Source organism: Mytilus trossulus, chromosome 1 (genome assembly GCF_036588685.1).
Source record: "Mytilus trossulus isolate FHL-02 chromosome 1, PNRI_Mtr1.1.1.hap1, whole genome shotgun sequence".
Classification (NCBI taxonomy): Eukaryota; Metazoa; Mollusca; class Bivalvia; order Mytilida; family Mytilidae; genus Mytilus; species Mytilus trossulus.
In genome coordinates, this window is record NC_086373.1 from 2,938,121 (window position 1) to 3,061,466 (window position 123,346).

General features: G+C 32.4%; 2 protein-coding genes across 4 annotated transcripts; both read left to right on the plus strand.

Moving 5' to 3' along the window:
- Positions 1–7,679: 7,679 nt before the first annotated feature.
- On the plus strand, positions 7,680–62,225 carry LOC134712400 (3'-5' exoribonuclease HELZ2-like). 3 transcript variants are annotated; one of them, XM_063573931.1, is made up of 11 exons: positions 37,403–37,530; positions 37,696–37,771; positions 43,587–47,110; positions 47,703–47,788; positions 50,357–50,494; positions 50,820–50,960; positions 52,467–53,122; positions 53,754–53,978; positions 57,246–57,402; positions 60,922–61,089; positions 61,661–62,220. In XM_063573931.1, exons 3-11 carry the CDS (start codon positions 43,617–43,619, stop codon positions 61,765–61,767), a joined length of 5,172 nt encoding a protein of 1,723 aa, XP_063430001.1. In that variant the 5' UTR covers positions 37,403–37,530; positions 37,696–37,771; positions 43,587–43,616; the 3' UTR covers positions 61,768–62,220. The 3 variants fall into 3 exon arrangements, with proteins under 3 accessions (XP_063429991.1, XP_063429983.1, XP_063430001.1); XM_063573921.1 differs by lacking the exons at positions 37,403–37,530; positions 37,696–37,771; positions 43,587–47,110; ... (5 more) ...; positions 57,246–57,402; positions 60,922–61,089 and adding exons at positions 7,680–8,076; positions 9,633–13,168; positions 15,153–15,238; ... (4 more) ...; positions 21,338–21,494; positions 22,391–22,558 and having other exon boundaries at positions 61,661–62,225; XM_063573913.1 differs by lacking the exons at positions 37,403–37,530; positions 37,696–37,771; positions 43,587–47,110; ... (6 more) ...; positions 60,922–61,089; positions 61,661–62,220 and adding exons at positions 7,682–8,076; positions 9,633–13,168; positions 15,153–15,238; ... (5 more) ...; positions 22,391–22,558; positions 23,276–23,430.
- A 4,625-nt stretch (positions 62,226–66,850) lies between these two features.
- On the plus strand, positions 66,851–86,628 carry LOC134712416 (3'-5' exoribonuclease HELZ2-like). The gene is made up of 9 exons (XM_063573944.1): positions 66,851–70,348; positions 71,876–71,961; positions 72,289–72,426; positions 73,551–73,691; positions 74,383–75,038; positions 76,058–76,285; positions 77,374–77,530; positions 85,325–85,492; positions 86,456–86,628. The coding sequence occupies exons 1-9, from the start codon at positions 66,909–66,911 to the stop codon at positions 86,560–86,562; spliced, it is 5,121 nt and encodes a 1,706-aa protein (XP_063430014.1). The 5' UTR covers positions 66,851–66,908; the 3' UTR covers positions 86,563–86,628.
- The last annotated feature ends 36,718 nt before the right edge of the window (positions 86,629–123,346 follow it).

The following is a 123,346-nucleotide window of genomic DNA, read 5'->3' on the forward strand; positions in this document are numbered from 1 at the left end:
GTATGATAATAGACTAATAGAGAGTTGTCTCATTGACAATTGTGTCACATCTTCTTTTTTTTTTTATAATTACACAAAATGAGTTGCAAAGCTGATAATATGAGAATTCTTATTTAAACACATATTAAACTTTTATGCAAACCGTAGACATCTAGAACCATTCCATAACAGAATATGTTTTTAAATTGAGAAAAAAATCGTGTTCCGTCCTGAAATGTTCTGGAAGACTGTTCAACAGTTTAACTGCAATATAATTAAAAACTTGTTTTACTATAAGTAGATGTTTTTACCCCCGGAACATGTAATATATTACTATTTTTATAAAAGAGTATTTTGTAGAATAAACTTCTAGAAGATTGTGCAAACATAAGGGAGCCATAATCCTGATTCTTCGAACCAGAAGAGTTGACACCTTAGCGCCCTCCACGAGTTGTAAATATATATAGTTGAAGTCATCATACACAAATCGGGGTCCTCTTCATTGCACTTTTTAAAATAATTTGGTTTAGACCTTTTTTGAAGACTAGATACTTCTATCTAGATATGCCGTTCTGCTATTTGATTCATTATGGTAACAGTGTCAGTCATTATACTACCAGTCAATTTTTGTACATACTAGATCACCAATTCCTAGTCGTGAAGAAAAAAACAAAGTTTATGTAGAATGGCATCGCATGCTTGAAGGCATTTCTATATAATAACTGATCACATTGCTTAAAGTTTAAGGGATATGTTAATTCCCAGAGAATTAACGTAGAAATTATATAGGAATGGAATACAAGTATATTCCTTATCAAGAAGACTTTAGTACATTGAAGACCTGTTGGTGACCTTCTGCTGTTGTTTTTTCTATGGTCGGGTTGTTGTCTCTTTGACCGTACATTCCCCATTTCCATTCTTAATTTTATTCAATACAGTAGATATCGTATGCCGTATTTTTTTATTTTTTTTTTTATAAATCAAAAGTTTGTTTTTAAATTTGAACTATTGTATAATAGCTTATTTTAGAGTGTATAGGCGTTGCTTGTTGAATATACGGTGATATATACAATGCTTTGGTGGTTAATTTATTGCTTCATTTGTATTTTAATTATATATCACATTTCTGTATTGTAAGGCTGATATACCTTGCAATTAGCTCAGCTGTTATATATGTAAAAATAAACGAGTAAAGGTAAACGTTAATATTAGATATTGATACTTTGATCTCTTTGATTAAAAAATATAATGTGATAAATTTCACAAATTACAAGCACAGTCAATTTATCGCACAACTAGCGAATGTGATGGTAAAGTTCTGCCGCCATTAAAAAATATCGATCCTTTCATTGGAAATTTTCAATTTTCTAGATATCCACTAGTATTTGATTTACCATATTTAACATTTCTAAAAATAATCTCTCGTCAGAGATTTATATCAGAAATGATAATGATAATCCGATAGTGAACAAACCTTAACATAACAGAAAAAAGACGAATCAATCTCTTCAGGAAACCCAGTGCATCGGATCGAAATCTCTCAATTTTATCAAATTTAATTCGAATACATTTTTTTAAATTCATATACATGTATCATATTACAAAACGAGATATACACACCACAATCAGTTATTGTTCATTCGTTTCATGCATGATTGAAATATACGTACAATTCGATCTTTTTATTCAATTTTTAAAAAATCAAGTATTTTTTTAGAAAATGAATTGTGTAAATCAATACATTTAAATGGATTTAAGGTGAGATATTCCACAACACATTCCTTCCTTTATTGACATAAATAAATATTTTTAGGCTATCAGATAGGGTATATATACATATGTATATTATGTTTATTTGTAGCATGCTGACATATAAGGAGGGTATTGTAAAATAAAATGTCATACAATACCAACTAAAGCTACCGAATAGAGGTCGTGATAAATTCTGAGAAGAGAACATTTTCTCGATATATAGAAAAAAGCTTTTATATCCAAAGCAAATAAAAAAAAGTTATATATCTTAGAAACGCGCGTCTGACGTATATACAAAATTTAGTCCCGGTATCTATGATGAGTTTATTTACTACCACTCGGTCGATGCCACTGCTAGTGGAGATTGATTTTATATTAAAAAAAACCACAAAACTTCGCCGAGGGTATCACCAGCCCAGTAGACAGCACTTTTTGTGCTGACATGAATTATCATTGATATTGTTATATTTATAAATTATATGCTTACAAAATTTAGATTTTTTTAAATACTAAGGCTTTTATACCTCAGGCATAGATTACCTTAGCTGGATTTAGCAAAACATTTAGGATTTTTTGTTCTCAATGTTCTTCAACTTTGTACTTTATTTGGCCTTTTTAACTTTTGGATTCAAGCGTCACTGGTGAGTCTTTTGTAGACGAAACGCGCGTCTGGCGTATATACACAATGTAGTCCTTCTGTCTACGATGAGTTTATTTACAGTATTTTCCCATTATTTTTCAGACGAGAGGATTTGAAAAATAATGAGTTGGAATACTTCGTACTGGAGACTATAAACTGGATAAACTTCTGAAAATCACTATTGTGTAAAGTTAACGAAAATCAACTTCTATATGACACAAAACTAACTAATAAGGAGACAATCCTAATGCAATAAATTATATAATAGCAAGAGTCTACAAATGTGACAAAATATTTTATTCATACAAATTTATTTCAGAGACTAATTGTTAGACATTGACACCATATTTAAAATGTATTATCATACGAAACACACCCTGTTGCAGTTGACACGATCAGCAAACTAAAACGACACGAACTGATGCTGTTCTTTTTTCTATGGTCGGGTTGTTGTTTCTTTGACACATTCCCCATTTCCATTCTTAATTTTATTTAATACAGTAGTTATCGCTGGTAGTTGTATGTCGTATTTTATTGTTTGTTCAGAAATCAGACAGTTTATTTTCTCATTTGAATGATTGTATACTAGCTCATTTTAAAGTGTAAAGGCGTTGCTTGTTGAATATACGGTGATGTATTTTAATTAGACATCACATTCCTGTATTGTAAGACTGATATGCCTTGCAATTAGCTCAGCTGTTTTATGTTTAAAAATATACGAGTAAAGGTAAACGTTAATATTAGATATTGTAACTTTGATCTCTTTGATTAAAAAATATAATGCGATACATTTCACAAATCACAAGCACAGTCAATTTATCGCACAACTAGCAAATGTTATGGTAAAGTTCTGCCGCCATTAAAAAATATCGATCCTTTCATTGGAAATTTTCAATTTTCTAGATATCCACTAGTATTTGATGTACCATATTAAAGATTTCTAAAAATAACCTCTCGTCAGAGATATATATCAGAAATGATAATGATAATCCGATAGTGAACAAACCTTAACATAACAGAAAAAAGACGAATCAATCTCTCCAGGAAATTTAAACCCAGTGCATCGGATCGAAATCTCTCAATTTTATCAAATTTAATTCGAATACATTTTTTTAAATTCATATACATGTATCATATTACAAAACGAGGTGTACACACCGCAATCAGTTATTGTTCATTCGTTTCATGCATGATTGAAATATAACAATCCGATATATTTATTCAATTTTTAAAAAATCAAGTATTTTTTTAGAAAATGAATTGTGTAAATCAATACATTTCATTAGATTAAAGGTGATATTCCACACCACATTCCTTCCTTTATTGACATAAACAAATAATTTTAGGCTATCAGATAGGGTATATTTATATATATGTTTATTTATAGCATGCTGACATATAAGTAGGGTATTGTAAATGTCATACAATACCCACTAAAGCTACCGAATAGAGGTCGTGATCAATTCTGAGAAGAAGACATTTTCCCTATATGTAGGAAAAATAGCTTTTAAATCCAAAGCAAATAAAAAAGTTATATATCTTAGCTACGGAGCGCCGAATGGGACTCTTGTGGTTCTGTACTTGAAATTCAATTTTGTACGGACAAAAGTGAGTTTTGTTCAACAAAATGAGTTCAGTTTAACAAAATTTGTAGCATACTAAAAATTTAAATGTTGTCATTTAAAAATATCTTTCAGTGGACAAAAGTTAGTTTTGTCATGACAAAATTCATTTTTGTTACACAGATTTTACTTTTGTTACCTAATTTGAAAATTGGGCGACAAAAGTCAATTTTGTATGCAAATTAGTTTAGTTTGGATTCTGTGAATTTATTTGCATACAAAACTGAGATTTTGTCACAAAATTCAACTTTGTGTTTATGTTAGTGTAGACAAAGTTGAGTTTTGTTCAACAGAAGTGAAAACTTAACAAAAAAGTAAATTTTGTGCCTCTAAAGTCAATTTTGTGCCTCTAAAAACAATTTTATGCCACAAAAGTCAATTTTTATAACAAAATTCATGAATTTTGTCATGACAAAATTCAATTTTGTGTTGATTTTTGTGTCGACAAAATTGACTTTTGAAATTAATTTTCCACTTTAAGATACAAGGCAAAATCACAAAATATGACTAGTGTTAAACCATCCAAACGGGAAAAGTAACGGTCTAATCTATATAAAAACTAGATGCGCGAAACACGTATAAACTACATAAACAGACGACAACTACTGTACATCAGATTCCTGACTTTATATATCTATATACATACCTTTATACTATATCTATCAAGTTTGATTGTAAAATCATACAGAGCTTTGCATATACAGAAAATATGCATATCTATCGATGCATCGTGCCAGTATTTAGATAAGAGACAGACTATACTATAAGAAGGCATTCAAAAGTCGAAGAGAACTGACAACGCAATGGCATACAAAAAACCCGAAAGACGACAAGAAAACAAAAGAGTCTAAAAACTACTAAACAGAAAACCAAAGACAATGGAATACTATTTCGTTGTAAGGTTTAAGTCCTTAGACAATTTTTAGTTGTAAGTTAAGATATGAACAGATTCAACAGGTTACACTCGTATCCTTTATCACAAGTTCAAAGGTAGAGATACGATCAACATAATATCCAAACTTTACCTTATTCCGTGCAAGGACACCGTCAATAAAGCGGAATCGGAATTGAATTCTGCCTCATACGAATAAAGGAAAAGTGAACAAGAAAGTTTATTGGCGGTGGGCACAGTATTTAGTCTGTAAACAAATGCCATTGTGACAACTCAATGGTTCACGCAAACGAAATCGGAGTGGCCCATTCCATGAAAATTTTCCAGGATATTAATGTCGTTATTTGAACTTGGACGTTAAAATTTCAGACGCCCCAGATGTTTAAAATATGTAGAACCTCAACTGTTCAAAAAAGACATTAAGACTCACTATATGGTCAAATATTTCAAGATGATGAAAAGCCGAATGAGCGTCAAATATAGAAAAAAATAATGATACCAGTAAAACGTTTCGGTCATTCTCTTAAACTACAATTTGACACCCAATTTCCATAAATGGTTACTTATATAGCTTTAAAATCAAATACATGTATCAACTTTTCCTTTCAGTTAACTTAAAATGATATAAAAAGAAGCATCACAACAATAGGTTTCTTGTTGCACTGGTATATCATTCTCTGTGAAATAGATATTATATAGCTACATCTACAAAATCAAAATACTTAAAAGTAAGAAGTACCTTGAGAAAATACTAAAAAATTGGAGGAGGAAAAACATTCATATAATAAAACATTTGGTGATTCTTGATTCCAGTTGTTATAATGATTTATATACCCCAGAGATATGCCACTCGGCTGTTGACATCGGTGATTATTTAATCTCTTGAGTTGATAAATCATTTTATTATCAATCTCACCAAAAGTTAATGATTGTATAATGATAATACTTTAGAAGATGGTTAAATGTAAACAAGATGTATCTTTAAACCATCTCCGTAGAGTGCAAATAGAATAATAAGCATCAGAAAAAAAAATGAATTTTGAATATTATTTTTCTTTAACTATAAATACAGTTAAATCGTTATTCGAAAAGATCACGTGTAGAACGTTGTGTTGGGTTATCCCATTATTTATATTGTAGTCCTGTCATGTAATGTTTTAATTTTTTTTTCAACCCACCATTTTCTTCTATAAATGCCCTGTACCAGTCAGGAACATGGTAATTTTTATGTTATAGTTTGTTTCTGTTTGTGTTACATTTTAGTGTTGTGTTTCTGTTGTGTCGTAGTTTTAGTCTTATATTTGATGTGTTTCCCTCAGTTTTATTTTGAAACTCGGATTTGTTTTTATCTCAATCGATTTACAAATTCCCAACAGCGGTATACTACTGTTGCCTTTATGTGTTGGCATATTATCTGACTTCCTTGTATCACAAGTTACCAATAACTTTGTCTTTTGCCATTTTTAATAGTGCATGGATCTTCTGTTACATCTTCAAGCTTTTCTCTATCGTCGATTTTGTTTTTTGTCCATGGATTTATGAGTTTTGAACAGCGGTATACTACTGTTGCCTTTATTGGTCCAGACTATATTTTCTTTGATGATGTTGTATACACTAATTTCATACATTTTCGTTGCATTTACCAGCAATTTATTTCCCGACTTATTTTGTGGTTTACAAATGTTTCCTTGGCTTTGAAACTTCACAACATTTGTACTAGTTGTAAATATATTATCTGGGGTGTCTTTCAAATGCCATTTAAATTTTACTACAGGAGCACATCTGATCGATTTGTCCCTGTCCTGCTAAATCGAAACACGTGAAAAATAATTAAAGGTGGAATTACATATTACTTATTATGCCTGACTGTTGGAGAAAACGCGTCGCGTTTAATAACTAAGCTATATTTGTCATGTGTTCACCATCGTTCACTTCTTCAACTTTACGTTTCCCGAAAAGATACTTTAAGATTAACCTTTCGTGAAAAATCTGTCTTGTCATTCACAGAAAACGTATTTTATTGATGTGTGAACGTTACCGCCTTATTAAGTCAAACACATCACTATTCGTATCTATAGTTTTATGTTTGATCTCTAAACGTATTATTTTCACCAAAACACTATTTGATTTGAAACATAACAAGAAGGTTTCGCAATCGTTGCGATGTTGATGAAAAAGAATGGACGAGTGTGTCTTAAAAATATTAATACTCAGAAATGATAAAGAAAACGACAGATAGGCAAAACTTGCAATGAAAAAGGTTTACCACTTTGAAGTGAACAATTGTGTCTGTGTTATTATACTAACTGATCGCGTGATACTGTTGTAACATATTTTGATGTATTTGTTTGCATTAAACTAGATGAATAATCAATACAATGTAGCTAGCTAAGTAAGACATTCGATCCAATAAAAACTGAGCTTTCTGTAAAAAAAAATTGGTTAAATAGTATATTTTGAAACATAAAACGATAAAATTCATTCAGATACTTGATTCAATGAGAAACATAATTGTAATAAGTGTTCGATACTGTTATATTTGCTCTCGTTTCTCCTTATCTGCACCTAGAATTGTATGCATAAACAACTTAGTCTAATATATGTTCAGAATGGACGGATTTTCTACTTGTCCTACTTAATTGAAGTTGGTTTATGCATATCAGCTCTGAACTGATTACACAACGACTATTGTACTACTTTTATTATCGTTTTTATGTTGTAAATTACACGTTGAAGAAAAGGAAGCAGGTACGTATCCATGTTAGAAGTAACAACATACTAACACATATTTTTCATTAAACGATTTCACGGTGTCAATTGTCTGAAATAATATGAACTGAAAGAACTCAAATTATATATATATTTAAAATCTTTAATGCACAATACAACTTTAAAATACGTTATTATCTATACAAAGTAATCCGATCGATATGTTAGTGAGGACGTTGTACTATATTTTAAATACAAAATGCATACTTGAATCTTGTGGACAATATCCTTGATATTAATTTTGCATAATTGCATTTCTGTCACTGGAAAAGTGTTAAATCCGTGATATTCTAGAAGAAACAGAACAATGACTTTAAGTTAGACTTTGGATGGGAGCTAGTTTAAGTTTTATATCGCTCTACTGCACAAGAAAAAGGTAACTGCACTGTATTGATTAACATCTGGTTGCGATGACGACGCAGGTATGTATACACTAAAGACTATTTTATGAAATATTGAACAATATATAAGTATATACAAAATTACCCCCTTGGACAGTTTATATAAATGACATGTTAAATACTCCTTTAGATGTTTATAGTAAATAATTATCAAAAGTATCAGACTAAACTTTGCCCTTAATATAAAAAAGGAGCACATTGTATATACTCCTTTACAGCAAAATGACTTAAGTGTTTAGGTAAAGATAATATTTTTGACTAGCTTGCCTCCTAGCTGAACCGCGAAGTCATTATAAGGTTATGTATACTACCCTGCTTTGAGAGTATACTAGTACTACAGACAGATATATTGTTATCTGATGGACTAGTCTACTCTTAAAGGAGGGTAGCATACATAACCTTATAAAAAAACTATGTATAAGTACCCGGCCATGTCTACTTGTATTTTTTGTTAATCTGATGAGTTAAACCTTTTTCAACTGATTTTTATAGTTCGTTCTTATGTTGTACTGATATACCACTGTCCCAGGTTAGGGGGAGGGTTAGGATCCCGCTAACATGTTAAACCCCGCCACATTATTTATGTATGTGCCTGTCCCAAGTCAGGAGCCTGTAATTCAGTGGTTGTCGTTTGTTTATGTGTTACATATTTGTTTTTCGTTCATTTTTTTAAAAATAAATGAGGCCGTTAGTTTTCTCCGTTGAATTGTTTCACATTGTCTTATCGGGGCCTTTTATAGCTGACTATATGCGGTATGGGCTTTGCTCATTGTTTAAGGCCGTACGGTGACCTATAATTGTTAATGTTTGTGTCATTTTGGTCTTTAGTGGATAGTGGATAGTTGTCTCATTGGCAATCATATCACATCGTCTTTTTGGTATTCACGGTTCAGCTAGCAAGCAAAACAACCAAATATATGACATCTACCTGCAAAAGTCATTGGGCTGTAACATTGGTTTTATTGGTAGAGACACATGTACAAATATTAGAAAGATGTCAAAATCACGCCTTACTGAGGTTGGATATTTCATCAATATCAAAAGTGAGTAATGTCGATTTTATTTTTATTTTCATTTTGATTATCGAACACTATAAAAAAAAACAGTAAAGGACAAAAAAAAAGAAAAGAAGGATTTTCTTGATTCTACAAGGAAGAACGCTGTCTAACTGACTGATTCACATAAAAACAAATACTCATATGCATAATATGGAAAAGGGCTTGAAAAATCAGATCGACACAAATAACAACATCAACAAAAAACAACCCCAAAACCCAACAAAAGAACCCGACTTACACAAACACAAAATACTGATCTTAGAGTACTCGCATGTATCAAAGCTAGATCAAACTCCATAAAAAAAACCAAAAACTGATAAAAAATCAAGCACCCAATACTAATATATCATTTAGGATACACCAATGAATTACATGAAAAGATGTCATAAACCTAGAAGATAAAAATGATCTTGTGCCATGCCAAATTGTTAGTTTCGACAGAATGTATAACCGTTAATGTTCATTGATTCAAACCTACTCCATATAATATTTTTTAACGGCGATTCATTCAAATTGCAGGACAACGTTCCATAATCAACTTTATATCACACGTTTAATATGGACTCAGATTCCGATGATGAATGGTATGATGAAGAGGCAAACCGAAGCAGGAATCGTCTTAGAAATAATGATTTACAACAAGGTACAAACACAGAGTCATTACATGATACACCAGAGTCTTGGTTTCACGAAGGTTTGGAAATCAATCGATACGAATTCATCAGGACAGAAAATGTAATTGTGTTGCGTCCATTTCTTTATCGAGACATATTTTCGGCATTTGATGAAAACAAACTCACTGAACAACCAGATATGTATAAAAGATGTATGATTAAAATCCTATCAATGGAAGAAGCTGTTTGTTTTCCAGAAGAAAACAAGCATATGAAAATAAACATTTCTGGGCGAGAAAATTGTGGCCAAACATATACAGACGACGTAGTGTATGTAAAAATATCTAACAAAGGCGAGCCACAAGAAGATAAAAAATACTACGGTGAAGTCGTATCCTTCATAGATAGAAATCGCTTCAAGAATGTGACCCATCCTGTTTTTGTTTGTCTCATTGATCGACGACAGAGTCATCTGATGATTCCAATTTGCAAGACTATTCCAAAAATTAATATCTTACACGGACGTCTAGCTAAGAAGTATCCAGAGCGGCTAAGAACAAGCGTAGAAATTCATAAACATGATTCAGGTACAAATGATCTTAAGTTTCATAAGTATCATAACATCACAGAAGGTGACAAAGAAAACTGGTTGTTCATTGTAGTTCTTTTAAAATGGAAATTAACTAATATTCACCCCCTAGGTGCAGTCTTAGGTGTAGTGCATAGCTCTAAAGACATAGAAGAGGGATTAACGTTGATTTCTTACCAAAACAATTTGCCATTATGGTTTGATTACCCATCTGTCGATGAAATCAAAGAATTGAGAGACGATTTGCAAGCCCCCGGTTATCAAGATATAACCAAAACCGACAAAATATTCACAATAGCTGGAATAGAAGAAAGTTTCATAAATCATGGTTTTAGCATTAGAAAAATGACAAAGAACAGAGTTAGAGTCGGTATTCATGTTACTGACGTCAGCAAGGTTGTTCACAAAGATGATGATTTAGATATTCATGCGCGATCCCGTGGATTTTCATTTCACAGTTCAAATACAGCACATAATAAACTTATGCTACCTAATCATATAAATAATCTTTGTAGCTTAGAACCAGGTCGCAGAAGGTATGCAATATCAGTTTTCTTTGACATTGACCAAACTGAACCAAGTAATATACATGTAACAGAAAAAACTATTAGCAGAACGGTAATGCGTTCCTCCGCCCATTACAATTACATAGAAGTTGAAAACATTATCAACAATCAAGATATCATTGATGATATTTTCGCTGACGACATAAAGATTCTTTTTCTACTGTCAAAGAAATTGAAATTCCAACGTCTTCAAATGGAGTCCTTTACCTCACCAATATCAGTAGATTTTACAACTACAGACGGTATCATGAAAACTAAAAAAGCACATTCTCTAGTTGAAGAATACCTTGTTCTAGCAAACAACACAATTGGAAGCATTCTGACGCAAAATTTTCCCATGAATGTTCCTGTTTTTCATCCATTACAAATGGCCAGAGATAGTAAAAATAAACAAAAAGAATGGTATTTTTTACACAAATACTTTGCTCATCTGTTGTGCAGCAAACAAGAAGAGATTATTGAAGAAATAGGGAAATTATCATTAGTTAATGCACTACCATCACCATATTACTTGTATCATAGGTTAGCTGATCCCTCCTCTATGAGTGAAAATGACGAAGATGTAAATATTGATATTGAAAAGAGACTCTTTGTTCCAATACAGTCAAATGTTCTCGATCAAATTGTAAGAAATGTTCAAATAGATAGAACTATTGACGAAGCAATTGAACTAATTTGTTCTGATTTCGTTCATCCTAAACAAGGTTTAGCTTTAAAAGAATGGCAATCATTTGAGCCTAGTCACCAATACAGAATGTCTGTTCTCCATAGAGAAAATCCAGCTGTTCAGTTCACGTGCCCTCTAAGTAGATATTGTGATATTATTATCCATCGATTGATTCATGCTTACTTAGATGAAAAAAATACCCCCTATGACTTTACTGAATTACGAACCATATGTGCGTATTTAAATACGTTATTGAAAAAAACCAACGATTTCAATTTGCAGTATAAAGAATTAGTTTTCTCAAACTATTTAAAGCAACAGCCGATTATTTTTCAAGGTTTCGTTTCTCACGTATCACGCGAAAAATACGACATTTTCATACCAGGTCTTCAAGACACTATGACAAAAAGTTTGTCTGTAAAATTTAGCGAAATAGACGTTTGTAGTATTCCTGAAATCACATTGGACAACGATATGGTAACATTCAACGAAAGAACAGTCATAACTGGTGATCCAGAGAATATAGAAGGAAATGAAGATACACATCAAATATTCTCAAAAGTGACAGTGAAATGGAGAAGGCGTTTATACAGTTTCAAAGCTACTGTATTGGAAAAACCAATGGACGATGAAGTACAAAGACCTGAAAAGCATGTTAAGATATATCCTCACCAGAACACTACGTTTATAAGCTTGAGGTTTTGGAAAAGCACACTTCAACATGTCTTCGACGAAAATCGTAATGCATTAAAAAATAAAATGTCTAATAACAACAGAGAACAGATGAAGCAAGAACTTGAAAGAAATAAGCAGCACATAGATAGTTTTAAAAACAGTGTCACTGACGTTAGTTCTGAAGTATCTGACCAGGTAATAATTGATCACTTTGTACCATTCCAAACATCGTTTCGACATGGCCAAATTGTTACAGTTCAAATGTCAGCTCAAGAATTATCAGGAATTCTGACACCAATCCCTCAAATAGCTATCCTGACAAACGGTATCAAATTTTGTCTGCCACATGTACAAGATCCTATCAAAACGTTTCTTAGATATGCCAAAAAGAGTTCATTACCTAAGTACAGGAATGTAGACGAATACAAGAATATATGGCTTCCTGTGGTTGAAATGGAATCTACTTATAATGCTGTACATGGCGAGGAATCGGTGATAATCAACGAAGTACCACTTGTATTTAAAAATAACCAGGGTATGTTTGAGTTTGATGAAGAATTTTGTGAAAAAAGGGATTTGGAGTTTGGATATATTCCAGAAGTGAACGACAATGAAGGAGGATCATTAATAAATGAGAACAAAACATACTTTCCGTTACCGAGTGGAAATTTTCTTTGCATAATGAAAGACCAAGACCTAGACTTGGAAACAAAACAAATGATAGGCAATCAGATTCTTCACAAAGATACATATATATGGAGTGCGCATGCAGAGACTACTAAAATATGTAAATATCAAAAGTTAGAACAGCGACGAAATGGATGTCAACGTAGAATAACCAAGATTCGAGTAGCATTTCAACTTCACGAAAATAGTTCTCCGCCACCTGCTACTTCGTTAGATGACTGTAGACTAGAGATAATTTCCAAATCGCCAGTTGACAGGTAATCATTTTTAATGAACAAGAATATTAAAACTAATTGTAAAGAGAAAATTAAGTAAATAAGTCAACAAAGCACTTTACACGACTGTTTATAGGATTGCGATATACATATTAATTAATACTGATGAAGAATATTATTTATTCGAAGTATCTAATATTTGTGTTTACTAAATTATTGTGGTGAAAAAAATAAATATCGTGATGATGTTCTACCCTATTATACTTGCTTGCTATTTATATAATTTGTTTTCTGTTTGATATACTATTTATGATTTAAGATCCATTTTGTTACAACTGGTGATCCGTATATTTTAAAATCGCCAATGGCAGTCATCAGGGTTTAATATCATCCGTTGTTCAAATGCGTTTTGTTAAAATATACTTTTTTTCCACATTTTTGGTCTTTTGAAAATGTTGTTTGTGCTGTATTTTACCCCACTACCAACAAACTTGTATTGCATTTACACATATATAAATATAACGGTTTGAATAGGTTATTTTTCAATTAAGACTTTTATTTATCGAGTCTAAAATAGCAACAATCAAAATTCAATCTATCTAGGCGTGAATCAGTTTGTTAATACACTGATGTAGCTACTAAATTATATAACATAATTGCCCTATAATGTAACTTTAACACACTAACGAGTGTTATAAAATAGTTGTATTTTATATATTCACGGAATATTTCACGAAAAAAAAACTCGCCTTATCAGGGACGTGCAGCCATCCAGGTAAAAAAATCGGAGGCTGTAAAGAAATTTGTTAAGCTTAATGTACATGTCTTAAACATATTTTTGCAGCTTATTGTACATTCTGATTCTAAATCAAAACAAAGAAATGTGTTATTCTCGTGGTGTTTTGTCTGATGCTTGGCCCGTTTCTGTGTGTGTTACGTTTCGGTGTTATGTCGTTGTTCTCCTTTCATATTTAATGCGTTTCCCTCGGTTTTAGTTTGTAACCCCGATTTTGTTTTTTGTCAATGGATTTATGAGTTTTGGACAGCGGTATACTATTGTTGCCTTTATTTAGTTAAAGTTAAATAGTAGGAATTTCAGGTTTTATTCCGTTGGTTCTCGATAAAACTGCTTTTCATCTCTCTCATTCAGTCTATGAGTTTCAAGAGTATACGGGTGATGCATTCAGAAACCTTTTTCCCTCTTTGTTTTCTACTTTGATGTCACAATTTTGGTTTATCTCTATTATTGGGAAGGTGATGTTTTCAAACTGAGTTTGTACTGTTCTCAAGAGTCGCCTCGTGATTGGGCAGTTTCTTCTGCCGGTGATTATTAAGTCTGATTTTGAATTCAGTTTCTTGCAATTTCCTCAAGTAGGAATATACATACTATTTTCCGCTTTACAATTAGATGTAACATAGATGCTGGTGATAGCGTGGTTCGCGTTGGTGACTTTACAGCACTTACAATTGTTTCTTCTGCATTGTTTTTAACACCCAATTTTGGATTACTTTTTTTTCAATTTTTGATGTAACAAGTAAGTCCATGAGAAAAATTGCTGACGCCAGTGCTTGAGGAGAGCTGCTGAACTATTTTTCAAATGCCAACAAACGGAACTCTATTTTTGCGGATCGTTTAGTTTTTGTTTTTCATTAGGATCTGTCGATATTTTTCTTGAGTTTAATCATGTTATATATGTGGTTTTTGTATCTTCTTGATTTTCTGAGTTGTCCTAAACGATAGTTGAGTTTGGATTCCGAAAAGCAAATTTGCGTTAGTCCAATAGCTTGACTTTAAGGAATGTTCCTGGGGCAGTGTTTAATGAGCTTTCCTCACATTATTTAATGATATATAGAACAACATTTTTCATTAATTCATGATTTGAATAATCATTGTCGTATCTTTAATTCATTGGACATCCTTAATATGGACCAAATTGTCATATGAAATCCCACAATAATCACAAAATCCTAACTTAGAAACATACTACTACTACAAATGCATTTAAATAAAATTTTATCATAATAGGCGTCTTGAAAATCACTTGAAAAAGCTACGGCATGGAACCGATTTAGCCAAAAATATTGCACTGAGAAAAGAAATCAATTTTCCAGGTAAGTACACTAATGCTATTTGTCTTAGACAATTTGCTGTTTACTTTCATTAATTTTTATTACTATCAACAATTTATTCATAAGATTAAAATTTGTTTGATTGTTTGGAAGTGTCAAGACAATTCATACATTGTTTATATATCTTTTAGTTGTTGAGTTGTTCATCTGTCATATAATGCATGTTCATTAATAACATATGGTATATTAAATCGGTTAAGTACAGGATATAAGTTAAAAAAAATGGATGTAACGTCTACCATTTCTGTGCGACTTGTTGTCATTCTTTTTTATCGTTTTTTTTAATCAGAAGTCACGTTTGAATTCCGAAAGAGTTTCGACCTTAGCTTTCTGCTTTTTTAAGAAGAAAGTGAAAGAACTTTTTTTTTAGAGTAACATGCCTGAAAATTTAAAATTCAACTGTTTCTGTTGCTTGATGCCAAATCACTTGCAGTTTCAAAAAAATGAAAATAAAAATGGCTCCATTTCATGCATTGAAATTATCAGGAAAGCACAAATACGAATATTTGAAAGCCAAGGATGTACAAGATTTGAAACAGTTGAAGAGCTATAAGATCGCGAAGGTCCTAGAAAATGCTTTTAAGGTCAATTTTTCCCCAAGAAGAAGAAATATTAATTTTTAAAACAAATAAAAGAAAGTATGGTTTCCCCGAGGATAGTCAGCGTGAACTGTGTTTACTTGAGTTATCATTGATATCACTACAAACTGCTCAGAGTCTGAACTGAACATTTTTGGTGCTCGACCAGTAAAATTGAGCACACATTTTACTCGACTAGTCTCGATATTGTCTTGACTGTACTGTACCTAAGTGTACTCGACTAGGTCTCGACTTGACTTAATTAATCTGATTCAGTACTTGATGATCTTTGTGAATTCTGAAATTGTCTTGACCAAGGCTCGACCTGTCTCGACTAGTCTTGACCTTCAAATTTAGTTTTGACTTGTGCAAATCAGCCCATCTAACTAAATTAAAAATTGATCTTACAAAATTCAAGCTTATTAGGTAGTTTGATTTATTGCTGTGAAATGAAAGCATTTAGTTTTACAATAGGTAAAAATAAAAGTTATTATATATATTCAGATAGGAATCTCTAATTTGTTTTATAACTTTTTCAAATCAACTTTGATTTTCATCAAACTATGCAGCTATCTTATATTTATATTAAGCTTACTGAATCCCATGTCATTAAGTATAAATGTGTGCTCGATTTCACTAGTCGAGCACAAAATCTGGTCAATTTAGACTCTGAGCAGTTTATAGCGTATGTTTATGATTATGAATTTAATATTTACTGTTAACAAAACTTTGAATTTTTGAAATACTAAGGCTTTTCTACCTCAGCAAAAGATTAAATTAGCTGTATTTGGTAAACCTTTGGTCCTCAATGCTTTTCAACGTCGTATTTTATTTGTCCGTTTCAACATTTGTTTATTCGAGCGTCACTGATGAGTCTTCTGAAGACGAAACGCGCGTCTGGCGTAAATATGAAATATCAAACCTGGTATCTATAATGAGTTTATTTAAATCTTGTCAATACCGTAGTAAATTAGTAGTGTTGTTGTTGCATTTGGTGATTTTTATTTCACCTAATCCGTTATTGAACAGGAAAGCAAAATGCAGTTTTCCATCGTCCATACTAGATTGTTGTGTGTTTTTTCAAGTCGTTGGCGCATTTATATATTTAAGTTAATATAGAAAATTTTTGATGGTCCATAATAACTTGAATTAATAAAATGACCAAACTTAATGTTTGCCACAAACCTAACTATATTTAAGATCGCATACATTTGGAAGTAGCGGAACAGATTGAGACAGAAGGTCTCGATGTTGATATGTGGCCAAATAATCAACATCAGCACTGGGCTATCAAGACATCTTTGAAAAGAAGATTTAAATTGATTCAAGGCCCACCAGGTATAGAATAAACTATTGCATCAACCAACTTTTCTAATGATTGTTTTGGGATTTTTACGTTGAACGTTTTGTGTTACTCTAAGTAACCAATTAAAAAATCTTTGAAACGATTTCAATTTTACTTACTTATAGAAAATTTGAAGAAGATAACTCAAATTGAAGGCAATTCTTTCATATTTGTTTTTTTCTAGAAAAAATAAAGGGCGCATACTAGAACATTTTAATATGTCATAATATGTTTAATATGAACATAACGTTTTGGTCCTTACTTTTACTGGATTTTCCTCAATTATAAATTTTATCTGGCGTCTGGCGTCTGGCGTATAAAATTATAATCCTGGTACTTTTGATAACTATTATCAAGCTAGCAGATTTGTATACTTTATAATCAAACATTAAATACGTCAAATTTCAACAAATGCGAAATAACAGATATACCGAACTCCGAGGAAAATTCTAAAATTACAGAATCAAATGCTCAATAACACCAAACGGCTGGATAACAACTGTCATATTCCTGACTTGGTACAAGCATTTTCTTAGTCAGAAAATGGTGGATTTAATCTGGTTTTAAAGCTAGCTAAACAAACAAGTTATTACAATATATCAAAGAATATAAGCAAACCAACTATTTTTCCATATTTTTTGCAGTCCTAAAAGCACATATTAAAACAATCTACACAGTCAATTCGGATAATAACTATGAAACTTTGAAGTTCGGAAACAATCTTTGAAACGGACAAACTATTCCATTAATTTGGTTAGTTTTGTACTACTTATACATTTGTACTTAACATAGGAACTGGCAAAACTTACATTGGTGTTAAGCTTGTTTACCTTTTCAACAAATTCAATACTTTGATGCAACAGAAAACGGGCGATACTAAGAATCAGATAATTTTCTGTGGACCTTCAAACAGATCTGTCGATTTGGTAGCACGTGAGTATTGATGTTTTTGTTAAAGCAGGGAGTATCTGATAATTAACACCATATTACCCATTATTTGAGAGAAAAAAAATTCAACTTATACCTACTTATTAATATATGTTATTCCTCCAAAACAAATGAAGTTAAAATAACAGTAACAGACATTAAAAAGTACAAACTATCTAAAATTACAATATTGCAAAATAGTAGAATAAAACTGAATATGAGTAGATTAATTTTTAACATAACAAAATACAGAAATCCTAGTCATAAGCTTCCCATTTATTATTCATTTAAAAATTTAAAAATACTAAAGAAAATTTTATTGGTTTACAGGATATTCAATCTGATGTAATCAAACCTTCTATCGTGTTTATTTCGTGTTATGTAGAATTTCTATTATTCTTCACATAATTTACAAATGATTTTATTAGCAATATATCAGATCACATCTATCAATTTCAATAACATCACTGAATTTAATTACGTGTATTACTTATTAAGGTCTTGTAATAGAGAAATTGGGACCAAAGGCCCCACGTATTGTTAGAATATATGGGAGTGCAATTGAACAACTAAGCTTCCCAATTCCTGGAAGAGCAAGTGTAACAAGGCGCAACATATCCGATGCTAAAGCGGATCCCTACCTAGTTGAACATGGTGTTGTCCTTCACTATTTAATTCGCCAAGAGGGTAAACCGTATGCTGAACGCATAAAGGAACTAGATAACCAATTGTCCGACGATGTCAATATGTTAGAAGAAATAAATGAAAGAGATAGGGAGCCTTTAAAAACAACAATTAAAGAAATCAAGGAATACAAAGATATCCAGAGTAAGGCAACAAAAGAAGAGCTTCCACATTATGACGTTATATTTTGTACAAATTCACTGGTAGCAAACCCAAAAGTACTAAAAGCTACAAAAGACAGAGTTTACCAGCTTATAATCGACGAGAGTGGAATGTGTTCAGAACCATCAACAATAGTTCCAATTATAGCAACATCTGCGAAACAAGTTGTTCTAATTGGTGACCATAAACAACTTCGTCCAATAATCAAATGCAAAGAAGCAGCTAAACTAGGACTAGAAACCTCGCTTTTTGAAAGATATTCAGAAAATATTTTATACAAAACCATGCTAAAGGAACAATACAGAATGGTACAGTATTTTTATTTATCGGTTTTAAAAAATAATGATGTCAACAATTATTTATTTGACGTCTTATTATCATACTTTGTAATTTTCACGATTGTGACAATATGACAGAGTGTGGATAAGCATGGCGGGTGATTGATTTATGCCTAGTTAAAGAGAGACAGAATAATAAAAAGGCCGTATTCATACTCATTAAATGAGAACATACTAAAAATGCGTTTGCAATTAACAAAATGACATTAAGACAGACATTTATCTACGAAACACATAAACGACATTGACGACCTAGGTTCCTGCAAGGACGGCTTAGAAATCAAAAGACAATTGAACATCACCCTTTAGGTATGAGACCACCAAAATAGTTATTTTTATGTAATTGGTTATTTAAACTAAATAACTCATTCGTAGAATGAAAAATATATTTAGACCATTTTGAGCTTGCATTAAAAAGCCTGGATTAAGGTGGTACCTTACACTACAGGGAGATAACTCTGTAATATCAGCTAAACGTTTTTAATTACGTTGCTTTGTGAAGGCAATATAAAACTTCACAATGATCAAAATTAGTGTATGTTTAACTGCTATATAACCAGTGTAACTTTTCTGATAAAACGCTTGGTTCAATTTTTTTGATTTTTTCATATTTTTGTAAAAGGGTCAAAGTAAATAATTTGTCAAAATTTTATGAACATTAAACGAGCCAAATTAATTTTAGTGAAAGTGTTGGGTACCACCTTAAGGCGCTCCATTGTATACTTATTTAAGGTTTCCCCCAAAAAAAACCCAACAGGCTTTCGAGCAGTTATTCTTGGTTACAAGACTTTAAACCGTGTTTGAATAGGAACGGATTTTGAATTAATGGTCTGACATAACCATGTACGCCAGGTCAATCAACATCTTTGTGAAAAAAATTGAAATGACGAATTTGACAATCTTTTTTAAGACAACTTTACTTCCACCTCAAATTGTAAAGATATCTGCATGATAGAAATACATCAATCATAAAAAGGTCAAGAAATTGTGTACGATAAAACTGTACAAAGTTGGCATATTGGATTTATTTTTCTTATAGCACCCCAAAATATGCGAATTCCCGTCAAAACACTTTTATGATGGTGAATTAAAAACTCATCCTGGGGTCGGAACATCGCACCAACCATTGCAAATGTGGCCACGTACGATGGCTGACCATTGGCCTCATGTGTTTTGTCATGTAGAAGGAGATGAAGAGATGTTAACGGTTAAAACCGAAGCAGGAAATGAACAGTCAAGGTTCAACGAGGCCGAAGTTAAACAAGTGGTAAGACACATATCTGTTATATTAATCACAATCTTAAAACCATATCAAATATGGTCGACATCTATACAAGTGTGTCACTACAACTGAAGGTTGGGGTTGTCTGTATTTTGCAGTGATTTTAGAGTTTTTGATCCAAGAATCAATGGTTCTTTGCTTTAAAATTTTTTAACATGTTTTTAATTTTTTGTTCTGAATTGATATATCATATGCTGTCTATTTTGTTTTGACAATGTATATTTTAAATTTTTTGTGCACATTAGTTTATTCATTTATTTTATAATAATTGCTTCAATGTTAGTTCTATTGTTAAAATGGTTAAAGTACAATATTTTAACGACCAAAGGATGTTTCACTTCCAAATTATATGGGTTTGGATATCTGATTTTAATCGGACCACTGATGAATTATCACGTTGTGATTGGTTAAACGCCGTCACGTGGTGACCCCCTATGAGACCGTATGGGGTTAGTAAGTTTCATATGGGGTTCATGACGCGTTAATGGCGACGTCATCTATCAATGTTGTTGTGTTTCATTGTTTATTTTTCAACAAAACGCCGCAGAAAAAGTACAGCGTCCGATAAATTGGTTATACGGTTGACTACTGACCCCCTACGGATCCATAGAGGGTGAATAAAATTCATAGGGGACTCGGCCTCCGGCCTCACCCCCTATGGATTTTACTAACCCTCTATGGATCCGTATGGGGTCAGTAGCGAACCATATAACTTATAATGGTAGATGAAACATTAGCCATTGAGTAAACATGTATACGTTGTAGATGAAAGTTTTTCAACATATGGTAGAAAACGAGAATGTGCCGCCTTCAAGCATCAATGTTATGTCTCAGTACAACGCCCAATGTACAGCATTGAGGGAAGAATCTGTTAACACTGGACTTACAATGCCTATAGTATCCACTGTAGTGGCCAGTCAAGGTGAATATGTTTTATCAGTATTAAACGATGTCAGTTATATAATCTTACTAAACTGTTTAAATCGACAACCATCTTGTTAGCTGATCTTTACACTTTTTTATAAAGCACAGATACATACATTTTTGTGTGTACAAATAGCAACTTCTTATTTTCGTACTAGTTACATGCACCTCCGTAGACCATATAAGAGGTACAAACCTTGTTTTATAGCAATTAAACCTTCCGCATATGTTAACAAGAGAGTCTTTGTTAAAGTAAATTCTTCGAAAAATTGCGGCTTTGCAGTTATTTACAAACTTATACCTGGCTTTGTATTTATACGAGCAACAGAACCGGCGCCACATGTGGTACTGAATCTGCTTACCTTTCCAATTTTTGTCGGGTGTGTGACGCTTAGTCTTTTGTTTTCTTTGTTTTGTGTACTTTTGACTGTCTGTTGATATTCTGTATAAAGCAGGCCTTTTCAGTTGTATGACTTATTGGTTTAAATGTCCCTTTGGGTTCTTTCGCCTCTTTTGAAAACAAAAAAACGTATTTTGAAGTTTCTCTATTCAAAGCTGTTGTCTTCAAGGATCAAAAAACGGATTTTCTCAGTATCCCCTTCCCTTTGATCTAGCGTATAGTAAGTAGTGTTTTCAAAATAATAATAGTTTAAACACACATACACCTGTATACACAGAACCAAGAATGATACACCTCTTATCTGAATGAAATAGAAATGTTTTAACATTGCATAATACATTGAAAATGTATAAGCACCAAGATACACATTACTGATAGATTGGATAAAGATTACAGGAGCATTTTAATTTTCATCTCGATGAACGTTTGTTATTTAAACCCAAGCCAAAAGAAATGAATCAAGTAATACCTTTATATTTCTGAAATGTTTTTAGGTGGAGAATGGGATTATGTTATTTTCAGTTTGGTAAGATCTATTCCTAGTTATCGAATACCAGAACAACCAACCAGAGGATGGTGTCTCCAGAATCTTGGATTCATTACCGACAAAAACCAAATTAATGTAGCACTGACAAGGGCAAAAAAAGGACTTGTGATTATAGGTTTGTATCTTATACCATGTATATGATATTCTACGTTGAATATTCTTATAATGGCTTATAACAGACAAATAATTCTTTATCGGGCGATATATTTGTAAATTGAATATACATTCAAATTATATCCACTCGGGCAACTTATATACTAGTATACAATTTATAGTTTTTAGCATTCGTTTAATATGGCTGTTAGTTTTATTGCGTGTAATACATTACTTTATTTTGAACTCTCAACCTCGATTGGAAAAATATATATTGTAATTATAAGAACATAGCATAACACAACGATAATGTTAGCTACTAACTTTAAGTTTGAAAGAAAAGTAAATAATTTGAAGTAAATTTGCGCCTAAAAACGACAAAGAGCGTTTGGCTAATAATAAGGTGAATGCTTTTGTATGACGGCAAATTTACCAAAAGATAACCGAATGGTACCAACGGACACTAAAAAAAATAATCAATTACTGTAATGATCACACATTTGAGAACAATTGATTTGTAAGATTTTAGATTTATTTTTAACATTTGAAAAGAATAGAATCTTAATAAAACCAAAACAAGTTTTTCTATAGTAATATAACAAACAGATTTGTATAAGCACTTATTTCTTGTTTTTGAATCAATTATTCTCAATATGAGCTTATTTTGAGTGAGATGTATTTCATTCATAATACATATATTGTTTTCACTAAAGTTATGGTTTAACTATTGGTATTCCAGGTAACAGAAACTTGCTCGTGTGTGATCCAGTTTGGAAAGATCTTATTCACGATTACGAAAAGAAGAATTGTATGTTCATTGGCACAGTCTTTCCACCGGTTCCATAACTAGCCTCGTCTGCTTTTTAAAACACAATGTGGTGTATTTTTTAAAATAAAAAATGACAAAATAAAGGCAATTTATGTTATTTATTATGAACATATAAATATAACGTTAAATAAGATGAGTCGTATGTAGACGAAACGCGCGTCTGGCGTTTTGAATTATAATGCTGGTACCTTTGATAACTATTAACACCACTTGGTCGGTGCCACTGCTGGTGGACGTTTCGTCCCTAAGGGTACCATCAAACCAACAGCTATTTGGTGTTGACATGAATATCAATTATATGTTCATTTTATAAATTTTCTGTTATAATACTTTGTTTTTTTTGGAAAGGCTAGGGATTTTGTTATCCCAGAAATAGATTACCTTAACCGTTTTCGGCACAACTTTTTGGAATTTTGGGTCCTCAATGGTCTTCAACTTTGTTACTGTAGAGCTAGCTCAAAGTACGTTGATTTTGTTGAACGAGGAATACTGCTTTCTCAAAAGTTGCTAAGACAGGGCTATGAATCAATCAAATTCAGGTCATCATTCAAGAAGTTTTACGGTCGCCATCATGAGCTGATCGGCCATTATGATAAAAGTGTGTCAGAAATCATTCCTTATATTCTTCCTCAGTCATAATAACCTTACATCATTACCGAACTGTACAAAGACATAACACGACGGGTGCCGTATACGGTGCAGGAAATGTTTACCCTTCCGGAGCACCTGATGTCACTTCCGGTTTTTAGTGGAGTTCGTGTTATTTCTTATTTCTTATTTATAACTGTTGATGTGAATGTCCTTTGGTTTTTTGAGTGTTTGTTTACTCCTCAGTTTTGATTGTTATTGTCTTGTACTTGTTTGGCTTTAGAACTGTTTTGAACTGAGCGTCACTGGAGAGTCTTATGTAGACGAAACGCAAGTCTAGCGTATTAAATTATAGTCCTGGTATCTTTGATATGATGATTTTTTTTAAACTATTTTGTTATTTTATTTATTAGACAAAGGTCAATTTTCCAAGTCTATCAAGAACAACGAAGGAATAAAAAATGAGGCGATACCTATGCAGCAGCATTTTAAATAGGAATATCCAGTATGAATAAAATGCGTACAGACCTTAATATTGTCTCCGACACTTACACTGTAACATAAACAAATCTTAAATATTTTATTTTCATTGAGGATTGTAGTGGATTAGTTGTCTATTTATACAATAAGCGGCGTGTTTAATACAGGGTTCTCACTAAGCTCATACAAATATCGATTTAAAACAAAACAAATGAACAAACCTACAAATCACCTCATACAAAACAACACGAACCTCACAAAAATCTGAGTTCAACTCAGATTCTCCGTAAAGGAAGGCAGCTCATACTCCACATCTGACACTCGTTGTGTTGCTTATGCAAGTAAACATCCGGTAATAAGTCTCATTTGCAGAAGTTAGAATCAAGGAGGATGGTAGTGTTAACAACTTAAAAATTATGCTGTTATCTTTGTTAAGATAATCCATAAAGAACCTTTTCAGATATGATTTCACTTCAATTTCAACAGTGGAATCCATAGTTCAAAAAGCAGCAACCCGCATTATCAATTTCTAAGCGAAAATTAAACAGAAGCGACTATATACGTTATATTATTTTCTTCAAAATTCGATGGAATAAATTTGTTCCACCTAATAACTAAACTTTGGATTATTAAGTGAAAGGACGTTATATTCATAGCAGAATGTGGGTTTAAAGGATAATGATATATTTTGTTATCCTTCTAGCTAGGAAAATCTCATAAGAAGTCTTTTAAAGTAAATATTTGTCTATATTCTTTTCACTTTTTGCGATAGCAAGTCAAAAAGATATTTTGAAAAAATAACACGAAATTACAATTTAAGTGTCTTGGTAAGGAATATCAACTTAATAATCTTCTACTCTGAAACTATGTGGCCAAATTAAACCAAACTTGGCCACAATCATCATTGGGTTATATAGTTTAAAAATGTGTGACGTGACCCCGGCCGATTAACCAAGATGGCCGCCACGGCTAAAAATAGAACATAGGGGTAAAATGCAGTTTTTGGCTTATAACTCAAAAACCAAAGCATTTAGATCAAATCTGACAAGGTATAAAATTGTTTATTAGGTCAAGATCTATCTGCCCTGAAATTTTCAGATGAATTGGACAACTGGTTAGTAGGTTGCTACCCCTGAATTGGTAATTTTAAGGAAATTTTGCTGTTTTTGGTTATTATCTTGAATATATTTATAGAAGGAGATAAACTGTAAACAGCAATAATGTTCAGCAAAGTAAGATTTACAAATAAGTCAACATGATCGAAATGGTCAGTTGACCCCTTTAGGAGTTTTTGCCCTTTATAGTCAATTTTTAACCATTTTTCGTAAATCTTAGTAATCTTTTACAAAAATCTTCTCCTCTGAAAATACTGGGATAAATTTAAAAATCATCATTGGGGTATGTAGTTTAAAAAATGTGTGGCGTGACCAAGCCAAACAACAAAGATGGTCTACATGGCTAAACATAGAACATAGGGGGTAAAATGTAGATTTTGACTTATAACTCTGAAACTGAAGCATTAAGAGCAAATCTGACGAGTGGTTGAATTGTTGTTCAAGTTCAGATTCATCTGACCGTTGTTGGGTTGCTGCCCCTGAATTGGTATTTTTTAAGGAAATTTTGCCGTTTTTTTGTTATTATCTTGAATATTATTGTAGATAGAGATAAACTGTAAACAGCAATAACGTTCAGCAAAGTAAGATCTACAAATAAATCAACATGACAAAAATGGTCAGTTGACCCCTTAAGGAGTTATAGCGCTTTACAGTCAAATTATTCAATTTTCATCAATTTTGTAAATTTTTGTATATTTTTAACAAGATATTTTCATCTATAACTAATAGGCCAAGTTAATTAAAGATGAATTATAGGTAGCAAGAATGTTCAGTAAAGTCAGATATACAAACACATCACCATCATCAAAACACAATTTTGCCATTAATCCATCTGTGTCTTTTGTTGAATATGCACATAGACCAAGGTGAGCGACACAGGATCTTAAGAGCCTCTAGGTTGTTTTACGATCTAGATCTGATCTTTTAGATTGATCTATCATGACTACAATTTGTGACGTTATACTTATGTTTGACAATGGTACTGCATTTTTAATGTTATTTTTTGTATTTTCTATAATGCTTTGTTATCTTCATGAAGTTGAGTATAATACGATGTAAGTGTAAAACTAGGCAAAGGCAGCTATCTATCTTTTCTACTAGGACAAATGTTAAACCGTTTGCACTTACCAAAATGAGGTTAACCTTTTTGTTGAATCAAATTAGATACTATCATACAAAACTAAGAAAATGAAAAGAAGAAAATGAGTTGATACTACTTGTTAATCCAATCATAACCAGACTAGATTTCCACTCTTGCCATTCACTGCAAATAAAACTCAGAAAGGAAATAAGGAATGTGTAAAAGAGACGACAACCCGACCAAAGAGCAGATAACAGCTGAAGTCCCTTATGAGTCTTCAATGCAGCGAGAAACACCCGCTCCGGAAACAGCGCTTCAACTGGCCCCTAAACAAAACTGTAAACCAGTTCACTGACATCGGATGTCATGCTGAACTCCGAAATATTCACATGAATCTGAAATTAAAAATCATACAGGACTAACACAGCCAAAGGCTCCTAACTTTGGACAGGCGCAAAAATGCGGCGGGGTTAAACATACGTTTTGAGATTTCAACCTTCCCCTATACATCTAGCCAATATAGGAAAAACAAATATAAAACAATACGCACATTAGAACTCAGTTAAAAAAGTTCGAGATCGATATCAGAATCGGTAACAAAAGAAACTTAACAAAAACACAATAAATCTTAAATAAATAAAAAACAACAAGCAATTTCTGACATGCCAGCTCCAGACATAAAAAAAACGGAATATGTTTTCAAACAATAGAGTTCAGATTTGGTTGACCATGTAATAAACTATTCTTCTATTTTGTTAAGTTTTTCTGACATACTTTCATTTGACAATGTTTGAGTGCTTGACTTCTAGAACACTTTGATTCGACAAGGCATAAAACATAAGCTCTGCTGGGCTTTTAATTTAATTTCAAAACATATACAAAAACAGAAAAACTAACAAAGCATAATGCACACATACAACAAAAGAAAAGCAACAATATTTTTTTCAGATTTTTAGCAATCTTATATCAGGGTCAACTTAGCAATAGTCAACAGCTGCAGTAAAGAAATGTAAAATACACGCTAGATAAATCAGCAATTCATTTAGGCAAAAAAACCAGTTAAATATATAAACATGGAACGCAGTATAATATTAAACTAATGGATAGCTGTCTCATTGTCAATAGTACCACATCTTCTTGTTTTATAATTACACACAGTTTGTTTTAAATATGATAGTATGATACTTCTACATTGAATACATGCAGAAAATCGACATTTCGAGCCATTCTAAGACAGGATCATGTTCTTAAATTGAAAAAAAAATGTTTTACGTCTGACATGGGCTGGAAAACTGTTCTAAAGTGTAACTGCAACATACTGGATTTTACAAGATTTTCTTTAATATAAGTAGACGTGTTTACCCCCGGAGAACATCTAATGAATTACTATAATATCTAAAATAGAAATTTTTAGATTTAATATTTAGGAGACTGTTCAAACATAAAGGAGATTAAAAAAATCTTTAGTTCTAGAGACATAGAAAACATTAGGAAAAAATTAGCATCTTTATATACCAAGTTTAAAGTAGGATATTCCTTTCTGATGCGTTAAAATTTTAATTCACATTACGGCTGCTTTTGAATGTGAATTAACACTCACTAATTAATCTACATATAAACCTTAGAAATTATTATCTATACACAATAAAAAATTTACAGAAACTGCATGAAGTATTAAACATATGCATTGTTACCAACCGATAAACGTGTATGACGAAATTCAAGATACTTTGTAAGTAATTTATTGTACCAATTTTCATGCAGTTTTTGGAAAAGGGTATGTGTGCTATGTAATTGGTGTTATTATTTTTTATGTGTAATGCCATCGCGAAATTTTTTTATCTCCACGGATTTTGCGAGCCAACTGGATGTCTTTGGGCATGATGGTGACTCTCTTGGCGTGAATTGCACACAAGTTTGTATTCTTGAAAATACCAACGAGGTAAGTTTCCCTGGCTTCTTGGAGTTTATTTAAATCAAATGAAATTTTAAGAAAGAATTTCTCTTCAATAGCAATACATCTGGATATAATTAGATACCCCCATATCCACCCGACTCAATTGTGAGGCACGTGGATGTTATTTTAATAGAATATAAAACGATTTTGTTAGTTGATTATTTCATTGAGTAAAAGGTATACATACATGTAAAAAAGTTGAGAACCGACACAAAGGGAGCACACTATCGTGATACATGTAAATGTAACAAAAAAAGGATGATAAATACATGTAGTCCATAGAATGATTTCCTATTCAGTGTGAATCAAAAATTGATCTCACATATATAATAACGTCTCTGTATTGTAGCGATACATTAACGAACTTTACATTATTTGTTTCTAAAATTAAAATGCGGACAATGAAGATATTTTTACACTTATCATAGATTAAACTAAGTTAAAAAATAAATTCCCCATTCAGCAACAAAAACTATTTGACGAAAATATAATTTTGAACTAAATTATAGTTTTCACTTTTATCCAGGAAAATAATGACCTCATAAAGGTAATTATTCTATACCTTTGATCATATCTCATTGAAACATGGTAACGTCCGGGTTCATTCTTCGAAAGAATGACCTATTGTTCTGAAAGAAAATAAATCAGTAGAAACATCATAAACGGCCGCCTTCTGACCTACAATTTAAATGTCCGACAGCTGATTTTTTCTTTTAAACTGATATGTTGTGGATAGTTTAAATTTATTTTTGATTGATATAAAATAACCAAAGGGCCACTGACTAAGCTTCTTATCTCACCTGACTTAGGGGTCAAGAGAGCTTTTGTCATTTATCATTTTGGGCGTCCGTCGTCGTTGTCGTCGTCGATATTTTTTAACAAACAAATCTCCTGTGAAACCACTGGTTTATGTTGGCCCAAAGCATCCTTATACTTACAACTTACAACTCCCGTTAGCGCCATGTGTCGCATAGGGCGCGAATGGAAGCCTTCCATCTGAGTCTGTCTGCCGCTGCTTGTTGTGCTTCTCCCCATGTTCTCCATCCAAATTCTGTTCTTTCCTTATCTACCATTCGTCTCCAAGTTTCTTTTGGTCTTCCTACATTTCTCTTTCCTGGTGGTGTCCATGTCAAGGCGATTCTACAATCATTCCAAGGGTCCATCCTCAGGAAGTGACCTATCCAACTCCATCTCCTGATCTTAATGGTGTTGGTTATGCTGCACATGTTGGCTTTTTGTAGCAGTTCTGCGTTGGATATCATAGTTGGCCAAAATATCTTAAAGATTCTACGCAAGTTCCTGGTGTTGAAGGTGTTAAGTCTATCCCCATCTCTCTTGCTTATCTTCCAACATTTTGCCCCATATAGCAACACTGATATCACATTGCTTTTATAAATTTTCATTTTGGTGTTTCTACTGTATTGGTTTGATGTCCATATTTTGCTTAGCTTATAGTATGCTGCTCTTGCTTTTTTAATTCTATTCCTTATGTCATATGTTGCATTGTCGTTGGTATCTATGACCGATCCAAGGTATGTGAAGCTGTCTACTATCTCTAGTTATTCGTTGTTCAATGTAATCGGCTGGATGTTGGTTGCCTTTACACACATTATTTTACTCTTTTTCTTGTTTATTTCTAAACCAGTTGTTTTAGCTATCTTTTGTATATCATCTGTTTTAGCTTGCAGCTGTGTTCTTGTTGCTGATAGAAGAGCAATATCATCTGCAAAATCAAGATCTTCTAATACCTCTAGTCTTCCCCAGTTGATACCTCGTCTTTTCTGTGTTGTTTGCTTCAATGTCCAATCTATAAACAGTAAGAAAAGGAATCCAGACATTACACACCCTTTGTCTGACTCCTGATTTAATGTGGAACCATTCCGAATTTTTACCCTCATGTTCGACTACACAACTGAAGTGATCATAAAATGCTTGTACCATCCTGATTATTTTACCTGGGATTCCATAGTTTGCCATGATCTTTTTTAAGGTTTCTCGATGGATAGTGTCAAAGCATCCTTATGGTATCTTATTATTCGTATATTGTACAATGTATTAGAAAAAGATAAACTGTAAACGGCAAAAATGTCCAGCAAAGTAAGATCTACAAATAAATTACATGATGGAAATTGTCAATAAGGAGTTATTGTCTTTTAAGTAAACATTTTCACAATTTTTTGTATTTTTGTTTAAATCTGACATGAATCATTTTCTGAAATTTCTTAGCCAAGTTAAACCATACTTGGTCTTAATCATTCTTCGGGTATTTAGTATAAAAAAATGTCCTCCTACCACGATGACTGCCATGACTAGACATTGAACATAGCGATAAATAACAGTTTTTTGATTATATCTCTGAAATTAAATCTAAGCTTTCAGAGCAAATCTTAAGGGGTAAAAATGTGTTGTAGCTGTGATGTATTTAGAAAAAAGTAAAATATCAAAAATACTGAACTGAAAAATCCACTTGGAAAGTCCATAATTTCATGGCAAAATCAAATAACAAAACGCATCAAAAAAGAATAGACAAGAACTATCGTATTCCTAATTTGGTACAGGCATTTTCAAATGTAGAAAATGGTGGATTAAACCTGGTTTTTTAGCCCTAACCCTCCCACTTTGATGATAGTCTCATCAAATTCCGTTTATTAACAACGATGCGTCAACACAATAAACAATTTAGTCAACATATGGGTACAGCAGTCATCATGATGTAACAATTCTAAAAGGAAAAAAATAACAGAACACAAAAACATCTATCTACAAATTTTTACAATTAGTTATGGATCTTTTTGGTAAACCATCCATCCTCCAAAAAACACCAACTTTCAATACTTTTGTTCAGCAGAAAAAAACTACGGCCTACATGTTCGTAACATATTCAGATTTCATCAATATTTGCTATCGATTTTCTTTACAAGTACAATGTGCATCGTGTTTATTTAAATACTTAGATAAAAGGACGTCAATTATACTTCGTTATCAATGTTTATGATATTAAATTTTATTTGGACACAATCGGGAAAGGTAGGAAAGATTAATTAGTAAAATGTTTCGGAGGAAAATAAACATGGTATCTAAACTAACTGCAGCTATATGTAGTTCATTTGCATATTTTTTAATACACAACAAAACTGCAAATATTTAATTCTGTAATGATTAGAAATCTGGTCGATACTTCTGTTATTCAAACACAAAATGCACACCCAAAGCAACCGAACATTACTGTTCAACTGAGTCTGAGCTACTCCGGAAAAAAAATAAACTTCTAAGTGCCAATGCACCAACTCTCTCCCTTCAATCCGGAACGGTTGTAAGAGTAGCCCTACTCTAACACAAAACAGTGTATTTGATGGCATTGTTTACTTGAACTTAGCAACAAATGTGCTGAAATGAATCTTTTGGTGAAAGAGAAATATATTAAGCCCATTATAGCCAAAAGTAAATGGGTTTGCAGGAAAAATGTAACAATTAGGCGCCCTATAGTATACTTATTTTAGATTTTCAGAAAACCAGGGTTCATTTTTGGTAGTCACCTGAGTTCCGAAGGTCAGATTTTTCTTATATGATTTAAAAGGTTGGTTGAAAATTGGCACATAGAAAGGTGATGCATGTTCAATTAAGGATATACCTGCCTGGTCTCAATGAAGTGAAATTTAAGATAGAATATTTAGAAAGCTGTGATAATTGCAATATTTGGTCTAACAGATATGGATTTTTGATAAGTGGTATGTCACCTGATATGGACACGGACCATAAAAAAATAGAGAAAAGGTATTGTATATGTTTATTATTTCTTAGTTTTATGATTTTGAAGAATATCTATAACTGTTTTCGATTGATAGATGTAATTATATCTACAACCGTTCTAGTTTAACGGATAATTGTTTAATAGAAGAACGTCAAAATGACGAATTGAGTGAAATTTGCCGCCAGTTTGTTTGATTTCTCGGTTAAATTGTACACATTGTATAGGAAGAGAAGTACGGAGAGAAAGATATTTACATGCAGATTGCATAAACTTTGATAATCTCAATATTTTGAATTATGTGCAAGATATGAATTTCAAAGTAATGTCATGTTAAAATTAAAGTACACAGTTTTGTCAAGGTGTACGACCGGGTTTCGTGATTAATTTTGCCAAAGATGGACCCGGAATGTAATTTTCCTATGATCATTTGAAATGTATATATAATTTTTAAAACAAGCGAATACGACAAATATCGCGGTATATTAATTTAGAATGACACATTAAAATGAACTTTCATGCGGGGAAATGGATCATAATAATCGTGCTTTAAAATTCTTTTTATACCTGCAGATGTGTTTCATATGCACGAATAAGCCCATATAGTGACTCATCTGCTCCTTTTATAGTCATGTTGTCTGTTGGCTGAAGTAATTAAAATAAATTAATTTGGACAGTTTTAGAAATAAACTCATCATAGATACCAGGACTAAATTTAGTATATACGCCAGTTGCGTGTTTCGTCTACAAAAGACTCATCAGTGACGCTCGAATAAAAAAAAGTTAAAAAGGCCAAATAAAATACGAAGTTGAAGAGCATTTAGGAACAAAATTCCTAAACGTTTTGCCAAATACAGCTAAGGTAATCTATGCCTGAGGTAGAAAAACCTTAGTGTTTACAATTAACAATTTGATAAATTCTTACTCTCTTCAGGAATCGTAATATTATGAGAAAATCCCCTTATAAATCATTGAATTTCAAATATTATTACCTTACATACATGTATTTATTGTAGAAAGGGGTTTTTATAACAAAAATACATTTTTTTGTGCAATTCGGTTCTGTAATCAGATGACTTAAGTCATCATCAACTGATTTGTATAATTTGATCTTATGTTGTCATGTGGATACACTGTTGGGGTTTAGAGTACCAGGCGTCAAAACGTTTAATCCCGTCATTCTGCATGTGATAGTTTCCTAATCAAGTAAAAGTTAGTTCAGTGTGTATTTTTGTCGCTTAATATCATATTTGTTTTTCTTTTTATTGTCTTGGATATAAAATATCGGCTGTTTGTTGGTTTTTCTTGTTAATTTTTTCACGTTTGTCATTTCCTTTCCCTTTATAGCTGACTATGTGGTATGGGTGTAACTAATTGTTGAATGCAATACTCTGACCTATATCTGAACACTTTGACGTTATTTGGTTTCTTCAAGCACATTGTCTCATTAACAATATTTACAGAGTAAATGACCACTTCTGAGACTGTTCTAAAAGTCTTAGATATTGTAAAAGTAAGATACCAAAAGTATTTAATTCCCAAGGAAAATCAAAAATGGAAAGTCGCTTATAAGATGGCAAAGTAAAAAGCTCCAACACATCAAAGAATGAAAAACAAAAGTTATATTCCTTATGTGTTACATACATTTACTTATGTAAAAACCTTGTTTTATAGTTAACTAAACCGCTCACTTATATGAGAGTCACTTAAAATTCTATCATATTGACAACCATCTGTGAACACAATAAACTGAAATGATAAATAAAAATGTCAAAAGTAGGGGTGAATCGGAAAAAAGATCGATGGATGGATATATACTGAACGACTTTAGAAACGCAACACTTATTTTGTTGATTTTTTTTACCAAATCTTTTTTGATTGTCTTACAACTATATTTAATGCTTATCATGCTCCTTACAAATAATCAAAATCTGACTTACCTATGGTTATTGAACATACCGTATTTTTGAGGTAGCACGAATCTCTTTAAGCGAAATTTTGGTCCCATGAAAGATCGTTTCAGTTTTTTTTGCTTTGTGAAACAGTTCTTTCAATTCTTTGCCCTTCTTATTTTTTTTCAAATGTTGCATATGCATTGTGCCAAGTCTGAGAAATAAAACAAAAAAAGAACTGAATTAGCCCTTAAGAATACTGCAAACATGAAAACATAAATGTGCTGCAACCATACCGTATGACATCAGAAACTCGTCCTATTGTCCTTCCGACAACGATACAAGAAGACAAGATTTGTTGCTGGCCATCAATGAACAGATCAACGTGTAGTGACAATGAAACGTCAACAGAATTTGATTATGCAACGCCATTTGCAAATCATGTTTACGGCCGCAACGTCAACTGCTAACCAAATTGCCGAGTGCCATTGAGTACAGGTTCATGCCATAAATGTTTCCTATGAACTGCATTGCCAAAGAATTGACTGAAGGAAAACCTTTAAGGCCCTCAAGTTCCAACCGCATAACTGCCAGGCCAATTAATGGGTTGAACAAATGCAAAATCAGAAGGTGTAAAACAGAACCCAAAAATAGTCAGACAGAATTTTTTGACCTTTTTGACAATCATTTTGGCGTTTGTAACAGGCTGACATGGCTTAAGACGTTGCCACATTTATTAAAAAATAACACAAAATAATCTAGTGTTGCGAATCGTAAGTCGGTCAGTATATATATGTTGACACAACCATACCACTTACATCAATACAAACAGCTTTAGTAAATAGATAAAAACCATGATGTTATAGAATAATAAGTGCATGCTATTCTTTAGGGTAATTGCATGAATATGGGGGAGTATTGTCCCGAGTAGAATTTTATACTGCATGAGCTTGCGAGTGCAATATATGTTTTAAGAGGGACAATAGTCCCCAATATTCATGCAATAACCCTTTTATTGTATAGTAATATAAAATTTGAAAGTAAAAACAGGTGTAAAGTAAGATTTTGTAGTTTAACCTGGACATATTCTGCGTTATGTTATCTTTTAAACAATTGCATTATGGTGCGTGGTCAGGATTCCACTATACCACTTTCAAAGTCATTGACCAGTTATAAACACAGAACATGTTTAGGTTACCTCAGGTCAGCATTGTAATATGGCAAGGTTGACAAAAACCCAGGTTTTATGAGTATTGCCCAACACAGTGGGATATACTGGGATAACCCGGGTTTTACTGGGCAGTACTGGGTAATATAAACTTTTGGCATGACTTTAAGAGAGAATTAGTATTCAAACATAACTGCCATATATTTGAGATATTTATAAACATAGCAGGCTTTGAATTGTCAAGATGGGTCGAACTATTAAAATATTTTAGCAAAGCAAGGACATATATTAGATTGTTAGTTATACGTCCTTGGCAATTTTTTTTTATCAAATATATATAACTATTAGTATATTGTATTTAGACTTAACAATTGCATGTAGGAAAAATTAAATTTAAATGATGCATATTTACATCACTTTTATTTATAAGTAATTATTCAGATTAGGACACCTATTTGTTTATGTAACAATTGTCAGCCTTTTCAATTCTATAAGTGTTAAATGACATGACCCCTTAGGCATAACAATTAAAATTAACCATTCACTAAAACACTGCAATCAACTTTGGATAAATCATTTGTTGAACTGATGCTTGGAATTAAAATGGTTTTCTGTATAGAAAGTATATATTTAGCTTTAATACTGTGAAACTACAACAAGTTGTGACAAATAAGCTTAAAAAATCATATTGTCCAGTAATGCCCAGCTTTATCCATTTCTAGGAGTATTGCCAAGCCTTGGAAAAACCTGGTTTTTCCAACCTGTGTTTTCCCGGGCGGGTAATACTTTGCCAACCCTACAATATAGTGCAAGGTCAGGTTACCACAGGTCATCGCTATACTACATGCATGGTCAAGTGACCCTCGGTCAGCTTTAATTACAAAATATGTTCAGATTGTCTCAGGTCAGCATTGAATTATGGTGAATGGTCAGGTAAACTCAGGTCACCATTGTATTAGTGTACATGGCAAGGTTATCTCAGGTCACAACTGTATTACGTTAAATGGTCACTGTATTACTGTACATGATAAGGCTATCTCAAGTCACCATTGTAATACTAACATAGTCATGTCACCTAAGATCGGCTTTACAAAATTTAAATATTTTAATGTTACCTCAGGTCATCAATGCATCATTGTGCACGATCAGTTCACATCAGGTCACCCCTTTAATACTGTTTATAGTCATAATACCCCAGGGCAGCTTTACAAAACAAAATTTGGATATGTTTAGGTTATCTCCGATCAGCATTGCATTATGGTGCATGGTCAGGTTACCTCAGGTCACCCCTATAATACTTACATGGTCATATGACCCAAAATCATTAATTTCAGAATATGTTCAGGTTACCTCATGACAGCATTTCATTATGGTGAATAGTCAGGTTACCTCAGGTCATCACTGTATTACTATACATGGTCAGATTTCATCAGGTCACCACTGTCATACTGTTCATAGTCATAACACCCCAGTTCAGCTTTACAAAACACAATTTTAAAAATGTTCAGGTTACCTCAGGCCAGTTTTATATTTTGTGAATAGTCAGCTTACCTCAGTTCACCATTGTATTTCTGTAAATAGCTAAGCTAACTCAGGTCACCATCGGCTTACTGTACTTAACCAGGTTACTGCAGGTCACCCATTGGTCGATACAATAGACTTGCCTTCTTTTCGGGGGAAAATGAGGTTTATTATATAGGGAATCACTGCAACATGCCTGTAGCGGGCTTCTTGTGGCATTCAATGGATCGTCCCATTGTGTACGTTGTCAGATTATTACAGATCACCATTGATTTACTTAAACGGTTAGGATTTTAAAAAAAAATTAATTTCTGCTGAAAATCAGATTCAATTTGACCATCCACCCCCAGTCAACACACAAACATAAGATGATTGATCGGTGACTTAGGTATGATAACATATAAATCACCTGATAAGTTGGTAAGGTCTTTGGTATTAAGTCACATTTCAATTTGGTATTAAGATCGATACAAAAAGTGAACTTCTTTTCGTGCGAATTCATCTAAATTATTCACCCTTGCAATTTTATCCGATTGGATGTGTTTTCTGCCCTGTTTGCCGAGAGACCCACGAAAGTGTGCTAAAATATTCGATGAATTTCATTAGCTTAGCCAGGTAATCAATTTTTTTATTACATGTTATTTGTTTAAAAGTTTTAAAGTAATTCTGGGACAGTAATTCTCAATATATATGTTCCTGGTTTAAAAAAGATATCACATGTTTTTGTTATTAATTTGTTCCTGTTATTTCGTTTTGTATATGGTATTTTATTTCTTGCAGACATTAACCTCGATGCCCTGTTTGCCGAGAGATCCACGGTAGTGCGTGTAAACATTCGATGAGTTTCATAAGCCAGGTAGGCAATTTTCTATTTCCTGTTACATTTAAAAGTTTTAAAATTAAACCTTGGAACAGTTTATCGCAATATATTTGTTCCTGGTTAAACATAATATCAGATTTTTTTTATTAATATGAACCTGTTATTTCGTTTTGCATATGACATCTAATTTCTTGAAGGCATTGACTTTCACCAACAATAGGTGCTTAAAAGCCTAGGAACATCATTAATCTATAACTATTTATTAAGTTTTAAGTGATAATGGACGGTTATGAATATGGTTTGCTCTTCAATAGTTTTTTACATGAAGCAGAACATTTCCTGTTACATATAATTTGATTTTATGGTGATTAAGATAATAGCACATTGTTTACTACTGTACCACTTTGTATGACATGTTGACCTTAATGTCTGTTTGTTTTTTATGTTCACACATCTTTGTCAATATAATAGGATTTGATGCAACCGTCATACACGTAAGAGCTTTAGCGAGTTCTTTCAACGCAAAGGACCTACATGTTGATCAATCTTCTACATACTGTTCTGTGGTTGTCTTTATCGGTTTTTAAAATAGATTAGACAGTTGGTTTTCCCATTTGAATTATTTTACAAGTTATTTTTGGGCCCTTTATTACTTGCAGTTCGGGATGAGGCATCTTTTGATGGTTCTGAGTTGACACCGTAATATGACCTATAATGGTTGAATTTTTCAAATTGTGACTTTTGCCTAAGGTATGATACTATATAATTCACCTGATAAGTTGGTAAGGTCTTTGGTGTTTAGATGACCTATAATGATTAAATTTTGAAAATTGTGACTTATCTTATTAGCAAATCATCTCATATCAATCATGATCAATCAATTGATGTTTCTGATTTAACAATAATTAACCTCATCATTGTTTTTTTTATAATTTTTTAACCAAAGGTCATGGGACTTTTTCAACTTATAATTATTAGCTTTAATACCTAGCGTATCATGATCTTTATCTGCATATCACCACTATGATTGATAGCAGTGCATAGTTTTGTGTAACGTTACTGATTGCATGTGTATTAAATATTGTATTGTTATGTAATACATGTAATACATGTGGGACAAAAGTTTATATTCATATCAATTTTCAATCATTTGTAATTCAATGAGATTTGAGCCCTCCGTTTCGTCCTGTATATTTTGCGGTTCTTAAAGTGTAACTACGTGTTATTTTTAATGAATGGGTATAAATCTCTCAAATATGCCAAAAAACGGTTTTTGTCAAAAATGAAAGTGGTCGCATCCGTGTTAATATTCAAACTTGATATATGTTATGTATTATCATCAAATACAACTAACGTTTTAATATTATGAATGAACTCGATTGCGGTCACTTTAATTTTAGACGGAAACCGTCTAAAATTTAACTAAAATGCTAGATTTGTGGAGATTTCAGTAATTTATCATGACTTAATGATGCTAGTACCCGATATATGTACATTGTATTGTCAAATAAAGGCAACAGTAGTATACCGCTGTTCAAAACTCATAAATCCATGGACAAAAAACAAAATCGGGGTAACAAACTAAAACCGAGGGAAACGCATTAAATATAAGAGGAGAACAACGACATAACACCGAAACGTAACACACACAGAAAAGGACCAAGCATCAGACAAAACACCACGAGAATAACAAATATAACATGAAAACCAAATACAGGAATTTGGGATAGACAAGTACCGTGCCACGTCTTATCTCAATATCTCAAAAATAAGAGAAAACACAAACGACTCAACGTTAAAATGCAACACACACATAAACGAACAATAATTTAACAATGGCCATCTTACTGACTTGGTACAGGACACTTTTAAAGGGGAATAAAAGTGGTGGGTTGAACCTGATTTGTGGCATGCCAAACCTCGCACTTTAATGGTAAAGTTAAATATAACATTGTTAAAATTTGGGTTTGGGGAAAAATTCCGGAGTTGGGTAAAAATGCTTTTCATTAACGACAAGACGTGTAGTCATACGAATGGGTTTACTTCTAGATTCGTAGGCATAACCCGTTCAATTCGTCAAGGGTGCCCAATAGCCCCGATGCTATATATCCTGCAAGCAGATCCACTTGCAGCTTCAATTAGAAACAATCATAATATAGAAGGAATAAAACTTCCTACTAGAACGGGGGACTATATTGAAACAAAGCTAAATACGTTTGCTGACGATACTCAACTCTTTAATAAAAGTGAGGAGTCTATCGAAGAAACATTTAAAATTTTAAAACTGTACGAAAATGCTTCGGGGGCTAAAATGAATATGGATAAGACTGTATTTAGGCAAGTGGCGAAATAAAAAACCAAAATTTAACAAAATTAAATGGTCTAAGCGTCCTGTGAAAGCATTAGGGGTACAACATGGATACGGGATAGACTTAGATCAAATTTGGTTAGAAAAAATAAATAAGATAAAAAGCTGTATGGAAGTTTGGAAATCAAGAGATCTCACATTTACGGGAAAAGTTTTAATTATTAAATCCTTTGTACTGTCCGTCATTGGATACGACATTGAAATGAGAGGTATCCCGGAGATATACGAAAAACAAATAAATAATATTATATGGTCCTTTATATGGGATGGGAAAACAAACCAAATCGCTAGAACAGTGTGCTGTTTACCGAAAGAAAAAGGGGGGATAGGAATGATAAACTTAAGGGACTTTATTAAATCAAAACAGGTGAAAAGTATGTACAGTATTGTCAACTCAAAAACACAAAAAACTGAATGCAATAGGAAAATACTGGTTAACGTCACTAGACGAAAAATATGATACAGATTTTTTTATATGTTCTTGTTCGGACACTACATGTTTTAGGCAAATACAAATGTCCAAATATTATAAAGAACTTTTAATTTCCTGGTCTGACTTACAGAAAATCCAAACATCGGTCACGAAAGAGGACCTTTTAGAGGAAAATATATTCGGCAATTTTAAATTTAAGTTCAAGGGACATGCATTATATTATGCAAATTTTGCCTCCAGTGGAATAAAAAAAATTAAAGATATATGGGACTTAGACAATAAATCCTTTAAAACTTCTTTTGATATTTTTAACCGTCTTAAAGATAAAAGGAATTGGATTGCACTATATAGCCGCATTAAATCTTCGCTATCACATCAACAAATTGACGTTTTAAAAACAGACTCTAGCATGCAAAGTCACTCTGATAGACCTATAAAATTAATAAATTCTTGTCAATTTATAAAAAATGGAGTTGTCGTCGAGGCCAAAAAATTATGCCTTAAAGATATAAGATACTTCTATGAGAATAAAACAGCTCCAAAAAGCCAGTTTAAGTGGAATTTACAATTTGGGAATGAGCTACCATGGGAATACATTTGGGAAACCTTGAATAAGAATTTAGCTAATAGGAAAACTAAACAACTTCAATGGAAGTTACTACATAATATAATTTACACTGAAGAAAAATTACAAAAAATGAATCGCTCAAACGGAAAGTGTCACTTTTTCATCTTTTTATTTATTGTAAACTGGTGGAAGACGTTTGGCGGGAGATTTTTTAAGAAAATATGTTTTTTTTGTTCACAGTTAAATATCGAAAAATTACAAAAATCGGAAACAAGTATAATATTTGGGGTCATTAATGCAGATGCATCTTATACCCAAATTTTAGATACGGTACTTCTAATCACGAAATGGGTTATCTGGAAAACTAGAAATATCGCAAAATATCAAAATAAAGGGATAAGTAAATCGTTGATCTTAAATATGATAAAACAAGAAATGCAATTTTTGCTCAAATATTTTAAACCGAATACAAAAAACGAAGCCTTTTCTATTATGTGTGACATTTTTTGTATATAAATATACATTTTGTGTGGTCAGGTCAGTGCAATGACCTCTTTGATACTGATTGAATAATAATATGTATACTGCTCTCAGCTCCCTATGTACATGTAATTTCTATTGTGTATGTAATTCATGTTTATCATCTAATTGTAACAAGACATGTTGTATCAACAGGTTAATTTCATAAACAAATATTTACTCACCATATCTTTGAAATAAAACCTTTTGGAAATCAAAAATCATTAAATAATCCATTTTTTTATGAATGAACTACTGTAACACATCCCTTTAAAAAATCGCACGTGGTAAATAATCACATGACCATAATTTAAATGTAATTGAAATTAACATAACAAAAGACTTGATGTACGGTAACTTTGAAACTGCTTAATAAATACAGGTAGCTTTTGTGAGAAATAAAGATACAAAACAAACTTTATTTAAAAAAAATTATATATGGTGAGAGGTAAAGATATATAGATCGATAATGATTGCAGGTATATGTACATTTGTACAAGGACAGATAATACTTTTACTGAGGGTTGATGTTAATAATTTATAGTGGGAGTTTTTTTTCTCATTTGATTTTTCCCCGACAAATGAGACTGTAACAATTGGGGCCCCCTTAGTTGCTCCCCTGGGCAACTGAGGGTTGATGTAACAGGCGATTGTTAATAAAATATGTTTTATATTTAAAAAAAAAAAAAAATATAACATTGAGATGACAACATAATATTACAGGACTACAATACAAATAAATAGGAGACATATTAGACAAAGAAAAACATGATTAAAAGATAACAAAAAGCATCAGGTTTAAAATTCAATACGCCAAAAACGCGCATTGTCCACAAAAAAATCAACAGTGACGCCCAGATATAAAAGATCGAAAGTGAAAAGTACAAAGTTGTACAGCACTGAAGATCAAAAGTTGAAAAGGTTTCGCCAAATACGGCATTGTTTTTATGCCCGGGATAAGAATATTCTTATTATAGAACAATTCATGCTATTGCAAACAGTAAATTTTATGAAATGTATATGAAAGAGTTAACATAAAGAAACTGAAGTATTAACTAATTACAGAAAACTTTACAAAAACAAAAAAAACAGCCTATATTTATGTAGCAGAAGAATTCTACTTTAATAAATAATTAGAAGGTTACAATTTCACAGTTTAGTAAAACTGCTATATTTTGGGGCCAAAAAGGGGTCTTACTTAACCTACTATTTTAATTTTTTTTGTGGAAAATGGAATAAATATAAATATAGTTAGATATAAATGACGTTGGTAGACTACTACAAGTAAATTGTGTAAGATACCACGCTTATCATTTTGTACGTCAAACACACATTTCGTCGACTAAAGGCTCGTCAATGACGCTTGAATACAAACTGTTGAAAAGGCTAGACAAAAAACGAAGTTAATGGCCATTTAGTTAGGCATATTACTGCTGAGAAATGGTAAGTTAAAAATGAAAAATTTAATTCATGAAAATTCAGGAAAACTGCAGTTTAGAAAGGTATTCTCAAATAAGATTGAGAATGGAAATGAGGAATGTGTCAAAGAGACAACAACCCGATATAGAGCAAATTTTAATGATAACATGCGCTTAGGTGTGATTTTATTTTCGAGGTACAAGGCAACTGATTCATTTTGCTGCCCTATTTAACAAATATACAAAATGTTTATTTTTTATCTTCCAAAATAATATAAAGCATGACTCTTACAGCGTTTTTCCCACAAATCAAGTGCAAATATTACTCTTACTCTTATGATTATTAAATATTATGAGTTTTGCTGTCCCTCTGGTCTCTTTCGTCCTTCTTTTACTGCTTATGGTCAATAGCAAGACATTAAAAATCTGAAATCACAATTCATTCATCTTGCCTGCACTAATTGTCAATCTAATATATCTGCCTGTCTGTTTTTGTTTAATTAACTATTCATTTAAAGTTTTAATCAAATTGCATGTTTTAACAGGATGAAGGTCAATAATTAGCGGCATAGTACATGTCTAATATGGATTCAGATTCGGACAACGATTGGTACGATGAAGAAACAAATCGACGCAGAAATCGTCTACAAAATATTGAGAGACAACAAAATAAAAGCACAGACTCCCTATTTGAGAAACACAAGTCGTCCTGGTTTCAAGAGGGTTTGGAAATCAATAGATATGAATACATCAGGACAGAGAAAGTATCTGATTCAAAGCCTTTTCTCTATCCAAACGTATTTTTGTCATTTGACGAAACTAAGTATATAACACAACCTGAAATATATAAAAAATGTACAATGAAAATTCAGTCCATGGAAGAAGCCATTTGTATTCCAGAGGAAGAAAAAAATTTGAAAATAAACATTGCTGGGCGGGCAAGTTGTGGACAAACATATACAGAAGACACTGTGTATGTTAAAATATCAAATAAAGGCAAACCTGAAAAAGATAAGAAATACTATGGTGAAGTCGTTTCATTTGTTGATAGAAAACGTTTCAAAAATGTGTCTCATCCTGTTTTTGTTTGTCTCGTCGACCGAAGACAGAGTCATTTGATGATTCCAATTTGTAAGACTGTTCCTAAAATTTGTATTTTACATGGACGTCTGGCAACGAGGTACCCCGAGAGATTAAAAACAAGTGTAGAAATTCATAAGCATGATTCCAATACGAACGATCTTAAGTTTCATAAGTATCATAACATCACAGATGGCGACAAAGAAAACTGGCTGTTTTTTGTAGTTCTTTTAAAATGGAAAATAACAAATATGAACCCCCTGGGTGCAGTAATAGGTGTTGTGCATAGTTCTAAAAATATAGAGGAGGGTTTAACGCTCATTGCGTTGCAAAACAGGTTGCATTTATGGTTGGATTACCCTTCTGTAGAAGAAATTCGTGATTTGAAAGTTGACTTGAACACACCCGGTTATAAAGATTTAACCAAATCCGATAATATATTTACAATAGCTGGAATGGAAGAAGGTGTTATAAATCATGGTTTTAGCATTAGAAAAATAAAAAAGAATATTTATAAAGTTGGAGTTCATATCACTGACGTAAGCAAAATTATACAGAAAGGTGACGCCATAGATTTAGGAGCGCGATCCCGTGGATTTTCCATTTACAGTACAAATACGGTTCAGAATAAGCATATGCTACCTGATCATATTAACCATCTTTGTAGCCTAGAACCAAGTCGTAGAAAATATGCAATTTCCGTATACTTTGAAATGGACCAAACTGACTCAAGCAATATATGTGTTTCGAACCAAACGATTTTAAGAACTATATTAAAATCAACTGCTCATTACAATTACTTAGATATTGAACACATTCTCCACAATCAAGGTCACATTAATGACATTTTCGCAAAAGATATACAACTGCTTTTCCGTCTATCAAAGAAATTGAGATTAAAACGTTTAAGAATGGAATCTTTTACATCCCCAGTAGTCGTAGATTTTACAGCAAGTGACTGCATTATGAAAACAAAAAATGCACATACCTTAGTCGAAGAATACCTTTCACTCGCCAGTCATGTAGTAGGTAGCAGTCTTACTCAAGCATTCTCCATGAATATACCTGTTTTTAATCCAACATATTTGATCAAAGACAGCATAATTAAACAAAAAGAATGGTATTCTTTTAACAAGTATTACGCACATCTACTATGTGAAAAACAAGAGGAGTATATAAAAGAAGTAGTGAAATTATCTATTGAGAATGCACCCTTGGAAAAAAATCCCTGGCTACAAAGGTCAGATGACGATGATGATATAAATGGAGATGTTATCACCGAAAATTGGAAGTCAGTTAATGTGCCAATACAATCACACGTATTGCATACAATTTTAAATCATGCTGTAATTGGAAGGAATAGTGCAGAAGCAGTCGAACTTATTTGCTCCGACTTTATTCACCCAAAACAGGCTTTGGCTTTGATAGAATTGAGGATGTTTGAACCAGTTCATCAATACAAGATGTCTATTTTCATTCAACAGAATCAAGCTGTCCAGTTTACGTGTCCTCTTAGTAGATATTGTGATATAATCATCCAACGACTGATTCATGCTTATATAGATCGAACGCCTACTCCTTATGAATTTTCAGACTTACATACACTATGTGCGAATTTGAATAAGTTAAAGAAAAAGAGAGATGATTTCCATGTGCAGTGTAAGGAATTAGTCTTTGCTAATCATCTTAAGACACAGCCAGTTATTTTTCACAGTTTTATTTCAAATGTATCAAGCGAAAAATTAGATATTTTTATACCCGGTCTTCAGGATACAATAACAAAAACAATGTCTGTAAAATTCAGCGACATAGATGTTTGCAATGTTCCTGAAGTCACCGATGATAATAATATGTCTACATTGAATGATGATAAAGGTACAAAAGTTGATTCAGAGACCGCAAAAGGAAATGAAGATGAAATATTTGCACATTCAAAAGTAACTGTGAAATGGAGGAAACGTTTATATTGTTTAAAAACTACATTACCAACACAGAATGACGTACAAACTAGACCCGACACCTATCAAAAAATAAATCCTCACGTTAACACTTCATTTGTTAGATTTGGGTTTTGGAAAAACATACTAAAACATGTCTTCGAAGGAAAAGATAATGTAATATTCAGCAAACTGGCTGAAAAAAACGTAAATCAACGGATGCAAGAATTTGAAAGGAATAAGCGGCATATTGATAGTGTTCAAAACAGTGTTACTGAAGTTACGTCAGAGGTGTCTGACCCGTTAATAATCAACCACTTTGTTCCATTTCAAACATCATTTGAACATGGACAAATTGTTAGCGTGCAACTTTCATCACAAGAATCATTAGGAATTCTAGCTACAGTTCCACAAATTCTTATATTGACAGACAATATCAAATTTTGCCTACCACATGTTCAAGATCCAATCAGAACATTCTTGAGATATGCCAAAAAAAGTTCGTTAACAAAGTACAAGTCTATAGCGGCCTATAGGAATATCTGGCTCCCAATTGTTGAAATGGAATCTACATTTAATGCTGTGCAAAGCGATGATTCAGCCACAATCAACGAATTACCCATAAGATTTAAGAAATGTCAGGGCATTTTTGAGTTGGATGAAGAATTTTGTGACAAACGTGATTTGCATTTTGGATATATTCCTGAAGAAGATGGCAATGGAACGGGTTTATTAATTAACCAGAATAAAGAATACTTTCCATTACAAAGTGGTAATTTTCTTTGCATAATGAAAGCACAAACTTTAGACGGCGAAACAAGACAGAAAATAGGCAATGAATGTCTACACAAAGATACATACTTATGGAGTGGGCATGCAGAGACTACTAAAATATGTAAATATCAAAAGTTAGAACAGAGAATAAATGGAGGTCAACGTCGAACAACCAAAATTAGAGTAGCATTTCAACTTCACGAAAATAGTTCTCCGCCACCTACTTCTTCGCTAGATGACTTTAGACTTGAGGTCATTTATAAGTCGTCAGTTGACAGGTAATTACAATAATGAAGCTGATATCAAACTACAAAGTTAAACGATTAAAGGGACAAATGAATCATAATATCTAACATGAAACCCGGGTCTTGCAAAATATATTTGATTGTAATTTTCTTTCTATTATTATGATAAACTCATTGTCAAGTTCTAACAGTTTTTTCAAGAGATCAGATAGAGGAGTAACTAGTATCTCTGAAGTAAAGAAATGGAAAAGTACTATAATTGCTTTCTAGCAACAATATTTATAAATTATCGTTGGTCATCTCAACGAGATTGATTTTCTCGCTTGAGCTAGTACAGCGAAAGTGAGATGACCTATGATAAACCGTTTATCGCTATTTTACTTATGACGACGTTGTCAATTGCATGTCAATTTAGCAACGCCACATGTCCTCCTTAGTTTGTAGCGATAATTTTTCCATCTCGAGCGAGAAAATTATCACAAAAAAAGATCAAAGGAAAAGTGCTACAATTGCTACCAATATTTTATCTTTTACTAGTATGCGATACTAGTATATATTTAATCATCTTGTTGACTCTTTCTTCCCCATAACGTTATTGTTTTGTTATTTATTTCATAACAAACAGACGCAATGAAATCCATCTGAAAAATATACACCAAGCGAGCGACTTAGCAAAGAAGATAGCAGTTGGAAAGGACATCCCTATTGCAGGTAAGTATACACATGTTTTTCACCGCTTTCTTGTCTTACTTATTTACTGTCTACTACGTTATCTAGCAATTTTTCGATTTCGTTTTATCGTTTGTATGTTTAACGAAAAAGAAATGACAATATACAAGCAGCTAAAACATCATAAGTCAATGAGAATCAAATAACACATTGGGAGACATTATCTTCATCAAAACATTAAACAGTAAATGAAAATAGAGCAAAACAAACATCAGAAAAAACCTCGGGTAAAGTAAGTACTTTCTGTTATACTTGTTGCACACACCATGTCGCTCTTCTCAAGCTGGAATTCATTAATACGTCGTATTATCGCTATTTTGTGCATTTTTCCTTTGATCTTTTTTTGTGATAATTTTTCATATCATGCTACTCGCTTCAGATGGACAATTATCGCTAGAAACTAAGGAGCCACGTGACCGTTGAAATTGAAATTGATATGAAATTGACAATGTCGTCATAGGTAAAATAGCGATAAACAGATTATCATTGGTCATCTCAACTCGATTGCAATTCTCGCTTTCGCCGTGACCGGCTCAAGCGAGAAAATCAATCTCGTTGAGATAACCAACGATAATCTATAATCATATTATTTTGTAAACAAGAGACGGGATTGTAACAATGAGCAGTCGAACATATCAGTGGTCATTTGAGACACAGACATATATTAATGGTAAAGTAAATCATGAAGGTCATGCACATGAAGAGGTTGAACATTAATCATGAAATCCTTCGATCAACTTTAGGTTTTATTTTTTCTCTAAAATCAAGATAAGTTTCTTATTCAGCATATTTAGAGACGGTCTTGGTTATTTAAATATTTGAAACACTTTTGGTACTGACCTCTAAATATTCTTTTTTGAATGTTTGTTTGTTTCTTTTTTGTTTGTTTATTTGTTTCTTTTTTGTCGTTTTGTCAGTTACAATCCTGAGAATTGAACTCAAAAACAAAAACTTCTGCATATGTTAATCAATTGTACAAAGTCAGAAATATGACAGTTTTTATTCATTCGTTTGATGTTTGAGCTTTTGATGTTGCCATTTGATTAAGGAGTTTCCGTTTTGAATTTTCCTTGGAGATCAATTATCTTATAACTTTATCTTTTTGTTGTATGCTGTGTATCGACATAAAAAATAAAACTGTTTGCGTCAAACTTATTTTCATATTTTGTATAACTATTTTACAACGGATGCCTGTGTGGAGCAGGATCTTCTTACTATACCGGAGCACATGATATCAGCCCAGTGTTTGGTGGGATTTATGATGCTTAGTCTTAAGTTTTCTATGTTGTGTCTTCTGTACTATTATTTATCTGTTTGTCTCTATATTTTAGCCATGGCGTTGTCAGTTAATTTTCGATCTCTGAGCTTGACTGTCCCTCGAGCTCTGGTATCTTTCGCCCCCTTTTATATATAATGAAGGGGCAATAAAATGAACACGTAATTATTAGTTACTGACAGACATTTTTATATCTCCGTACTATCTTAGGAAAATAAGGGATTAACAAAATGACTTTAAGGAAATAGCAAAAATACTTTAATCAGCCACGAACTATTTGTGTCGCGAAAGTACTGTAGTGGTATTTATACATATATATAAGTCTAGATTAGAAAATTCTAAATATAATTTTAAATCTTAGTATATTTTTTTTTGAAATTTGCCAATGCAAGTTTTTGAAACAATATGTATAATTGTTTTAAATTTGTGTGTTATTCTGTCCTGATTGATCTTTTTATTTGGTACTATTCTTGTGACGTAAATTTGTCATTTTAGTTGAAATTGTTTACATTGTCATATCGGTGGGAGGTTTTGCAAGCAATAAAACCAGGTTCAACCCACCATGTTTGCTTAAACTGTAATGAAGTTTGTCAATGATATGGCAATTATAATCAAATAGTTCGTTTCTATTTATGTTGGCGTTTGTTTATGTTGCCGGTCAGTGTTCTGTTCTACCGTTTTTTTCCTTATAGTTGATGTGTTTCCCTCAGTTTCAGTTTGTTACCACCATATGTTTTCCCCTTAATCAAGTTCAAGCTTTTAAAAACAGTATACTGCTGTTGTCTTTTTTGAAGATAAAATTTTAATGATATGGTATGGGTGCAATGGACGAGGATGTAAGCAGTATTATATAATGTCTTTTCTGTGTGGTGTAATATTTAATTTCGAAGCGTAAGTACAAGGTTTATCTTAACTAGCAGTTTATTTTAAGAGGCAATTCAAAGTTGACTTTTAATGAATTGTGAATGCTTTTTGTTTTCATTTAAGTCTGTAAGCTCTCCACGTATTCAGGCATTTTAAAATTATACTTCCTTAGCTTTCTTTGGAGGGGGTGGGGGGGGGGGGGTATATACATACAGGCAATAACTGTACCTCTTTTCAATGGTCTAACATCGATTTAACTAAAAAAAAAATAGTGTTGCTGATGAAGGTAAAACAAAATGCATTATGGTGCCCGATAGAAGGGGTTATATACAAGTAGATGGGTTCCAAATAAGATAAATTTGTCAATGAGAAAAAAAGTTTCTTTACCTCAAACCATACTGATTTTATAGATCGAATGCATACGGAAATAGCTAACGAGATTATAGAAGAAGGTCTCGATGTTGATATGTGGGAAAATAATCGTCATCAACACTGGGCTATTAAGACAGCTCTAAAGAGAAAATTTAAACTGATTCAAGGTCCACCTGGTATGTATATCTTCATATATTTATTATTTAATTTAACAAAAGTAACTTATACATTAGAAATTCCAAAGTTAATTTTCATTTAACGAGGCTAAGTATATTTCGATGTCAATGTTGCCACTTCCTAATCCATGATAATGAAAAAGGAAATTAAGAATGACATTTTTTCAAAACATCAATACACAAGATAGACCTGCAACTTTTGTCTCTGAGCTTTCAAAACTGAAAATATTTCCAAATTTAGCGAAAGTCTTTCATTTTTGAATGACTATCTTTCATTTTTGAATGACAAAACGCTTTACATAATTTCTTTATTTTTATAACGTAGGAACTGGAAAAACTTATATCGGCGTTAAACTTGTATACCTCTTCGACAAGTTTAACACTATCATGCAACAGAGGACGGGTGATTTAAAAAATCAGATAATTTTCTGTGGGCCTTCAAACAGATCTGTTGATTTAGTAGCACGTTAGTATTCAATTCGACTCAAGGACAAGGACGAATATATACCCTTGCTTGAAAAATCAGTACATTGGCTGCACTTGTTGTACAGACTGTATACTAAATAGGGAGATATTAAACCTAGAGTTCCAAATGGTGAAGTTGAAATCATCCCTTATTAAATTTAACGAACGCCATCAAGAGTTGGTTGACCGTTATGGAATAATCGTTTTACATATGATATCGGATATGTTACTTATGTTGTAACAACAATTCACTTCCCTTTTCACGAATATGACCTACCGAATTAAAATTGAGAATGGAAATGAGGAATGTGTCAAAGGGACAACAACCCGCCAATAGAGCAGACAATAACAAAAGGCCACCAATGGGTCTTCAATTCAGCGAGAATTGGACTTTTCGGGTGTGTAATAACATGAGCAATACGACGGGTGCCACATGTGCTAACCATTCGGGAGCACCTAAGATCACCCCCAGTTTGTAATAGTAGTTGCTTAGTCTTCAGTTTTCTATGTTGTGTCTTGTGTACTTTTACTTGTCTGTTTGTCTTATTATGTGTTAGCCATGTCGTTGTCAGTTTTTTTTTCGATCCACGAGTTTGACTATCCCTCTGGTATCATTCACCCCTCTTTTACAATAAAACAAAACAACTATCTCAAAATGTAATTGATGTGTTGTATCCTGTTTCCGTAGCCATACAAGTTCGGTAAAAAAAGAAATCGAATAAGGTCAGTTGTTTTTACACATACTTTACCCTAAGGAAGTATTTCTTGCGTGAAATTCCAAACCTAATTTTCCATAGAATGTGAGGTACTTTTTACTATAAAAATAGCTCATAACCTACAATTTTTAAATATTGAAACATCGAATCTCTATTGACAATGAATAAGATTCTAATACAACACGCAAGGAAAATGGACGTTTTGAAGACAACATTCATGGAATTATATTTTGTTTACTTATTGATCGGTAGCCTTGACTCAACACTCAACTGAAGAGCTGAATAAAATATCCTGATAACTCAAATGAGAGGCGAAATATTCCAAACAGATATTTAAACTTATAAGTAGAACAAAAGAGGGACGAAAGATACCAAAGGGACAGTCAAAACTGACAATACCAAGACTAAAGACGAAAAGACAAACGTTTATTACAAAGAACACAACAAAAAATAAACTGAATGCTGACCAATACAAACTCTACAAAATCCGGGTTGGTGTTAGGTGCTCAGGACAAATTTGATAAAAAAGGTTATTTAGGCGAAGAATTGTTTATTTATACATACCGATTGACATTTTTCTAATTTCTAGCAAAATTCGTTCGTTTATTATTATAGATTTTTCAAGTTCTAAATAATACAATAAAGATTACGTCTACCGTTGTTCTTCATAAGTGTTTTTGCATAGTGGTGACACTCTTAAATTCTTACAAGAATTTGATACATATCTACTACTTGATATTTGTAACTTCACTTAATTTGGATAACTTCACCTTATTTTCATCGCATAATAGGTCTTGTAATAGACAAACTAGGAACCAAAGCGCCACGAATTGTTAGAATGTATGGCAGTGCAATTGAACAACTAACTTTCCCAATTCCTGGAAGGGCAAGTGTTTCAAGGCGCAAAATACGAGATGCAAAAGCAGACACACACCTGGTTGAAAACGGCGTTGTTCTGCATAATATAATTCGTCAAGATGGAAAACCATATGCTGCGCGTTTAAAAGAACTTGACAAACAATTTTCTGACGATATAAGCATGATAGAAGAAGTAGACCAAAGCAGAAGGGAGCCTTTGAAAACAACTATTGAAGATATAAAGGAATACAAAGATATTCAGAGTAAAGCAACAAAGGAAGAGCTTCCACATTATGACGTTATATTTTGTACAAGTTCACTGGTAGCAAATCCAAAAGTTCTAAAAGCTACAAAAGACAGAGTTTACCAGCTTATAATTGACGAGAGTGGAATGTGTTCAGAACCATCAACAATAGTTCCTATTATAGCAACATCTGCGAAACAAGTTGTTCTAATTGGTGACCATAAACAACTTCGTCCGATAATTAAATGTAAAGAAGCAGCAAGACTTGGGCTGGGAACCTCGCTGTTTGAAAGATATTCGAAAGCTCATTTGCACAAAACTATGTTAAAAGAACAGTACAGAATGGTATGTTATTCGTATTATTACGTGTGTTCGAGTACATCTTAAAACTTTATTTGTAAAAGCAAAATTAACTCATGCCACTTAGTGTATTGAATTTTCATCTCATGGCGGTACGTGGTTATGAATTTAAAGTATTTTCATAACTGATCCAATTACACAATGAAACATATTGATATAGCAAACGTTTCAAAGTCAAATCCACGATGAGTGTAAAGAGCGGGCCACATGATTTCCATGACAATTTGATGTGCTAACTCTTTTACATTTTGATTTCAAATATGATTAACTGGTAAGCACTTCTGTGTTTACATGACTTATCATTCATATGGTCATAATTATAAAATAACTGTTTACAAAAATTTGAGACTAGAATACTAAAACTTTTCCATAGACCTCAGGAGTACATTAACTTAGCTGTATTTGGCAAACTTTTTAGGAATTTATTTTGGTCCTCAGTTCTCTTGAACTTTGCATTTTGGTAAGACTTTATAACTTTTTTTATTCGAGCTGAGACTTTAGAAGACGAACCGTATGTCTGGAAGAAATACAAAATTTCAATCCTAGTGTATACAATGAGTTTTTTTATAATATTTTTTCAGCTAAGATTTAAGTGAAGATTTGTTCTGTTTTATAGCATCCCAAAATATGCGAATTCCCGTCAAAGCACGTTTACGATGGTGAATTAAGAACTCATCCTGACGTTGGAACATCACCACAATTGAAAATATGGCCACGTACGATTGACGGACAGTGCCCACATGTATTCTGTCACGTTGAGGGAGATGAACAGACATTAACAGTTAACACCGAGGCAGGAAACGAACAGTCAAGGTTCAACGACGCTGAAGTCAAACAAGTGGTGAGTAATATATAATCAATACTCAATACTCCAATCAATTTATATCATGATACCTTTTGACATTGGAAATGGTGTCATTTGTGAAGAAAACAACATAAACAAATTAGCAACCTCAATGTTTATAAAGTTCAAGTGTTCCCGCTATAACACCATTCCTGTGAAAAGTACTGTTACATGTTTGTTTGCATTGATCATTTCGTTAATACAGTAAATAAATATATATACATGGATAAGTTATCTGTAATCTTCAATGCACAACGTCAAGTGCATGGGCGACACAGATAATAGTATTCAAGACCCCAAGAGGTTAGAGCCCATCTTAAAATTGCAGTGAGATAAAAATGTTTGCTCCGTGTGAATTCCTAAGTCGACGAGGACAAACTTTTAACACACTGACACTTTGATTAAAAAAAGAGTTGTAAGATACAATAGAAAGATTCAAAACTCAAAAAATGAAAAAAACCTGACAACACCATAACTAGTTCTCATAAGTACCAGGATTATAATTAAGTACACCAGACGCGCGTTTCGTCGATCTTCATAAGAATCATCAGTGACGCTCATTTCAAAATTGTTATAAAGCCAAACAAGTACAAATTTGAAGAGCATTGACGAAATAATATATTAAAACTTCGAAGTGACGCACAAGTCTACAACACACACCAAAGACAACCACAGATTGAACAAAAAGGGTTTTCATGTCCATTTATGATTTTGTATCATATATTTCTGCATAAAATTTATTTTTGCCGTTATGATAACATGTTTATAAATAATAATTGTGTATTCTCCGCGTATCATCGTACAGCGAATATAGGTACTAACCAAGCGGGCGTGGGAGATTTTGACCTTTAGACGATATCGAAATTTTTTGTTATGTTCACTGATATCAATGTGTACTTCAATCAAAACATACTTGTTGTTTTGAGACATGATTTGGTCGGAGGTTGGTGTTTAAATATGTCTCATTATATTTTCGAAAAAACATGGACGATTACTAAATACATGTGCAAATACTTGTCGAGGAAGTAGGGGCTCGTCTCAACCGATATAATTCTATATTCATTGCAACTCTTTTTCTGATAAAAGGCCACTGTGTGTGTGTAATACGTATAGCTGTTTCAATAATTGGCATTTGAATCTTTAATACATATGTTATTTTTCGATATTTTATTCCGAAAGAAGCGCTGTGTACGGTGTTTAGCTAACCACAAAAAATCTTCTGTACGGTGCATAGCTATGTTGCTTCACACCGTACACAAAAACTTTATTTTCATACTCGTGTATTACTCAAAACGTGTCAAGGAATGAGTCATAACAGGTAGGATTATGATTGGTAACTATTACTTTTGCCCTGTATTAGCTTTACTTGTAACATGTAAATGTTTCGAAAAACTGTATCGAAATTGAAAGTTTGTGTTGACATTCACAACTATTTGCGCATGTACAAGATAATTTCTTATGAGAATATTAAAGTTGTTTTATAAATAGGAAAAAATCGATGCGAATATTATTTGGGTGCAGGATTTTCAAAAATTGAGAAACGTACATTAATTCGACCTGTTGATACTGTTTATAATGCTTTTTTGTCATTTTTTATTTATATGGATCTTGGCTGTATACCAGCTTTGATTATTTGTAATATCTTCAATTTTTCACTTATTCTTACAACATTTGTATAAACTTCAAGATTATAAAAAACCGGGTTTTTTCTAAAGTGAACATTGATTGGTTAAATAATTCTCAGTGTGTTTGAATTTGTTTGTTAGCCTTTTGGTCATGAATGTTTTTCTCTAATATTTAATTAACTGTACATTTGTATTCAGATATCGCAGATCAAATTTATTCGTTCATTGTGTAATCATACGTTTTTTGATTGAGTTAAGTCTGCTAATTGATATTTTATCGTATGTTTTTATATGTTGTGATGTTATGCTATTGTTTCAGAAAAAGGGAGAAGGTTTGGGCCCATTAAAACGTTTAATCCCGCTGCAAATGTTTGCACCTGTCCTAAGTCAGGAATCTGATGTACAGTAGTTGTCGTTTGTTTATGTTATATATACGTGTTTCTCGTTTCTCGTTTTGTTTATATAGATTATACCGTTGGTTTTCCCGTTTGAATGGTTTTACACTAGTAATTTTGGGGCCCTTTATAGCTTGTTGTTCGGTGTGAGCCAAGGCTCCGTGTTGAAGGCCGTACTTTAACCTATAATGGTCTAATTTTTAAATTGTTATTTGGATGGAGAGTTGTCTCATTGGCACTCACACCACATCTTCCTATATCTATTGAATATCGATAAAGCAAAACCCAAATTTTCGATACCGTGTAAGGTTAAAAGTAATCATGCGCGCTTGGTTAGTATCTATATCGGCTGTACTATTGATACACGGTGAAGCGTGTGTCAAGCATATGCTTGTACTCAACACTTACATAATACACACGCTACAAGCGCGTTGAAAATGCTACAAATAAGTTTTAGACATGTTTATTGCGTGTTGTATACGCTTCAAGATCGTTCTAATTTAACTAAAACGTATATGTTTGTGTTTGTTACAAACATCCAATAATAGAACGTGCAAGATACGATCAGGACAAATCTCAAAGACGTTCAAGAGACTTTTTCCTTCGCAGCTTGATTTCATCTACACAAGACAAACGCCAACATACGTTACTTGAACGTCCGATAAATGGCTAGGTACGCTTCTCGTACGCCCAATTCACACTAAAAGCTCGTTTTGCGTACACTACAGATATGAGTGACAAATTGAATGCATCCAAAACTGCTGGCGTATAAGCAGCGTACATGATTTTTGTATTAAACCCGGCGTCGTCGGAGATATACGCTGATGTGTGACACCGGCATAATAACTGAAAATGGCTATGAACTAATATTTAGCAGCTGCAAGAACTTAAAAAGGTATTTTTTGATTTCCGTCGTTTTTTTGGTTAATCATTTTTGTTGCTGTTTTTAGAGGGTTGGGATCCTGCTAACACGTTAAACCCCGACACATGCTTTATGTAGGTATGTGCCTTTTTCAAGTCAAAATACGTAACTTATGCTGTTAGTTTTCTCATTTGAATTGTTTTACATTTGTCATTTAGGGGCCTTTTATAGCCGACTATACGGTATAGTCTTAAAATCACCTGATCACCAGTTAGTTCACATAGTTATCTAAATATTACCTTTTTATTCATTTTACATTATTTCGTGTGCAAAAAGATAGATATGCATAAAAAAGTATTGCAACACCATGGTTTATTTTCAGATAAAAGTATTTCAACATATGGTAGAAGAGGAGGATGTTTTACCTACCAGTATTAATGTCATGTCTCAGTACAATGCTCAGTGTACAGCTTTGAGAACAGAATCTGTTAACACTGGGCTTACAATGCCCATAGTATCTACTGTAGTGGCCAGTCAAGGTGAGTATGTTTTTAATTAGTACTCGAAAATGTCTACTGTATTTCTATTGTACCTTTTTAAGTCAATGCATATTGCTCGCTAGTTTTGAAAGTATTAAAAAAGAAGTGCAGATACTCATATCTTGTAAAAGTAGCAGCTGCTTATGCACACCTGGATAGACATTATATTGTGTTAGATGTCAAATGTGTTATATACTGGGAAGTAAAAAAAATAAAACTGTTTTTTGCCGCAAATGTTTTCTGCTTTCAAACTGTGGGCTACATTAATACGCCACAGATCTTTTTCAGTGTAAAGTGAATTTCATATTATGTGTATTCAGAGAATTATCACTCTGATAATGAAAAAGGGAGAACACAAGATTAAAATTTTCGTTTTTTTTTAACTCAACATTTTATAAGGTTTTTTTTTCTTGTATTATATAAACATATGTATATATGTGGATAAGTTGTCACTGGAACAGTTTTCTAAAATGAAGTTTAAAAAATTGCATGGTTGGTAGCAACTATAAGTGAACATACGGCCTTAAACAATGAGAATAATTTCATTTATCCTGCAATTGGGTATCCTACTATACAGATACAGCCCTATAGATATCGCAATGCTGTATCTGTTTACTATACCGCCTGAGTATTGTTTGAACCTGTGTGACCTCAGAATGTGTATCCAAGTTGCATTCCAATGACGATGACGATTTTCGATTTCAAAACTTGAATGTGTTTGATTGTGTTACAAAATCAACCATGTCAATTTCACCATGCATGTTTAGTGAATGTCGAGTCTGAAGCGTAGGGCAACTCGTACACTTCTGTTTCGTCAATGTTTTGTTATTTGTTTTTACTGTTGAAATTAGTTGTTATGTTAAAATAGATAATTATTCACCTTGAGTGATGTATTATTGTTGACCATTCGAGATCCCGTCTTCAGCGTAATGTGTGATTTTGATATTACTACGCGGGCCTCAAGGGATAACAAATTGAAAATAAATGCCAAATATGTTAGTTTTTGTGTCTTTCAAAACACAAAAAAATATACAGAATTAATTGCAGGATAAAGACAATAACTGCTTAGTGTCTTTAAATATCAGCTGTATTTGTACTCGGCTAGAAACAGGTGTAGATCTAGTAGCTCGCTAAAATAGATATAGGAAGATGTGGTGTGATTGCCAATGAGACAACTCTCCATCCAAATAACAATTTAAAAATTAAACCATTATAGGTTAAAGTACGGCCTTCAACACGGAGCCTTGGCTCACACCGAACAACAAGCTATAAAGGGCCCCAAAATTACTAGTGTAAAACCATTCAAACGGGAAAACCAACGGTCTAATCTATATAAACAAAACGAGAAACGAGAAACACGTATATATTACATAAACAAACGACAACTACTGTACATCAGATTCCTGACTTAGGACAGGTGCAAACATTTGCAGCGGGATTAAACGTTTTAATGGGCCCAAACCTTCTCCCTTTTTCTGAAACAATAGCATAACATCACAACATAGAAAAACATACGATAAAATATCAATTGGCAGACTTAACTCAATCAAAAAACGTATGATTACACAATGAACGAATAAATTTGATCTGCGATATCTGAATACAAATGCACAGTTAATTAAATATTAGCGACAAACATTCATGACCAAAAGGCTAACAAACAAATTCAAACACACTGAGAAATATTTAACCGATCAATTTTCACTTTAGAAAAAACCCGGTTTTTTATAATCTTGAAGTTTATACAAATGTTGTAAGAATAAGTGAAAAATTGAAGATATTACAAATAATCAAAGCTGGTATACAGACAAGATCCATATAAATGAAAAATGACAAAAAAGCATTATAAACAGTATCAACAGGTCGAATTAACAAGAAAATACGATTTGAGAGTACTCGCAGTTACTGACAGCTAGTTAAAAGCCAAAACCAATTAATAGTAAAAAATCATGCATCAGAGACTAAAATCGACTAAAACACATCACAGGGATTTAGTATTTTAACGTCATTAATAGTCAAAGAAGACATGACTTGTGCAATGCCAAAAATAAATGTATCGACAAGTAGTAGTATAGTGAAGAGAGACTTCTATAGAAATAAAAGTTAACGTGGCTGTGTCCCCTATACATCTCGCCTCAAAAGATAATGAAATTTAGTTATGTTTTAATTTGCTAATGACAAAATCAATAGTAGTGCCAATGTGAACTATATTCAGAGATCTGATTACAATATTGGTACGATAACCCTTACTTATAAGTTTGTTTAAAGGTTCGATGAGTTTACAAGGATCACATAGTGATTTCCTCGCTTTAAGTACAATATTACCATAAAATTTAGGATGAGAAATACCATTTTTAATAAGCTTTCTACAGGTATAGCCAAATTTACTAATCAAATCTTTGTATCTATGAAAGAATTTAGTAAAAGTTTTAAGTAATTTATGGTATCGAAATCCCTGACACAACAATTTACCAGTGATGCATTGATTACGTTCGTTAAAATCTATGACATCAGACCACACACGGGCAAACCGAACGAGTTGCGATATATAAACACCGTATGATGGAGCCAAAGGCACATCGCCGTCTAAAAAAGGAAAATCAACAATAGGAAATGAAAAATCGTCTCTTTTGTCGTAAATTTTAGTGTGAAGTTTCCCGATTGAAATTGAAATGTCTAAATCTAGAAAAGGACAACTGCTGCTGTTTATGTTAGATTTAGTTAAAGTAAGTTCGTTTGGGTAAATTTCTGAAGTATATTTAGAGAACTCTGGATTATTCAACGAAAAAATATCATCCAGATAACGGTAGGTATTTTTGAATGTATCAACCAAATGTAACAATGATGGGTCTTTACTGAGTTTGGTCATAAACTGAGATTCATAGCAATATAGAAATAAATCTGCTATTAAAGGGGCACAGTTGGTGCCCATAGGAATACCTACTACCTGACGATACACTTTATCGCCGAAAGCTCGTATACACCTTGTTTCCAATCCTCGTCCAAAAACAGCTGATATTTAAAGACACTAAACAGTTATTGTCTATATAGAATTCTCAGCTTCAAAAGTCACCGACATGAAAACTTGTGAACAATTGAAACATGATAGTAACGACATGGAAAACTAATGACGATCACTGAACTATACGGCTTTGACTTTAAACAGGTCCAAAAGAAAATGGTGGGCTTGGAAGTATATGCCAATAGATTTTTATGTGTTATTTTTTATCCTAGATTTTAGTTTATATGCTTAAGTGTTAATGGTAAAAAATTAACTTCGAGTTTCGTTTACATATAAATAAATTTAACACAACAAGTATATCAAATGTTTCAACGCAATATTTTCATATAGTTTATATTGTATGATATGGTGAGAATGTGGAAGGAACACGATATTAAAAAAACAACGGGAAAAATGATTAAATAAGAATTGTAAAAAAAACCTTGTATCTAGTCAAACGTTTTAAAGAGATCAAAAGATTAGAAAGAATAACGTCATTCTTCTGAAATTCTTTTTAGGTGGAGAATGGGATTACGTTATATTTAGTTTGGTAAGATCTATTCCTAACTATCTAATACCAACACAGCCGACAAGAGGATGGTGCCTCCAAAATCTAGGATTTATTACCGACAAAAACCAAATCAATGTGGCACTGACGAGGGCCAGAAAAGGGCTTGTTATCATTGGTCAGTATATAAGATGATATACTACGTTGTGTAGTTAGTCATGATTTCTTACGTTTACTTCATATGTTTTCACTCATTTTATTTTTAGGTTATATACATATAAACTTGTATCTTATTTCTTTTACCTGTACCATAAATAGCGTTTGATATTGGTTTTTAACTGTATTTAAATTACAGCTTTCAATATATGTGTCTCTTTAAGAGTCTAAACCTTCTTAACGATGATTGAAAATAAACTTATTCTTCAAATATATGGATTTAGGTAATATTATCTAGCTTGAATTAGAAGTAATTCATACTTTTGTAACATTTGTGCCAAAAAAAAAACCAATCAAACAAAGTGCCTTGCTAAGCTAAGGATTATTTAAACGCAAACGCATAACGAAAAATTATATATGCATGTCTTCCTCGCTCAACATATGCACAAAACCCTAAAGACACCAGTTAACTGTGTAGTAACACTTGTTTTTAGATTAGAATCAACTAGAATAGAATATAACCAAACGTAAGCATTGTTTCTGATATATATGGTGTTAAAAGGAAAGTAATGGTATAACTATTCTTATTACAGGTAACAGAAACTTGCTTGTGTGTGACCCAGTATGGAAAGATCTAATTCACGACTACGAAAAGAAAAAATGTATGTTCAAAGGCTCAAATTTCCCACCGTCTACATAACTAGCTTCTATTACTATGTTGAAACAGAAACTGCACATAATTATTGTATATTCATATAAAAATGACTGAATAAAAGCAATATCTATTGATTGTTTTTAAATATGAGATTTCTTTATTATATTTGATGATTTTGTTTTCAATTTTGCAAATCTATCAGTTGCAATCTTGAAACTTGAAAAGGCAACAGCAAATGAAATAGGAAGAATCAAAGATGAGTAATTTTAGCATTACCATCTTAGTAAAGAGATACCAATACAACAGAGGAATACAGCGCCTAATTAATGATTATTCGAAGAGGTTTTGTAGTGTATTATACGTATTGTATGATTGTTGGTAGAACTTTTTTTCACTTCTGACAATAACAAATAAAACAGATCAATTAGCCTATGTGTTTATTAGTTTATTGGAGCTAGATAGCTAGATACAATTTTGTATGATGAAATGTTCCTTTTGTTCAACCTTCATTAAATAATAAACTTGTGACGTGGTTAAGATATAAAAGGTCTCAGGATAACAGTATGTAATAAACTTGAAACCTGCGGCCTGTTTTATCTGAAAATAATTTATGAACAAATACGGTAGATAAACTGATGAAAAGGCTCCAGATCATAGAAAGTCATTAGAGAAAAAGCACTGATGAAAAGTCTCCTGATCATAGAAAGTCATTAGAGAAAAAGCACTGATGAAAAGTCTCCTGATCATAGAAAGTCATTAGAGAAAAAGCACTGATGAAAAGTCTCCTGATCATAGAAAGTCATTAGAGAAAAAGCACTGATGAAAAGTCTCCTGATCATAGAAAGTCATTAGAGAAAAAGCACTGATGAAAAGTCTCCTGATCATAGAAAGTCATTAGAGAAAAAGCACTGATGAAAAGTCTCCTGATCATAGAAAGTCATTAGAGAAAAAGCACTGATGAAAAGTCTCCTGATCATAGAAAGTCATTAGAGAAAAAGCACTGATGAAAAGTCTCCTGATCATAGAAAGTCATTAGAGAAAAAGCACTGATGAAAAGTCTCCTGATCATAGAAAGTCATTAGAGAAAAAGCACTGATGAAAAGTCTCCTGATCATAGAAAGTCATTAGAGAAAAAGCACTGATGAAAAGTCTCCTGATCATAGAAAGTCATTAGAGAAAAAGCACTGACGAAATATCTCCTGAACATAGCAAGTCATTAGAGGAAAGGCACTGATGAAAAGTCTCCTGAGCATAGACAGTCATTAGAGGAAAGGCACTTATGAAAAGTGGTTGGATTAACCATGTTTCACTCACTCAGTTGTCTCCCTAATTAATCTAGGACAGCAGTGTTAATAACAATATCATAACCGTCAAAATCTATTGGAAAGACTCTGTACCATCTCATAGGCACGAAGCACAAAACAACCAATTAAAAGCACGTTGAAGTGATCTCTTAGTACTTGCAGCTACGGAAACATAGTTCAAAGTTTTTTGCAACAAAAAATAAATAATATTTCCCAAAACTTAACTAATAATCATTAAATTTAAACGGTTAAATCATAATGATGTCATGAACAGATTGTCTGAAAAAACATCACATCGTGCAATGCCGAAATATAAGCATCGACAAGGGTTCATGACGGAATGTCAGTAGATGTCTTGTTAATTGTTATGTGAAAACAATGAGTGAATAAAACAAACAGAAATACAAGGTAATAGGTAAAACTGTCAATTATACATGGTATTCGTGTACAGCAACCAGCATCGCGTTACAAACTGTATCACCCCTCTCGGTGCGGGATTTTCTTGCTGTGTTGAAGACTCATTGGTGGTCTTAGTAGTTATCGTGTCTTATGGTTCTGACAATTCAAACCTAGTAAATGTCTTTTAATCCCGTAGGTTGTCGGATTTGTCATCTCTATTTCAGCAATTAGATTTTGCCTGGTCATCAATCGTGCATATTGATACACAGGTAGCTAGCCTTTTTCGAAAAGCTATGACTTGTTCTTTACTGTAATCGCTAGCCAGTCAACACTAATGTTGTGATTTCAGGCCCGCGTGGGCAGGTGCTCTCGACTCCAATCTTAATTGACTATGATTTTCAGTTTTATACGAATAGAAACTGTGCGCCATGAAACAGCATAAATGTGTCGTCTAAAAGTGGCGTTAAACATCAACAATTAGTCGATCAAACTACTAGTAATATCTATAAAATACATAAATGTGACCTAAGAAAGTTTTTACCAGCCAACAAAAATTACAATGTAGATACTAATTATTGCCTATTTTGACTTTAATATTGATTCACTTATAGGGTCTGTGTCTCAGAAATAAACACATTTCTTATACCTCAGTTATCATTTTCAATATAAAATAAGTACTCAATATTTTGACTATTTTTTTTCAAATTCCAAGCGTGAAACTATTGGACCGGTCAATAGTTTCCAACTATTGGACCTCGATAAAACTATTTTACCGCAAGCATTTTAATTGAGGTGTGAAGCTCGCATGTCAGTAACTTGTAGTAGTCCCTTGTTAATTTATATCTCACTGACATTTTGTTAAATTTCTTTTATTACCTATTCTGAGTTTAACTTAGCGTATTGTTGCATGTCTGTGTTTTCTACATTGGCTAGATGTATAGGGGGATAATTGAGATCTAAAAAAACATTTTTCACCCCACCGCATTTTTTGCACCTGTTCAAGTCAGGAGCCTCTGGCCTTTGTTAGTCTTGTTTGACTTTTAATTGTAATTTCTATTATAAATTTCGGAGTTTAGTATGACGTTCATTATCACTGAAGTAGCCAGCTGAAGCACGCCTCCGGGTGCGGGAATTTCTCGATGTATTGAAAACTCATTGGTGGCTTTCGGCTGGGGTCTTCCCTAGGGTCTGGTTGTTGTCTCTTTGACTCATTACCTATTTCTATTCTCAATGTTAATACTATATGATTAAAACCATTTTCAAGCCTTGTGTAGTTCTGGTATGTTAAGGGCAAATACGATACAGTTTTGATCACATATTAAAATTTTGCTGGCAATTTGCATATAGGCTATTTTTTTAAAAGAGGGACGAAAGATACCAAAGGATCAGTCAAACTCATAAATCTAACAAAAACTGACAACGCCATGGCTTAAAATGAAAAAAAAAACAAACAGACAAACAATAATACACATGACACAACATGGAAAACTAAAGAATAAACAACACGAACCCCACCAAAAACTAGGGGTGATCTCATGTGTTTCGGAAGGGTAAGCAGATCCTGCTCCACATGTGGCACCGGTCGTGTTGCTTTTAAGCTTGTTTAAATTAATGTATGTAATAAAAAAACATACCTTCATGTGCTATTTTTTAAAGTAAAATGAGGTCGAATTTTAAATATTTTCAGTTGAAAAAGGCTCAACTCATCAGATGGATACCAATATAAATACCTATTATAAAAAAAACACAGAGTGGACGTGGCCGGGTACTTGTATATCCCAACAACAAAAAGACACTACGAACTTATCACAGAGTACTCGCAGTTACTGACAGCTAGTTCAAGGCCACTAACAACAAATAAAAAAACAAATATGCATCTAAGACTAAATTATAAATCACTACACATCCAACATTCAATAGATTTAGTGTAAAAACGTTACAAAACAGCCAGAGAAAAACATGACATGGTGTAATGCATTCTTTTTTGTATCGATTTTAACAACACAAATTTCGATTGTTTTTTTTCTCAGATAATGGTACATACAACAGGTGTTACGTGAACACAAATTTGTTATTCAATTCATGTATATATCATGTATTGTGACACGCGATTTCTTTGCCATTGATTTTATTATTTTTAATCCCAGTTCAGGACGTCAAGTTGACCGCACATGCATTTATTGTGCTACATGGGATATATTTTATTATTCATTTACAGGTAAACTGATATCTAGCTTCTTTAGTGATCAAAACATATATAGTGTTCATTATAAGATTGGTAGTAATGTTACAAACTGCTTTAATTACAAAATATCCGTTAATTGAACTTATTGAATGTTTTATCACTCAAAAAAAAAGGACCAAATCACTCGAAAAACAACGATCCGGACACTATACCTACCCTGCATATAATGTAATTAAGACCTGATTGAGATAAGTACATCACGACACTAGCAAAATAAGAAGTTGATAAGTATTTTGTTGACTATTATTTGAACATTCGAGGGGCATTGATCATTCTTTCCCCAAAAATATAATTACTTGTACCATTTTGACAAAAACTGGATACAAGTATGTCGCGACTTACATTTTAAGACGAAACGCGCGTCTGGCGTACTAAATTATAATCCTGGCACCTTTGACAACTATTTTCTTAATTCTTATGAACATGAACTTGACCTTTGACGTTCACCTTATTTAAAAGTAAGTATCAAAGCAAACTAAGAAATAATGAATCTCCTGTATTGAATACTAAGATATCGAACAGTCCATTGCTTAGCGTAACGATTACATAAATTTTAAGATAATAATGTACTCCGAAGAAAATTCAAAACGGAAAGTCCCTAAACGAATGGCATAATCAAATGATAAAACAAATTAAACGAATGGACAACAACGGTCATATTCATGACTTGGTGCAGGCATTTTCAAATGTAGAAAATGGTAGATTTAACCTGGTTTTATAGCGCTAAACCTCTCAGTTGTATGACAGGCGCCTCAAATTCCGTTATTTTTACAACTATGCGTGAACAAAAAGATATAATCGGTAAAATAGTCAAATATGGTTATATCAGTCATTGCTGTGTTATAATTTCAAGACAAGCAAACATACACAAAGAAGCACAAAAAGCATCTATCAAATTAAAAAACACATAAATTGTTTTGCGTGTTTGGCGTCAGAAAATGTTAACGACACAAAGGAGGAAATTTTGTCGGTCAATGTATATCAAAAACAATTATAATCTCACATGGGAATTGGTGGTGTGCAGGGTTAAAAAATCAAAAGTTATGTAAGAAATAGTTTCAGAAAACAGACCGAGATTTAAAATTATCCAGAATTACTATAGTACATTTTGTACAATGCAAAAATATTTATAATGACAGAATGAAGGTTCGTCAATGTTAAAAATTTATTTTTAAGAGCGTTTAATAAACAGACTGCAGGATAACATCACACAATCAGCTTGGTATCAAGTGTGTAATATGGATTCAGATTCTGACGATGATTGGTATGATGAAGACACTAATCGACGCAGGAATCTTCGAAAAAATATTTATTCACAACAGGGCACAAACACAGTGTCATTACATGAGACTCCAGACTCCTGGTTTCACGAGGGTTTACAAATCAATCGATTCGAATTCATAAGGTCAGAGAAAGTTTTTGTTTTCAGTCCTTTTCTATATCGGAACGTATTTTCACCTTTTGATGAAAGTAAATACACAAATCAACCTAAAATATATAAAAAATGTATGATAAATATTCTATCTATGGAAGAGGCCGTTTGTATTCCGGAAGACAACAAAGAAATGAAAATAATTATTTCTGGGCGGGAAAAGTGTGGACAAACATATACAGACGACACAGTGTATGTAAAAGTATCTAACGAAGGGGAGCCCGAGAAAGATAGAAAATACTACGGTGAAGTCGTATCATTTATAGATAGAAATCGCTTTAAAAACATATCACATCCAGTCTTTGTTTGTCTCATAGATCGACGACAGAGTCATCTAATGATTCCAATTTGCAAGACTATTCCAAAAATAAATATCTTACACGGACGTCTTGCACAGAAGTATCCGGAAGGTGCGAGAACAAGAGTTGAAATTCATAAACATGATTCGGCTACGAATGATCTCAAGTTTCATAAGTATCATAACATCACAGAAGGTGACAAAGAAAACTGGTTGTTTACTGTAGTTCTTTTGAAATGGAAGTCAACTAATATTCATCCCCTCGGGGCAGCCTTAGGTGTAGTACATAGCTCGAAAGACATAGAGGAGGGAATGGCCTTGATTTCTCACCAAAACAGTTTGCCGTTATGGATTGATTACCCTTCTGACAATGAAATCGAAGAACTAGGAGATGAAACTGCAAATCGCAAATATCAAGATAAAACCGACTCCGAAAATATATTTACAATAGCTAGAATGGAGGAAAATGTTATAAATCACGGCTTTAGTATTAAGAGAGTTAAGCAGAACATAGTTAGCGTTGGTATTCATGTCACTGACGTTAGCAGGTTTGTTCACAAAGATGATGAAATAGATATCCAAGCGCAATCCCGTGGATTTTCTTTTCAAAGCACAAAACCAGCACAGAATACACTTATGCTGACTGATCATATCAACAACCGATGCAGCCTAAAACCAAGGTGTAGAAGATATGCATTATCAGTTTTCGTTGAATTCGACCTAACTGACAATTGCAATATACGTATAGTAGACACAGAAATTTGTAGAACGAGAATAAGTTCATCTGCTCATTATAATTACACAGAAATTGAAGACATTCTCAACAATCGAGGTATACTTGATGAAAACTTCGCTGACAACATACAGCTTCTTTTTCAATTGTCAAAGAAATTGAAATTTCAACGTCTAAGAACGCAGTCTTTTACATTCCCAGTAACTGTAGAATTTACAACTGAAGATAACATTATGAAAACAAGAAAAGCACATTCTTTAGTAGAAGAATACCTTGCTCTTGCCAACAATACAGTAGGAAGCATTCTGACGCAACATTTCCCAATGAATGTACCTGTTTTCCATTCATTACAATTGGCCAAAGATAGCAGAAGTAAACCAATAGATTGGTATTTCTTCCACAAATATTTTGCTCACCTGTTGTGTAGCAAACAAGAAGAGAGCATAGAAGAAATAGGGAAGTTATCAATTGATAATGCACCAACAGGACCAACTTATTTGTATCGAAGGTTAGCCGACGACTCCCCTATGAGTGAAAATGAATATAAAAATATTGAAAATGAGAATATACTTTTTGTTCCAATACAGTCACATGTTTTAGAACAAATTTTGAGATTTGTTCAAATAAATGAAAATATTGACAAAGCAGTTGAACTTATTTGTTCTGATAACATTCACCCTAAACAGGGTATAGCTTTGAACGATTGGCAATCATTTGAACCTATTACCGAATACGTTATATCTGAACTTCATACAGAAAATTCGTCTGTTCATTTCACGTGCCCTCTCAGTAGATATTGTGATATTGTCACTCATCGACTGGTACATGCTTATTTAGATGGAAAAAAGATGCCCTTTGAATTGTCTGAATTACAAAACATTTGTTTGTATTTGAATGCGGAATTGAAAAGAAGAAACGATTTTAATTTGCAGTTCAAGAAAGTAGTCCTGGCAAATTATATGAAGGAACAGCCAACACTTTTTCAGGGTTTCGTTTCGAATGTATCACAAGAAAAATACGACATTGTCATACCAGGACTTCATGAAACGACAATGGGAAATTTGTCGGTAAAATTCAGCGAAATAGGTGTATGTAGAATTCCTGAAATTAGTGAGGATAACGATCTGCTCTTATTCAAAGACTCATGTTTAAAAGTAACTGTGAAATGGAGAAAACGTTTATATAGCTATAAAGCAACATTATTCGCAAAACCAATGGATGATGGTGTAAAAATAAGAACTGACAAGTACACAAAGATATACCCCCATATAAACACTGCATTTGTTAGCTTAAAATGTTGGAAAAACATACTGCAACATGTCTTTGAAGAACAAAATAATGCATCATTCCATGAAACGTTAAAAAACAAAATAGAACAAATGATGCAAACACTTGACAGAAACAAGCAGCATATAAATAGTTATAAAAACAGTGTTTCCGATGTTAATTCTGAAGTATCCGAACAGGTTATAATTGATCACTTTGTTCCGTTTCAAACATCATTTCATCATGGACAAATTGTTACAGTTCAATTATCAGCAAAAGAAGTATCAGGAATTTTGACACCAGTTCCACAAATAGTAAGCCTGACAAATGGTATAAAATTTTGTCTACCACATGTACAAGATCCAATCAAAACATTCTCAAGATATGCCGAGAAAAGTTCGTTACCAAAGTACAAAACCATAGAGGATTACAAGAATATCTGGCTCCCTATCGTTGAAATGGAATCAACTTTTAATGCTGTGGATAACGGGGAATCAGTCGTAATCAATGAATTACCCCTTAAATTTAAAAATGCCCAAGGCTTTTTTGAGTTGGATCAAGAATTTTGTGACAAACGTGATTTAGAATTTGGATATATTCCTGAAATAGATAATGATGATAGAGGATTATTGATAAGTGAAAATAAAAAATATTTTTTGTTACCGAGTGGAAATTTTCTTTGTATAATGCAAGCTCAAGACCTCGACTTGGAAACCAAACAGAAAATAGGCAATCAAGTTCTACATAAAGATACATATTTATGGAGTGGACACGCAGAAACTACTAAAATATGTAGATATGAAAAATTAGAAAAGGAAGAAAATGGTGGCCAACATAGAACAACAAAACTTCGAGTAGCATTTCAACTTCACGAAAATAGTTCTTCGCCACCTGCTTCTACGTTAAACGACTGTAGACTGGAGGTCATTTATAAATCGCCAGTTGATAGGTAAGAATTCATAATAACCCATTATCATAATAATACTAAAAAATGGTTAGAAAAAATCATAAATATGCAAATACAATAAATGATTTTAAAACTTAAAATGTACGTTGATGTAAAAGAGGGACGAAAAATACCAGAGGAACAGTCAAACTCATAAATCGAAAATAAACTGACAACGCCATGGCTAAAAATGAAAAAGACACACAAACAATAGTAAATACGAAACAACATAGAAAACTACAGAATAAGCATTACTAACCCCACCAAAAACTAGGGGTGATCTCAGGTGCTCCTGAAGGGTAAGCAGATCCAGCTCCACATTTGACACCAGTCGTGTTGCTTATGTGATAGCACATTCAGTGAATAGTCTCATTCAGTAGGTCCCATTCGTGAAAGGGAAAGGGATTGTAGTAATTTCCTGTTTACAAAACCTTGAATTTTTCGAAAACTTAGGACTTTCTTATTCCAGTCAAAGAATACCTTATCCGTATTTGACATAACTTCTTGAAATTTTGAATCCTCAATGCTCTTCGAAGTAAAGATATTATCATTTTCTTCATCGGAAGAAAACCATGCATATCAGATTGTGTCCTCTTTTTTTTTAATTTTACTTCGTAATGCTTCTTTATGATATTGGAGATCGGAGTTGACAAGGAATAATCTCAATAAACAAAATACATGATGACAAGGATTAGCGTGCTCGACCTTGGATTAGCCACGGACATTCTGTGCACCTTAGTTTGTTTTTGTTATAGATAGTAGAATTATGCTTACCGTATTCGTTTCTCATTTTTCAGATTTGCAATATTACCATATAAGTATACGCTTACGATAATTCAAACTTATTTCATGATTATAACTTGAAAATAAGGCTAAAAATGTCCAAGCTCACTTGATGACCGAAACCAATACCAGAGGGTTTTACATTTTGTATAGTTCCAACGAATGATTTTTTTTAATTTAAAATATTCAATGTGCTCTTAAACTTTATACTTGTTTGGCTTTATTTCTATTTTGATCGGGCGTCACTGATGTCTTATGTAGACAAAACGCGCAATGGACGTATTATTTCATAAGCGTGACACCTTTGATAACCATTATCTTCCATATTCTTCTGGCCATCAAGTAAGGAAACAGTGGCATTTATTTTGTCACATGAGGAAATAGATATACGCATTGCATTCTATATTTCTTCTGTGATCATACTTGTAAATCAAAAACAAATAAAAATTCAGTTTCACACAAACAATACGTTTTGCACGCTTAAAATAATTTTGTTTCTATCATAAACATGATAAATGGGATTACATTTTGTATTTCAATGTCTCATTAATAAAGAAAAACCCAAGATGATTCGAGCTAGAACAATACAATTCTTTATGCCAATGTTGATTTTTTAATACAAATACACAAAATTACAATACTTTAAATATTATTGTTCCGCTTACATTTGTTCCTGTGCTGTCATCATATCTGACATTTAAGTTCTTATCAAAACATGTTTGTAATATGAAGTATTGAAATTAACAGGCGCCTTGAAACCCATCTGAAAAAAATACAGCAAGCTAGTGATTTAGCAAAAAATATAGCAGTTGGAAAAGATATCAATATTCCAGGTTCGTATACTTATGTCATTAACAATTTCCTGTTTACTTTTTGCTTCATTTACTTTCATTAATAGTTCAATCATGTGTGTCGAAATTGTTTTGTTAATTCAAGCACTAGTGGTAGGTTTTTTCTTTTATTGTGTTGTCTTTTGGTAAATGATAGTTCATTACATTTGTTTTGAAATTTTCAAACGTTTATCATATCTTTTCTTTCTTTTTTCTTTTATTGCATCAACTTTTGAGATCAAAACCATCGTTCGATAACTACAATATATTTGTCATGAACTTTAATCTAATTGCAAAACTTTACGTTGTCTTTTTTTGTATTTTTAATAGATCGAATACATTTTGAAATTGCGGAACAGATTATACAAGAAGGTCTCAATGTTGATATATGGGAAAATAATGCTCAACAGCACTGGGCTATTAAAACATCCCTCAAAACAAAATTTAAACTCATCCAAGGTCCTCCAGGTATGCCATTTTAAGCATCGGATATCCATTAATAGTTATCAAAGGTACCAGAAATATGATTTAATACGCCAGACGCTTGTTTAGTCTACACAAGACTCATCAGTAACGCTCAGATCAGAATAGTTAATAACTGATTGTAAAATTAGAAAATCTTGAAGTTTGGTTCATGGCGTTTAAATAACGCCGGTGTTTTCATCCGAAAATGCAATTTGATACAACTGTCAGAATTTTCTATTATAGTGCTTCAACATACATTTTTCGATCTTTTAACTCTCTTTATATTCCTTTATTTTTGGTATAAACTTACGATTATTTACCCTGTTTTAAAAGCAAACTTTACTTTTCTACGTTGGCTAGAGGTATAGGGCAGGGTTGGGATCTCATAATCATGTTTAACCCTGTCGCATTTTTGAGCCTGTGTCAGTTCAGGAGCCTCTGGCCTTTGTTAGTCTTGTTCTATTTTTAATTTTAGTTTCTTGTGTTGAGTTGATTATGGCGTTCAATATCACTGAACTAGTATATATACATATTTTTTGGGGGCCAGCTGAAGGATGCCTCCAGGTGCGGGAATTTCTCACTGCATTGAAGACCTGTTGGTGACCTTCTGCTGTTGTCTGTTCTATGGTCGGGTTGTTGTTTATTTTACATATTCCCTTTTTTCCATTTTCAATTGTATTCAGTTTGTGAAAACATTTATAACTTATTTTATAGTACAAATGTAATTGTATGATGTTGTTAACTGAAGAACTACCGTACAATTTCCATTTGCAATAGTCTTGAAAGGTCTGAGGACGTAACAATAATTTCCAGCTCCGTTTATCATCATGATGAAATACAATACACAAAAAAATGTTTTTAAGATATCATTTGCATTTTTACAGTTGTGATGAAATAAAGTAAAGTTATAAATGTCAAACGTATTTCAATGACATTATGTTTGTATTAAGTATTGCTGCTTGATAGTACATTAACAAATTCTTACAAAAGTAATTTTATAAGTAATTGAATGTAAAAAAAAAAGAAACGTTTTGACTACGAGAGACCATATTACATGTAAATCCAGAAAACCGTTTATTTAATCTCGATTCATTTTTAATATATATATTTTATGTTTCGTTACATAGGCACAGGGAAAACTTACATTGGTGTTAAGCTTGTTTATCTTTTCAACAAATTTAACACCTTGATGCACCAGAGGACAGGCAGTACTAAGAACCAGATAATTTTCTGTGGACCTTCAAACAGATCTGTCGATTTAGTTGCACGTGAGTATTATATTAAAATTTATAGAAACATAATTAGCATTATTTGGAAAATTCGTATATTGACCTGCTTATCAACAAAGTATTCTTTTGACTTGAAGATACGCTAAAATGATCTTTTAGTAAATACTATTAAACATTTTAAAGGTAGTATCACAATACACAATGTACATTGAAATGGAGGCGAGCTGTCAAATGCAGGAGCCTATAATTCAGTGGCTGTCGTTTGTTTATGTGTAACACATTTGTTTTTCGTTCTTTTTTGTACATACATAAGACCGTTAATTTTCTCGTTTGAATTGTTTTACATTATCATTTGGGGGCATTTTAAAGATATTTATGCGTTATGGGCTTTGCTCATTGTTGAAGGCCTTACGGTGACCTGTAGTTGTTATTTTCTGTGTCATTTGGTCTCTTGTGGAGAGTTGTCTTATTGGCAATCATACGTCATCTTCTAGTTTATATATATGCAATTAAAATAACGAAATTCTATTGATTTATACAAATTGCAGTAATAGCTTTATAATTTTATATATTCGATTTAAATATGAATTTGCAATGATATTTTCTTTTGTTGTTTGAAAAAGTGTTTAAATAAGTCGAATGATTAATTCAAATTTATATCTTCTACAATACATTTCTTCCGGTACTTGTTGTGAATACTGTACAAAATGTTTTATCGTATACTGCATAGGCCTTGTATTAGAGAAATTAGGACCTAAAGCTCCGCGTATTGTTAGAATGTATGGCAGTGCTATTGAACAAATAAGCTACCCAATTCCTGGAAGGGCAAGTGTTAACAAACGCAACATATCCGATGCCAAAACAGATCCCTACCTGGTTGATCATGGAATTGTTCTGCATCACATAATTCGACAAGATGGAAAGCCATATGCCGCCCGCTTACGGGAAATTGATAGAAAATTTTCCGATGATATCAGGATGCTAGAAGAAACAGATGAGCGAACGAGGATGCCTTTAAAAACAACAGTTGCAGAAATAAAGGAATATAGAGGTATCCAGAGTAAGGCAACAAAAGAGGAGCTTCCACACTATGACGTCATATTTTGTACAACTTCGCTGGTAGCAAATCCAAAAGTTCTAAAAGCTACAAAAGACAGAGTTTACCAGCTTATAATTGACGAGAGTGGAATGTGTTCAGAACCATCAACAATAGTTCCTATTATAGCAACCTATGCGAAACAGGTTGTTCTAATTGGTGACCATAAACAATTACGTCCGATAAATAAATGTAAAGAAGCAGCAAAATTAGGACTAGAAACCTCGCTTTTTGAAAGATATTCAGCAAATATCCAATTAAAAACCATGCTACAAGAACAGTATAGAATGGTATGTAATAAGCATAAAGCTTGATCCAAGATATTGGAGAGAATTCTCTTGACAAACATGATCTACTATTTGCTTAACTTACTTAACTAGAAGGTTGTCTTCCCATTTTTAGATTCTTCTCAAAACATTAAATTCCTCATACTATTCATATCGTATTCCATTAAAAAGTAAAATCAACAAGCATTCAAATGACGTTTTAACGTAAAAATATATCATACTCTCGATAGCAACAATCTGACCGAGTGTGTATGTGCATGGCGGGTGATCGTGCAAAGTAAAAGAGAGTCGAAATATGCCAAATATCTTCAATTTCATTAGTTGAAATGAAAAGGACAAAACAAATACGATAAAAACAGTCAACAGTCTACAAAACAATGACTAGATGTGCATCCAGGTGACGCACTGGTGGTCGCTCTTTTTTTATGATTCATCAAAAGATTCCCTTAGCTTGTGTGTGTATTGTATCGGTAACGTTCTGTTGCTTACATTTATACTAGTACTGAACTAAGTTTGTGTTCAGATTTCCGTTAAGATTTAATTGCTACTTCTGACATGTGTACTATGAAAAATGGTAGATACCAAGTAATTAAAATATCACCAATAAAAGCGAATGAAAAACATCAAGAAAAGTTTGACAATCTTTGCCAAAAAATCAAAACATTATCGCTACGAACCAAACATATAGATTATTTCAATTAATACAGCCTTTAACCCTAAAAGCGCATTTGCATATAAAGTTAAGAGAAAAATAAATGAATCTAAAAATCAAAGATTATCAAGCAGTTTAGTATGACACGCTGTATATTGATTGAAATTTGATATTTTTGAATACCATATGTTGACATCTCGGTGATTATTTTGTAATATTAATAATAAATCAATACCTTGATGACTTTAACAGCAAATATTTTGTTCATGCATACAATATGTACTAAAACATAAAAAAACAGATTCTTGTTCTTGTCTAAGATTATTAATAAATATTCAGCTGATACACTTGAATGATTTGTTTCTTACAGCATCCCAAAATATGCGAATTCCCATCAAATCACTTTTATGATGGTGAATTAAAAACTCATCCCAAGGTTGGAATATCGCCTCAATTATTACACATGTGGCCGCATACACCAGATGGATATTATCCACATGTGTTTTTTCACGTAGAAGGAGACGAGCAGACATTAACTGTTAAAACCGATGCTGGAAATGAACAGTCAAGGTTCAACGACGCTGAAGTTAAACAAGTGGTAATTAAGAAGTTATTTCACAAAAATCACACCATAATTTTTTCATTGTTAGAATACTTATCATGGGTGCCATGATTTTTACTTAGTACGCCAGACGCGCGTTTCGTCTTCAAAAGACTCATCAGTGACGCTCATATCAAAATATTTAGAAAGCCAAACAAGTACGGAAGTTGAAGAGCATTGAGGATCCAAAATTCCAAAAGGTTTTGCCAAATACGGCTAGGGTATCTATGCCTGAGATAACAAAATACTTATTTTTTTTCGAAAAATTCCAAGTTTTATTAACAGGAAATATATAAAAATGACCAAATTATTGATACTCATGTCAACACGGAGGTGATACTCTCGGGGACGAAACGTCAATCAGCAGTGGCATCGACCCAGTGGTGTGAACTGAAGCACAACAATATATTGTTTTTTTTTTATATTAAAACTGTACTTCAGATTTAGAAAGTAAACGTTGAAGTCTGCCCGCAGTAATAATTATATTTTTTTATTTTTTTTATTTTTATGCATTTTGTTGGGGAATTAATCTTATTCTAAGCAGACTGCACACTTCATTTGAAAACAAAAATCAGCCTCCCAATACTTCAAGCAAATAATCAATAACTTTTATACATAGAATAAAAGAAATATTCCAACATGACCATTTATGTTAATAAAAATAGTTATACAATACAAGCATATTCCAATTTTTTTTTTAAAGAATACTCTTTTTCAATCATAATATCCCTATTGTTAATATCCAAGACACCGATGACATAGCCGACATTTTTAAAGTGTGTGCATACACGAGCTCAACATGTTTGAGATTTGTTAAACCATAGGATGGATGGGAAAATGAAGAGAATAAGTTACTTCATTAAAATTGGAATTTATCATAATATTAATATTATGTAAAAATCATCGCGCTTGTCATATATTCTAGATTGAAGTTGTCCATTTCTTTCAATTTCAAGAAAAAAGGATCCAGATATTAAGCAAACTTTCCAGTTAAAGTTATAATTCTGATATAGTCTTATTATACTTGTAAAATCGATTTTATTCTTTGTTTTACCTGGTTTTAATAGAATATAGACATTTTTAAGATAAAAGTGTTTCAACATATGGTAGAAAAGGAGGATGTTTCACCTTCAAGCATCAATGTCATGTCTCAGTACAACGCCCAGTGTACAGCGTTGAGGGAAGAATCTGTTAACACTGGACTTACAATACCTATAATATCTACTGTAGTTGCTAGTCAAGGTAAATATGATCACAGTATAATGCCCAGTGTACAGCATTGAGGGCAGAATCTGTTGACACTGGACTTATAATACCTATAGTATCTACTGTAGTGGCAAGTCAAGGTGATTATGTTTTATCAGTATTAAACGAATTATTTTTCTATATTTTAGTGCGTATGCTTAGTTAAATTAAAAATAGATATAGGAAGATGTGGTGTGAGTGCCAATGAGACAACTCTCCATCCAAATAACAATTTAAAAATTAAACCATTATAGGTTAAAGTACGGCCTTCAACACGGAGCCTTGGCTCACACCGAACAACAAGCTATAAAGGGCCCCAAAATTACTAGTGTAAAACCATTCAAACAGGAAAACCAACGGTCTAATCTATATAAACAAAAGTCTTGTAACAAGATCTTTACATTTTGTTTTAACGAAATACTTGAATTTCATACTGTACAAATAGCAGATGCTGACTTCGTAATAGATTAGGTAATAACTTTTATATTACATTTTCATCAGCCTTATATCTTTCATTAGTTTTTCTAAGATGTAAAATACCTCAAGATCTTCAAGCCGTTTTTTTTTCTTAAATATTTTTTTAGTGGTCAGTATAAAGTATAATTCATAACTGATTTTCAAATTGAAAAAGTAACTTCGAATACAAATTCTTTTATTAATATACCTTGCTCGGCTTTGTCTTATATTGTCCTTTCAAGTGTTTTAGTTTTTCGACTTTTAAATAAGGTTTGAATGTTCAAATAGTTTGGCCTCCAGCATCACTAAAAAGACTTCAACTTAAAGTTGTCGAAATGCTCGTCTGGTGCAATATGATTTTTAACGTTCATGTTTTTTGTAAGTTTCAAAAGATCTAGTCCCAAAGCATCCCGTCTTATGAAGCATCAACTGGTTTTATTGAATTCGTACCTTGCTTTCAAACATGGGCCTGTGTGGTATTCTAATGATTTTCATGTTGCCTTTTCCATTCTAGATATCGTATTGGCTGTGAATAATCACTCACTTGAAAAGGAAAGGCAAACTTTTCATCGAAATTTTCATTTTTCTGATTGAAATCCGTTAGTGTATTTTCGACCATCGGAGAAGTTTGAATAAAACACTCAATCTGTGGTCTGTGCCGTTTTTTTTATCCATTTATGTATCGGGCTTTTCAGAATCAGATTTAAGTGTTTCGAAAAACGTTTAATGCAGATATGAGCTGACAATTATTATAAAACAACTATCAACTGAATAAAATATAAATGTATTTAACAATGTATAATGTAAAAATTTAAAATCAATAATATATTTTAAAGTGGAGTGACAAATCAGGAAAAGTCGCTTAGTTAAGGAGTTTAATGCACCGAAATATCTTATGGCTGAAAATGCACATTAAGATAGAGTTAACATTATACTTTCATTTTAGCCCTGTCGTAGAGTTTTCCCGCGGTGCAGTTTTTTGTGAAATTGCGATAAAGTGTGACTTTCCTATTTTTTTCTTTTTCATTTTCAAAAACGGGAACGTTTATAGCTAATTCCCGAATGAAGATATCATCACAAAAGTTGTTATCAGATGAAAGAGTAATGTATCAGCTTTAATTTGATATCATATGAACATATAAGTTAAGTGAATTGGACGATCTTCAAATGTTTATGTCATTTTTGTTCAATGTTACCGTCTGATGAAATATATAACATTTCTTATATATATCATCAGTGGTACATTTTCACAAAAAAAACAGTATAATTATCAATATGCAAGAAGTAATAATACCTTAAATTTAGTAAAAGCATGCAAATTAAGTTTTTCGGGCCGTTTTATAATACTTATCAATTAGCAGTTTTACTATTTGATTTTCACCTAATTAAGTCTTGTTTCTTTCCCTTTTCCTATTTTCCCCTGACTTATGATTTTCTGTTTTTCCTCAGAAAATAAAACTGTGTATTTTCTTTATTTTCATCTATAGTAGGACATATTTATATCATTGTCAATGTCTAGTCTTTGACTGAGTATACAAATTTTATGTGTTAGTGTTTTTAGTTGTTTTATTTCTTGTTGATTTTGTTGAATAAACTAATTTTAAACCACATTGTACACCCCCGAAATAACCGGGAAAATAATGGACACGAGTCCTGTTAAGTTTGCTCACTCAGTCAACAAAAGTGATTCCATTAGAACAAATAAAATTTCATAAGTCGTGTTATCAAGCCTATACAAGTAAAAAAAAACTTGGAAACATTTAAAATAGGGAAAGAAGTATGCTCAACATCGAGTGCAAACCATTCTGTGTTTGAACCAGCTTTTGTTAAAACACGCTCAACGGTATCACAATTAGACTGGTCTTAAGGTTAGTTCTGTAAACAAAAGTCCTTCAAGCGAGATAAGCAATTACGGCGAGTCGAGTCTGTTGAACGTGCTGATAATATATTAAATGCAGCAACATACAAGTTTGACTATCAAATGGTAAGTTTACTCTCTATGGAGAACTTCAAGGACAATGCACTGTATCATTCAACATGCATTGCTAACTATATGCTAAACTGGAAAAGGGAACCTTCTGATGATGTTTCAAATGAGTTGGAGCATGATAATGCTTTCAAGAACCTGACGGAAGTTTTACACGATGATCTGTTTTTTAATACGAAAGCATTTTCGTTGTCGAATTTACTAGACACATATTGTTCATTTCTTTCACAAGAAATTAGAAGTAGATATACAACTGATAAACTGCAACACAAACTGGAAAATCACTACGGTGATCGCATAGTTTAAAGCGGAATTAAAATTTTCTGAGATGAACACCAGTTTTGTTAACGATTCCATACATCAAGAAGATGATGCGGCAAAAATTTTAAGAGGCAGTTTACAATCCTTCAAAATTTCGGCCGAATTTTATCCATCTCCTTCGGAAGTTTCTATCCCCACGGCTTTACAATTCATATCTACCTCTTTGATAAAATTTCTTGCCAGATTAATAGATGATAACTATTTTCATATGGAGAATGATTGCAATTCACTCTCTGGTGGTACGGTACGGAAATGTATTGCTTTAGCCGAGTGTGTGATATCTCTGCATAAAAAACAGTTCACACCTTTTAGTTTATCATTGGCTCTTCAGTTGCATCATGAATATGGTTTTAAAAATAGTATTGACACTTTACATTCACATGGCTTTTGTGCGTAATTATAACTTCCCAAAATGAAACATACATCCCCAATGGCATATGTCCTAAAATGTCAGGCGGAGACTTCATTCAAGAAGGGTCTGACAACGTTGATATTAATGCAGAAACTATTGATGGTAAAAACACATTCCATTTTATGGCTCGTGCAGTTTTTCAGGTTGTGAATAATCCGACTTTTCAGACAGACTAAGCTAACGTGAAAATAAAACGCGGCCAAGAAAGATCCCTCGCTCTGGACGAAAACACTTTTAGTCTCATGTCATGTTTGCCTTTCTGTAAGCCTAAAGAAAGATTCGGCCCACCTAGATGTACCGCGCCATACGGCCAAATCGAATCATGTGCAACCAATAAATCTGACGTGTCTGATATGGCTTGAGTATTGCTCCGATCACTTACAAGCGACATTGTTGAACTATCTTGGTTTCAACATGATAAAAAACAAATAATACCTTTTTGGACAGGCTTCCACAAAAGACTTTCCGACCGAAAAAACATTCATGTCGTCATTGTATATCCTCCAATCATAGACACAAATCCTGCTGACATGGCGACAGTGTATACGACAATGGTGAAATGCCTAGAAATGTCAAAGGCCGCAGGTCAGAATTACCCAGTACAGACTTTCGACCAACAGCTTTATGCCATAGCTCAACAAGTAAAGTGGTCTTTGCCTCAGATTTTTCACCCACACGTTGTTAGATTAGGTGGATTTCACATGGTTTCGTGTTACATTTCAGCAATAGGCAAAATATGGGCATCAGCTGGCCTTCGGGATTTATTGGTCGATTCGGGTGCATATGCAGGATGTACTGTAGATCAGATTCTCCAAGGCAAGCAGTTTAATCGCGGTGTTAGAACTTACACATTAGCATATGAAACTGTGATGGCACTATGGTTCAGGAAATGTTTTCAATGGTGTTCAAACCAACGAAAAATTCCTAACATAGACGAAAAGTTCTGGCAAACAATGCTTTCTTGTCATGATGCATTCAGTGACCTTAATAGGTATTAGATCTCTCTGAATTTTTAATTTTTTTCCGGGAACAGTTATCCATGTTGATTTCGGAGTTCAGAGAGTTTTCTTATAGAGCATCTCCAACTTTTAAATTTTTTGAAGTTATTCTTATGAATGTCAAAGCAGAAAGTGATGGAGATTAGACTTCACACCTCCAATCCATGTCTTCTATGTTGCCATATTTCTTCATTGCAAACAAGACAAATTATGGTAGGTGGACACCAGCTTATTTAGATGACATGCTGAATTTCCCAAAAAAACTTATTCAGCTTTCATGTCCGGAAAGTTTGCAGTCAGACAAAAGCCTGGTGTATTCAATGGCGTATGGAGTGATATGGCAACAGAGAAGACTATAATCAAAGATTCGAAGGGAAACGGCGGTAAAGTCGGATTAACTACGCAAAAATCTGCTCTTCTTCGTTGGACTATTACTAGGCACATTCTTGCAAGGTACGCTTCTGAAATGAGGAAAAGATCTGGAATTGCTATTGGCTCTGACGAAAATCACGAAGAGAGTAGACCGACAGCGATGAAACGCGATGAGCAGCAAGTGAAGGATCTTATTGAGCATGTTCAAAATAATATGACAGATCCATTCGACAATGAAAAATTTCCCAAATCGCTAATAAACATTGCAACAGGTTTGCATGCCAGTAGAGAAGTTGAAGATTCTCTGCTGAAGTCTGTAGATCGAGGACAAAAATCGATAAAATCTTTTGTAGATGATTGGTTCAAAGACAACGAAACTCGCGACTTTTTTCACCCAATTTCTAAATCTGCACTCAAAACCTTTGACGACAGGGCAAAGCCATGCAATCTAAAATGTCGATCTGGCGATATTGTAAAAACTCATATTAATCTTGGCTTGTTTTTCAAAGAGCTTAAGCCCTTGCAAATGTCCGAGACGAAGTTACCGTTGAAAACCTAGCCCCATCGGTAGAATACCAACATCCATGTTCCATGACGATGGGTTGATGAGGAAATCATGCAAAGCAGATTTCATTCATCTATTGGAAAAAGAGGTGTGCACCTCTTTCACACTTCCATCGTATGATAAGAATCGATCAATCCTTATCAGAGATGGCATGGGTATTGTCCAAAGTCTTTTTGTTAAAAGGTACAACAGTTTTGGAGATTTGGCCAAGGACTACTATAGAACTTTAATAGCAAGTTTTGAAAATTTCGGGTATGTCGTAGACGTGTTTGATCGGTATGACGTAGAATATTCTGCAAAATCAGCAGAAAGAATGAGGCGGTCTATTTCAAATGGTGGTAAGAATTTTCAGGTCATTGAAGGCAGGTCAATTCCAGGTTGGAAGAAATGTCTATGTGCATCGGAAAATAAACAAGCATTATTAAGATTTTTGGGTGACTATGCGCTCGCACACTTCAATGAATTCGATTTGAATGAGCAAGACGAACTATTCTTAGCTGGATGTTTTCAAAACCCAGAGACTGTTAAACAAATTTGTGTCGGAACTGTTACTGATTGTATTCAGTTGTTCAGTACACAAGAAGAGGCAGATACAAGAATCAATATACAGTCTCTGTTTGCTAATGAACAGCTGATATAAAGCAATTCCAGAGGTCGCATTGTAATAAAATCATCGGACACTGCTGTTTTACTTCTGTGTATAAGGTATTTCCCAAAATGACAAACATTGATGAATTGTGGTTCCAGACAGGATGCGTTTCTTCAACCAAAGACGCCCGAAGGTTTATACATGTACACGATATATACAATGCCATTGGACCAGTGGTTTCTAGAACTTTACCAGCTGCTCACCCACTAACGGGATACGACACGACGTCTTTTTTCTTCCGAATAGGCAAAAAGACAGTATACAAGACATTAAACAACAACCATAAAGTTTGATCAATCTTGCTAGTTTTGATATCGAAACATCTGTAACAGTGGGAAGACAATTTATCGCTGATCTATATGACCCCAAAGGCAAGGCTCAATCTGTACATGGTGATCTAAATAAACTGCGAGTGAAGTCAGCGCTATCTAAAGATGCTTCCTAAGTGAGACTTCCTCCTTCAGAAGCATCTTTCAGACAACACATATTTAGAGTATCCCTAAAAGTGTACGTCTGGATGAATGCCCATATCGCAAAACCACCACCTAGATCACCTCTTGAATATGGATGGACAATGGGGAATAGCTTGATAGTTCCACTATATTTTGAGGAGCCAATGTCTTCTGACTTTTTAAAAGACCTTGTTTGCACATGCAAAGACAAATCTATTTGTGGTAAATCATGTGTATGTTATGAACAACACTTGTCATGCACAAGCATTTGTGGTTGTCAGGGCAGTGATGATTGTAGAAACCAGCTTACTCATCAGACTGTTTTAGAAGATTGCAACGACGCGGATGATGATTAGTATGAACCCCAATGCCCAATATTTCATGTGTTAGATTCTAGAAGCCTTTTTGTTGATGAAAATTTTTCAGAAAATAAAATAAGAAAAAAATTAAAAAGAAAACTAAATAAAAAAAACCAAAAAAAACCCTGCCAGTTGTCTCCGACCTTGACGTGGTTGGTAGGCTTGTAAACCAACAGGAGACCTTATCGAATATTTTAGAAGTATAACATGTACTTTTTTGTGTTAGTTTTTCGTAACCACTTCAAATCATCTGACGTGCATGATAATGTCAAGTGTTATTGACATATACAAAAATATCTTCATTTGTATCCAAATTTCTGTCAATCGTGTTTGTGTGATATATATAGTGCTTTAGAACGGTAAAAGTAAATAGTCTACTTTTAATTTTTTGTTGTTTGCGTTGTCTTATAAAAAAGGGGGATGCACATAACTTTCAAAATGATATTACTCTTGCACTGGTTGACTTATTGTCATCATATACTATCGTGTTCATGCTGACATTTATGCATCAAGACTGTTTTGATAATTTCAACATTATTTTTTATTTAAAAAAGGAATAATGAATTTGATCATTTCTTCATTGAATCATGAACCGGGTGTAAACTTTACAGTTCTAACTTCTCCTTTATTCTTTATATTATCTTAACAAAACTTTTCCAAAAATATCTTTATACATTGTTGCAAAGCTGAATATTAAATATAAATATTTTTTATCGATAATTTTTGTAAATAAAGATAATCTTTATCATTTTCTTCCATGTTGGCTTCGGGGGTAAACATTTCTATTCTATGTCAATCTGGCATAAATATTAGAAACTTAATTTGTACAGCACCCCTAGAGCCTGCTCCATTGAAATTTTTTCTCAGTCATCATGAGCGAATACCGAGAAATTGTCCGAAATGTCAAAAAATTTCGATTTTTTAAAATCCCCCCTTTTTACCTTTAATCGCAATTATCAAAAATCTGCACCACTTTGGCATTCTACGACATGCCTTAATAGACGGGTATTATATTAATCTTCAAAATAAGACCAAAATTAGCCGTAAGGTATTTCGGTACATTAAATTTTTAAATTTACCTTAATTGTCACCGTACTATTAAACAAAATGAAAAAAAGAAAAAAGTCATAAAAGCATTTAATTTAATCCCTACTTACGTTTTATATTAGACATTGGTATCGTGTCAAAATAACGAATAGTTCTTCTGAAATTATTTCTAGGTGGAGAATGGGATTATGTCATATTTAGTTTGGTAAGATCTATTCCTAACTATCTAATACCAAAACAACCAACCAGAGGATGGTGCCTCCAGAATCTCGGATTCATAACAGACATTAACCAAATTAATGTAGCTCTGACAAGGGCCAGAAAAGGACTTGTAATTATAGGTTTGTGTCTTATATGGTATTATATGTTGAACAGGCTAATCATGGCTTTTATCGGACACTTAATACTTTCTCGGGCGATCTGTTTTTGTAAATTGAATATTCATTCATTATTAATTACCTCGTTCAACTTATATATACCATTCACAGTTGTCGGCATTTGTTTGAGACTGCTGTTAGTTTTATTGCTTGTAATACATTGGTCTATTTTGATTGCCCAACTTCCAATGGAACAATATAATTGGTAAATGTAAAGGCATGTTTAACCCCGCCACATTATTTATGTATGTGCCTGTCCCAAGTTAGGAGCCTGTAATTCAGTGGTTGTCGTTTGTTTATGTGTTACATATTTGTTTTTCGTTCATTTTTTTTACTTAAATGAGGCCGTTAGTTTTTCTCGTTTGAATTGTTTTACATTGTCTATCGGGGCCTTTTATAACTGACTATGTGGTATTGGCTTTGCTCATTGTTGAAGGCCGTACGATGACCTATAGTTGTTAATGTTTGTGTCATTTTGGTCTTTTGTGGATAGTTGTCTCATTGGCAATCATACCACATCTTCTTTTTTATAAAGCATAAAACAAATATTTGAAGAAATTTCGGCCTACAAAGACAGAAAGCATTGGGCTAATAAAAAGGTGAATGCTTTTTCATGACAGAAAATTTATCAAAAAATAAACAAATGGTACCAAACAATTTATCAGTTATTGAGCACACATTTCAGAAAAATTGATTTGTAAGATTTCAGAATTAATTTTTAAGATACAAATTGAAAAAATAGAATCTGAAAAAAATTCAAGCATATTCTATATCTAAAGTGTTATGAGTATCAGATTTATTTGAGCACGCATTACATGTTTTGGGATCCATTTATTCACAATGAATATAAGTTGTGTAAGTAATTTTTTATTCATAATAAAACATATTGCTTTCACTTATTTTATGGTTCAACTTTTTATATTCCAGGTAACAGAAACTTGCTTGTGTGTGACCCAGTTTGGAAGGAACTTATTCACGACTACGAAAAGAAGAATTGTATGTTCATTGGCGCAGACTTCCCACCGGCTACATAGTTAGCCGCCTTTGCCTTTTGAAACACTAAGTGCACGTGGTGTATTATATAAAATAAAAGTGACAGAATACAGGCATTAACAGGTGTTAATCATGAACATTAAACATGGGACAGATAAGTTTACTAGTTTATTAGTTAACTATATAAGAAATAGATTTTCTTCATCTGACATTTGACAAAAGTCAATTTATAAGTCTTTCAAGAACAAAGAAGGGATTGAAAACATGAGGCGCCGATGACGCAGCAGCATATCAAAAAGTAAAATCACAAAAATATTGAACTTAGAGGAAAATCAATTCGGGAAGTACATAATCACATGGCAATATCATGTAACAATACGCATCAAAAACGAATGGACAAGAACTGTCATATTCCTGACTTGGTACAGGCAATTTCAAATGTAAAAAATGGTGGATTAAACCTTGTTCAATAGCGCTAACCCTTTCAATTTGATTACAGTCTCATTAAATTCCGTCATATTTACATTGAAGCGTTTACTTAACAGACACAAACAATAAAATAGTCAAAATATGGTTACATCAGTCATCATCGTATAACAATTTTAAAAGGAACAATTTTACAGAACATTTCAAATATGAAGATCCAGTAAGAGTAAAATGAGTATAAGAATAATGTTAAAAATGGGATAATGCATTTCAATGTGAACAGACCTTATTATTTTCTCTGACAAATGTTGATTAGACTTTGTTAGATATTTTTGTGGTCATGGAGGATGGTAGTGAATTATTTATCAGTTGATACCCTAAGTGGGTGTTTAAAACAGGGTTCTCACTTACAAATCATTTCATACAACACTTCAGAGAGAACAACACGAACTCTACATACTTCTAAGTTTAACTCAGATGCTGCGCAGGGGAAGGCAGCTCATGATACACATATGACACGCGTTCTGTTGCTTATGCAAGAAAACATCCGGTAAAACCAGAGAAAAGACGAAGGGATGGTTTTTCCAAAAATTAAACCAACCAGTGGTCATATGTGTTCAAGTAATCCATAACGATCATCAGCGTGGTAATGTTCGTAAAACTTTGCATGTATGATTTCACCACAAATTCACCAAAGGAATCATTGGTTCAAAATTTCCCTAAAAAGCAGCATCCATCATTATCAATTTCTAAGCTTAAACTAAGCAGCCTCAACTACATCAAGTCATTCCTTATCATTAAAATTTGAATTTCATTTTCAAGCAGTAAGTTTTGAAACAAACTTTTGTGACGTCATAGTCACATGACAAAACTATGTCTATGAGCTTATAGACAAAACATTTTCCTCCAATCAGAAGACGTATTGCATCTGAAGTTAATTAAACTTCTGTAGAAATAAGTATAATTGTTGTTTTGTCAAGAATTCCCATCATTTCTGTAATACTCCCAAATTTAGGTATACTCAATGTTTAGGATCCTTCTTTTTTAAATTTTAATTTCGCTGCTGTTCTTCCGTAATAAATGAGCGCTGAAATCCCTCGTCAAAGAGTATGTGTCAAATTTTATTTGCGGTTGTTCTGCTTCAATTGAATTTGTATTTCAGTATGAATTGTTTTTTGAATAGTGACGAATGATGCTTCCGGTTGCAAAACTTATATGTATTCTAGGATTTGCAATAGGCGACATTGTATGTACACAAATAATCAAAGCATAACCTCTTTCGTTGATAATACCGACTTTTTCATCGTAATTTATGAACACTATACATTTGTTTGACCAGTGGTTACCGAATCAATATTCTCGTTGTTTCTTCCGATTCGAGTTTGTACTTATATAAAGAAACCGTTTACGGACTCTTGATTATAAATCCATTGACCTGTTACGTTTGAAAATACCAATGGGCGGTATCTTCTACGAACATTAGTCCAGTCCCCGTTTGTATGCTACTGATTAATCGTGAAAAACTCAAACTGGTTAAAGTATCATGTGGTGCTGGTATATCCAGTAGTGCTCTCATATTTGTATTAATGATTTTGAGGGGGTGGCCAAAGCAGTTTTTTAATAATTTAATTGTTATTTGTGATTGTTTGATTTTTTCATGGTAAAGTCTATGAATTGATTGAGCATATCAAATTGAAGCAATAAGTTCGAATACAAAAATGAGATTGTTGTCCATCACATGCATTCGAGTCAAAGTTAAAAATAGTTATAAAGGTCCTAAAACTACTAGTGTAAAGCAACACAACAAGGAAATGATAAATTGTTTTGTTTTTACTTTTAATTACAATTAACACCTGAGTATCCCGCATCACATGTACATCTATAACCTGCATTAGTTATATTACAATATCCATGGATACAAGGACGGGCTGTACAAGTCGTGACTGAAAGTTAAAAATGAAACCAGCATTAGTCATATTACAATATTTATGGATACAAGGACGGGCTGTACAAGGTGTGACTGAAGGTAAAACATGAAACCAGCATTAGTCATATTACAATATCCATGGATACAAGGACGGGCTGTTCAAGGTGTGACTGAAAGTAAAACATAAAACAAGCATTAGTCATATTATAATATCCATGGATACAAGGACTGGCTGTACATGGTGTGACTGCAAGTAAAACATGAAACCAGCATTAGTCATATTACAATATTCATGGATACAAGGACGGGCTGTACAAGGTGTGACTGAAAGTGAAACATTAAACCAGCATGAGTCATATTGAAATATCAATGGATACAAGGACGGACTGTACAAGATGTGACTTAAAGTAAAACATAAAACAAGCATTAGTCATATTACAATATGCATTGGATACAAGGGAGGGATGTACAAGTCGTGACTGAAAGTAAAACATGAAACCAGCATTAGTCATATCACAATATTCATGGATACAAGGACGGGCTGTACAAGTCGTGACTGAAAGTAAAACATGAAACCAGCATTAGTCATATTACAATATCCATAGATACAAGGACTGGCTGTACAAGTCGTGACTGAAAGTAAAACATGAAACAAGCATTAGTCATATAACAATATCCATTGGATACAAGGACGGGATGTACAAGTCGTGACTGAAAGTAAAACATGAAACCAGCATTAGTCATATTACAATATTCATGGATACAAGGACGGGCTGTACAAGTCGTGACTGAAAGTAAAACATGAAACCAGCATTAGTCATATTACAATATCCATGGATACAAGGACTGGCTGTACAAGTCGTGACTGAAAGTAAAACATTAAACCAGCATTAGTCATATTACAATATCCATTGGATACAAGGATGGGCTGTACAAGGTGTGACTGAAAGTAAAACATTAAACCAGCATTAGTCATATTACAATATTCATGGATACAAGGACGGGCTGTACAAGGTGTGACTGAAAGTAAAACATAAAACAAGCATTAGTCATATTGCAATATCTATTGGATACAAGGCGGGCTGTACAAGGTGTGACTTAAAGTAAAACATGAAACCAGCATTAGTCATATTACAATATCCATTGATACAAGGACGGGCTGTACAAGTCGTGACTGAAAGTAAAACATCGTCCTTGTATCCATTGATATTTCAATATGACTAATGCTTGTTTCATGTTTTACTTTCAGTCACGACTTGTACAGCCCGTCCTTGTATCCAATGGATATTGTAATATGACCAGGGTTTCCGCTGGTGGTCGCCATTTTTGCAATTTGCGAAAAAATAATAATTTTGGCGATTAAAATTCGTTGTTGGCGAAAGAATTTAGCGAAAGAAATATATATAACGATTTATTTTCAGCCATCTTGTTTATTTACTTTTTCGGGTTTCTCTGACTTTACCGATCAAACAATACTCGGAATTCACCTTGAACTTGTGAAGATTTTTACAGAAAATCAATAATCAGCTGATTGCATTCATTGCTATCAACATCAAAGGACTAATTAATAAAGGTGTTGATTGTATGATATAACAAAATTATATGGTTAATTGGCTTTCAATTTGAAGACGGCGTTGTACAGCTTATTACGATACTGAATTCTGTTATGAGTCTTTTTTACGGTAAACGCTCGTCTAGCGTACACATTATTAAGTCCGATTAAGAATATTTAATTGAAAAAACAAACGTTTTTGATCAACCTTTAACAGCGTACGACTTTATGTATTTCAAAGAATCACCTTGCAAATTAATACATACCAAATGTTGAACATACGTGACTGTTTGAATTAGTTGGTAGGCATCTTGTATCTTCTTTGCAAGGATTATTAGGCCAGCAGCTGTCAGTATTCTAAATGTATAACAAAAATATAAGGTTGTTTTACTGTACTATAAATTTTAATTAGGGGATTTCTGGATTCCGTTTTGTATCTTTTAAAAATGTGTAAAAACAAATATTTTTAATTGAAATTAAACATATTAAGCTCTGTCATTTGCTGTCAGATACATCTGTAATATTTGACATTGAACATACAACAATATAACACATACGTTGCGCCAAAGGTCCATTTTTTCACAAAATACTATTTCTTATTTGTCTATATAGTACTGGTGTTTAGAATAATAAAAATATATTGAAAGAGGACCCTCTTCGTACTGATGGTCCCTATAGAAATTATTGTTTAGTTGGAAATAATGAATCTGCTAATAACATTTTGACTTTGCACAGTTAATGTGGTAATGTCATTCAAATTGAAGTCTTTTTGTATGTCAGTTTATCTTTTTTAAAGACTAACCTCTGAGTGTATGACTACAATTAAAATTTCAAATTTTTAAACGGAAAATTAAAGGATTGGTTTTGACGGTTGAATAATTTACATTGTTTATCAAAAGAATCGATAGTTTCTTGCAATACTTGATAGACCTCAAGTCATCTTATAAATATTAGTGATGACTCAAAAATACTACTGCAGGCTGTGCTAATGAATATCTATACTGGCTATTATCGATGACATGCTCCAAACTAGTACATTGAACGATTAAAACATGTCATTATTTAAGACAAATAGAATGATTGGTGTTTAAAGTAAACATGGTAAAATACATAAACTATGAAGTTTAAAAGTTTTAGGGAATCTTATGGTTGGATCCGTATTTCTTTGTCTTAAGTTTTCTATATGTGTCATGTGACCTATCATTTGTCTGTTTGTCTTTTTGTTTCTTTAGTCATATCGTTGTCAGTTCATTTTCGATTTATTAGTTTTGGTGGTCCTTTGGTATCTGTCCTCCCTCTTTTATGCGATATTTCTGTAACCATAATTATGGTTTTCTTATATTTGTAGATAGCTGTTATTCCAAAAGAAGCTCAGTTAACCACTTTATTTTTTTCCGATAAATATCATTATAAACTCTAAGAGTATACTTTTGTTTTTAAAAGTATATGTGCTCATCACCCATTAACGTACACTATAAAAAAATATTTTTTGAATGCGTCAGGAAATCAATATAATTGCAAACTAAAATAACACTCGTTCCAGATAATAAATTTGTACGAAAATGTAGTTATTGTTGAAAAAGATTAATGTATGTTTCAATGAATTCTAGATACACAAATTATCTTTACTTTCAGTTATAGAGATAATTTCTCTCACTAACAAAATGAAAATAAGTTGACAATGTTGAACGAATTTATCACATCTAACTTGAATAAAAGATACGACATATACAATAATGTCGGCCTTATATTTTGACTTACATCTAAAAGTTGACAATGATGGTCGATTAAAAACAAACCTTAATAGTTATCAAACGTACCAAAATTATAGTTTAGTACGCCAGACGCGCGTTTCGTCTACATAAGACTCATCAGTGACGCTCAAATCAAAATATTTATAAAACCAAACAAATACAAAGTTGAAGAGCATTGAGGATCCAAAATTCCAAAAAAGTTGTGCGAAATACGGCTAAAGTAATATATGCCTGGGATAAGAAAATCCTTATTTTTTTCGAAAAATTCAAAGTTTTGTAGACAGGAAATTTATAAAAATGACCACATTATTGATATTCATGTCAACACCGAATTGTTGACTACTGGGCTGGTGATACCCTTGGGGACGAAAAGTCACAAGCATCGACCCAGTGGTATTAATAGTTATCAAAGGTACCAGAATTATAATTTAGTACGCCAGACGCGCGTTTCGTCTACATAAGACTCATCAATGACGCTCAAATCAAAATATTTATAAAACCAAACCAATACAAAGTTAAAGAGCATTGAGGATCCAAAATGCCAAAAAGTTGTGCCAAATACGGCAAAGGTAATCTATGCCTGGGATAAGACAAGAGATAATTTGAATTTTCCCCATTGGGAACTTTTTATTACTATGTACCTGAATTCAAGCAGTACATGAATACTACAACAAACAACAAGCAAATGTCTGATATGGCATTTATCTGTACTCGACTGTTTTAATTGACCAGTCTTAATTGGACTTTAACATGCAATTACTCGACCCAGTCTTTACCATATTAGGTTTTACTGAATTTACATGAATTATCATTTATGTGTTCATAATTTTAAACTAACATCACAACGTAGAATAATTTCAATTATAAGGCTTTTCTTACTCAGAAAAAGATGACCTAAGCCATATTTGGCAATCTTATAGGAACTTTGGGTCCTAAATGCTCTAAAACTTCGTACTTTATTTGACCTTTTTAACTTTTTGATTCAAGCGTCACTGCAAATTCTTTTGTAGACAAAACGAGCGTCTGGTGCATGTTCAAAATTTCAACTCTGGTTTCTATATGAGTCATAGATCTATTTCTTATAAGGATAACTATAAATGACTAGAAGGGATAACAAATTACATTAACGAATAAATATTTTCTTCTGATTATGGTACTTTACAGTAATACATCCTGCTTGCAGCTCACTGATTTGAATTATCACACCTGGTTACAAGAGGAATTTAAAAAAAGCATACATTGGATATTACAACTTCCTGTAAAACTTAGATAACAATGGCTTTAATTCATTAGATACAAGAGAGACCAAAGTTACCAGGGGGACATCTAAAACTCAAAAATTCCCTGATAACAGTAAGGGATAAAATAAAGAAAAAGAAAAACAGACATACAGACAAATAACATTAAACAAAACACTACACATACAAGTTAAAGACTTAGCAACACGAGTTTAACCAAACAATGGTGGTGATCTTACGTACTCTGGAAGGGTAAGCACATCCTGCTTTACATGTGGCATCCGTCGTGTTTCTCATTATATTACAAATCCAGTTAAATAGTCTTATACGGTGATCACATTCGTAAAAAAGAAAACGGAATGGTAGCTACGACATAAGGATCATATCCGATAAAAAGACAAAATCATCCGTGAAAAAAAAAAATATTCGTAAATGTCACGCAACTTGTGATGCTGTCCTTAAAATTTATCTAGGGATGATTTCAACTTCACTAAGTGGACTAATTGGACTATTGGTTTAATAGTTCTTTAGTGAGCAGCAATTCTCTTTCAGGACAAATCACGATAGGAAAAACAAGCACGGAAATATGTTAACAATTAAGAGATATATATGAGCCTATAGATAATTATATACGAGTTTAAGATAAACCATTTCGCCACGCGTAGCTTGACCGTTATAGAAGATAAGTTTAACATTGGGTAATGAATATGCTCTTAATGTTGTTCATTTTAACTAAATGTTTTTTTTACAAATATGACCTATCAAATTGGACTTATTACTCGGAAAGTACTAACACGAGCACCACGATCAATGCAACGTGTGGAGCAGGATCTATTTACCCTCTAAGAGCACCTGATATCACCCTTTGTGTAAATTTTGTTGAATGTTTCTTTGTCTTTAAGTTTTCTTTGATTTGTAATATGTACTATTGGGATTTTTCAGCTATTGCGTTCTCAGTTATTGTAAGACTTGAGTTTTAATATCCCTCTGTTAATTTTGTCTCTCTTTTAGGGATGCACACCCCAAATAAGCCAGACGCTTCTAGAAATAAATCTAATTTTCAATTTATATTTCTGTCAGACTTTACCTTAAAATGAAATCGATTTAACTTTTTTAAAAACGCATACAGGTTGGTGTGAATATTAGAGAGTTTCATAATAAGTAAAAAGCACCAGGATTATAATTTGATGCGCTAAACGTGGTTATCATAAAATGCTGATGTTTTCTCGGCAAACAATATTGTATTAACTTCTTTGTTATAAATGATTAAAAAACACTTCTTAGAATTTCTAAAAATATCTTTTACTTACCATTTTCCAATCAGTCATACTAGCAAACATATATTTTGAATTCGTGGCTAAACGGCCTACTCCATCAGTTACAGCCAGTAATTGACATTTGAGTCTGTCTGGATAATAGTTCACAGCGTTACAGCCTTTGTAGCGATGGTATTGACGTACACACATTTTAGCCCCCATGTTACTATGAATTTGAAGTTTATGTCCAGAATGTTTTTTGTTTGTTTGGAAAGTTCCCCCAAAAATAAGTTCCGATGTACATTGTAGAATTTTTACACCAAGTAATATAAGCCAATTAAATGTGCTCATGTTCATAACGTTTTTTAACATTATTGCAGTGTGCGTTTGAAACCTAGCAATTTACCAGAGTTTCTTCATTATCCGATTTCTTGATGTTTATGTCGCCTAGCATTGTAGTAACATTTATTACGTAATCAGAAGATGTGCATGGTATCTTTTAAAACACATCAACATAGATATATGTAACCAAAATGAATAATTAAAATAACATACTGAAATTGTATTTTTTTCCTTTGAATAAAAGTTGACTTCTAACTTGATCTAGAGTGGGTAATTTCCTAGTTTTTAGATACTCTGACTACGTTCATTAAATCTAGAATCCATGTTATGACCCGTTTATCATGCATGGTGAAATCAAGTCTTGGTTTTCAATATTGATATAGAAACAAGCTTATGATCACTAGATCGACGCCGCCATTGATGAACTATCAGTCTCTTGGAGTATTATGAGCTCAGAAGTATATTATAAGATATACTTACATAATGTCCCGCACTGTAGCAAGTCATAAAAAAACTTTACATTATATTTGGAATTTTTAAATGTATGGTCATAATATTATCCTGTTTAAAAGTGTTATATGCAGAGTAATGATTGTGTCTGTAAAAAAAATACCAAAGAACAAAAAAGACATCTGAATCAGAAAGAAAAAAAATCATTTGGATGTATTAAGTTTGTGAATGGCGTTCCCTGCGAATAAGTAGATGAATAATTGACACGTTTTGAACAACATTCATTTAATTGACCAATATATAAATCTGAATGCACTACCGCCTTATCTGGAATCAAACATGACGAATCATGTAAAATGAATTACATTTTCTGTACAGATGCTTTACTTATTACAAAAAATATTTTTAGATGATTTTTTCTAACTGGGTTTTTATCTCAGTCGTCATAGCTCAAACAAAAAGTGATTGTTTTTGTATACTGATTAGTCTTCGACGAAAAATATAGAAATATTCAAAATCTACGTGACGGTTTATGCTGTAAATTAAAGTTAACATTGACTGCCTTGCTCAACAATATGCCATGACTTATTTGTAAGCTGTTGATCTTATAGGTAAGTAAATCAATAACGAGATTTCATGTATATAAATAAACTCATCATATATACCAGGACCAAATTTAGTATATACGCCAGACGAGCGTTTCGTCTACAAAAGACTCATCAATGACGATCGAATCCGAAAAGTTAAAAAGGCCAAAAAAAGTACGAAGTTGAAGAGCAATGAGGACCAACATTCTTAAAGTTTTGCCTTCGTCTTTCTTGAATGACATCAATCATTAAATTTTCAATAAATAATTGCTTTCGGAAATATGCTTTGCTTCCGAATTGTCTCGATTGAGGGATATTGCAAAGTAAATATTTTAGTTGTTGTCCACGTGAAATCAGAAGAGATGACAGTAAATCACATAATGTTAAAAGATTTACTTTCATCAAAGTGTTAATTGGGCCGTAAACATGTAACTTTAATCCGTTAAACATAAAAACATATGCTCTAAATGTACTTTGAATTGCATTTAATTCTTTTAAAATAGAAAATTGTAAGGCCAATTACATATTTTGTCGCTAAGAATTATGAGGAGATTTTCATTTGCTATTTTTTATATATTGTATAATTTTGATAATCCATGAGTTTGACTGTCTGTCTGGTAGCTTTCGTCCCTCTGTGGCAAGTGTAACTTAGAAAAACCCCAAGTAGTCAACTACTATCAATTATCAATAGTGCAATTAAACGATTATTTGAATCGGTAGTAAGCACTAAATAGGACAAAAACGTATACTTTGAAGCACTTCGGTGTACATGTTTCCCTTTTGAAATAAAGCAAAGGCTATTCAAACAAATATACATCTACATATACTTATTTTACTTCATGTCACAGTAAATCAAATGTACTAAATGAAAATAAATAAATTATAAATTGCTAATTTACTCTCTAGATTGTAGTCAGACTTTTGTTGAAGGAGAAAGTAATACTATTTTCAGTAAAATATTATAATTGTCGAATTTGGTTCTTAATAGCTATTTCGTCATGCGTTTTAAAAGATACCATGCAGATATATTGAGTAAATCATGAACGTTACAGCATTGGTATTTGACATAAGTATCAAGAATTCAGCTGATGGTACTGCTTAAAATTGTTAAAGACCAAACAGCCTATTCATTTCTACCAGTGATTTTTCCTTAAAATTTATAAAAAATATTTGCTTGTTATCTAAACTCTCAGAAAATCTTTTATATCAAACCTACATGCATAATTCTTGTTTCACGTTAAACAGTTGATTTGTATATATATTAAAAAAAGGTTAAAACATTTAAAACTCGTATTGTTTTGATCTTTTAAAATTATGATTTATTTCATTCCCGCCAATAATAAAACTTAAAAATGAAAAACGTTTCTAGTATTAAAAAATTTCTGCAAATGGTTTATTCATAAAAATTTCAAGAAGGAAAGTGCCATGGGTAATCTTCAAAATAAAACAAAGAAAAGTGTATATCTCGACCTTTCAAAACAGTTAAGAATAATTTTCATGTGTTTTTCTTGTTTGTTTGAAGAAAAGAGTTGTCTTTCTTCAGAACATTGCATCTGTAGTCATAGTATTAACTATTTTTGCTTGTGCACTATTTAAAAAAAATTTGAAACCCACATTTAAATTTCCATGAATAACAACTATATTCATCTACTTTATTGTCCGGTAATACACGAGATTTAAAAAAATGCATGTATTAGTATCAGATCTAAAAATGCTGTTCCCGCATAATATTTACCTTCAGAAACACCATCCATCGGAATGGAAAATTGTTTAAAATAACCTTTCACGCTGCTTTATCTATTTTTGTCCTTTGTCCCTCATTAGCATAATTATTGAAAATAAAAAATGAAAGATGCCTTTGGCTTACTTACAGAGTATTTGACTTTACAAGACTAGATGTGTGGTTTTTTTTTCGTGTCAATTTAAGTAATTTGCCATAACGGACTTATTCGCTACTGTTGACAGACGGACTTTTTTATACAATTATTTTTCCTGACTGAGATGAAATAAATTCATCGAGTTTGTGAATTCATTATTTCTGAATATTTAAGATATAAAGAAATTTAAATTATAGTATAGTATATATATGTCGTGTACATGTTAATTATTTTGTACAGGTTATTACTTGTACAAAATTTACATACAAGTAATTACTTGTATGATGCCATCATAAAGGTCATTATGTGTATAAATATAATTGTACAAGTAATAACCTGTACAATTTTGTGGAAAAAAGATAAGAACTTGTACAAATCATTATTTTACCCTGGCCTATTTGAAGTTCGAAACCAATTGTTTCCCTTTTAACATATAATTCATTACCTGTTTAAAGGTATACTCTCAATATGTGAGTACATTTAATATATCAAGTATATGAGCAAAAATGTTCATTTAAAAGTAGTCAAAACTAAAGTGCAGAGACGGAAAACAGTATAGAAAAGAAATTTCATGATAAAATAATTAAATTGTGTGATAGCAATAATAAATCTTCTAATAATTCAATATTTACACATGAAAGATACAGAGAGACTATTGGGAATGTAAAGAAATCAAAATGAAGTTCCAAAAAGACTGCTCTTCAAACAATTTGCCAATATCAGCAGAGAATTTATCAATATTTTCATTCAGATGTGTGAACAATGTATTTTAAAGAAAAGTCGTACTGCAACCACAAAATAAGTTGTTCGTCCTATCACTTCTACAGGCTTTAATTCCCGTTGTCAAGTAAACCTTGGTGACTATCAGTAATTTCCAGATGAGGAATATAAGTTGATCATGCACTACCAGGACCACCTTTTTCTACTTTTGGGAGTTCCACGTATACTGCAAAGTGATAATGGAAGGGAATTTACGGCTAATGTAATTACAGAACTTAAACATGTTAAACTCATTTGGTCAGAGCTGAAATTGATGAATGAAGGGTACCAATTTATTTTTGCTTTTTACGACCATGTCACTTTGCACCAGAAGTTCGTATGTACGTGGAATCTAGCTGCTTAGCTAAATTTGCGTAAGATGTCAAATGAGCTTATGAAATTACTTTGCGTCCTCCATTCATCTGTAACTTTCTATCATGTAAAAAATAATACTGATTAACACTTGAAAATAAGAACAGAAAAACAAACACAATACATATTTAAAAAAAAACCGAAAGATAATGAGTTGTACATGTTATTATCTTTTTCTCCACAAAATTTGTACAGGTTATTACTTGTACAATTATATTCATACAAGTAATAATCTGTATGATGGCATCATACAAGTAATTACTTGTATGCAAATTTTTGCCAAGTAATAACCTGTACAAAATAATAAAATATACACAGTATATATATATATATAAGTACGTTTGAGTCAGTGACAACTCTACAACAGATTTATCCATCGGATCACCAGCAATGATGGTGATACATGACTGTTTACATTATGTATATACAACTCCTCTAAACATCAACCCAACAAAATTAGATCTGTACATTTGCTTTCGCAAATTTTTTGTTCTTCCCTCGCCGGAACTCGAACCAATGCTACTGAGATATCGTGACACAAAATTGCCTGCACGGTAGCCGTCTCGCTAGACCGCACGATCACCTTGGCTTCACAAAATAAAGCTTTCGGTGGCCATGTGTTTCCTTTCCTCGTCAATTTAATCTAGTGTCGTACTACAGTACATGATATATAAGGCATGGAGATGTTATTGTTAAAGATCAGCTCAATTATCTATAGTAAAGGATCCTACAAATTAATGCCGGATACAGTCACAGAAAATATAAAAAAGACATGGCATGATTCCAAATGAGACAACTATCCACAAAATACTAAAATGACACAAACATTAACAACTATAGGTCACCGTACGGCCTTCAACAATGAACAAAGCCCATACCGCATAGTCAGCTATAAAAGGCCCCGATAAGACAATGTAAAACAATTCAAACGAGAAAACTAACGGCCTTATTTATGTAAAAAAAAACAAGCCTTACAAACACTACAACAATAAAAAGTCTTAAACGGCCCACATCTGTACTCGACTGTACTGGTTTTTACTCGACCAGTCTGAATTCGTCTGAAATTTACTTGATAATACTCGACTGTATTCTGAACCATACTTACATGTAATAGTCTGAATGTGTACTTGACCAGTACTTAACCATTTTATACTAGTCTGAACCTTACTCGACCTAGTCTGAACCGTACTCGACCTTGTCTGAACCGTACTCGACCTAGTCTGAACCGTACTCGACCTAGTCTGAACCGTACTTGACCTAGTCTGAACCATACTTGATCAAGTCTTAACCAACCTAGACCTATTATTTGTATATTTTATCATTTTAGGATATTTTGTTTAACAAAAATGAAATTTGAACAACAACTTGAAATTAAAAATGTATTAAAAACAGTATTGAAATTAAAATTTCACAATAATCAATCAAAATATAACTTCAAAACAATATTAATCAACACTTACGTAATAATATATATCAACTTTTAAAATATGATTAAAATTTAAAAAAAAAATGAATTGTGACTAACAAATGACTAATATTTTCAATATTTATTCAAAATGTTATGAATATTTCGGAAGCATCTTATGGTAACTGGATTTTTTTCACCATTAATCTAAGCCTAGTATATATTTAGTTGAGCTTAATCAATAATGCAGTGAATGGTATTTTTTATTATATATTTATAAAATAGTATATTAAACAACTTAATAAATAAAAAAAAAAAGAACTTAATTGTTTTGTTTTATCAAACCAAGAATTTAATGTAATACTGATTAAAGAATTTCCATAGCAATAATAACTTTAAAAAAAAAAAGGAAATGTATTCCAAAGTAACAGTAAAAATAAATTTCAATTAATTTAAGTAACTTTTTTGTCAAATTAACATGACATACATAAGACACTTTAATATGTTCTAATTACCTCAGTACATGTGTGTTTTACAGTTAAAAAGAAAGCCCTATTTTCTTAAATTCGTGTATTACTTATCTAGTACATACATTTGTGTACATGTATATTCGAAAGGCCTTGTTATTTAACTTAAACAGAATGTTGCAAATTTTGAATCAATGTTATTTAGAATTTTTAAATACCTCTGACTAGGTGTGATCTTATTTATAAGTTTGCCCCCGAGCAGAGGTTATTCTTTAAATTTCACCACTAATCAGAAAAAACTATTTTATGTATTTATTTTATTTTATCCCTTTATGATATAAGTTATATATAGTATATTTTGTTTCATCCTAAATATAATCATAGATATATTTATTATCTAAGGTTATAAAAATATAAATGTTGAACGGCTTAAATCTTCATAAAACATGACCAAGTATTGTCTAACCTATTATTAAAAAGAAATTTAACAGTTAAAAAAGCAGAGTTATTTTGGGTCCAAATGGTTCAGACTGGTCGAGTACTGCTCAGATCTTTGGTTAAGTATGGTTTAGACTGGAAGAAAAGTCGAGTACATGTCGAAAAGGGTTTAGACTGTTTCAGACTGGTTGAGTAATAGTTCAGACTATTTTCAACGGCAAACAAAGGGTCAAGTACGATTCAGTAGAGTCAAGTATGGTTCAGACTGGGGTCGAGTAATGTGAAACTGTATACTTTTGGTAAAACATGTTACTGACAAATCGGATCGAAATCGATAAAAGAGGGACCAAAGATACCAAAGGGACAGTCAAACTCGTAAATCTAAAACAAACTGACAACGCCATGACTAAAAATGAAAAAGGCAAACAAAAAAACAATAGTACACATGACACAACATAGAAAACTAAAGAATAAACAACACGAACCCAGCCAAAAAACATGGGGTGATCTCAGGTGCTCCGGAAGGGTAAGCAGATCCTGCTCCACATGCGGCACCCGTCGTGTTGCTTATGTGATAGCTGGTGTTCCATCCATATAGTAAAAATTGTATATTGATACGGATACAATATATAATCCATTAAAGGGTTTAAGTACGGAAATTGTTTTATTGGAATTCGCTGTAAGAAAATTATATAAGTAATCAAATTGTATTGTGAAAGGTGTTATTTCTTTTACAAAACGTAACAAAAAAACACAAATAAAACCCAATAGCCTTCCAGCAGTTGAGTCAAGCGCTTTTTCTAGATTGTTTTCTATCGTTTAAAATGTAAATGAGCTTAGCTACGAATTCGGACGAACCAAATAAATGATTTATTAGTAAAACAAATACTTAGTCCAATGCCTTATAAAAAATCTCATAAAACATCACAATCGTAATATTGACTTGCAATGATTCAACTGATTTAAATCCGTATTCATGTTTCCAATAATTTGACTTACGAGGGAATTGACTGCGTTTGTTGATATCATTGTGTGGTCGGCATGTTCATTCCATATGACAAAATTAATGGAAAGAGGAACCAGGAATACAATATAGGAATAAACATTTTGTCAGACGATGTAGCTTAAAAAACCAATCTTATGCAAGTAACACAATGATTTGTAAATCATTTGCACTTTCTCGCTACCTTTTTATATTAATATTATTTTATATGAGGTAATAAGTAATACGGTAAGCAGTCTTCCGTGGTCATCTCTATGAATAATTAGATCTAAATTACAAACTAAATGCTGATTATTACATCTACCGCATGCATTTTCTAATTAATTTTTTGCTACTATTAAAAAATCTAAATATACGTTTGCATTTTCGTGAATCTTTGATATCGTGGTTTTGCCATTGTCTGCTTCAAACTTATAGAAAACGTGTAATAACATTTATCCTTGAACTCGAAATCAAATATCCTCCTCTGTACGAAGAAAGGCAGATACGAAGACAACATGTATTTTTGATACCCAAAAAATACAAAAATATAGCTAAACCGGACAAGATAACTTCTAAACCGACAATGTAATCAGTAAAATATGTCTGCAGTACAGGATCTGCAAAAAAAAATTCACTATATGAATGTCGTGCATCCAAACCCTTAAATGGATTCTCTCTTGTATCCGTATCAATATGCTATTTTCACTATATGTGTGAACACCAGTTGTCGATTTCGATTCGATTGTGTTAGTAAAAATGTCTACCTATACAGTTTCTCATTGTTTATTTGTTTAGCTTTCGATATCATCGAATTCGATTCCTATCCAACATTTGGAAAAGGATATAATTCTATTGTTCAATAAAAGTTCTGATTAAACAGAAAATCTGAACAGAAATGCATAACTCATTACATAAAATGTAATGCGTTACATGTAGTTTTATATACTTACATGTACTATTTCTTTTTGGTATTAACATCAAAGAAAACGAAGAAAATCTACCGTCAAAATACTAGATACCAAAACGTCACAAAACTCCTTATAAAGACCGATACATATCTGGATTACCACCATGTTCGACTAATAATCTTTCTTAGCTGCTGACTACTACTCTTTAAAAAATAAAATATTGCCTTAAAAAATTAGTTGAGATATAAACAACTAATGGGGGTAATCAGATGAGGATCCTTAAACTTCTAAACATGCAAAAGATCGACTGTTAAGTCTTAGATGACAATCTCGGCAAATTGCAGCACCATTATGACTTTTGATTTACGCTAAACATTATTATTTCGCATACTCAATTATAACATCAAAATACCATCTCATTATACAAAGAGACTTTTCTTTAAAATGAAAATCGGAGATATAAATTTCTTTTGCTGTGTTATAATCATTATTTAGTACAGAACCACACTGATTAAATCAGGGACTACAAAATGCTGGACTTTTGGGAATAGATATATCAAGAGACCGTCGGTGTTCCAATTGATAACTCTTATGGCCGCTTGGTTTTGAAGCACAATTCAGAACCTTCAAAACAAAGGCACATTGCGAATTTCCCTATTATCAATTTTTCATTTCATAACAGTAACAAACCTTCTGCCACATCGTTTGGTGTTTACATTACTTGATACGTTATGCTCGGTCATGCATGGTCACGCTACATCTACTTCACATACAGGAGTTTGCTCCTTTTCACATTTGAGTGGTTTTACACTTTTATTATTTAAAAGCTTTCTGTTCGGTGTGAACCAATGCTCCGTGTTGAAGACCGCACCTTAAGCTATAATGGTTTACTTTTATAAATTGTGAATGGGATGAGTAGTTGTCTCTTTGGAACTCTTTCCATATCTATAGATGGAGAGATGTAGGTCTGATATAAGCAAACACACTATGAACTATATTTTCAATTTTAGACAGGATTTTACCAATTTAATCCTTAAAAATTTTGTTACCGTTAGACATTGAATCTTTTAAAAATTTTAAAGAAAATAATAGTTTGAACGATGATAGTAAGATATCCAATAAGGATGTAATTGATTATAAAGTAATCATTTTATTTTCTTATAATTCTTATTCGAAGGCATATTTTATTGGGCTTGCATTTTTTTCATTTAAAAATTTAAAAGAATTCAATTTTAGAATTCTAAGTATAATTGTAGCGTTTTTCTTAATATAAAAATCGTACAGTTTCAACGAAGTGACACGTTTACGCCCAATTAACACCTTTGATGATTTCAGGATAAATAGTGTCATCATGCCGGATTTTACATCAGCAATAATTTAAATATCAACTTTGCAATATCCTTCAATCGAAACAATATGTAAGTATAGCGTATTTCCGAAAGCAATTATTTATTAAAAATTTACTGAATTTTTTCAATCATGAAAAACGAACAAGTGAGTGAAAATTAACACTTGACTTCGAAATGTCCCACAAATCAATATAAAACAACAGTTTTTTTTCAAGAAGCTTCTTTTTTATGGTTTCATTCGATATTTTTACCCAAAAAAATAAAATCAGCCCAATGAAAACCATCGAACATGTAATCTGTGGTTAAACCACAAAAATGGATAACCACGAAAAAAAATACTTTCATAATATACGATGTGTCTGTGTCTTAAATAGCTGACAACATTTTTATTTTAATCATGTTTTAGATTTTGGTTAACCATCTACTGTGTCTGGCCTGCCAAGTACCGAACGTGAACTATTGCCGATTATGACTGTTGTGGCCGGTGTAAGCTAACATTTCTATACGACGTAATTTGGTATTTATACATTTAATATTCCAATATTCAGATATCATGATTTTTTTGTTAATCTGTTTGGATATTGTGTTTTGTCTAATCGTTTGTGATATTAGTTCTATATTTTTGGTACAATTTCCTTTAAAGTTAATATATTTTCTTTGTCAGTATAGTTCAGATACTTGGGTTTCGTGTACGGAAATTTTTGTTTATTTTTTTTGGTTTTCTAGTGTGTTTAAAGTGTTGTCCTACATCATCTTGCACTGTAATACAGTTATTATAATTTAAATTTCCATATATATGTAAAAGTATGATAATGAATAGGCTATTCCATACATATGAATTTAGTGTAAACCTTCTTTTTTATATTTTAATGCACATGATGTTTTTGTTTAAACACATTTTTGATTTATAAGAAAAAGCAACATGGTTAGAAAATACATATAATAACACCGTTACAAACACAAACCCACTTTAGTATTATGGTATGGTTAGAAAATACATGAAATAACACCATTATAAAGTAAATTCCATATATATATATATATATTCTTGTGCGTGTCTTCAATAAAACAAATCTATCATATTTTGTAGAAATATTTTTTTTAATAATACAGACGTCACAAAAAATCGTCACTATTTAAGGCTTTGTTAATTCCGCGAACTATATACTTCTTTTGTAGTGAACTGACGAATTTCGTAAATTCATCGGAGGTGTCATTTGTTATTCTGTGGTTTTAATGGTGTAATGTGCTTTTATGTAATTCATTTTTATATTTCTCTGTCATGGGTGTTCTTGCGTTCATTTATATTATATTCTAGTCACATAAGGCTATCAAGAAATAGTACTTTCAAAATTCCGATATAAGCGGGAGGTTCAAATAGCTATCAAAACAAGTTTAGATATTTCTTTAATCCGTGTTTTTGTGTCTCTTCGTTGTTTTTGCGAATCTGTTCAGTCAAACATTTCCATCTGATTTTTACATTTAGCATTTAGGTTACGGATAAACAAGCGAACCAGGAGAAACTAAATTGTCTTAAGGTAGCAGGTACCAGTTTTGGTGTACCAGAACATGTGTCCCACGCAGAAATTTTGTTATAGTAAAGCATTGAGGTATATAATTGCATCATGTGGACTAAAAAAATAATTGAATGTAAATTCTAGGCTAGTATACTACACAAGTAAGTAGTTGCATACACAGGTTGGGGATTTCCTTCACACATGGGTCCAATCAGATGTCAAAATTGTGGTCTCCTCACTTGCTGGCATCCAATCAAAGTAGTGAAAATATTCATTTTTTTGTAAACAAAAATATCTTGAGATTTTGATGGTAAGGATAGGTTCGGACAAGGCTCTAATTCACTAAATATCCTTTATCTCTTGAATTTTGCCTAAAATTCTTGTCGGCTTTTAGCAGGATTCTGCAGGTGAGCAATAGATTGGTATCAGAGCATCACATTTTTTGCCTTATTTACAATGCATTTATAAATTTTTAAATCTCCATGCTGGACAGACACCCACATTTAAAGGTTTTCTATATATTTACATAAGCACGCACACATCTTGGTTCCTTGAAACCATACATTTTATTTGTATATTAGCTTGAATGAATTTTCAAGAAAATAAAATCATAAATCCATGAAATTCTAAAGATTTATTGTAAAATAACTGGTTTCTGCCACCTTAAGCCTTAACATGATTTTACAATATCACAAAATGTGCCTTTTTAAAAGTTCTACATGTGGGTGGTATTATATTTGTTTTATTCATAGTCAATGTATAGGTCTGTTTGCAAGCAAATAGTTTTTACATGGATTTTAAGAATTATCAAATATCAAGACAGATAACTCTGTATTCCAATACAAACAATGACATTCAATTGATTTGTTTTGAAATGATTATGTTCACCACACTATGGTTTTTTATCATAAATTATATAGAAATAGCAATTACAAAGAGAGAAAACAGTAAAACAAGCCTCAGCATAGTACTAGAAAAAGCTGATTCTACTGTATATTGCCTGTTATAATGATTTATTTCATATGATATGTACATTTCTTATTTATTGACTTTTTAACCATGAATATATGAATTCTTCTTTTTTTATAGCTCTACTACAAAGTTGATACAGTAGGACAGATAACAGAAATAAGAAAACTGGCTTTTCTCATCAGCAGTAGTGTGGCAATTCTAAAATTTCAACATGCGGCCTACACAGCTAGCTCATGTGGAGAAGAGAAATGAGACTGGTTGCGAATAAATGTACACTTAGTTAAGTGCATCATGGATCTACAAAGTGAAATATATGTACCAAAAATATTAGTTTATTCATAACTAAGCCTTTTTCAGCACTGCAGTCAATAGAACAATGATAGTGACAAGAATTGAGACTATTTCATACCTCAAACTATGGGAAAATACTTCTTGAGATCAGTTGTAAGTGGTTTTATATCATGCATGAAACAATAAACTAAAGTAGTTTTAAACACTGTTGGATAATTTGTACACTGTACCAGAAAACTGACACAATAAAAGTTATTAAATATGAACACAATCATTTTTTTCTAATTTTTTGGCATTCAAAGCAGTATGACGGCAAAAGACACAAATATTGCTATAATAAATTTGGTCTTACAAAACCTATAAATGTTTTTTTTTGTGCTGTAACCATATGAAATGCATGTATTTTTAATGGTTAATAACTCAAGAACTCAATCAGACTAAAAAAATGTAAATAAATTGTTTTCAATGAGTGGTTAAAGGTAGCAGGTACCAGTTTTGGTGTACCAGAACATGTGTCCCACGCAGAAATTTTGTTATAGTAAAGCATTGAGGTATATAATTGCATCATGTGGACTAAAAAAATAATTGAATGTAAATTCTAGGCTAGTATACTACACAAGTAAGTAGTTGCATACACAGGTTGGGGATTTCCTTCACACATGGGTCCAATCAGATGTCAAAATTGTGGTCTCCTCACTTGCTGGCATCCAATCAAAGTAGTGAAAATATTCATTTTTTTGTAAACAAAAATATCTTGAGATTTTGATGGTAAGGATAGGTTCGGACAAGGCTCTAATTCACTAAATATCCTTTATCTCTTGAATTTTGCCTAAAATTCTTGTCGGCTTTTAGCAGGATTCTGCAGGTGAGCAATAGATTGGTATCAGAGCATCACATTTTTTGCCTTATTTACAATGCATTTATAAATTTTTAAATCTCCATGCTGGACAGACACCCACATTTAAAGGTTTTCTATATATTCACATAAGCACGCACACATCTTGGTTCCTTGAAACCATACATTTTATTTGTATATTAGCTTGAATGAATTTTCAAGAAAATAAAATCATAAATCCATGAAATTCTAAAGATTTATTGTAAAATAACTGGTTTCTGCCACCTAATAGATCATTGACGTAGATAATAATTTTTCTAAATCATAGATATCAATATTTTCTTATATAAAAGGTTCGCTTGTTTAAGATGTCGACAAGAGCTACACAGTGAAGATTGGCATATTGAGTTTGTGACGGGTTGAACATGCTAAACCATTCTCTTACAACTTGGACGGTTATTGAACATCCATACCTAAATGTTAAATGTAAAAATCAAATGGAAAAGGTTTGACTGAACAGATTCGCACAAAGGATAACAACAAAGAAACACTAACACACGGATTGAAGAAATGTCGAAACTATTGGAAAAAATCTGTTTTCAAACAATAAGAAAAACATGTTTCATTGTTTAAAATAGGCAACAGTTCACATCCAATGGATTGTTTTACATGAAGAAAGTCAAAAGTGTGTACAGCAAATATTATCTTCAATATGGAATGCTAATGGTAGTGAGGCTGTATAGAGGCATATGACCCTGAATGGCGATTTAATGCTACCAATATCACACTTTATCCTATACGTAGCATTAATATTATAGCTTTTGCATATATGTGATGAACGGAAGTACACAAGCCATAATTTCACAACCGGGCTGATAACCCATATCAAGGGCCTCTCTTGACAAAATCCATAACAGTGCGTCTCGTGTGCAATTTACTTCCGGTATTTCAAGTCATGCACTGTAAATTGTTTATTTTTGACTTATAATTTAAATATACGTTTTAGTATGTATAAAGTCTAATAAAAGAATTTAAGATAAATCGGTGAACTTGACCTTGGCAGGCCTTTGATAAAAAACAGGAGGCTCTCAAGAGTCTGAATTGCTCACCTTGATGTTTTTTGAATTTATCCTTGGTTTAAGAGTTTAAGTGTCCAATTTAATCGTAGTTTGTTTTTTAAACCAGGTTCAACCCACCATTTTTTCCTTTTTTTAAAAATGTCTTGTACCAAGTCAGAAATATGGTCATTGTTATATTATTGTTCGTTTCTGTGTGTGTTACATTTTAATAACTTTCCCTCGGTTTTAGTTTGTTGCCCCGATTTTGTTTTTTGTCCATGGATTTATGAGTTTGAACAGCGGTATACTACTGTTGCTTTTATTTTAAACAAATTGTGTGGATAATAACTCTTTACGGGGTCAATTGACAATTTTGGTTGTTAAACTTATTTGAAGATCTTACTTAGCTGAAAATATTTGCAGTTTACAATTCATTTTTATCATTAATACTATTCAAGATAATAACAAAAAAAACTCCAAGATTTCACGCCATGTCAGATTTGCTCTATCTTGGTTTTTGAGATATCAGTCAAAAACTGCATTTTTCCCCTATGTTCTATTTTTAGCCATTTATGTCATGTTCTTTGACAAAACAGAACATAAAACACAAACTTTATTCAAGATACCCTAGGGATCATTCAGCTTAAGTTTGGTTGGAATTGGTTCATTGGTTTTAGAGAAGAAGATCTTTAAAATAGTTTACACCAGACAGATGACAACCACGGACGCCACGTGATGGATAAAGCTTACTGTTCCTTTGTGACAGTGAGCTTAAAAATGATAAAACACATCTAAGTATATGAAAATAAAATTAACGGTACCAATTTTCTTGCACCAGATGCGCATTTCGACAATACATGTCTCTTCGGTGATGCTCGTGGCTAAAACATTTGAAATCCATAGCTTATATAAAAGTTGAAGAGCAATAATCAAAAAGGTCCAAAAAGTATAGCCAAATCCGTGAAAGAAATCAGAGCTTTGCATGAGGGAGATACATTCCTTATTTAATAATAACTTCTATCATTTTGTAACAGCAAATTTTGATAACACATAAAATATTTGTAAAATAATATTGAAACTCAGTTGAGTCATATATCGCCTAAAACTTTTTTTTGAGTACTCTGAAACAGTTATAAATAACATTAAAAATGCAATCTTATTATATTGTAAGTTGAACATATTGCAGTTTTGTTAGTTTCTTCCCTTATAATATAAAATCTATCATTCAAAGCAATTCAACACATTATAATACAAGACAAGAAAAAAAAACTACTTAAATATATTGTTCTTAAAGTTAAATCTGTCCATTTATTTAAACAAACATCTTTTTGTCTGAACCTGTACAATTAAAATCTTGATTTTTAAAAAAAATAAATGACCAGCCTCTTATTTTGGATGGAATATGATAAAATATTTGTAAAATACTATTGAAACGTAGTTAATGATATATTGGCTTTAAAACGAACAATTTTTTTTTAATAAAAATGTTTTATCTAACCAAACTTTTAATAACAAAATGAAGTGTTCTTTGTACTTATAGTGGAATTGTGATAATCAACAATACGTGCAGCGACATACCTGCTTCTCTCGTGCTGATTATCTGCCATCTTGTTGCAGTTTTGAGTTGTGGATGACCAATTACAAGGTGTCATTCACAGAACTTTATAGACTTGGTTATTTAAAGTGTTGAAAAAATGAGAATAAGAACATCTGTTTTGTTGTTTACGAGAAAATTTGCTGAATGTGCAGATAAGAACTTATCGAGTCGATATCTATTGATTAAACTCAGGTGATATTTAAATAATGTTTAACTATTTCTATTTCAACAAATTATATCACAAAAAAATAAAGAGTGTTTTTGTTTTTTTTTAATTTCAGTTTGGTGTTTTCTTCCATGTGTATATATCGTACATTATAATGACAGTGTTAGTAAACATTTTCTTAAACATGGCTTTGTTCGTTTATTTTCGACTTATGTGTTTGAATGTCCATTTAGTATATTTCGCCTCTCCAGTACGATAAAGGGGGAAAGGGGGTTATTATACTTTTCCAGACTTTCAGACCAAAAGCATGGATGCATGCTCCTGCTACAAAGCTAACATAATTTATTAAAAACGGTGAAGTTAAAACCTCCCTTCGTAAGTTTTATAGACGCCATCTAGAGTTGGGTGATTGTTACGGAATAACCGTTTCACAGATTATATCGAATATGTTCCTTACGTCGTAATGGCAATCTACTTTGCTTTTTACCATGAATGTTACCTAACTACCGAATTAGACTATAACAGCATGATCAACCTGACGGGTGCCAAGTCTGGAGCAGGGTCTGGTTACCCTTCCGGAGCACCTGGGATAACCCCCAGGTTTGGTGGGTTTCGTACTACTTTGCCTTAAGTTTTATTTGTTGTGTCTTTTGTACTATAATTTGTCTGTTTACTTTTATTTTTAGCAATGGTGCTTTCAGTGATTTTTCGTTTTATGAGTTTGAATGTCCGTCTAGTATCTTCCGCCCCTCTTCTTTCATATGAAGCTTTTATCTCGATTTTTAAGAAATAAAAGGTATTTATTTCACATAATAGATGAGTCGTTTGGCGTTATATAACTAGACACATAATCAAATAATAAATTGTAATACAAATCACCGAGAAAAATAAGGATTGACCCCCTCCCCCAATCAATTTATATTTTCATTTTGGGTTAAATGCGACAAGATAAATCTTAAAATATAAAGCCATTGTCGTTTTATCCCGAGGATATTTAGTTTATTAAACAATGTTTTTTATTACAGTGATTGAATTTTGGCTCTTTAATGTATTAACATAATTTTCGTGTTTGTATCAAAACCCATTGATATTTTAATCAACTGCTAGGTGGATAAAACAAATAATCTATTTCATACTATTATATGACAAATTTGGTTTTAAGAAGATTGATTGATTGATTGTTGGTTGCTTAACGTCCAGTGGCAAATATTTCATGCATATTCAGGACGAGAACAACTTCACAATAAATACAATAGGTAGGCTGATACAATAGAGGCCATCTGGGTCGGAGAAATTTGGACTGCCACCGGAAAAGGAGGGTATATTGGATAGGGACAGAAATTTTGCCTTGCAACAGGCCACCTACGGACCACTCAGAGAGTTGTTGCAAGGGTTCTTAACGTGCAAAGAGCGTGGCACTCTCTTTACACGAGGCAGCGGATTTAACGTCCCCCTTCTGACCGGACGTGACTGCGAACTTGATACATCCCGCACAGCCAAACGGAAGCCCCACTTCGGCAAGCGTTTTACTGCCGGTCGGGAGAAGACCAAGTGACCATATTTCTATACCCCAGTCACCCTTGGGGATTTTAAGAAGAAGGAGATGATGTATATTGGGCCAATAAGAATACTTCCATCCAAGTTTAAATGAAGTGGATCTAAGCACTTATAAGCAACCGTACGGACAGCAATGAGAAAACAAACTTATCAGTGATGTCCTACCATGGCTTTATTTGTATGTGTTTGTTAGCTTTTTGGTCATGAATGTTTGTCTCTAATATTTAATTAACTGTGCATTTGTATTCAGATATCGCAGATCAAATTTATTCGTTCATTGTGTAATCATACGTTTTTTGATTGAGTTAAGTCTTCCAATTGATATTTTATCGTGTGTTTTTCTATGTTGTGATGTTATGCTATTGTTTCAGAAAAAGGGAGAAGGTTTAGATCCATTAAAACGTTTAATCCCGCTGCAAATCTGATGTACAGCAGTTGTCGTTTGTTTATGTAATATATACGTGTTTCTCGTTTCTCGTTTTGTTTATATAGATTAGACCGTTGGTTTTCCCGTTTGAATGGTTTTACACTAGTAATTTTGGGGGCCCTTGATAGCTTGTTGTTCGGTGTGAGCCAAGGCTCCGTGTTGAAGGCCGTACTTTAACCTATAATGGTTAACTTTTTAAATTGTTATTTGGATGGAGAGTTTTCTCATTGGCATTTACACCACATCTTCCTATATCTATCATCAGTTAAGATTAAAAAAGTTATAAAGCCATTAAAGTACAAAGTTGAAGAGCATTAAGGCCCCAGCAATTTTGGAAAGGGGAAAGACCTGAAAAAACGTTTGTAATTTATTCACATGATGCTATGTTTTATTGTCGTATAAAAACACCTAGAAGTTGATGCATTGATGAACTCATTATATGTCAAATCAAACTAAAAAAATTACACAAATATGAAAGCTATGCCATTAACGAGTAGATATAAATAACATAAAAATAAGTTTCTGAATCGATTCTTGTTTAACAAACAGCTGTTCAAAGTGTTCAACCACAACCAAGGATTAAAAGAATATTTGTAAGATTATTCGGATTGTAAAACAGTGCGACAAGGGTTGACCAAAATGGTTTATACTATGACGCTCCTCGCTCTTGATTTTATAGCATGGACCTTTCCAGTTTAAAAAAAAGCAATGACTACAAAAAATTACAGAAATATAATTTAGCATCAGTACACATAGAATTTCAATTTCTTATTTTAGAAATATATAGACTGCTATTTTAAAAAGAAAAAAGTACTCAAATATAAAAATGAAGCCAACACGTTTGATATTTTATGCTTTCGATGCGCTATTTTAATTCTTCCCTTCATCGGGAACGCTTAATGTTGAATATTCAGATGCCATGGGTTTATTAGAAACAAAAAAATTGAAGAGCTATTTGAGTAAATAAGAGCCAATTACATGTAAGGTCAATTTTGCCTAAATGATTATTTTCTTAGTTTCTTAACTTCTTGCTAAATGTTCTAATGCCAACATTTCGAAAATTGTGTAATAAATCTAGTCGGTACCAAATTACAAGTCAGTACCAAAGTTAACTGACTACTGATATACAGATACTCTCAGATACTGATAATTCAGCAACAGTGGTATCGACCAAGTTTCATGTTTCTATATAAATGTTTAAAACCGAAACTGAAATTAGCCATGGTGACTCGTTTCATGATTTGCATATCATCAAATGCATTTTAATTTAAGTGAGTAATCATGGCAAGAATATATATAAGTTATTTGGTAAATTCCCCGTATAAGCCCAAGATAGAAGTCAAACTTTCTGAAAGAATAAAAGAATGAAATTAAGTTTACTATTTTAATTATTCATTTTGGTTTCTTCTAGCTATTTTGTCAAGCGCTTAAAAAGATACCATGCAAATCTATTAAATAATTTATGAATGTTACTGCAAGGATATGCGACACTATCATCAAGGATTTCGATGATGATGGTATTGTTGTAAATTTCTACGTTATATACACAAACTACAAGAATGTTAAAAAAGGAGATGAATATAAGCACATTTAATTGGCTTATACTGCTTGTAAATATTTTACAAAGTACATCAGAACTTATTTCTGGGGGAACGTTCCAGATGAACAAGAAAATGAACGGACATATTGTACATATTCTCAGTGATATGGGGGCTAAAATGTGTGTACGTCGTTGTCTCCGCTACACAGACTGTAACGCTGTGAACTATTTACCACAAATACTGAAATGTCAGTTGCTGGCTCTTACTGTTGAAGATGACAATTTGATCGATGATGCAGAGTATATGTTCGCTAATATGACAAATTGGAATATGGTAAGTATAAGATATTTGGATCAGTTTAAAGAGTATTTTGTTGAATACAATTATGTATTCAAAAACAGTTTTCGACAATCCAAATACTTTGTCCGACATAACAATTTAATGGCACATGTCTACATTTTATATTTTACATAAGAAGTTTGGTCCAACCCCAATATTGAGAAAAAAACAAACAGTACACACGAGAAAGCCTTTATCATGCAATTAAAAGTATTTGCTTTTATAAACATTACGTAAACGCCATTTTGATGAACAATTGATTACCTTGAATAAAGTACACAAATTTGGATTTTTAATTCTTGTTGTTCTTACCATTGTATTCCTCTGTTGTTTAAGTCTCGTTAAAATCTCGTTCGGGGATTTTTTTCAAACATGTGATACAAGTAGAAAAAATCAATGAATTTCAAAAATATCATAACCAAACTGAACTCTGTGAAAAAATTTATGTACTGATAAATTTTACAACCAGTCCGGTCATGGTTATAATCATGAGCGTTGAGAAAATGGTTGCTATTGACAACATGGTTATTTGATACGAAAAAGGAACAGCATATGATTTGTTCTTCACCAATGACTTTCTTACAGTAATATAAACCAAAATATCTTGTTAAAAAATGACAATAATACATAAATAACAACAGACTGCTAGCAGTTAACTGACAATGCCAGCTCCAGACCTCAATTAAACTGATTGAAAGATTATGTCTTCATTATATAAATATTAGGCCCAATCACTCCCGTTAGGGGTTTAGTATCATACTATCATAAAATATATGAGAAGAACATAACCCTTGTAATGCCAAAAACTGTTTTGTTTTAAATAAATGTGTTTAGTTCCGATGCAAAGACCCTATAAGTGAATCAATATTAAAGCAAAAATATGCAATCTTTTTACAACCTGACAACAGTATCGTAACTATATCCCTTTTTAATAAGCCTCTTTAAGGTTTTGTAAGCTTTTGAGGTGAATATTAACCTTTTTGAGCTTTTAATGAATTTTACTATACAAAATTGAATGTGAAATACCTGAACGTATAATATGTCTGCATGTTATATTTACAAATAATTTCCTTGTACCGGTGATAAAATTTAGTAAATGTTTTGACCAGTTTGTGATATCGAAAACCCTGGTGTGATCATAAATTTGTTTGTATTAAGCTTCCCGTTTATGATATAGATATCAAGATCGAGGAAAGGGCAGTAGTCATTGATAGTATTAGCTTTATTTAAAGTGAGTTCAACAGGATAAATTTCTTTGGTATACATACTGAAGTCGTCATTATTGAGAGCCAATATATCATCCAAATATCTAAAAATATTGTTAAATATTTGCATCAAATGTTGTTTCGATGGGTCTTTGCTAATTTTAGTCATAAATTGTAACTCATAACAACACAAAACAGGACGGCAATAAGTGGTGCACAGTTAGTACCCATTGGAATTCCAATAACTTGACAATATACGGAATTTCCAAAGCGATTTTTTTTTTATCAAGTTAAAAATCAAGCGGGTATATAGTAATTAAGCATGTCTAATTGACATACATGTAGTTCTTTTGTTTATTGCTACTAAAAAATGACCTAAAAGAGTTTGAACATATGTACTCACATTCTTACTTTTTAAATGCCCAGTTAATTAAGGATGTGATTGTTTTCTTAATAAGATTATGAGCCAAAGTGGTATAAAGGGTAAAAAAATCCAAAAGTAATTAATTCCACTATTTTCAAAGGCCTTATTTGAACAATTTATTATCAGGTTTTATATTGTACCAAGTGTACTAGTAAGTAAAACAGAAAATTTAGTAGTGGAACAATGTCTTGATGATGAAATAAATCTATATTTGTAAGGATTTTTGTGTAGCTTCGGAAGCCAGTACATAGTTTGGACTTTCGTTGTATTTGGATCTGCTTGTAAAGAAGACTTGGTCTTTAACAGAATGGTCGTTAAAAATACCGGCAATTTTTACAAAATCAAAACCTTTATTGACATACTTTATTTAAAAAAATGTTTTTTTATGATCTTCAGGGCGATCCATTTTTGGAAAGAGTTTAGAATAACAATATGCCATTATAATTTGAACAATTTAATACTTAGGACTATAATATGAAATTGTGTTGCAATCCTCTAAAATTTTATTTGATTTAGTTATAGGTAAAGAACAAAGCTTTGTTAACAGAAAAATGTCTGCTTTTTTAAATAGAAATTAGGTCCGAAATATCTGTATGGTTGGTCCAAAATTTACTTTGATTGCGACTTTGAAAGTATATTACACAGTAATTAACAAAGCTAAATAATATATTCTTGTTATACATTCAGAATACTGACAGCTGCTGGCCTAGTAATCCTTGCAAAGAAGATACAAGATGCCTACTAACTAATTCAAACAGTCACGTATGTTCAACATTTGGTATGTTCTAGAACACAAGTTGATTCTTTCAAAACAAAAAAGTCGTAAGCTGTTTGAGATGAATACAAACGGTTTTTTTTCAGAGAAATACTTACATAAAAGCTATAGGTGTAATACCAACATTGAGTTTACCGTATTTTCTTGTTAAATTTGCATTTAAAATAAATTTTCCGAATTGATTTTTGTTTCAAATAAAAAAATATACTTCGCATGAGTAAAGTTTGATGCTGTTCAGTTCTAAAGACAAAATATTACACAACATTTCATTGCATATAAGTGGTCATCAACGGAAGTTGACCAAACAAATGTCCAACCCTTTTACAAGCTTCCGTAATCATGTAATCTCAAGTTTTCAAAATAAAGATGCGTTGAAACACATAACACGTATGTTTATGACTCAGTAATAAAATGTAGAATTAATTTCTTACAACTGTCAGATTGAAGAGAATATTTTGGTGACCCTTTATTGTATGCAATTGGATGTCGCGTATATTTCTAGTATAATGTAAGCACAAGACACATACAGCGATTCGGGCAAATTTCGTCGAAAAATCCAATACAAGCTGCTTCAGGATAGAATTTAGTGTCGACCAATAAATTATCAAATTTTTATCTCATCGAACAGTTGAATATGATACAAACGATGACTTATGGATGATTAATACCATTAATAAACCTACTAGTTTTCATCATAAGGTCCTTTTTGATCCATTTATACCTCTCTTCTCCTCAAAATTTCAACTTTTTAGGCCAATAAAAATAAACATTTTGAGGTAGCTGTCACTCATTTATGAAAGAAATGTGATACTAAATGAGTAGGTTAAGAATTAAACTGAATGAATTATCCATACAAAAATTTACTGATCCCATGAATGTTTCAGCAAGTTCTAACGTAAATCTTAAATTAACGCCGCGTTCCAGAGAGGGACACACAATCTTTTACTTAATAAGATTAATTATTACTGCTTAAAAAAAAAAAAAAATCATTAACTTGTAAGTATATATCTGTTATAAATGTTACGGTATCACTTCGGTAAAATTTTTATATGAAAGCAAAACATAAAAAACGAGTGGCAATAGTCAGAAAGTACAATACTCGATTACTTTTTTTCAGATTTAGGTGTCATACCACCAATTACTCCATCAAATTTAGAACGTGAAAGTAGGTCTACTCTGACAAAAAAAAGTGCATTTGATGTCATTGTTCACCTAAACTTACCAACACATTTGCAGAAATGAAACGTTTGTTGAAAGCGAAATATATTAGACCATTTTGATTCAAATTTTACCAGTCTAGGAGTTTGCATTTAAAATTGAGGAATAATGCTCTCCGTGGTATACTAATTTAAGATTTCCAGAAAACCAAGGGTCATATTTAGTGGTACCTCCTTTTGGGAGCTCTCTTCTTTCTTATATGATTTTAAATGTATGTTGAAAATTGGCATGCAGTAAGGTGACACCTGTACAATTCATGATATACCTAGTTTCTATGAAGTTAAACTTAAGGTAAAATATTTAGAAAGCTGTGAAAATTGCAAAATTTGGTAGTTTTATAAATTGATCATAAACCCACTCATTCATTGTATGGTATCAATATTTCTGACCTGACACTACGTACTTTGTATTGCTTAATTCTTTAGAATTTAATATGCAATGTTTCGGGTTCTTTCGGGAATAATCCAAGGTAAACCCTCATCAGAGGTCGACCTTTATATATTTATTTCGTATCTAGTATCACAGATAGATGTGTGTCTGTTTCATAACAGTTGTTTTCAAATTTACTACACGTGCATATAGGTCTACGTTGTAGCTAGTCTTTTTACAGACTAAAGAAACTGACCAAGTAGATCAGCACCTTTGGTTAATTATTCATATATATAATGAAAAGACTTATTGTCTTTATTCACGTAATCTAATTTATCATAAATCTACACGAGATATAATAGAGATAGTGGTTATCAGTGCTATACTGTGGAATTCGCAGTAGACTGTTGTGTATGTTTTAACACCTTTTTGATAATATACAAATGTCTCCATGTTTAACAATTGAAGAGGTTTGTGTAATTGCCATGTAGGGTATACATGAATATAACAGGAACCATTCGGTTTTCCCTTGTGCGTGATCTGTTGAAATAAAACGGCATCACGTTTTTTTACATCTGATTCACAGTATAATGATTGTATACTAAAGCCTCCTGTGGTGGGGTATTGTGAATCAATGTCGTCGGCGGCTTAATGATTACTTATCATGTTGCCAATATTCTTATTGTTTTTTAAAACCACTATCTGGTATGGATTTAGATAGGTTTTTTTTTGTTTTTTTTACTTGCTTTTTTGACAATCGGATCTTTCCGAATTATATACTAAAATTTGGTAATACCGTGTTAAGATATTCAAAACTATTTCAGTCATTCGTTTCCTAATCTTTGGTTTCTTTGGAAGTTGCTATATGTATCTATGCTATTACTTAGTCTTACTGTTTCGTTAGGGTGAAATGTGCAAGACATGTATGTATATGTAACAGTAAATACGTGAAATTAGGAATTACATGTTATTACTAAAATTTAGGAATTACAGGTATTTCCTGATGCACTTAGTTAATACAAGTAATTCCCGAAACGGCCCAGTTATTACCAGTAATTACTAATTTCAAAATAAGTTTTTACATCTATTTACTGACTGCTAAACCAATGTTGTATTATGGTCAGATGATCAAAAGTTATGGTAATACTAACATGAAGATCAGTTAGTACTCTTAAAATATTGAATGGTTGATCTGTATTCAAAATATCTTGAATAAATATGGTCTTTCAAATATTTGGTTTAATCAGAGTAACTTAAGTTTTAATCCAAAATGGTTAAAGTTGAGCATTATACAGATAATTTTTAACCAATTTCAGCAGACATGAAAATCAGAAATGGAAAATTCCCCCAAGGCATTATGTTTTTTTCAAAAAAACTTTGAGTTTGAAGAATATTTAGACTTATTACCTTATAAAGATCAGATTACGCTGTGAAGGTTAGGAACTGGAATAAATAGTTATATGCGTTAGCTTCGAGATATAAAAAAAATAAATATATATATTTTTTTTTTGTTAAATCATTAATAAAAATGATATAGTGAAATCATAGTTCACTGTTAGTAGCCAATCTAGTTATATTTTGTTAAATTGGCTACATAAGAAACAAGGTTGATGAGTTGTGCACTTGCGAGTGAATATTTGGACCTCATTGAATACGAATTCATGTGACCTTCAATTCAACCCCTAACTTACGATAGGTTATCGATGTATTAAGCTATCAAAATTGTATGGGTTTTGCAGAACAAATAGTCTCGCCTTCTCTTGCTGGTAATAGCAGGCTCAACAAAAATGAGGAAAAATATTAAAATTCTCCTCTAGATACCATCTTTTGACTAGTACTATAAGAATTATGCTTCTGTCAAAATTGGGTAAAAATCTAGGATGGTTTATAAAATCTAATGTTTTGAAAACTTTAAATGGAGAGTGTATGTAATGTTAACTGGGAAAATAACTAGTCCATTTATCATGTTTATAAGTAATATAGGAAAAAAAGATATTTTTTTTTACAGTCTTTACTTTCGAATATTATCTTATGATCATAAACATTTAGCTTCTGTCCAAGTTTGATAGAAATTCAAGATATTTGGAGAAAGTTATTTTAAAGTTTTAAACCACAGTTCATGATTGAGATTTTAGTTTAACCAAATTACTAAAATCAGGTTTGGATCGATATCATTGTCTTGCATGCATACATTTACAGAGTTTCAAGACCTATAAAACAACCATTTTCAAGACCTATAAAACAACCATTTTTAAGACCTATAAACAACCATTTTTAAGACTTATAAAACAACCATTTTCCAGTTTCAATTTACAAACACTAAAGAGTATGCACTTTTGATGTGTCTTATATTCCTACATCCTCAAGTAAGCTTCCTTAAAATCTCCACCCCTTTACTTTCTTATTTGGTATCTTGAGTTATGTTTTTAATTTTAAAACAAAAACATCAAGTTAGTAAATAGCTGTAAAAATCACCAAAAAAATCAGTAATTACCAGTTATCACTGAAACAACTAGTAAATACATGTAATTACTAAATTGGCTAGTAAATACAGGTTTTTACTGAAATGTTTAGTAATTACGTGTAATTTCTAATTTCACCTATTTACTGTAACATATATATTAAACCGTATTTAAACGATGTTCTCTTTAGTACATGTTGCTATTGTTTCTAGGAATTCTCGTACCTACAGAAGGTGTGAAAACAATGTACTATTTCAAATAGTTGTTCACTTTGTTCACCTTTTTCATTAAATTTATTAAATCCATCAATTCTCATTCTTAAGTGGAATTTAATATTATTTTTATAGCAGATTTCTGTTTTATGTCTATAATTATGGTCAAATATAGCAATATCAGATATTTCCAAGAAGGCAACTCTGCCCATTAGAACGCCAACGATCTGTTGCTAGTATAATAGATAACTTTCGTTGTTCATTGACAATTATATTTATTTATTATTAGTTTCTATGTAACCTTAAACGGCTTGACATACTAATTATTATAGATATTAGTTGCTTAACGTCCTGTTGCCAATATTTCATGTATGTTTAGGACTATAATATAGTAATGACGTAGGTTGTATGCTAGTATAATAGTATAACTTCCATAATTCATTGACAATCATATTTGTTTTAGTCAGTTTTCGTGCTACATTGTAAGGATTGACATGATACAGCGATGAATTATTGATTATTTGTTGCTAAACATCCAGTGGCAAATATTTCATGTATGTTTAGGACTATGAAATGGTAGTGCCATACGGTTGTTTGCTAGTATAATAGTTTAATCATATTTGTTTTAGTCAGTTTCCTTGCTACCTTGTAAGGTTTGACATGATACAGCGATGACAATATGTCTTTTCATTAATTAAACAATAGTGCTGATCAACTTGGTCAGTTTTCTCAGTCTGTAAAAAGACTAGCTACAACGTAGACCTATATGCACGTGTAGTAAATTTAATAAAAAACTGTTTAATTAATGAAAATACATATTGTCTTTATGTTTATCACTAATTACTTCACCATAAGTCTACACGGGATATAGTAGAGATAGTATTTATCAATATCATATTGTTGAATTCACTGTATACTGGCGTGTTTGTTTTATCATTTATATGATATTATACAAAAGTCTTCATGTTAAAAATTTGAAGAAACATGTGCAGGTACCCTGCCGGGTGGAAACATGGACATAAAAGGAACCGTCGGTTATCTCAGATACGTGATCTATTGAAATATATCGGTGTCGTGTCATTATTACACCTGTTTCACAGTATACACTATATTATAACGCTTCCTGTGGAGGGTTCTTCGACTTAATGATTAATTATCATGTCGCTAATATTCTTATTGTTTTTGAAACCCATGTCTGGTTTAGATTTAAATATTTGTTTGTCAATCTGATCTTTCCGAATTATATACCAGAATTTTGTTATAATCTTTTTAAGATATTCAGCATTATAATGATACGTTGTAATGAACATATTTCTGCCTGTTATTTATTCTTATTGTGTTTCTTCCGAAGTTTTTACCCTTTATTTATAACAATTTAAGTTTCAATTCTTTACTAAATGTTTCTATTTCTTTTATTCTTTCTAAACTATATAGAAAGTTCTTGATGTTTCGCACGTCTAACCAAGTGTCAAAACTTCTCTTGATGTAGTTGTACGTTTCTGCTCTCTGATCTTTATAGATAAAGTTGTCCAGCTGAAGTGTATCGCTTCTTACTAATAGATATAAGTTCTGGTCAGGAATATCCGTATCTAACACGTACATCTGTTGCGGTAGATCTAGACAGATTTTCTTTACTTTTGACCCTCTGGTATAGCTGCAAGCTTCAAGTTGTTTCTTTTGTCTTTCTCTTTTTTGTCCGTATCTTTTTCTTGTTCTTTTGATGATCGACCCGCGGCACCCTCTCTTCCTTATTTCCATTGTACTTGTC

Coding starts and splice junctions, on each gene's coding strand:
- LOC134712400 (XM_063573921.1), top strand. CDS start 9,672: ATGGACTCAGATTCCGATGATGAATGGTATGATGAAGAGGCAAACCGA. Junction 18,113..18,604: donor ATCTGTCGATTTGGTAGCAC/GTGAGTATTGAT, acceptor TTACTTATTAAG/GTCTTGTAATAGAGAAATTG. Junction 21,495..22,390: donor CACTGTAGTGGCCAGTCAAG/GTGAATATGTTT, acceptor AAATGTTTTTAG/GTGGAGAATGGGATTATGTT.
- LOC134712416 (XM_063573944.1), top strand. CDS start 66,909: ATGGATTCAGATTCTGACGATGATTGGTATGATGAAGACACTAATCGA. Junction 77,531..85,324: donor TACTGTAGTTGCTAGTCAAG/GTAAATATGATC, acceptor AATTATTTCTAG/GTGGAGAATGGGATTATGTC. Junction 85,493..86,455: donor AAAAGGACTTGTAATTATAG/GTTTGTGTCTTA, acceptor TTTATATTCCAG/GTAACAGAAACTTGCTTGTG.